This window comes from Jaculus jaculus, chromosome 19 (genome assembly GCF_020740685.1).
Source record: "Jaculus jaculus isolate mJacJac1 chromosome 19, mJacJac1.mat.Y.cur, whole genome shotgun sequence".
In the NCBI taxonomy this organism is placed as follows: domain Eukaryota; kingdom Metazoa; phylum Chordata; class Mammalia; order Rodentia; family Dipodidae; genus Jaculus; species Jaculus jaculus.
The window spans coordinates 44,902,255-45,004,969 of record NC_059120.1 but is presented as its reverse complement, the minus strand read 5'-3'; the positions used below and the strand labels follow the sequence as shown (position 1 = coordinate 45,004,969).

The window sequence follows — 102,715 nt, the reverse complement described above, 5'->3', positions numbered from 1 at the left end:
CATGTACCCCCTTGTGCATCTGGCTAATGTGGGTCTTGGGAAATTGAGCCTCAAAACAGGGTCCTTAGGCTTCATGGGCAAGAGCTTAACCACTAAGCCATTTCTTTAGCCCAAGAACCAAAATTTTCATCTGTGCTTTTATGTGTTACTTTGTGGGAAGGGAGTGAAAAAAAAACAACTATAGAACAGCACCCTCTGGATTTGTTTATTTGTTATGTAGTATATTCAGTTTATTAGATCGATATCTAGCAATTGCTGGGCCTAATGGCTCACGCCTTTAACCCCAGCACCTGGGAGGCAGAGGTAGGAGGATCACTGTGAGTTCAAGGCCACCTGAGACTACGTGGTGAATTCCAGGTCAGCCTGGACTAGAGTGAGACCCTACCTTCAAATCCAAAAACAAAAACAAACAAACAAGAAGAAAAGATATCTAGCAATTAATTGAGGGGCACTGGGACCTGTAGCTCGTATGCATGAGACGTTGGAGTCAATCCCTACCTCCTGCGGCGGGGGGAAGAGGAGAACAAAAGGGAAAATTATGTGGCACCTGTGGTTAGTTTCAGAAGTGTTAATCGGGTACTTTTATTTTTTCCTGACAGTGTTACTCAAAGATCGCTTGTCCCCTGGGGTGGTGTCTCCCACAAAAACCCTGATTATCACTTATACCCCCCTTGCCCTAATTCTCTAAATTAGAGAAACAGCAGCTAGAAAGGTGACTGTGCTCAGAATAGTTTCAATGCCAGACACTGTACCTGTGACCCTCAGATCCTCCAATGCTGTCAGAAAATGGACTTTATTTTTTTTTTTATTTTTTTATTTTTTTTAATTATTTATTTATTTATTTGAGAGCGACAGACACAGAGAGAAAGACAGATAGAGGGAGAGAGAGAGAATGGGCGCGCCAGGACTTCCAGCCTCTGCAAACGAACTCCAGACGTGTGCGCCCCCTTGTGCATCTGGCTAACGTGGGACCTGGGGAACCGAGCCTCGAACCGGGGTCCTTAGGCTTCACGGGCAAGCGCTTAACCGCTAAGCCATCTCTCCAGCCCAGAAAATGGACTTTAAAGAGAGAGAATTGGCTCACCAGGGCCTTAGCCACCGCAAATGAGTTCCAGCCTCATGAGCCACCGTATGTGCATGTGTCTCCTGTGCACATGCGTCACCTTGTGCCTCTGGCTTACATGGGTTCTGGGGAGTCGTACCTGGGTCCTTAGGTTTCACAGGCAAGTGTGCCTTAACTGCTAAGCCATCTCTCCAGGCCTTTTGCTTTTTTGTGTTTTGGTTTTTGGTTTTTTGAGGTAGGGTCTCACTCTGGCCCAGGCTGACCTGGAATTCATTATGTAGTCTCAGGGTAGCCTGGAAATCATGGCAATCCTCCTACCTCTGCTTCCTGAGAGCTGGGATTAAAGGCCTGTGCCACCACACCCAGCTTCAATTTTTTATGAAAGAAAATGACCTGTTTTTATATTTTATTTATTTATTTGAGAGAGAAAGAGGGAGGGAGAGTGAGGGAGAGGCAGAGAGCGAGACTGGGCATGCCAGGGCCTCTGGCCACTGCAAAGAACTCCAGATGCATGAGCCATCTCGTGCATCTGGTTTACATGGGTACTGGGGAATTGAACCTGGCTCCTTAGGCTTTACAGGCAAGTGCCTCAAGTGCTGAACCATCCCTCCAGCCAGAAAATGGACTTTTCAAAACATCAGGAACCTGAAACTTCTTTTTTTTTTTTAATTTTTATTTATTTATTTGAGAGTGACAGACAGAGAGAAAGAGGCAGAGAGAGAGAGAGAGGAGAGTGGGCGCGCCAGGGCTTCCAGCCACTGCAAACGAACTCCAGACGCGTGCGCCCCCTTGTGCATCTGGCTAATGTGGGACCTGGGAAACCGAGCCTCGAACCGGGGTCCTTAGGCTTCACAGGCAAGTGCTCAAGAGCTAAGCCATCTCTCCAGCCCGAACCTGAAACTTCTCTGAGGCTAACAATTACTCCCCCGGCCGGTCATCCTCAACCTCAATCCCATCTCTGCAGATGTCCCAGCCAGAAACCAGGGAGCAGCCCTCACCCTCTCCTCCTCCCTCTCCTCCACTCCTCTCCAACAGAGTCCTGCTCATCGCCATTCTAAAACACGTCACGGGCTTTTCCAAATTCTCTACGGAACGGTAGTCCGAATCAACCCATCTTACATCTGGGCTGCTACAATAGTATTAAAAGAGAAAAATATAGTAGTAAAATCAAGCCGGGGGTGGTGGTGCACACCTTTAATCCCAGTACTCAGGAGGCAGAGGTAGGAGGATCGCCGTGAGTTCAAGGTTACCCTGAGAGTACATAGTGAATTCCAGGTCAGCCTGGGCTGGAGTGAGACCCCTACTTTGAAAAAACTTTTTAAAAAATAGTAACAAAATCTCATAATGTTTATTATGGGTTAGGCACCCTGGTAAGTATGTTACATGATTTGGTGCATTTATTTCTCTTAACAACTCTGTAAGGTATTCTAGTGTATTATATTCTGAGTTGAAGAAACTAATACACAGAGAAGTTAGGTGACTAAAGTCACATAGCATGAGGGTTAATCTTTTTCAAAAATATTATTTATTTTTCTCTCTCTCTCCTATCTCTCTCTCTCTTCTACTCCCTCTTTATCTATTCCAAATAAATTTAAAAAAATATTTTTAAAAAAATATTATTTATTTATTTGCAAGGAGAGAGAATTCTCCAGGGCCTCTAGCCACTGCAAAGGAATTCCAGATACATGTGCCACATTGTGTATCTGGCTTTACATGGGTCCTTGAGAATTGAACCTGAGTCCTTAGGCTTTGCAGGCAAGCACCTTAACTGCTAAGCCATCTCTCCAGCCCATGATGATTAATCTTGATACCAACTTGGTTGAATTAAGACATACCTATAAGATTAGCAAAACAGGGTTGGAGATATGCTTAGTAGTTAAAGGGCTTCACTGCAAATCCAAAGGACCTAGGTTTGATTCCCCAGGACCCACGTAAGTCAGATGCACAAGGTGGCACATGCATCTAGAGTTTGTTTGCAGTGGCTGGAGGCCCTGGTGTACCCATTCTCTCTCATCTGCCTCTCTCTGTCTTCAATAAGTAAAGTAAAATTTTTAAAGAAAAATTTAAATAACAAGATTAGCGGGCTGGAGAGATGGCTTAGTGGTTAAGTGCTTGCCTAAGAAGCCTAAGACCCCGGTTCGAGGCTCAATTCCCCAGGACCCACGTTAGCCAGATGCACAAGGGGGCGCACACATCTGGAGTTCGTTTGCAGTGGCTGGAAGCCCTGGTGCGCCCATTCTCTCTCTCTATCTCTCTGCCTCTTTCTCTCTCTGTCACTTTCAAATAAATAAATAAAAATAAACCAAAAAATTAAAAAAAAAAAAAAAAAAAGATCAGCAAAGCATAAAGCATGTCTGTGAGGGCATTCCCAGAGAGCAGTAAACTAAGGGGAGAAGACCTGCCCTGAACGCATGTGGTACCATCCAGTAGGTTTGGGGGTCTGGGTGGAATGACAAAGGGAAAAGGAGAAAGGCATTCTCTTTCTCTACTTCCTGGCCAGCATGAGGTAAGTGACTGCTCTTTCATGAAACAAGAGTCTAACAAACCATGGACTGAAACCTTGGAAACCCGCTGGGAGACAAAATAAGTCTTCCTCCTTTAAACTGTTCATGTCAGGTACTAGCATATATCAACAGAACACCTCACAAACACAGGTAGGAAACGGAGATAGCAATCGGCTCTTAAGTGACCAGCTGCCATCTTCTAATCCAACCTCCATGCAGCAGCCAGTGGGACTTACACAGTATGACTGCTTGAGATGCAAACAGAAAACGGGCTGGAGAGATGGCTCAGCAGTTAAGGTGCTTGCCTACAAAGCCTAACAAACTGTGTTCAATTCCCCGGTACCCGCATAAAGCCAGATGCACAAAGGGGCGTATGCGTCTGGTGTTCATTTGCAGTGGCTGGAGGTCCTGGTATACCCATTCTCTCTGTCCCTCTCCTTGCAAAGAAATCATTTTTTCTTTTAATTTTAATTTATTTGACAGAGAAAGAGGGAGAGAGGGAGAGAGAATGGGCGCACCAGACCCTTCAGCCACTGCAAACGAACTCCAGATGCATGCACCCCCTTGTGCATCTGACTAATGTGGGTCCTGGGGAATCAAACCTGGGTCCTTGGCTTTGTAGGCAAACGACTTAACCGCTAAGCCATCCCTCCAGCCCAAGAAATAATTTTTTTAAGCCAGGGGTGGTGGCACACCCCTTTTAATCCAAGCACTGGGGAGGCAGAGGTAGATAGATCACCTTGAGTTCAAGGCTACTCTGAGACTTAATAGTGAATTCCAGGCCAGCCTGGGTCAGAGTAAGACCCTACTTCACAAAAAAAAAAAAAAAAAAAAAGGAAGAAGAAGAAGAAGAGAAAAGAAACCCTGACGGAGGAAAATGCCTGGCATCCTCCTGTGGCCTCTGCTCACAGGCACCCTGGCACTGGCATATGTGTGTACACACATGTGCATAAGCCTCCACCACACACACAAGAAATAAATGAATAAAACCACCAGATATTAAAGCAAAATACTAGATAATTCTGATAAAATTTGCTTTTAGGACAATTGTTTCTGCCCTTACATGTCTGCTTGTTTTTCTACATGACATTGTGGGGGAAAAAATGTTCTCTTCTAATTTTTACCATCCACATTATTGTTCTGGTATTTTTACTTCATATTAAAACCATCAAAATTCTGCTACATTCTCTTATGGCCAAACTGACTTGCCAACCGTGTAGCACTCTTTCTGTTCCCACACAGAATCTTCCCATCTTTCCTTTTTTTTTTGTTTGTTTGTTTTTTGTTTTTCAAAGTAGGGTCTCATTCACTTTGTAGTATCACGGTGGCCTTGAACTCATGGTGGTGATCCTCCTACCTCTGCCTCCCAAGTGCTGGGATTAAAGGGATGCACCACTACGCCCAGCAACCATCTTTCCTTTTTGAATCATGACAAGAAAATCAAATGATACTGGGTGTGTATCAACATACCTTAAAATTGGGCCTCTCTCACCAAAAATAGCTTAAGATTCAAAAGAGAGTTAAAAATTAGCAAAGTGGCCAGGCATGCTGATGCACACCTTTAATCCTAGCCCTCAGGAGACAAAGGTAGGAGGATTGGTGTGAGTTCCAGGCCAGCCCAGGATTACAGAATAAATTCCAGGTCAGCCTGGACTAGAGTGAGACCTTACCTTGAAAAACCAAGCCAAACAAACAAAAAACTTAACTTATTTCTGAAATCAGGTCTTCTTAAACTCATTTCCAAATGGGAAATTATATTTCATTTCATAACAGAAATCTTCCAGGTTAAGTGTTCAAAGAGCATCCGAGCTAAAAACCAAGGCTTTCCATGAATAGGCACTTTTTGTTGTTATTAAAGATAAGATCACTTCTGTTATTTTAAGATTCTCCTTGGGTAAATATCTTGAATGAGGTAAGAAAATCTATATGCCTCAGACACTTGGCTAACCAGGAAGGTCAGGATAAGGTTACAGGAAGCATTTCTCAAACTCATCAATCACAAAACATAAATATGCTTAAGTAATAAAGGAAATAACATTAAAGTAACCCAGGCATGCATCATTATTATTAAAAAGCAAAAAACTCAAGATATTCCCCAGTGTACTTTTCACACTAGAATTAGTTAAAGGGAATGTGTGTGAGTGTGTGCACATACTTTATAGGATTTTTGTTGTTTTTGTTTGTTTGTTTGTTTGTTTTTTCAGGGTAGGGTCTCATTCTCATCCAGGCTGACCTGGAATTCACTATGTAGTCTCAGGCTGGCCTCGAACTCACGGCAATCGGCAATCCTACCTTTGCCTCCCAAGTGCTGGGATTAAAGGTGTGCGCCACCACGCCCGGCCACAAATATATTTTCTATGTCAATCTAAATGTATTTCTCTTCCTGCATCTAGAAGTTCCACCACCCTGTCTATCATGACGTTTTTAACATGAGAATCATCAGTTTTTACCCCTTTCCCTTCATTCCGTCACCAGTTACAAGGTCACTAGCTCTTATTCAGAGAGATTGCTTCCTGCTGTGACAGCTAAGCCTCATAACCCATCCCACATTTAGCTTCTCTCTATCCCAACAAGGGAATTAAATACTCCTTTCAGATTGATTTTCCTAATGAACAACTATGATTCATGTTCATCCCTTTGTTCAAACGTCTTGCAAACTCCCAAATGAAGTCTCAACTCCCCCAGCCTGGAGGAAACCAGGATATGATCACACTATGTTCCTCTAGGCAGAGCTTGTTTTGTCCTGTGTTTTAACTCAGGTTCTCCTCCTTGCAACTTCATGCTTTCCTGCCTCAGAAATGGCCTTTCCTTCCTTCTCTGCCTTTGAAGATCTTACATTTCCTGGAAGGTTCAAGGTCTAGCTCAAGGCCACGTCCTCCATAAGGTTTTCTCTTACTGTCTCATCTGGAAATAACTCCTTCCTCCTCTCAAGTCCTCTGCAGATACTGACGTAAATGCCACTTTTTCTTTCCTCTACTCTCAACGTCTTGAGGAGATGCAAATCTGATTTGCTTATTATCCTCTAGTCGAATTGCACAGTTAAAAACTGCTCAGCTAAAGGAAGAACAATTGAACAGATAAATATATATATAATAAATTATAGAGAATTTCACCTCCATTTCATGTAAGACACAATCCCCACAGAAATACATTGGACTTATATGAATATAGCTAGGCACTACCAAAAAAGAAAAAAAAAACATTGAAAAGAATAACTCAGCTGGGTGTGGTGGTGCACACCTTTAATCTCAGTATTCGGGAGGCAGAAGTAGGAGGATTGCGGAGAGTTCAAGGTCCCCCTGAAACTACATAGTGAAATCCAGGTCAGCCTGGACTAGAGCAAGATCCTACCTCAGGGCTGGAGACATGGCTTAGTGGTTAAGCGCTTGCCTGTGAAGCCTAAGGACCCAGGTTCAAGGCTCGATTCCCCAGGACCCACATTAGCCAGATGCACAACGGGGCGCACACGTCTGGAGTTCGTTTGCAGTGGCTGGAGGCCCTGGCGTGCCTATTCTCTCTCTCTCTCTCTCTGCCTCTTTCTCTCTCTTTCTCTCTCTCTGTCATTCTCAAATAAATAAATGAAAATGAACAAAAAAAAATTTTTTTAAAGACCCTACCTCAAAAAAAGTATAAATATTTATATCTAGATAACCCTATTAAAAAAAATTCCTGAGAAGTATCTCCTCAAAGTATTTATTCTAGTATATTCTGTTGCAAAGTTTATGGGTCGTTTTTAATTTTTATTTTGTTGGTGTTGTTTTGTTTTGTTTTTCAAAGTAGGGTGCTGTTCTTGCTCAGGCTGACCTGGAATGCACTATGTAATCTCAAATTATAATCACAATGATCCTCCTACCTCTGCCTCCCAAGTGTTGGGATTAAAGGTGTGTGCCATGGTTTGTTGTTATTTATTGTTTTTTTTTTAATTTTTGTTTATTTATTTGAGAGAGAGAAAGAAGCAGAGAGAGAATGAGAAGAATAGGCATGCCAGGGCCTCCAACCATTGCAAATGAACCCCAAGATGCATGAGCCACTTTGTGCATGTGACTTATGCGGGTCCTGGAGAATCGAACCTGCGTCCTTTGGCTTTTCAGGCAAGTGCCATAACTAAGCCATCTCTCCAACCCTATTTATTTTCTTCTTTTGTTCTCTCTTGCCCACCTACCTAATTCTTTCATTCCTACTTTTTATTATTATTATTAAAACAGGGCCATGCTGCTGACTTGGTTTTAACTAATTCAAATCTTGGAAGCATCATCAACTTGAAATGTGGCCAAAGTGTGCCTAGTACCTGGTAAATTCTTTCTTGAAAACTAGAGTCTGTTTCACTTTCCTAAGTAGGGTCTCACTGTAGCCAGCCTCACCTGGAGTTCACTATGTAGTCTCAGGGTAGCCTCCAACTCATGGCGATCCTCCTACCTCTGCCTCCTGAGTGCTGGGATTAAAGGCGTGCGCCACCACACCCAGGTTTCTCTTTTATTTATTTATTTATTTGAGAGAGAAAGAGGCAGAGAGAGAGAGAGAGAGAAAGGGAGAAAGAGAATGGGCACGCCAGGGCCTTTGGTCACTGCAAACAAACTCCAGACGCATGCGCCACCTTGTGCTTCGGGCTAATGTGGGTTCTGGGGAATCAAACCTGGGTCCTTAGGCTTTGCAGGCAAGTGCCTTAACCACTAAGCCATCTCTCCAGCTCCTCCAATTCATTTTTCACATGTGGCTTGTTAAGTGCTTGCTGCATTAAAAAAAAAACAAAACACAAAGCAGTGAATAAATATGTCAGACGATCCACAAAATGAGAATGCATAGTTCTTGGTAGCCACTATTGATAGGTGATAAAGCTATACTAAGAAACAGAGTTGAGAATAGAGGTGGACAGAAAATAGATGCTCAGCAAGTACTTGTTGAGTCTAATTGGCATACCAGTAGACCCAGAGAGGACCTTAGATAGGAAATGCCTTCCAGTTATTGCTACATCCTTTATCAGGAGTTTGCATATGGATTAGCAAGATCCTAATTTAGTTTTCCTCCCTGTTAACCGGAGGACAAAGACATGACAGTGAGTCACCCTCCCTTGCTTTCGCCTCTCCTGATGCTTAGGAACCCTCAGATGCTTGCTGAGTGAGTACAGACCTCTGCTGTCCAGTAAGGGATCCATTCGTTACATGAGGCTATTTAGCTGCTCTGGAATTAAATAAAAATTTAAGCAGGGTGTGGTAGTGCACACCTCTAATCCCAGCACGTAGGAGGCAGAAGTACGAGGATCGTTATGAGTTCGAGGCCAGCCTGAGACTACAGAGTGAGTTCCAGGTCAGCCTGGGCTCGAGTGACACCCTACCTCACAAAAACAACAACCAAAAAAATTAAAATGCAGTTCCTTAGTCATAGCCTAGTTTCAAGTGAATAGTGACTACCTTGTATGGAGCAGAGGTCACTCCTGTCACTGCATAAGGTGCTAGTGGACGGTGCTGGTCTAGACGACTTCCTTTGTTTTACTGAACAGAACGCGCTCAGGGAAGCTATCACTTGCTCAAAATCAACCCATCGGAAACAGAACTGGGACTAAAACCAGGAACTCCCGAGTCAGCACCCATTTTTTGTTCAGTCTCTGATTCCTTGTAGAATTCCAACTGTATACAACCTTCTTAGAGTTCTGATGGTATTATAGCAAACATTGTCTTATGGTTGCTACAGAACTGGTTTTAGTTTTCATTTTATGTAGTCAATTGCATGTCCAGTTAAAAATATGATTGTAGAGCCGGGCGTGGTGGCGCACGCCTTTAATCCCAGCACTCGGGAGGCAGAGGTAGGAGGATATGCAGTGAGTTTGAGGCCACCCTGAGACTCCATAGTGAATTCTAGGTCGGCCTGAGCTAGAGTGAGACCCTACCTCAGAAAAAAAAAGAAAGATAGAAAAATATGATGGTAGCCGGGCGTGGTGTCCCACGCCTTTAATCCCAGCAGTCGGGAGGGAGAGGTAGGAGGATCACCATGAGTTCGAGGCCACCCTGGAACTAATTCCAGGTCAGCTTGAGCTAGAGTGAGACCTCCCTATCTTGAAAAGCCCCCTCCCCCCAAAAAAGGTAGGGGAGGTGGAGAAATTGCTTAGTGGTTTAGGCACTTGCCTACAAAGCCAAAAGACCAAAGTTTGATTCCTCAGGATCCACATAAACCAGATGCACAAGGTGGTACATGAGTCTGGAGTTCATTTGCAATGGCTGGAGGCCCTGGTACACCTTCTCCCTCTCTCTCTTTCTCTCAAATAAATAAATAAAATAAAAATATTTTAAAGTCATTCTGTTTTGTACAATTGCCACTCTTATCATTTGACTTTTTTTTTTTAATTTTTATTTATTTATTTATTTGAGAGCAACAGACACAGAGAGAAAGACAGATAGAGGAAGAGAGAGAGAATGGGTGCGCCAGGGCTTCCAGCCTCTGCAAACGAACTCCAGACGCGTGCGCCCCCTTGTGCATCTGGCTAACGTGGGACCTGGGGAACCGAGCCTCGAACTGGGGTCCTTAGACTTCACAGGCAAGCGCTTAACCGCTAAGCCATCTCTCCAGCCCTGACTTTTAGAATTAAGAGGAGAAATTCTCTGGGGCTGTGTCACCAAAAGGTTTCTTTTTGTTTGTTTGTTTGTTTGTTTGTTTGTTTTGTTGCTGTTGTTTGGAGTTTTGAGGTAGGGTCTCACTCTAGCCCAGGTTGACCCAGAATTCTCAGGTTGGCCTTCAACTCATAATGATCCTTCTACTCTGCCTCCCAAGTGCTACCATGCCTGGTTCCAAAAGTTTGTGTTTTTTTAATATTTTATTTATTTATTTTGAGAGAGTGAGAGGCAGCTAGACACATTTGCCACCTTGTACATCTGGCTTATGTGGGTCCTAGGGAATCAAACATGGGTCTTTAGGCTTTGCAGGCAAGTACCTTACCTGCTGAGCCATCTCTCCAGCCTTCATGAAAAGTTTTTAAGGCATATTTCACTTTCTGGCTATACTTTTTTTTGTTTGTTTGTTTGTTTTTGAGGTAGGGTCTCACTCTAGCCCAGGCTGACCTGGAATTCATTAAGGAGTCTCAGGGTGGCCTTGAACTCACAGTGATCCTCCTACCTCTGCCTCCCGAGTGCTGGGATTAAAGGCATGCGCCACCACGCCCGGCTATACATTATTTTTTTGCTGAGTGTTTAAGCCCAAGGAGGTAGCCAATGTTTGATTACAAGTACATCTCTGAAGGTCAGTTGTGGCTCTTTAAGAGACACTTTCAAGGGCCACGGAGAAAGTCTGTGGCGCTCTCAGCATTTGAGCCATCTGCGGTGGGGAGGGGGGGGAATCAGGACTGTGCTGACCATGTGGCTTCCCTCCCCTTAGACACACTGAGGGCCTTTCCCTCTGTTCTGACTCTCCTTCTGCAGACTGTACACTGGTTGGAATCCACCTTTGAGTCTCCACGGACTCTCTCATCCAGAGAGCAAGTGACATGACAGAGCTGTAGGATCCTTTAGAAGTGTCCCTTCATCTCCTGGGGCCTACTTGACCTCAAAGCAGGGACCAAAGTATTGGTTGCCCTTTTAATACATATATTTATTTATTTAATTTGGTTTTTCAAGGTAGGGACTCACTGTAGCCCAGGCTGACCTGGTAATCCTCCTACCTCTGCCTCCTGAGTGCCGGGATTAAAGGCATGTGCCACCAAACCCAGCCTCCCTTTTAATTATTTTAAAATATTTTTATTTTTATTTACTTGAGAGAGAGAGAGACAGAGAATGGACATGCGGGCCTCTAGCCACCACAAATGAACTCCAGATGCATGTGCATCTGGCTTATGTAGGCCCTGGGGAATTGAACCTAGGTCCTTTGGCATTGCAGGCAAGCACCTTAACTGCTGAGCCATCTCCCCAGCCCTTAATTTTTTTTTTTATTTAAAATAATTTTAAAAATATGTTTTTGGTTGCCCTTTTTAGCTCTGGTGTCTCCAATTGGCTTGGTTGCTATGTCTCATTTTACTTTTTTGTTGTTGTTGTTTTGTTTTGTTTTTACGAGGTAGGGTCTCACTGTAGCTCAGGCTGACCTGGAATTCATGTAGCCTCAGGGTGGCCTTGAACTCATGGTGATCCTACCTCTGCCTCCTGACTGCTAGGATTAAAGGCATGCGCCCCCATGCCTGGCTGTGGCTTTTTTTTTTTTTTAATTTGACAATTTTTATGTAATTCAAGTCAGCAAAACAAGTAGCAAATTTAACCTGCATAATAGGAGGGGGAATACTAACATCAAAATAGAAGAGAAATTGATTGGAATGAAGGGATTCACTGGAGGGAGGGTTCGGAAAGTGAGAAAGAAAGGGTGGTGGAAAGAGATTATGATCATGGTATCTTGTCTATGTGTATGGAAGTAGTCAATAGAAAGGTTTGTTTGTTTTTCAAGGTAGAGTCTCATTCTGGCCCAGGCTGACCTGGGATTCATTATGCAGCCTCAGGGTGGCCTCGAACTCACAGTGATCCTCCTACCTCTGCCTCCCAAGTGCTGGGATTAAAGGCGAGAGCCACCACACCCAGCTCAATAAAAAGTTTTTTAAGTTAAGATCTACATAAGAGAGAGAGAGTGGGAACACGCAAAAACAGTGAACACATATACATGTATACTACATAAATATACATATTTATGTATGCGTATCTATTTAAGGGGCTGGGGAGATGACTTACTGGTTAAAGACACTTGCTTATAAAGCCTGCCAGCCTGGGATTCAATGTCCCAGCACTCACGTAAAGCCAAACACATGCTTCTGGAGTTCATTTGTAGCCTGCAGTGGCAATAGGCCCTGGCACAGTCACACACACACACACACACACTCACATACACACACACACACACACACACTCACACACACCCCTAAGTAATTTTAGATGCATTTTGCCATATTTTGAAAAATGATAAGGGTCTGGAGATGTAGTTCAATGACAGACCATGTTCTTAGCTTATCTAAGGCTCTGGATTCATTCTCAGCATTGGTAACAATAGTGATATAATTATTTGTTTTCATTATCTCTTTATTTTGTTTTTACTTATTTAGGAGCAAGAAAGAGAGAGAAAGAGGGAGAGAGAATGGGTTTGCCAGGGCCTCTAGCCATTGCAAACAAACTGCAGATGAATATGCCACCATGTACATTTGGCTTACATGGGTCCTGGGGAATCAAATCTCTTCCCACTGCAGGCAGGTGCCTTAGCCACTATGCCATCTCTTCAGCCCTAATTATTATTTTTAATTAAATGACAATTTATCATAGACCAATAACCTGGCCAGTGGAATTGGGAAAGCAAGTGTGGAATATGTTGTAAGTTGTCAGTAAGGGACCAGGTTGGCAAAGGCTTGCTTGTCCATCTTTTTCCTTTTGGAAGTTTTTTTGTTTGTTTTTTGTTTTGTTTTTAGAGAGAGAGAGACAATTGGCCACCAGGGCCTAAGCCACTGAAATGGAACTCCAGATGCTTGCGCCACCTAGTGGGCTTGTGCAACCTTGCATTTGCCTCACCTTTGTGGGTCTGGCTTACGTGGGACCTGGAGAGAGATCAAACCTAGGTCCTTAGGCTTTGCAGGCAAGCGCCTTAAACGATAAGCTTTATCTCCAGCCCTTTTTTGAAGTTTTTTTTTTTTAGTTTACTGTTGTTTATTTAGTTGCAAGCAGAGAGAGAGAGAAACAAAGAGAATGGGCATGACACCAGGACTTATAGCCACTGCAAATGAACTCCAGGTACGTGCGCCACTCTGTGCATTTGGTTTTACATGGGTAGTGGGAAATTGAACCTGGGTCATTAGGCTTTGCTAGCAAATGCTTTAACTGCTGAGCCATCTCTCCAGGCCCCCCAAGGTTATCTTTGACCTCAACCTCCAGCCATCAGCTAGACACAGAGTGAAAGGATTGAATGCAGGTGTGTTTTATGGGCAATACTGGAAATTGCACATGTTCCATTGACTGAAATTCAGTCTTGCAGGTACATCTACTGGCAGGGAAGACTGGAAAACGGAGTCAAACTCTACTCTAGAAGAAGAGCAAACAGGCTTGTGATGGCCCAGCTCTCTATACCATAGTTCATACATTTGATCAACAAGTAGCTATTTCAAGCCAGGCATGGTGGCGTACGCCTTTGATCCCAGCACTGGGGAGGCAGAGGGAGGAGGATCACTCTGAGTTCCAGGCCATCCTGAGACTATGTAGGAATTGCAGGTCAGACTGGGCTAGAGTGAAACCCTATGTTGAAAAACAAAACAAAACAAACAAAAAACAACAAATAGCTATTTCATTCTTCTTCCCAAATAATACATGCATTCCCTCACTAAGCGAGATTCCCTCAACTCCCAATGCAACCACTGGTGTTAACTTCAAAGTTCGAGACCCCCAGGTAATGCCTAGGATTCCCTATCAGGTGTGGCTATAACTACACATCATCCTGTGACCCACTTACCCTCAACCAAGAGTGACTGCTCATGCAGCAGATATTAAGTCATGTCTGGAGATGTTTGTGCCTTACACAACTACAGGTGAGGAGAATGGCTTAGAAGCCAGGAGTGTTAGTGGTAAGCATTGCATGATGCACAGGTCAGCCCCCCAACAAATTGTCCAGTACAGCATGTCAACCATGCCAAGGGTGAGAAACTTGGCTACGACCTGTGAACCAATAGAATATCTTCTCCCACTCACACCCAGTGCTACAGTCAGCTTCTCATTGCTGAGACCAACACTCAACCAGAAGCAGTTTATGGTGGGAAGAGTTTATTCAGGCTTAGCAATCCCAAGGGAACACCATCAATGGTGGAAGAAGCTGCCTTTAAGCTCAATTTTAATAAAGCACCTCAGTCTATGAGGCCATACATTTAAACTACCACACCCAGTATGAAATGATGGAGAATATGTCAAGAATACGGGCAATCTCTCCAGTTAGAAACGGGGAAAGGAATACCTTGGCCCACCATAAAGTTCAATTTCTGCCAGAGGACGTTATGATGGCCTCATAAGAAAGTTCCTCCCTTGGCAATTGTTTCTATTCTCAGCAAGGAACACCTGTTCACCTGGTCCTCAGTGGTCACTGTTCTGCCCTCTGGAAGTTTCTCTCTATGCCCACAGTTGAAGTGAGTATTGGTGAGTATGACTTCATCGGGGCAGAGTTCAGCTTTTTTTTTTTTTTTTTTTTTTTTTAGCATTTTACTTATTTATTCATTTGCATGCCTTTAATCCCAGCATTTGGGAGGCAGAGGTAGGAGGATCGCTCTGAGTTCGAGGCCACCCTGAGACTACATAGTGAATTCCAGGTCAGCCTGGGCTAGAATGAGACCCTACCTAGAAAAATCAAAAAAGGAAAAAAAGAAAAGAAATAGGGAGGGAGGGAGGGAGAGAGAGAGAAGAGAGAATGGGTGCTCCAGAGCCTCCAGCCACTACAAACAAACTCCAGATGCATGCACCACTTTGTGCATCTGGCTTTATGTGGTATTGGGGAATTGACCTGGGTCATTAGGCTTTGCAGACAAGCACCTTAATTGCTGAGCCATCTACCCAATCAACTCAGCCTAGAGTTTAGCTTTTAATTAATTTATTTTCAATCAGAGAGAAAGAGAGAGAGAGAGAATGGGTGGGCCAGGGCCTCCAGCCACTGCAAAAGAACTCCAACTCCAGATGCATACCCCACCTTGCACATCTGACTTTACATGGGTACTGGGGAATTGAACTTGGGTTCTTTGGCTTTGCTGCCAAATACCTTAACCACTAAGCAATCTCTCTAGCCTAGAGTTCAGCTTTTAAAATAGACTCATCCTGGGGAGGTAGCTCAGTTGGCAGATTACTTTCCTAGCATGCACACAAAGCCCTGGTTTTGAATCCCAGTATCAAATAAGCCAGACATGGTCATTGGCTACATAGCAATTGAACTGCAGCCTGGAATGCACGAGACCCTCTTCAAAAACCAAACAAGGGGGCTGGAGAGATAGCTTAGTAGTTAAAGTACTTGCCTGTGAAGCCTAAGGACCCAGGTTCAATTCTCCAGGTCCCATGTAAACCAGATACACAAGTTGGCACATGTGTCTGGAGTTCATTTGCAGTGGCTAGAGGCCCTGGCATGCCCATTCTCTCTCTTTCTCTCTCTCTCTGTTGTCTCAAATAAAAATAAATAACTTTGAAAAAAAAACAAGGGGCTGGGGAGATTGCTCAGTGGCTAAAGGTGCTTGCTTGCAAAGCCTGTCAACCTGTGTTCAATTCCTCAGCCACACACATAAAGCCAAACAGGTATTTGTTTGCAGCAGTAAGAGACCCTGGCACGCCTACATGTGCGCACACACACACCCATATGCATGTGCATGCGCGCGCACACACACACACATACACACACATACACACAGAGAAACAAATTAAAAATCAACAATAAAATAGATTTATAACTTCCTTAGCAGTGCAAGCTCTTAAAAACTGAAAAACTTCTGCATAATCTGTTTCCCATCAGTTCCATATGCCAGTAACACTAAAGTTTCCCACAGGTGATTCTAAATCCTGACTTATTTCTTTATTTCTTCACTCCTATGACTTTCTTAACTGCCAAGCCATCTCTCCAGCCCTTCCTATGACTCTTTCTGTCATTTAAGGAGGTTACTTAAAGACTATTATGAGCTTAATGGGCTCTAGCTGCTCAAAAGCTTTTTCTGTCTTATTTCCTATTCTTTGAAGCATGAACAGTCATTTTTTCCAACATCTTGAGGCTTCATGTTTCTGTATTCTCTGTATTCCTTTTGCACTCATGTCTCTCAATACCTGCTAACGTCTGTGTGCGTTCATCTCATTGTTGTAGAATCTTGTTGCAGGCAACTCATTACATAGCTGTGCTATCATTCAAACATGATCTGACCCTCTGAAACTGGTATTGAAGTCTTTGTCATGAAATATTAAGAGGTGGGATCTTTAAGAGGTGATTAGGGTTCTCATGAATGGATTGATTGATTCATGTGATTAATGGATGAATGGGTTAACAGGCTATCTAGAAAGTGAGTCTGCTCTAAAAGCCAGTTTGGCCAGGTCTCTTTCAAATCCCCTGGCTCTCTCCTTGTGATACTCTGCACTACTTTGGCACTGTGTCAGCAAGAAGGCCATTATTAGATGCAGTCATTCGACCTTGGACCAGAACCACGAGCCAAAATAAACCTCTATAACTGGCCAGTCTGTGGCATTGTGCTTACTTCAACAGAAAATGGACTAGGATACTTACCACTGGTTTCCAGATTTATTTATTTATTTATTTTTGATTTCATGAGGTAAGGTCTCACTTTAGCTCAGGCTGACCTGGAATTCACAATGTAGTCTCAGGGTGGCCTCAAACGCATGGCAATCCTCCTACCTCTGCCTTCTGAGTGCTGGGATTAAAGGCGTGTGCCACCATGCCCGGCCTCTACGTCTTGTTTTTTTTAATAAGATTTTTGAAATTGTTTATTTATTTATTTATCAGAGACAGAGAGAAGGAGAAAGAGAGTGTGTGTGTGAGAGAATGGGCACGCCAGGGCCTCTAAGCCACTGCAAATGAACTCCAGACACATGCACCACCATGTGCATCTGGCTTATGTGGGACTTGGAGAATTGAACCAGGGTCCTTAGGCTTCACAGGCATGCCCCTTAACTGCTAAGCCATCTCTCTAGCCCTTCTCCATCTTCTTTTAAACTATTTTAATTAATTAATTTACTTGCCAGGAGAGAGAGAATGGGTGCACCAGGGCCTCCATCTGCTGCAAACAAACTCCAGATGCATGTGCCACTTTGTACATCTGGCTTTATGTGGGTACTAGAGAATCAAACCCAGGTCATTAGGCTTTGCAGGCAAGTTCCTTAACTGCTGAGTCATCTCTCCAGCCCTGTGGCTACAACATCTTAAGGCAAGGTCTCCTCATGACTATCATGGATGGGAAGTGAGAGTCCAGAAAACTGCTAAAAAGCTCCTCACTATCTCCTCCAGGAAGCGGTGCATCTCTTCTGCTCATATATGATTGGCTAGAACAATCACATGGGCCTACCTGCCTGAAGTGTGCTGGGAAATGTAAACAGATGTCAGGAAGTCAAGGAGGTCCATACCAGTAGTGTTTAGCACAAGTGCTGTTGTTGTTGTTGTTGTTATTATTATTATTATTATTTCTTTGTTTTTCAAGGTAGGGTCTTGCTCTAGCCCAGGCTGACCTGGAATTCACTAAGTAGTCTAAGGGTAGCCTCGAACTTGTGGTGATCCTCCTACCTCTGCCTCCCAAGTGCTGGGATTAAAGATGTGTGCCACCACGCCGGTTTCTGATTTCTAATTTTTTCTATTTTTTTCTTTTTTTTTTTTTTAATTTATTTATTTGAGAGCGACAGACACAGAGAGAAAGACAGATAGAGGGAGAGAGAGAGAATGGGCGCTCCAGGGCTTCCAGCCTCTGCAAACGAACTCCAAACGCATGCGCCCCCTTGTGCATCTGGCTAACGTGGGACCTGGGGAACCGAGCCTCGAACCGGGGTCCTTAGGCTTCACAGGCAAGCGTTTAACCGCTAAGCCATCTCTCCAGCCCTGATTTCTAATTTTTTAAAATGTTTTTAAAAACTTATTTGAGGGCTGGAGAGATGGCTTAGTGATTTGTTCCCCAGTCCCACATAAGCCAGATGCACAAGGTGGCTCATGTGTCTGGAGTTCCTTTGCAGTGGTTAGAGGCCCTGGCGTGCCCATTCTCTATCTGCTTCTTACTCTCCCCACCCCGGTCAAATAAATAAATAAAATATTTTTAAAAATTATTTGATAGGGAGAGAGAGGAATAGAGGGAGAATGGGCTCATCAGGGCCTTAGCCATGTGTAAACAAACTCCGGAAGTATGCTCCACTTTGTGCATCTGGTTTACGTGGGTCCTGGGGAATTGAACCTGGGTCCTTAGGTTTCACAAGCTAGTGCCTTAATCGCTAAATCATTTCTTCAGCCCACAAGTGCTAGTGAGTCCAACATCCTGCGTATTTCCATTCCTCAAGCCCTTCCAGTGACTTCATAAGCACGGAAATGCTAGAAGAAATTGTATTGTTTTTCAAAATATCTACAACGATTTAGGATCCCAGCAGTGAGCCCTGGCTGAATCAGCTTTCGGTCCTCGACCCCTTCTGTGTCTCATGTGACTGTCCTCTATAAACTGCATTTTCCAAGCTCTTTTGCCCTTTGGCTTTGGCTGGTCTGGGATCATGGGACACAGGAGATCAGAAAGTAGGAGAGAGAGATCAGGGCTATTTCTCTTTGTCTCCCTGCCCTCTGCTCTGTACAGAGTCTGTTCGGTAAACTTTCCTCCTCAACACTTTTGAGTGTGATGACTGTTTCCTGACTCATGCCAGATGTTTAATAATCAAACTGTCGGTCTGAAAATGAGCCACAAGCTGCCTACTCTGTTCCAGTTTTACTACAGACAGGGCTCTTTGTATAATGCAAGTTTCAATATATCGTTCCTCTGCTTGTAAAATATCAGTGGCTTCCACCGACACCCCCACTCTAAATTGCACACAGACAGAACTAATTTCAGTTCCCCCTTCAGGTCCCTCTTCCTCTGAGCCTCTCTGCGTGTGCACAGAAGGGTGGAAGCAGCCCCCACCCCCGCTGCCTTCTTTCGGGCTTCTGCTTCAACGTCACCAAGCACACAGAGCCTTCCATAAACCCGCTTAATTTGGTTAGATGGTGTTATCTTCTCCCAGAACAGTCCCCACTCACCATCACAGCGCTCAGGGCTGCATCGTGTCACAACGACCTGTTTACTTATGTACGCCTTCCAAAATGACATGAGATCTAATCACGGACTCCATCTCAGATCTAAAGGGTCTATTAAGGTGCTTGGCAGATAATGGGAACTCAATAAATACTAAACGGCCCCTGATGTTATTGAAAAAGCTTGCATCCTCCTCTAGTTTATATTTTCTTTTAAAAAATATATATATATATTTTCATTTATATAACATTTTTATTTTTTTATTTTTATTTTTTAAATTTAATTTATTAGTTTTCTTTTCAGTAAATACAGGCAGTTTGGTACCATTATTTAGGCTCATCTGTGATCTACCCCCTCCCATTAGACCCTCCTTGTTAATGAAAATGGGTCGTGCATTGTGGAGTTAGCCCCCAGTTATTAGTATGATAAATGTCTCTGCAAATCATGACCCAACATGTAACTCTGACTCTTTTAAAAATATTTTTATTTATTTATTTATTTGAGAGACATAAAGAGGCAGAGAGAGACAGAGAGAGAATGGGCGCGCCAGGCCTCCAGCTACTGCAAACGAACTCCAGAAGTGTGCGCCCCCTTGTGCATCTGGCTAATGTGGGACCTGGGGAACCGAGCCTCGAACCGGGGTCCATAGGCTTCACAGGCAAGTGCTTAACTGCTATGCCATCTCTCCAGCCCATTTTTTGCCAATATTTTTATGGAATAATTTATTGCTATTAGTATTTTCTTTTTTTGAGGTAGGGTCTTGCTGTATCCCAGGCTGACTGGAATTCACTATGTAGTCTTAGGGTGGCCTCGAACTTATGGTGATCCTCCTACCTCTGCCTCCCCAGTGCTGGCATTAGAGGCATGAGCCACCATGCCTGGCTTATTGCTATTATAATTGTTATTAAGATTATGACCTACCACATCTTTCGATCCCATAGCTTCTTTGTTTGCTTTTATTTTTAATTTTATTTATTTTTCTTTCTTTCTTTATTTACCTATTTCAGTTTTTTAAATTTTATTTGTTTGCAGAGAAAGAGAAAGAGAGAGAGACAGAGTGAGAGAGAGAGAATGGGCAGGCCAGGGCCTCTAACCACTGCAAACGAACTCCAGATGCATGTGCCCCTTGTGCATCTGGCTTATGTGGGTCCTGGGGAATCGAACGGAGGTCCTTTGGCTTTCGCAGGCAAACACCTTAACCGCTAAGCCATTTCTCCAGCCCCTTTGCTGCTTTTGAAAGTACTTTTATTTATTTGCAGTACTGGGGAGAGGGGCTCTTGCTGTTCTATACAAACACGAGACGCTTGTGCCACTTGATGTGACTGGCTAGAGAGTTGAACCTGGTCCAGTAAGCTTTGCAAGCAAGTGCCCTTAACTGCCGACCCATCTTCCCAGCCCCATACATTCTTTTCAGTCCTCCAGGACAGCACTTTCTTGGTCTTTCTCCAACTGTTGGCTTATCTGTTTTCTTCCATTCATTTGTAAGTCACAGTGCATTCACTTGCACGTAGTTCCCAGGCTAGCACCCCGGATCTTAATAACCAAGAATGTTACATGGTTTAAACTCTCTGGGCTTTCAGGGCATCTCTTGATTTCCTCATTCTCTGGTTGCTTGTTCTTGGAAGTCTTGCTCCTCAGTCTACCCATTAAGTATTCTGCAGAGCAGCTTGCTCGCCTTTGAACTTCAGCCATCAGTGAATACCACAATTCCCAGATGTATATTTTCAATATTAATCTTTCACAAGAGCTAAGGCTGCCCCTCTCTCCCTGTGAACAGTTCAGATAAAGATTTACCTCTATTGCCAACCTCCTTCCAAGGTTCAGTCCAACCAAGTTATCCCAGCTACAAACCTGCAAGTCCACGAACTCTTTCTCCCTTGTCCTACGTGGCAAAAAGCTTCACGCACTACCAAAATCCCCACCGTCCCCCACATGTTCAAAGCTGCCCAGGGGTCTTCATTCCTCCTATTTCTTTCACCTGGAACACCTCTCCCTACTTTAAAAATAGTTTTAAAAATTTATTTGCAAACTGAGAGGATGAGTTTGTCAGATCCTCTTGCTGCTGCAAACAAACTCTAGATGCATGTCTCACTGTGCATCTGGCTTTATGTAGGTACTGGGGAATTGAACCTGGGCCAGCAGGCTTTACAAGCAAGTGCTTTTAACCATTGAACCACCTCTCAGCTCATCTTCCCTGACTTTGTCCCAACTCTTATCCATTCTTCTTCTTCCTTTTTTTTTTTTTTTTTTTTTTTTTTTTGAGGTATGGTCTCAATGTAGCCAGGCTGACCTGGAATGCACTATGTAGTCTCAGGGTGGTCTAGAACTCATGGCGATCCTTTCACCTCAGCCTTCCAAGTGCTGGGATTAAAGGCATGCGCCACCATGTTCCGAGCTTTCCTATTCATTCTTTGAAATTCAGAAAACTGGTTAATTTCAATTTATCACTCTACTTAGTTTGGAGCTAGGTTTTGATTTTACTTTTTTTTTTTTTTTCTTTGTGCTAGGTTTTGCCTTTTTAAAAATATTTTATTTGGGATGGAGAGATGGCTTAGCGGTTAAGGCATATGCCTGCGAAGCCTAAGGACTCATGTTTGAGTCTCCAGGTCCCACATATGCCAGATGCACATGGTGACACACACATCTGGAGTTTGTTGGCAGTGGCTGGAGGCCCTGGCGTGCCCATTCTCGCTATCTCTTTCTCCCTCTCTCCGTCTCAAATAAAATAGATAAGTAAAATGTTAAAAATATTTTATTTACTTATTTGAGAGAGGGAGAGAGAATGTGCATGCCAAGGCCTCTAGCCACTGCAAACAAACTCCAGAAGCATGTACCACCTTGTGATTCTGGCTTTACCTGGGCACTGGGGAATCAAAACTGGGTCCTTAGGCTTTGTAGGCAAGACCCTTAACCGCTAAGCCATTTCTCCAGCCCGGTTTTATCTTAATAATAGATCTAAACCTGTCTCCCTCATTAAACTGTATAATTGTTCTTACAGGATAGCATTGGTTTTCATTGGGTCCAATCAATGACAGGCAGTTTAGGCAACTAAAAATATGAATGAGGGCTGGAGAGATGGCTTGGAGGTTAAGATGCTTGCCTTGGAAGCCTCAGGACCCAGGTTCGAGTCCCCAGAACCCACTAAGCCAGATGCACATGGTGGCACATGCATCTGGAGTTCGTTTGCGGTAGCTAGAGGCCCTGGTGTGCCCATTCTCTCTATCTCCCTCACTCAAATATATATATATATATACACACACACATACATACACACACACATACATACACACACACATATATATATACATACATATACATATGCATTTTAAATATGAATGAATAAATGAGTGAATTCACAAAGAGAATCTTTTTTGTGTTGTTCTGTTTTTCTGAGGTAGGGTCTCACTCCAGCCCAGGCTGACTTGGAATTCAGTATGTAGTCTCAGACTGGCCTCAGTCTCAGAGAGATCCTCCTACCTCTGCCTCCCAAGTGCTGTGACTAAAGGCCTGCACCACCATGCCCAGAGCTTTTTTTTTTTTTTTGGTTTTTCGAGGTAGGGTCTCACTCTGGTCCAGGCTGACCTGGAATTAACTCTGTAGTCTCAGGGTGGCCTTGAACTCACGGCGATTCTCCTACCGCTGCCTCCCTAGTGCTGGGATTAAAGGCGTGCGCCACCACGCCCGGCTCCCAGAGCTTTTTTAAAGAATCAGATTTTAGACATTATGGTTCACAGTATGGACAAATTTTAAAAGGGATGGTATAATTTTAACGCCTCAGCACTTTTTGCTCTTGAGCCACGGGAATTAGGCATCAACAGGGGAAATGAAATGCCTGTATCCGTCAGAGCCTTGGGCATTTGGTAGGCTCACCGACACATTTTAATCTCTTTGTTTTTCTCCCCACTTCCTCTTCCTTTAATCTTCGAAGGCTCATGAATGAATTGAGAGTCCCTTTAAAAAAATGTTCTAGCCGGGCGTGGTGGCGCACGCCTTTAATCCCAGCACTCGGGTGGCAGAGCTAGATGGATCGCTATGAGTTCGAGGCCACCCTGAGATTCCACAGTGAATTCCAGGTCAGCTTGGGCTAGAGCAAGAATCTGACTCAAAAAACAGAAAAAAAAAAAGGAAATGTGTGTCTTTCTTTTTTGTTCTCTCTCTTTCTTTTATTTTCTTTCTTTCTGTCTTCCTTTGTCTCTTTTCTCTTTCTTCCTTTCAGTTTGAGGCAAAGAACGTCCTAGGTTCATCCAGGAGTCTGCAACTCCGAGGGGAAGAAAGCAATCACTTACGAGTTGGGGGGGATGAGGAGAGAGCGAGTGGTGCACACCCCCCCCCCCCCATATCCCCAAAGGAAAGGCGCAGAGGAAGCTGCAGAAGGAAGCTTTTCTGGCTGGGTTTTGTCTTTTTTTAACCCCCCCGAGAGGCGTGGCACGCTCACGGCCGCGGGTGAGTTTCCCCAGCGCCGCGCCCGCCCGCCTCGAATTTCCCCGCCCTGCGCCCGCCTCCCGCATCCGCGCTGCGCTGCCGGCTTCGGCCGCTAGGGGCGCCCCGGGCCGGGCGGCGGCGGCGGCGGCGGTTCCGTGAGCTTCGCCTCTCCCTGCCCCTCTCTCTCTCTCTCTCCCTCGGACGAGCGGCGGCGGCGGCTGCAGGCACCGAGAAGGGCGCCCACTCCCCGGGGCGAGCTGCAGCGTGACCGCTCCCCGCGGGCGGCCGGGGTCCGCGCCGCAGCCGCCGCCGCCGTCCTCCGGCCGGGGCTGTCGCGACAGGCGGCGGCGGCTGCGGTGGCCCCGGCTCCGGTCGGCCCGCGGCGCCCCCCGGCCGCGCCTCCGCGCGCTGCTCGTGCACCCGGCCATGGGGCTGGGCGGACCCGGGGCTCGGCCGAGCTGAAGCGGCGGCGGCAGCGGCGGCGGCGGCGGCGTCTCCTCCCCGCGCAGCCCGCCCGCCGGCGGCTGGCCCTGCTCACGATGATGAAGAAGAAGAAGTTCAAGTTCAAGGTGGACTTCGAGCTCGACGAGCTCTCCTCCGTGCCGTTCGTCAACGGGGTGCTCTTCTGCAAGATGCGGCTGCTGGACGGCGGCAGCTTCACCGCCGAGTCCTCCAGGTAACGCCGCTGCGCGCGCGCGGGGCCAGCATCCCGGTGCTGAGCTCCTGGCCGGGCTGTCACCCGCCGTCCTCCGGGGATGCAATCGCTCACTCAGAAAACCTATCGATCGGCCCAAAGTGCTTCGCCCGGGCTCATCTGGGCTGGCATGACCCACTCCAGATGCTTCCCCGTGTCTTCCCTCCCCCCCCCAATTCTCTAGGAATGGAAGGGATGGATGCTTCTGGCCTCTGTTCAGATATCCCCATACTTGCAAAATACAAAGCGAAACTTAAGCTGTTAAATTGGAAGGGGAAAAAAAAAAAAGACCCAAAACTGCCTTCAGTTTCAAGTGCGCTTGCTGTGCGAACTGCCTGTGGGGTGACACCCTGGGGACTCGGGCGCCCAGCGCGGGGCTGAGATGGGCTTGACTTGAGTCGGGGTTCCTGGCAGACGAAGCAGCCGTCTGTGCCTCATCGTTGGGCTGCGTCTCCAGTTACGCGCTGGTAACTCCGAATTATCCCCTCTTCAAGTGGCCACTAGTGGGTCTCAAGAGTGGAGGACTTAGGAGGAGAGCCCAGGTCCTGACCTCATTTTGAAATGAGCCCTTGGGCACTCTGGGAAAGTCCTTAGCTGGTTGCAGAATTCAGCCAGGCGTGTCAGGGTTCTTGGAGTAATTTAAGGGCTATTCATACATTTGCTCCTAGGTGGTTTTCTTTCTTTCTTTTTTTTTTTTTTTTGCACACGAAAGTAGAAAGCTTAAAGCCATTATCAATGGAACTTGTAAGTTCTTGAAGTCAAGGGAGCTTACTAGTTCGACTGCATACATTGGCCATAGGCTTATTTTTTTTAATATTTTATTTATTTGGGGGAGGGGCACATAGAGAGTGGGCGTGCCAGGGCCTCCAGCCACTGCAAACGAACTCCAGACCATGGGTCCCTAGGAATTGAACCTTGGTTCTTTACCTTTGGGGGCGAGTGTCTTAACTGCTAAGCCATCTCTCCAGCCCTTTGTTTTTTGAGGTAGGGTCTTACTCATGCCCAGGTTGTCCTGGAATTCACACTCTTTAAGTCTCATGGTGGCCTTGAACTGACGGTGATCCTCCTACTTCTGCTTCCCAAGTGCTGGGATTAAAAGTGTGGACCACCACGTCCAGCCTCATCGGCTTAATTTTTAATCTAAAAATACCGTTTTAAAAAAATCACTGTTGGGTCCAGAAAATTACAATCAGGCAGGCTTTGGAAACCAGAACATGTCTAATTGACTAAACTAGTAGGTTAGGAAGCATTATTGATTCTGAAAATTAAAAAACAGTTCACTGAAGATAAGTTTTTTTGGTTTGTTTTTCGAGGTAGGGTCTTGCTCTAGTCCAGGCTGACCTGGAATTCAGTATGTAGTCACAGGGTGGCCTCGAACTCATGGTGATCTTCTTACCTTCACCTCCCAAGTGCTTTGATTAAAGGCGTGTACCACCGTACCAGGCTGAGGATTTTTTTAAAAAAAAAAAAAAACATGTAGAAGCCTCTGTCTTGTTAAATATTTTATTTATATTTATTTATTTGAGGGCGGAGGGAATGGGCACTCCAGGGCCTCCAGGCCCTGCAAATGAACTCCAGATGCCTTGCGCCACCTTAAGCATCTGGCTTACCTGGGTCCTGGGGAATCGAACCTGGATCCTTCCTCTTTGCATACAAATGCCTTAACCACTAAGCCATCTCTCCAGCCCGAGGATACTTTTTAATGCTAAACTGATGGCAAATATGTAGGCATTCAACTAATTGTACTGTGATCATTTAACAGTTTTATACGAGAACAATGAACGGTCCAAAAAAAAAAAAAATGCTGTTACCAGCTCTTAATACTGGAAAGCTTAAATCGGTCCTGAAAGTGTAGTCCTGGAAACTGACATGCGTGGGCTCCTGGCCCAGTGGTGACACCTGGTGGTCAGAACCCGGATCTACCTTTCTCTCCAAGCTTGTAGATGTGATTTGCTTATCACTGGTCTCTGTTACTTGGTCATCAAAAGCTGTCTGTAAACATGTTCACTGGGCCTTTTAAACATCCAGTTCCTAATTCTCAAAGCAAGGTCATGGTTTTGATGAGCAAATTCATTGAAAAATCTCCGGACACATACATTTCCAATCCCTCTCCCTCCAGCTGATAAGGCAAGATTCTGAAATAGATCTAATTTCAAACAGGGTGGTGCCAGAAAAAAGGAAAGAACTAAGTGTGTGCTGTGTTGAGTTTCTGACTAGACAGCTCCCTTGTAGTTTTAAGGCACAAGAGGTATAATTTGATGTGTGCTCTGCAAGATTTGAACAACTCGTTTCCTCTGTTAAACATACCCTTTCTCTTCCAGCTGAAATCTGGCTTTATCAAAATAAATAAGCCAAACCAAAAAAAGAGAAAAAAGTATGATTGGAGGGCAATGATTTGTAATAAGGAGCATGTGCTTTTGAAGTTGGGTAGAGAGTTAACATAAAGGGTTGAGAATGGGGCAGATCTAAGCTTAAATCCCAATTCCATTGTGGTAAGCCTGGGTGGGTTTGCTTGGGATTTCAAAGCTAAAATCTTTACATTTGAAGCAGTCACTGGCTGTCTTGAGGTTGTTTTGAGGATCTGGTGGGACAGTGTATCTGAGGCGGGGGCCAGGACCTCGTCATGCAGTTGACATTTTAGGAGAAATCAGCACTTGTTGAAGGAGATGCTTTTGCCTTTGATGTTCCTTTATTCTGACAAACACAAAAATGTTTGGTTTAAGCCAGGCCTGATGGTACACGCCTGCAATTCCATCATTCAGAAGACTGGAGGCTAGGAGGATCAAAAGTTCAAGGCTAGCCTGGGGCTATGTGAGACCCTGTCTAAAAACTAAAACAAAAGGAAAGATAACTTCATTTTACCAGGAGAAGCCAGGTGTGGTGGTGCACGCCCTTAATCCCAACAATCAGGAGGCTGAGGCAGAAGGATCTCCAGGACTTTGAGGCCAGCCTGGGGCTACAGAGTAAGTTCCAGGGCAACCTGGGCTAGAGTGAGACCCTACCTCAAAAAAATAAAAGCGGGGAGGCTCTGGAGAGATAGCTCAGCAGTTAGGTCGCTCAGTGGTTTAGGTGCTTGCCTACAAATGAGTGGGGTTCAGTGCCGCAGTACCCGTGTAAAACCAGGTGTATACAGTGGCACACGCATCTGGAGTTTGTTTGCAGTGGCTGGAGGACCTGGTGTGCCCGGTCTTCCCCACCTCCCCTACTGTCCCTCTGTGTCTGTCTCGGCTTGAAAATAAATAAAAGTAATTTCTAAAAAACTTTATAAGGAAAAAAAGGAAATATGAACTACCAAGAGGAAGTAAATTACTTCAAAATTGCAGTGGATCTCTAAGTGCTAGATTTTAATTTCTTTTAAAAATCGCTAGTCTAGGAGCCTGGTATGGTAGGGCACACCTTTAATCCCAGCACTAGAAAGACAGAGGTAGGAGGATTGCCTTGGGTTCGAGGCTACCCTGAGACTATATAGTGAATTCCAGGCCAGCCTGGGCTAAAGAGAGACCCTACCTCAAACAAACAAACAAACCACTGTAGGGAGACCTTATAAATCAGAAAGAGCTAATAAGCCGACCCAATACTGCTGTCCTTAAAAAGGCCTGGGTACAAGGTTGCCTTTGGCTAGTGTCTGGGATCCTGAATGGTAAATGGTTCAAGACAACTTAACCTGAATGCCGAGTGTATCACGGTACCTAGACTGCAAAATCCTTGTGGTTCAGGCTGAATGCCTTTGGAGTGTCTGTAATTTTGGTTGTGCTAAGCAGAAAGTTAAGTGGCTAAGTGTCCACCTTAATCAAACCCTGGACACTGCGTCTGTAACAAGTTTCCTTGGTAGACGGCACGGGTCATGATTTTGACGCTGTAGTAACTGTGCTGAGTCCGTTTTGTCGCCCTTCACCGCAGTGCCTTACCGTGGGCACAGCCAAGTGCCGTCCTTCAAATCCTAAGGTATCAACAGACCCCAGGCGTGGTCTCAGGGATCCCTGTGCGAAATAATACTCTTTTTTTTTCCTCCATGGTTTTGCTCTAGGCCAAGCTAACCTGGAATTCACTCTAGTCTCAGGGTGGCTTTGAACTCACAGTGATCCTATCCTCGTACCTCTGCCTCCTAGGGGATTAAAGGTGTGTGCCACCACACCTGGCTAATACTCTTTTTTTTTTTTGGTACCAAAAAAAAAAAAAAAAGACACAGCAAGCACACACAACCTGGCTTTACACAAAAACTGAACATGCGGATGACTCGTCGCTCACCAAATACCACGTCAGCTTTTTACCAGATTTCGACCTCTGTCAAGGGCTGTGAGCAGCACAGCATTCAAGGGAATTACCTGTAGTTAATGAAATTGGTTATCGATGTATAATTGCTGAACAGTAGGAGACGTACAACTTACTGCCCAATCAATGGGTCAGGCAGTATGTGAGTGTTGTTGAAATTCTGAAGGAAAAGAGTTTACTTACAGCCTTGCTGGTTACTGAAAAACGCGTTAGCGTTTCATTTGAGCAGGCTGAAGGGTGCATTTGCATTGACAAGAAAGCAGTGGGAGGATGGCTTGAGCAAGACATTAATAGAGTTAGCATGAGATCGGCGTGATTGCAGGGAGCTCACATTGAGCAGAAGCAGAAGATAATATTAGACAGGGGCTTTTGAATGACATTAGAGGGTGGGTTTTCCCCCACTCAAAGGATAAAATTCAATCTAGGATTCTTAAACTGAGTTGCAATGTGATTAAAGTGGAATTTTGGCTGGCTGGCAACCTGGTGCTACTTGGATTCAAGAGATAGTAGATTAGAGATGGGGAGACAATTAAGAGGTTATGAAAATAACCCCCAGCAGGGCTACTGACTGAGAACCTGAACTCAGGTGTCTCATGTCAGGATCGATAAGTGATAATTAATGCTGTGGCCAGTGCCTGGGTGCCATGATAGAAATAGGAAGTCAAGAAACTGCTATTTCTATTTTTTTATTTGAAAAGAGGGAGAGAGAAAGAACCTGGGTATGCCAGGGCCTCCAGGCACTGCAAGTGAACTCCAGATGCATGCATCACCATGTGCAGCTGGCTTTTGTGGGTCCTGGGGAATCGAACCTGGGAACTTTGGCTTCGCAGGCAAGGGCTTTAACCACTAAGCCATCTCTCCAGATCTTTTTTTTTTTTTTTTTGGAGGGGGGATATTGTACATTCTGTGAAGAATATGAAGAATTAAGTCATTAGGCTTAACATGCCCAGAGATGGGAAGCAGTTGAAGACATGTTAATTTTGGCATATGAATTTCTTAGATTCTGGTGTATTGGAGCCAGAAAAGTCTGCTTCTCATGAAAAATTTCTTGGACTGTTTTGTCTTTTTTTTTTTTTTCAAGGTAGGGCCTCACTCTAGCTCAGGCTGACCTGGAATTTACTGTGTAGTCTCAGGGTGGCCTCGAATTCAAAGTTATCCTCCTACCTCTGCCTCCTGAATGCTGGGATTAAAGACGTGCGCCACCATGCACAGCTTGTTTTGTCTTTTTATTTATTTTTATTTTTTCTTTATATGTGTGCCAGGGCTTCTAGCCACTACAAACAAACTCCAGACGCATGTGCCATCCTTGTGCCTCTGGCTTATGTGGGTCCTGGGGAATTGAACTTGAGTCCTTTGGCTTTGCAGGCAAGTGCCTTAACCACTAAGCCATCTCTTCAGCCCTGTTTTGTTTTCCTATAGATTATTAGTGAAAATCAGTTTTAGAGGGGTCTCATCTCCTGAGAAGGTTTGTTCAGTGAAAAGGTTAGAAAAAATATATAGTGACTAGAAGGTATTTCACTCGTAATAACTGATACTAAAAATGGTCAGGGTAGATGGTTAGGTCTGACCACAGTTAATAAAACATTTGGAAAATACATTATACAATTATTCTGGCCTACTCAACTGAAGCCAAACTGCTGCCTAATAAAATATTGCTGAAGACCTTTCAGACAGACAGGACATTGTGCTATGTGAATTCCCAGAACTCTTCCTTGGTGAAGAATTTAAATCACTTTTAAGGCTTATTGAGGTTGTCAGGGAAGGTTTAATTCAGTTCTGCTGAAAGAAAGGAATAATTGGAAGAAAATTTCCCTCGGTATCTTATGATTTCTCAGTTTTGCTTTATTTTGTTCATCTTGGGGTGTGTGTGTGTGTGTGTGTGTGTGTGTGTGTGTGTGTGTGTTGGTAGCCAATTGATTTTCCAAGTTTCACATAAGCTTGTGGAAAAACACATGTGAATTCAGGGAGTGTCCGGAAAGCTAGTGAGCACATCTGTGTATTGGATCTCTTACTTTGTAAACAAGCTAAAATGTTCCTTTTTTCCTTTTCTTTTTGCCAGAGAACAGCTTTATGTTTTCAAGATTTTGATTCACTGTACATTGTTTGTTTCTTGTTAATAACTTTTTTCCTTATTGCAAACGTATTCTAGAATCATGTGAAAACTTAAAATACAAACATAATAAGTAATACCCATAAATGAACCACCCCAAACTAACCATTATTATTAATATCTTGGCACATAACCTAGGAGCCACTTTTGGTTCCTATATACACATACATACATATACTCCTCCATAATCATCACTAATCATTTTTAAAACCAAAACAAGATCATATTGTGCTTAATGTGTTTTTCTACTAAATCTTACATATGGGCCAGGTGTGAATTTGAGGCCAGCCTGAGGCTACCATAGTGAATTCCAGGTCAGCCTGGGCTAGAGTGAGACCCTACCTCAAAAAAAAAGCAAAAAATAAAATAAAAAGATGCATAACATTCTATATTATATTAACTTCCATGATTTATTATTGAACTGGCCCCTTTTGAAGTCTTCCTTTCTTTTTTTTTTTAATTTTGAGAGACAGAAAGAGACAGAGAATGGGCATGCTAGGGCCTTCAGCCACTTGGAAAGAACGCCCCCTTGTGTGTATGTGCAACATTGCATGCATGCATCACTGGTGTCTGGCCATGTGGGACCTAGAGATTCAAACATGAGTTCTTAGGCTTCACAGGCAAGCACTTTAACCAAGCCATTTCTCCAGCCCCCTTCTTTTATTAATAATTTTACAACCTACAATAGACATCCTTATAGCCAACATAGTATACATCTATTATTTAGGATTAATACTTAGAAATGAAATTGTTGAGGTATGTTTGTAAATATTTAGGCCTTTACTACATATTGCCAACTCCCCCTTCTTCACGTTGAGTATATTTACTTTTTTTTTTTTTTTCAGTCAGCATATAGAAATTTAGTTTTTTTTGTTTTTTTTTTGAGGTAGGGTCTCACTCTCTAGCCCAGGCTGGCCTGGAATTTACTATGTAGTCTTAGGGTGACCTCGAACTTGTGGTGATCCTCCTACCTTTGTCTCCCAAGTGCTGGAATTAAAGGTGTGTGCCACTACACCTGGCCTACATGTTGATTTTTGGTGTTTTTTTTTTTTTGTTTTTTTTTTCCAGGTAGGGTTGCCCTCTATCCCAGGCTGACCTGGAATTCACTCTATAGTTTCAGGGTGGCCTCGAACTCATGGCAGTCCTCCTACTTCTACCTCCCAAGTGCTGGGATTAAAGGTGTGCACCACCACGTTCAGCTACATGTTGATTTTTTTAAAACATATTTTATTTATCTATTTAAGAGAGGAAGAGAGAGAGAGAGACTGAGAATGGGCATGGCAGAGCCTCTAGCCACTTGCAAACAAACTCCAGATGCATGCCCCACCTTGTGCATCTGGCTTACACAGGTGCTGGGGAGTGGATCCTGGGTCCCCAGGCTTCACAGGCAAACACCTTAACCGCTAAGCCATCTCTCCAGCCCCCTTCATGTTGACTTTTTAAAAAACATTTTTTATTGACAACTTCCATACTGGGTTTTAATATGGAAAAAAAATTACTAATGAGTAGCAAGTATAAAAATAACTAAAATTCTTAAATGCTATTTGACCATATGGCACAAATTATTTTATTATAATTATTTATTCATTTGAGAGCGACAGACAGACAGAGAAAGAGGCAGATACAGACAGGGAGAGAGAATGGACGCGCCAGGCCACTGCAAACAAACTCCAGACGTGTGCGCCCCCGTGTGCATCTGGCTGACGTGGGTCCTGGGGAACCGAGCCTCGAACCGGGGTTCTTAGGCTTCACAGGCAAGTGCTTAACCACTAAGCCATCTCTCCAGCCCAGACACAAATTCTTGACACCCTGGGCCCCAGCAATCCCACTTGTGGTATGTGTCCCAAGGATGTGAAATCAGCCCGTGGCAGCCACATTTCCACTCCTGTGTTCACTGTATTTCCCGCAGTACCCAGGGCATTGAAGCAACCTAATTATCCATAAATGGGCAAGTGGATTTTTTTTTTTTTTTTAAGTAGCAGAGCCAGTGGCATGTTACTCAGTTTTTAAAAAGAAAGAAATTCTGTCATGTGTAACAGAGCAGATGAGCCTGGAGAACATTCTGCTAAATGAGAAAAGCCAGGGACAGAAAGACAAATATTGCATGATCTCACTTAAGTGTGGGCTGTGAAAAAGGTGAACTCATCACAGGAGCATGAGTTGTAGTTGCCAGGGGCTCGAGGTGCAATGGGGAGACTATTCAGTACAAGTTTCTGTTACCCAGGATGTGAAGGTGTTACAGACACCCATTGTACATCAGAATGACTATAGTTACTATATCGTACATGTGAAAATTGCTAAGTTATAAATGTTCTAACCAAAATAAGTATGGGAGTTGAATGTTAATTCATTTTACTTACCAGTTTCACAGTGAATACACATATCAAAACATCATCTTGTACATTGTAAATATATACATTATTTGTTAACTGTACATTAATATGAATAAATAAAATTTAAAAAGGGGTTGGAGAGATGGCTTAGTGGTTAAAGCATATGCCTGCGAAGCCTAAGGACCCAGGTTCAATTCCCCAGTACCCATGCAAGCCAGATGTACAAGGTGGCACATGAGTCTGGAGTTTATTTACAGTGGCTAGAGGTCCTGGCATGCCCATTCTCTCTCTCTCTCAATTAATAAATAAATGAATAAAATATTTTAAAAATTTTAAGAAGCATTCCCAGGCTGGAGAGATGGCTTAGTAGTTAAGGTGCTTAATTGCAAAGTATAAGGACCCAGGTTTGAATCCCCAGGATCCACATAAGCCAGGTGCACAAGGTAGAGTATACATCTGGAGTTCATTTGTAGTGGCTGGAGGTCCTGGCCCATATGCCCATTCTGTCTACATAAATAATAAAATAAAACATTTAAAAAATAAAAAGCACTCACTTTACTGTTGCCACAAATGGGCCTATCATCAGTTCATATTATTATAATAGTCTTAATCCTCATAGCTAACATTTACTTGAGCATTTACCCAATGTACGTTTACTTTATTTTTTGTTTTTTTAAGGTAAGGTCTCGTTCTAACCCAGGCTGACCTGGAATTCACTATGTAGTCTCAGGCTGGCCTTGAACTCACAGCGATCCTCTTACCTTTGCCTCCCAAGTGCTGGGATTAAAGGTGTGTGCCACCATACCTGGCCCAACGTCCTTTAAAACCTTCACATCATTCCTAAAAATAAGGTAGAGGAGGGTACGAGTATCACACAATTAACATTGCTATCCTCCTTACTGTAATTATTGCTGTCGTTACTCTGACTTTACGCCTGAGGAAAGAGAAACACAAGGAGAAGTTGGAGGTTGGCCAGCTAATAAACTCAGAGCTGGGAAACGTTCTGGCTCCGGGAACCCCTTCTGTTCAGTAGATTCCGCTGCCTCTTAGCTTCTATGTAGCATGCTTTCTCAATTTTGTTATGGATGACCACACACACACATGTACGTGCACATAGTGTGTGAATGCCAATCATAGGAAACCCGTTCCAACATGTAGCACCGTAGACCAGACCTCACCCTGTTAATTTCCTTCAATGTCACTGTATATGAACGAAAAGAGACAATAACAGTTGTGAATTCCCCCCCCCCAATGTATGCCTTTCCAAATCTAAGTCTACAAAATCTGGTCTCATTACTAGTTGTTTGTATCAGATCATAGGCCATTTTATGCAGTGAGATAATATATTCACCGTTTTATCTCTAAGCCTTGTATTGTAGGCATTTTCTAAATATTCATTGAAATACATATAGGCATTTGGAGAGAAGATCCATTGTAGATATGCTAAGGATGACAACTACAGAGATTCCCAAATAAAGTTATGTGGGGAACGTATTGCTATCCTCAGTACATAACTTATAAAGAGTTATGTTCAAGCAGGGCAAGAAACGCTGCCTCGAATGAGGTGGTCAGGCAAGGACAACCCAGAAGTTGTCCTCTGACCTCTACGTGTGCACCATGGTGCGTGCGCGTGCACACACACACACCCAACACTTGGCAGGCAGAGGCAGGAAGAAGGTCAAGACTTTGAGGGGAACCTGGGCTGCTTCAGTATTGAGCAGTGTTGGGGTGTTGAGTGGTGTCGGGGTGTTGAGCGGTGTTGGGGTGTCAGCCTTCAAGGAACACTGTCAAATAGAGATCCAGGGAAGATATTGGATTCTGAGGAGTCTTATGTATTGAATATTGTTAATAACCAAGGACTTGGGTTAGTCTTGAAAGGTGTCTTTAAATACCAAAATAATGAACTTGTATTTATGCGTATTTTATCCTCTTTGTTTAATTCTTGCAAAATCTCTTGAATAGAAGTGGGTAGTCATTACAACTCCTTTTGGGTTAGGATATGTGTTAGTTGCTGTAATACGTATTTATTTATTTTGAGGTAGGGTTTCACTCTAGCCCAGGCTGACCTGGAATTCACTACATAGTATCAATGCAATCTTGAACTCACAGTGATCCTCATACCTCTGCCTCCCAAGTGCTGGGATTAAAGGTGTGCCACACCACGCCTGGCCTGTATTTATTTTTTTAAAGATATTTTTGTTTGCAAGCAGAGAGAGATAGAAGAGATAGAGAATGGGTGTACTAGGGCCTCCAGCCGCTCCAAACTAACTCCAAATGCATGTGCCATTTTGTGCATCTGGCCCTATGTGGGTGCTGGGGAATGGAACTCAGGTCATCAGGCTTTGCAGGCACATGCCTTAACCATTAAGCCATCTCTCTGTCCCTGTAATACATATTTAAAAATAAAGAAGTAGTTTACCAGGCATGGTGGCATAGCTTGTTATCCCAGCACTTGTGAGGTAGAGGCAGGAGGATCAGCAGTTCAAGGTCATTCTCACCTACATCAGGAGTTCAAGGCCAACCTGGGCTACATAAGACTGCCTTTTTTTGTTGTTCATTTTTTTTTTCTTTTTTTTTAAATTTTATTTATTTATTTGAGAGCGACAGACACAGAGAGAAAGACAGATGGAGAGAGAGAGAGAATGGGCACGCCAGGGCTTCCAGCCTCTGCAAACGAACTCCAGAGTGTGTCCCCTTGTGCATCTGGCTAACGTGGGACCTGGGGAACCAAGCCTTGAACTGGGGTCCTTAGGCTTCACAGGCAAGCGCTTAACCGCTAAGCCATCTCTCCAGCCCTTGTTGTTCATTTTTATTTATTTATTTGAGAGTGACAGAGAGAGAAAGAGGCAGATAGAGAGAGAGAGAGAGAGAAAGAGGATGCGTGCGCCCCCTTGTGCATCTGGCTAATGTGGGTCCTGGAGAATCGAGCCTCGAACCAGGGTCGTTAGGCTTCACAGACAAGCACTTAACCACTAAGCCATCTCTCCAGCTCAAGACTGCCTTTTTTAAAAAGTATTTTTATGGGCTTAGTGGTGCAGCCTTTAATCCCAGCACTCAGGAGGCAGAGGTAGACGGATCTCTGTGAATTCAAGGCCACCCTGACACTATCCAGTGAATGCCAGGTCAGCGTAAGCTAGAACAAAACCCTACCTCAAAGAATAAAAAAAATTTTTTTTTTAAAGCTTATATAAGTAGGTTTATTTTGCTCTCATGTGCATTCCAAGTTGCTTTGGTAACCTGTCAAGTTGTCAGGGCCCTGGATTCTTTTTATACCATGTTACACTCAGAGTATTGTTCTTATCCATAGGAACTAACTTTGGCTCACCTCACGTCTGAATTCCAGCCATTGGGAATGAGCAAAGAGAGGTCATTTCTACTCACACTTCATTGAGCAGAACTTAAACATGATACCAAATCCAGTACCTAGCAAACATAAATTGCTAAATAGGAGGGCAGATAGGAAGGGACAGTTAGATTCTGTTATGCCTGCTCTTTAGAGACAAGGAAATCTCAACCTCCAGAAGCTTACAATAGTGAAAGCTACCTCATTACTGAGTGACCTTGTCCATTTGTTGGGAGAGACTTTTGTTCTCCTTCTCTTCCTCCTGTCTTCCTCCTCCTCCTCCTTCCTCCTTTCTTCTTCCCTGCCCTTCCCTCTCTCTCTCTCTTGTTTTTTTTTTTTTTGGAGTTAGGATTTTCCTCTAGCCTAGGCTGACCTGGATGGAATTCACTGTGAAGTCACAGGGTGGCCTGGGACTCACAGTGACCGTTCTACCTCTGCCTCCCCAGTGCCTGGATTAAAAGACATGTGCCACCATACCCTGCCCAAGTGACACTTGTTTTTGTCTTTGGTTTTTTGAAGTAGGATCTCACGCTGGTACAGGCTGACCTGGAATTAACTATGTAGTCTCAGGGTGGCCTCGAACTCACAGTGATCCTCCTACCTCTGCCTCCCAAGTGTTGGGATTAAAAGGCGTGCGCCACCACGCCTGGTTCCTTTTTTTTTTTTTTTCATTGTTTATTAGTTACGCACACAGTGTGAATACAACCATGTCGGTACCATCGTTAGCTCCTCCCTGTCCTCCCCGCTCTGCGGGGACCCTCCTTGCTGGGAAATGTGGGTCCGGCATTGTGGGGTTAGCCATCAGTTATAGGTAAGAGGCAATGTCTGTGTGCATAATGTCCCAGCATGTGGCTCTCACAATCTTTCTGCCTCCTCTTCCGCGAATGTCCCCGAGCCATGTTGGAGGAGGATGAGACAACGCAACTCGATGATCCTTGAGGCCCTTTCTAATGCGGCTATGATTCATGCTTCAATTTTGTCTCCTGATCCCACTCTTCCCAAACCTTTTCTCCTTTTTAGCCACTTTGTACTACTCAAATGTGTATGCATTTCTGTTTCTTTATGCTATCCTTTTCCCACCTTTTGTTCATAGTTGATCCAAAGTCTAGAAGATGTGGTGCTGAGGTCATGTCCCAGCCGACAGTCCTTTCGCTTGTTTCTCTCTAACCCTTATTGTACGATGTTGACGCTTTGTTGCTTGAATGAAAAACTTTACACATCTCACTATGATGTATTCCTCTCAATTCTTCTTTTTTTTTTTTTTTTTGGTTTTTCAAGGTAGGGTCTCACTCCAGCCCAGGCTGACCTGGAATTCACTATGTAGTCTCAGGGTGGCCTTGAACTCATAGTAATCCTCCTACTTCTGCCTCCTGAGTACTGGGATTAAAGGTGTATGCCACCATATCCAGCTTCAGTCATTCCTATAATTCTTCTTTTACTGATCATTTTGCACCAACCAAATTTGTTCTCTTAGTACATTTATAAAACAGTAACATGCAGGAAAAGGAAGTACTTAACTGGGTTCTTCTATTGGGGGGAGCAGTGGGAAGTCAAGGAGAATGTCATGGAAGAAAACTCCTTAGCAAGTTTTTTTCTTAAAGTCTAGCTGGAGGAGGGAGCAGAGCGGCAGAGGAACAGCGTGTGCAGCATGGCACAGCACGGTCGTGGCACAGGGCCCTGGGGGGCAGTGTGGACGTTACTGCTGCCACCGAGGAGAGGGAGAGGCAATTCAAGTGTCCGTTCTGTGGTCCAGGGACTCAGAATCAGAGGAGTGACTTATACAAAATAGTCAGGTGGTTCTGGGCTAAAACTGATGAGAATTTGTATCTGTCAGGCCACCTTTATTTTCTCAGTAGCAATCAAGAAAGCATGTGGTGGCTCACCTGTGGAATCCCAGCTCTCACGAGCAGAGGCAATGGAATCACAAGTGTGAGGCCAGGAGGGAGGGGCTCCACAGGGAGAGCCTGCCAGCTTCTACAACCCTTCCTTCTAGGCAAGGTCATGTTAGGTCCTGCCATCTACTTCCTAGGAGATCTTGTCTCTTACTGCTTGTGTCTCACACGTCACTCTCAAACTTCATTGTCACCATCAGCTGTCTTTAGCTCATTTCAGAGGGTGTGTCTTACTCTTGCACATTTTCTGTATCTTTGATTCTACCCATGCCTAACACCCTTTTTCTATACAATGCTAATGCAAATTTCATGTAAAAATGATTGTATGGGGGCTGGAGAGATGGCTTAGCAGTTAAGACACTTGTCTGCAAAGCCTAAGGACCCATCGCATGTTAGCCAGACACCCAAAGGTGAGGCAAGGGCAGGGTCGCACATGGCCACTAGGTGGTGCAAGTGTCTGCAGTTTGATTGCAGTGGCTGAGGCCCTGGCCTGACAATTCTCTTTCTTTCTCTGTGTCTCTGTCTCTGTCTCTCTGTGTTTTTCTCTTTCTAAAAAAAATAAAATAATAATTGTATGGGCTGGGGAGATGGCTTAGCTGTTAAGGCACCTGCCTGTGAAGCCTAAGGATCCAGGTTCCATTCCCCAGTACCCAGGTAAGACAAATGCACATTGTGGTACATGCATCTGGAGTTTGTTTGCAGTGGCTAGTGGCCCTGTCATGCTCTCTCTCTCTCTTTTTCTCTCAAAAAATAAAAATTAAAAATAATTGTAGTATAAACTTTCTACCTCTTAAGTATTCCCATGTTCCCCACAACCCTATACTCTGCATTCTGTCCCAGCAAGTGACTGAAACAGTTATCTTTGATGATATCATCAGTCACCTGACAGAGCTAGCTAATATTATTTTCTTATTTGTACCTTCATACTCTGTTTGAAACTGCAGCAATTACCTGCTTTTTTGTTGTTGTTGTTTGTTTGGTTTTGGTTTTTTCAAGGTAGGGTCTTGCTGCAGCCCAGGCTGACCTGGAATTCACTATGTAGTCTCAGGGTGTCCTTAGGTGATCCTTCTACCTCTCCTTCCCAAGTGCTGGGATTAAAGGCCTGCACCACCATGCTGGGCTGGCTACCTGCTTTTTGAAAGCTATTCTCCACTTTCATCTCCCAGATTCCCTTTCTAAGTTCTCTCGTGTTATTACTTCTGCCTTTTTTTATTTCAAATATTTTTATTTTTATTTATTTACTTGAGAGAGAGAGAGAGGCTTTATGTGGGTACTAGGGAATTGAACCCTGGCCATCAGGCCTTACAAGCAAGTGTCTTTAACTACTGAGCCATCTCTCTGGTCCTGAAAAGTCCCTTTTCAACAGTCGTAATGAGTCGTAGACAGAGCCATGGACATGTTCATTGTAGAGCACATGGTGCTCAGTGAGGGAGCAGAACAGAGTGTTCAGTGTAGTGAAGGACTAGCCCGGAAGGGTACTTGGGCAACCAGATCTTCCTCAGATGCCATCAGAAACAGATTACATTTTATATTTTTAGATCCCACATAAGCCAGATGTACAAGGTGACGCAAGCGTACAAGGCTGCGCATGCACACAAGGTGACGCACACACCTGGTGTTCGATTACGGTAGCTGGGGTCCCGGGTGCTCCAATTCTCTTGCTCTCTCACTTGCTCTCATAACAATTTCATGCTCAGCCAGGCGTGGTGGCACATGTCTTTAATCCCAGCACTCGGGAGGCAGAGGTAGGAGGATCACGAAGAGTTCGAGGCCACCCTGAGACTACATAGTGAATTCCAGGTCAGCCTGGGCCAGAGTGAGACCTACCTCAAAAAACAAAACAAAACAAAACAATTACTCATGCTTTAAGTTCTTAAAAACTTCAGGGACTGGAGAGATGGCTCAGTGGGAGAAGTATGCTTCCTCCGTAAACATGAGCCTGAGAGGGCCCGAAACCACCTGGGCTTGAATCTCCAGATCCCACATAAGCAGCTGAGGATGGCCACATGGTTCTGTAAAGTCCAGCAAAGGGAGCAGGCATAGGGAATTGTTCCAGCTCGTGGAAACAGCCGGCTCAGGTGTGTCAGTCAGAAGCTCCGGCTCAAGGAAGAACGGGCAGAAGGATGATGGCGCAGCCAAGCAGCATGGCCCCTGCTGGCGGGTGTGTGAAATGCTACAAGGGCACACCCGTGTGAATACCACACACGCCACACCACACGTATATACCAGAGGCACACACACAAAAGCTTTAGCATATGTTCTTTTAATAGTGCTGTGCAGACAGGCATGGTGGCGTGTATCTGTAATTACGGCACTGGAAACGTGGAGGCAGGAAGATTATGAGTTTGAAGCCAGCTTGGGCTTCACAGAAAGATTCTGTCTGAAAAATAAATAAATAGGGCTGGAGAGATGGCTTAGCAGTTAAGGTGCTACAGAGCCTAATGACCTGGATTCAGTTCCCCAGTACCTATGTAAAGCCAGATGCACAACAAGGTGCACGCGTCTGGAATTTGTTTGTAGTGCCTGGAGGCCCTGGTGTGCCCATTCTCTCTCCTTCCCTGTCTCTCTCTCCCAGGCCTCGGGAGGCAGAGGCAGGAGGAGCACCGTAAGTTCGGGGCCACCCTGAGACTACATAGTAAATTCCAGGTCAGCCTGGGCTATAGTGAGACCCTACCTGAAAAAACTAAAAACCACAAACAAACAAAGGAAGGGAATGAGAGCTAATGCCTGTGTATAAAAGACTATTATTAGTAGTCTTTCAGGGTTGCGATATAAATTAAGTAACAGTTCTTCTTTTTATTGACAACTTCCATAATTAAAGACAATAAACCATGGTACTTCCTTCCCCTGCAAAAAAAAAAAAGTTCTCTTGGATGCTCCTGTCATTTCCAGTCTCTTCCCTTTATTGCTGACGTTGCGCTCCTTCCCTTGAGCATCCAAGTATCCGGCTGCATGTAACAGGCTGACGATGGCTTCAGAACAAATCCGAGGGCCCCCGGGGAGAGCCTGCGTAGGAAGAGACCCAAGGCAGGAAAATGAGGGGGGTGCAGTGCCGCTGGAGCGAACAGAGAGGAGAGAGAGAGAGAGGAGCAGTGTTCCCTCCGCCGCTGTGGTGACACACGGGCGTGGCAGAGCTGCTGTCGAGTGTGGTGAGCACCGAGAAGCTCCATGGAGTCGCGGGAGCAGAAACCAGGTCTCGAGGTGTGAGCGGGTCAGCGGCGGGGGCACGAACTGATGACTGAAAGTCCATCAGCTGCAGTGACCGAAACAAAGGAACTTTGGGGCTGTCACAATGGCTCAGCCATTGAGACTCCGGCCTGCAAAGCCGAACGAGCCAGGTTCAATTCCCCAGTACCCATGTAAAGCCAGATGCACAGAGTGGCGCATGCGTCTGGGGTTCGTTCGCAGCAGCTGGAGGCCCTGGGCACCCATTCTGCCCTCTCTCTCTCTCTCTCTCTCTTTTCTTCCCTCTTGAAAATAAGATTTTTTTTCTTTTTTTATATTTTTATTTTTAATTTTTATTAACATTTTCCATGATTATAAAATATATCCCATGGTAATTCCCTCCCTCCCCACCCCCATACTTTCCCATTTGAAATTCCATTCTCTATCATATTACCTCCCCATTACAATCATTGTAATTACATATATACAATATCAACCTATTAAGTATCCTCCTCCCTTCCTTTCTCTACCCTTTATGTCTCCTTTTTACCTTACTGGCCTCTGCTACTAAGTATTGAAAATAAGATTTTTTAAAAAATATTTTGCTTACTTATTTATTTGAGAGAGAGGGAGGGAGAAAGAAGAGCATGGGTGTGCCAGGGCCTCCGGCCACAGCAAATGAACTCCAGACATGTGCACCACTTTGTGTATCTGGCTTTATGTGGGTACCGGGGAATCCAACCTGGGTCCTTTGGCTTTGCGAGCAAATGTCTTAAAGCACTAAGCCATCTCTCCAACTCAAGATTCTTTTTCTTTTTTTATTTTTAATGCCGAGCCCAGGCTGTGCTCAAACTCCTGACCCTCCTGCGTCTGCCTCTTTAGCAATATCCTACCGGTACGCATCACCACCACTGGCACAAGATTTTTTTTTTTTTTTAGGTTTCTTCTTATTGTTATCCATGGCTTAGCCCATAACAGTAAAGATTTTAAGATTTTATAACTTTTTTTTTTATCTACTTCTAGTGTAAAGGAGCCAGATTGAGTTAACATCCGTTTTCCAAATTATTTTGGGTTATAACTCTTTTTATTTATTTATTTATTTGAGAGCGACAGACACAGAGAGAAAGTCAGATAGAGGGAGAGAGAGAGAATGGGCGCGTGCGCCCCCTTGTGCATCTGGCTAACGTGGGACCTGGGGAACCGAGCCTCAAACCGGGGTCCTTAGGCTTCACAGGCAAGCGCTTAACCGCTAAGCCATCTCTCCAGCCCTGGGTTATAACTCTTGTTGTGTTGTTTTTTTTTTGGTTTTTCGAGGTAGGGTCTCACTCTGGTCCAGGCTGACCTGGAATTAACTATGTAGTCTCAGGGTGGCCTTGAACTCATGGCGATCCTCCTACCTCTGCCTCCCGAGTGCTGGGATTAAAGGCGTGCGCCACCACGCCTGGCTAAGATTTTTTTTTTTTTTAAACAAAATTTTCTCTCTTATCCTACAGAACAAATTTGTAGAATTTTGCTAATCAAAGGCTTTTCCAAGTACTGTGGCATAGAATTTGGCTTGTGCCCAAGGCTTATGTTATCTTAATGAAATGAGGAATTACCCATAGTATTGATTTTGGACTTTGCTTGACATTTGCTTTGTTTTGCGTGAGTCATCACTGACATAGCTTTGGAATAAACCCATTTGGTGATGTTTTCTTTCTAGTTTACAGTCACATATTGCCTTGTTCAGAGCCACATTTCAATAGCAATGTCTGGGAATTCACTACAGCTATTGTGTAAGCATAAAGTAAACATTTTCTCATCTATCGTTAAATTATTTTCAGTCAGTTTAGGGCCACATAAACTTTTTAAAAGTTATATTTATTTATTTGAAGCAGAGAGAAAGTTACAGAGAAGAGAGCCAGACAGAGAGAGAATGGGTACACCCCAGGACCTCTAATCACTGCAAATGAACTCCAGAAGCATGTGCCACTTTGTGCATCTGGCTTACATGGGTACTGGGGAATCGAACCTGGGTCCTTACACATTCTTTACAGGCAGCGAATCCATCTGTCCAGCCTCCCAATATACTTTTATACTTTTTATTTAATATTATTATTATTATTACTATTTTGGGTTTTCAAGGTAGGGTCTTGCTCTAGCTCAGGCTGACCTGGAATACACTATGTAGTGTCAGGGTAGCCTTGAACTCACAGCAGTCCTCCTCCTTCTGCCTCTCGAGTGCTGGAATTAAAGATACGTGCCACCACACTCAGTTGGTATTGTTTAATTTTGTTTATTTGAGAGAGAGAGAGACAGACAGACAGATAAGAGAGAGAATGCGCATGCCAGGGCCTGTAGCCACTGCAGACAAACTCCAGACCCATGTGCCACAGTGTGCCTCTGGCTTATGTGGCTACTGGAGAGTGGAATCTGGATCCTTAGGCTTTGTAGGCAAGTGCCTTAATCACTAAGCTATCTCTCCAGCCCCTGCCTTTTTTTTTTTTTTTTTTTCGAGGTAGGGTCTCACTCTAGCCCAGGCTGACCTGGAATTCACTATAGATTCTCAGGGTGGCCTTGAACTCATGGCAATCCTCCTACCTCTGTCTCCCGAGTGCTGGGATTAAAGGCATGCGCCACCACGCCCGACTCTTTTTTTTTTTTTTTTTAAATGTAGGGTCTTGCTCTAATTCAGGCTGACCTGGACTTCACTATGTAGTCTCAGGGTGGTCTCAAACTCACAGCAATCCTCCTACCTCTGCCTCCCAAGTGCTGGGATTAAAAGCATGCACCACCATGCCTGGCTTACTTTTGTATTTTTATGCTATTTTTTTAATAAAATATTTATTGGAGAGAGAGAGAGGGAGGGATAAAGAGGCAGATAGAATGGGTATGCCAGGGCCTCCAGCCACTGCAGAGGAACTCCAGATGCATGCACCACCTTGTGCATCTGGCTTACATGGATTCTGCAGAATTGAACATAGGTCCTTAGGCTTTGCAGGAAAGTGTCTTAACTGCTAAGCCATCTCTCCAGCCCTTTTGTTTGTGAGGCAGGGTCTCACTCTAACCCAGACTGAACTAGAATCCACTATGTAGTATCAGGGTGTCCTCAAACTCACTGCGGTCCTCCTCCCTCAGCCTCCCAAGTGCTGGGATTAAATGCATGTGCTACCACACCCAGATATACTTTTTTGTTTTTATTATTATTGGTTTTTAGAGGTAGAATCTCATTGTAGCTCAGGCTGACTTGGAATTCACTGGGTAGTCTCAGGGTGGCCTCAAATTCACAGCAATCCTCCTACCTCTGCCTCCTGAGTGCTGGGCTTTTAAAGATTTATTTATATTTATTTGAGAGAGGGAGAGGGAGAATGGGCATGCCAGCACCTCTAGCCACACAAACATATTCCAGACGCATGCACCACCTTGTGCATCAGGTTATGTGGGACATGGGGAATCGAACCTGGGTCCTTAGGCTTCACAGTCAAGCAACTTAACTGCTAAGCCATCTCTCCAGCCAAAGCATCATTTTTTTCTCTTTGTTTTATATTTTTTCTTTGTTTATTTTTATTGATTTGAGAGCGACAGAGAGAGAGAAAGAGGCAGATATAGAGTGAGAGATTGGGCGCACCTGGGCCTCCAGCCACTGCAAACAAACTCCAGACACATGCACCACCATGTGCATCTGCCTTATGTGGGACCTGGAGAATCGAACCCGGGTCCTTAGGCTTCACAGGCAAGTGCTTAACTGTTAAGTCATCTCTCCAGCCCCCAAGCATCTTTTTTTTTTAAAGGTAACATTTAAAAAATTTTTGTTCACATGTGTATATATGTGTGTACATGCAAGTTCACGTGGAATCCAGAGAATATCCTTGGGTATCATCCCTCTCAGTTGCCGTCCTTCTTTTTAAAAAAAATTTTTTTTGTTGTTTATTTATTTAAAAGGGAGAGAGAAAGAGGGAGAGAATATGGGTGCACCAGGGCTTTCAGCTGCTCAAACGAACTCCAGATGCATGCGCTACCTTGTGCATCTGCTTACGTGGGTCCTGGGGATTCAAACCTGATCTTTTGGCTTTGTAGGCAAGCTCCTTAACCACTAAGCCATCTATGTAGTCCCTCATCTTTTTAAGACAGGTCCTATCGTTGGTCTGGAGCTTACCAGTTAGGCTAGATTAAGCTGGCTCTTGAGCCCAGGGGTGACTTGTCCCCAGCTTCCCATCACTAGGATTACAAGCATGTGCCACAACACTGGGCATTTTTAGGTGGGTTATGGGGTTCAGACTAGGATCCTGCTGACAGAGCTTTTGCTGCTGCCCAAGAAACCTTCATAAGCAACTGTGAATTACCTTATCATCTCTGATAACAGAAGTACATGATTAGCCATCAAGCTAGTAATGTAGACAATACGCCTTTGAAAATACATGCAGTTCACCATCACGATAAAGTACAAGGCTTCTGAAGCAACCAGGAGCTCAGCTGTCATCGTAATGTCATCACTTACCATTTACTGCTTTGAGCAACTACATTAGTACCAACTAGTAATGAGTACAAAAATAGACCAAGTTAGCCAGGTGTCGTGGCAAGCACCTTTAATCCCAGCGCTCAGGAGGCAGAGGTAAGAGGATCATCGTGAGTTCGAGGCCACCCTAAGACTACATAGTGAATTCCAGGTCAGCCTGAGCTGTAGTGCAACCCTACCTCAAAACCAATATACAAGTTAACTATTGTAAAACGTAGCTACCACATAACTCTGCTGGTATTTTGTTGCTTCCATAAAGCATCAGTTCAGCATTCAAAGATTATTAAGAAACTGTTTTAAGCACTTATTGTAATCTCCCTAACTCACCCTCTGTGAGGAGCGGTGTCCGGCAGGTCAGGTTATGCAACATGATACATAAACATGAAATCTATTTGTGCTGGGAACAGTGTCAGCAGGAAATGCCCAGCAGGTGCCTGCTGCTCAAGAAATAGCCCATCCAGTGTGAACTGAATAGGCAATTCTCAAAAGAAGAAATACAAATGGCCAATAAACACTTGAAAAAGTGGTCAACATTCTTAGCTACCTAGAAAATTCAAATTAAAATTGCTCCAAAATTCCCTTTCACCCAAATCAGAATAGCTATCGTCAAGAAAATAAGTTGATAACAAATAGTGGAGAGAATGTGGGGGGAGGGGTAACCCTTATACGCTACTAGTGGGAATGCAAACTTGTGCAGCCACAATGGGAATCAGTATTCAGATTCCTCAAAAAACTGAAAATAGGGCTGGAGAGATGGCTTCGCACTTAAAGTACTTGCCTGAAAAAGGCTAATGACCTGAGTTCAATTCCCCATCCACATGTAAAGCCAGATGCACAGAGGGGTGCATGCATCTGGAATTTGTCTGCAGTGGCTAGAGGCCCTGGCACACACATTCTCTCTGCCTCTGTATTCTATCTCTCTCTGCTGGCAAGCAAATAAAAGGGGCCATGAGAGAGGAGAAAGAGACCTTAAAAGAGGCCATAAGTGCCAGAGAGATGGCCTAGCAGTTAAGGCGCTTGTCTGCAAAACCAAAGGACCTAGGTTCTGCTCCCCAGGACTCACATAAAGCCAGATGCACAAGGGAGCTCATGCATCTGGATTTTGCTTGCAGTGGCTAGAGGCCCTGGTACCCCTATTCTGTTTCTCTCTCTGCCTCTTTCTCTCCCTGTCTCTCAAATATCTGTTTCTCAAATAAATAAAAGTTTAAATAGGCAATAAATAGGATAATGGAATGTAATTAATTAATTTATTTTTTTTGGTTTTTTGAGGTAGGGTCTCACTCTGACTCAGGTTGACCTGGAATTCACTATGTATTCTCAGGGTGACCTCAAACTCACGGCGATCCTCCTACCTCTGCCTCCTGAGTGCTGGGATTAAAGGCGTGCGCCACCACACCCGGCTTGAATGTAATTTAAAAAGCAGAAATTGGAACTGACTGGGAGAAGAAAGGGGAGCCAGCCAGAGGAGGGAGGGAAGACGAGGAGGAGGAAGGCCATGGAGGAAATGAGAACAAAGTATAATGACACATAGGTATGAAAATGTCATGGAGAAATTCATTGCTTTGTGTGCTAACCTAGACATTTAATACTAATTTAAAATTTTTTTTATTTACCTATTTTCAAGTAGAGAATCAGAAAGAGTATGGGAATACCCAGGGCCTCTTGCCAGTACAAGTGAACTCCAGATGCTTGCACCACTTTGGGTGTAAAGCACAAATATGCCATCTAATGTTCCTTTTAGTCATTATTTTTATTTATTTGCAAGCAAACACATACACACACATACAGAGAATAGGATAATGGGACGCCGGGACCTGAAACTACTGCACATGAACTCCAGATACATTCTCCACTTTATGCACCTGGCTTTACATGGGTACCGGGGTATTGAACCCCAGTTGTTAGGTTTTGCAGTCAAGTACCTTAAGCACTGATCCATCTCTCCAACCCTTAAGCATTATTATTATTATTATTATTATTATTATTATTATTATTATTATTGGTTTTTTGATTTTTTGAGGTAGGGTCTCACTCTATCCCAGGCTGACCTGAATTCACTATGTAGTCTCAGGGTGGCCTCGAACTCATGGCGATCCTCCTACCTCTGCCTCCCGAGTGCTGGGATTAAAGGCGTGCGCCACCACACCCGGCCTTAAGCATTATTTTTAATGAATAAAGTCACTGTGTCTATTTATGGTGGATAGTATGATTTTGCCCATCATGGGGGATCAAGCCAAGCTAATTAAACCACGTATCACCTCAAGTATTTATTATTTCATTGTGGCAAGGCTGTTTTTAAATCTGCCTGCCAGCTATTTGGAATTGCACATTATTGCTAACTGTGTTCATATGCGGCACAAATGCCTGTCTCCTGTGGATCTGTGGCTTCGTCCTTGCTGGCCAAAGTCGCCGTCCTCTCTGCGTCCGCCCCGCACAGACACATCTAGGCAGGCCGGAAAGACAGAGAGGGGTACGGAAGCACAAGGAAGGAGAAAGAACCCCTCGCACAGCCCCCCAGGATCTGGTTTACATTTCTTCTCGCTGTCTGAGTTGAGAGATGGCTTAACAGGTAAGGCCTTGGCCTGTGAAGCCCAAGGACCCAGAATTGACTCCCCAGGACCCACGTAAGCCAGATGCACAAGGGGCTACATGTGTCTGGAGTTCATTTGCACTTGCTAGAGGCCCTGGCACACCCATTCTCTCTATCTGCCTCTTTCTTTCTCTCTCTCAAATAAATATATTTTTTAAGGGCGTGTTGGTGCATGTCTTTAATCCCAGCACTTGGGAGGCAGAGGTAGGAGGATTGCTGTGAGTTCGAGGCTACCCTGAGACTCCATAGTGAATTTCAGGTCAGCCTGGGCTAGAGTGAGACCCTACCTTGAAAACCAAAACACACACACACACACACACACACACACACACATTTTTTTTTAAGCACAAGTCTAAAATTTTGGCTTACTCTTTGAACCTGGGTGTGACTTACATCCTTGGAACAATGTCCAGTGAAGGACAAGGTTTTATAGCCACTTTGTAGATGCAGAAAACATGTGATTACCAATACAGCTGACCACAAAATATTTCATAAAAGAGGAAACTTATGTAGAGAGAAGTAGTTTATTCATCAGTTGAATGTTAAAACAAAACTCAGGCCCAGATCTGTTGAGTGTAAAGTCCATCCTCTCTCCTTCCTACCGTGTGGGGGAAGGGCAGTGAGCATCCTAGAGAAAGGACGGCCTGAAGGCTTAATTGAAGGACGGTAAGGAAGAGCCATTGCTTGTTGGGGGCTGGTGAGGAACAATAGGGGATCAGATTTGAGAGGGAGTAGGCAGAGCCAGGCCTGGAATCTCAGCTGCTTGGGAGTCTGAGGCAGGAGGATTACGAATTCAAGGCCAGCTTTGGGCACAGAGAGGTTGTGGTCAGACAGTTGAATATGTAGATGAAGGATTTGTCTTTTCACCTACATATAAAAGCAGCCATAATTTTGTTTTTTGGTTTTGGTTTTTTTTTTTTTGGTTTTTCGAGGTAGGGTGTCACTCTGGTCCAGGCTGACCTGGAATTAACTCTGTCATCTTAGGGTGGCCTTGAACTTATGGCAATCCTCCTACCTCTGCCTCCCAAGTGCTGGGATTAAAGGCGTGCACCAACACGCCCAGCTAATTTTGTTTTTTGATGGTAATGGTGACTGATCTAAGGCTTTAAGCATGCTAGGGTAGCACTCTGCCATTGAGCTATATCACCAGCAAGCCCTGTATTTCTTGATCTGGAAACTGGCTGATCAGATCTGTGGTCACAGAAACTGTAGGTATTATTTTTCCACATTCTGGGAATATCCACAAAGACAGAGTCTTTTTGTTTAGAAGTACTTTTTTCTTTTTTAAAAAATCATTTACTTGTGAGAGAGGGGCGGGGGTACACACTAGGGTCTACCCACCACAGGGGAACTTCGGGCACATGTGCCATTTTGTGTACCTAGCATTACATGGGCCCTGAGGAATTGAACCTAGGACAGAGGCTTTGCAAACAAGCACCTTTAATTGCTGACCTAGCTATTTCTCCAGCCCCTAATTTGGTTTTTTAACCTAAATTCTTGAGTTCTTAACTTTTTATTATTTTCGTATTTTATCTCATTCAAATAGGGTTCCCAAGTGCTAGTTTTTTCTTTGTTTTCATCTCTGAGAGATGATTTTGACTGGGTAGAGAATTTTACAGTTCACACCAACTTCTGAGTTCTAAAAAGTTATTCCTTTGTTGCTTGTTTTTAAAAGCTGTGGGGAAATATTTTCTTTCCTGTAGTCTCGTTTATTTTTTTCACTTTGCAAGGTGGGGTCTTTGTCTGGCCCAGGCTGACCTGGAATTCACTATGCCTCAGGGTGGCCTTGAACTTATGGCAATAATCTTACCTCTGCCTCCCCGAGTGCTGGGATTAAAGTAAAGGCCTGTGCCCCCACACCCAGCCCTTATAAGTCTTATTTTTAATGGATTTTATTTTTCAGAGCAGTTTTAGCTTAGCAAAACTGAACAGATGGTACAGAAATTTCTCATGGCCAACAGCACAAAGCACCCTCTGCTGTGAATATCCCCACTCCGGGAATGGTGACATGCCTTACCATTGGTGAACTCACATTGGCCCAATGTCACTCACAGTCCGTAGTTTACATTGGGATTCACACCTGGTGGTGCACATTTGGGGGGATCTTAACAAGTGTATCCACTATAGAGTACCTTGTATACTGCCCCCAAATACCTTCTGTGCCCCACCTGTTTCTCCCCCCACCCGACCCACCCCAAATTCTCTTACTGTCTGCATAATTCTACCCTTTTCAGAATGTCACCATCTCCTGGCAGGATTTTTACCTTATTAAAACTGGAAGTTGGGCTGGAGAGATAGCTTAGCAGTTAAGGCATTTGCCTGCAAAGCCAAAGGAGCACAGTTTGATTCTCCAGGACCCACATAAGCCAGATGCACAAGGGGGCACCTGTGTCTGGAGTTCGTTTGCAGTGGCTGGAGGCCCTGGCATGCCTATTCTCTCTCTTTCTCTCTCTCTCCCTCTTCCTCTTTCTTTCAAATAAATAAAATATTTTTTAAAATTTTTTTGTTTTATTTATTTATTTATTTATTTGAAAGAGGCAGAGAGAGAGAGAGAAGAGAATGGGCGCCCCAGGGCCTCCAGCCACTACAAACGAACTCCAGACGCATGCACCCCCTTGTGCATCTGGCTAACGTAGGACCTGAGGAATCAAGCCTTGAACCTGGGTCCTTAGGCTTCATAGGCAAGCGCTTAACCGCTAAGCCATCTCTCCAGCCCAAATAAAATATATTTAAAAACTGAAGCTTTGCTTAATTTACTTTTTATTAAATTTTCCTAGGTTATGTGGTATATTCTCATTTTTAGTGTCCGGTCCTTCCTTAGGTTATCCTTTTGGAATCATTTTCTGTTTCACGCTTATCGTGTCTTCTGCATCTGCGTTGTTCTTTCCAGAAGGTGTAGAAGTGCTGCTAAATGGAATTCATGTAGCTATGAAACTGAATTCATTTCTTGAAAGAAACCGCCTTTCTTTCAGATGACACATAGCTGATGATTGGTCTGCGTCTGGGTTACATCACTTAACAGTATCCCTCAGGTTCACTCACATTGCTACAGAAGGGATGAATTTCTTTTTCACCTGCTCCCACACTTGCTACTGTGGGAGACTGCTTTTTTAAAAATATTTCCTGGGGACTGGGGAGATATATCAGAGGGCAAAGTGCTTGCCATGCAAGCCTGAGGACCTGAAGTGTGACCCCCAGAGCCCACACAGAATGCCGGGTGTGATGGCGTGCACCATAGGCCCAGCACTGGAGAGGCAGAGGCAGGAAGATCGCTGGAGCTTACTGTACTCTCTGGGTAATCTAGCCAAATCAATGAGATTTAGATTCAGTAAGACAGCCCGTCCCAAACAATAAGGTTGAGGGCTGGAGAGATGGCTTAGCAGTTCAGTGCTTGCCTGTGAAACCTAGGGACCCCAGTTCAAGACTCCATTCCTCAGGACCCATGTTAGCCAGATGCACAAGGGGGCTCTTGCATCTGGAGTTTGTTTGCAGTGGCTGGAGGCCCTGGCACACCCATTCTTTCTATCTGCCTTTCTCTCTCTGTCACTCTCAAATAAATAAATAAAAATAAATATTTAAAAAAAAACTACATAAGGCTAGAGAGATGGCTTAGCAGTTAAGATGCTTGCCTGCAAAGCCTAATTACCTTCCACTCTCCAGGTCTCATGTAAGTCAGACGCCCGAGATAGTACACATGTTTGGAGGCCCTGGCACACTAATTTTCTGTCTAATTAAAAAAAAAAAAAAGAAAGAATTGCATCTATCCTGGAAAGTGACCACTTGTAGCATTTATTATTGAGATGCACTGTGAGACTGTGTTCTGAGCACTGTTAGAATTTATTTGCTTATATCACGTTCCTGTGAGGTGCAGGCAGCTGTCATCCTCCTTTCTGGGAGGAGGAAATGCAGATGTGGAGAGGTTAGACAGTGTGTTGGTATGTCAGCAGGCAGGTTGCAGAGGCAAGGGTTAAACCCACACTGCTCTGGGCACAAGCTCTTAACCTCCATGCAGTACTCTCTGGCTAACACTTGCGTTCTTTGTAGCATTTTTTTTTTTTAATCACTCCTTCTAGAAAGTTTAAAATATTTTGAATTACTAAGGCATGACAAAATTTACTAGTTTTTCTGAGAATGATAATGAAGTTGGCCGGCATAATAACTTAAGTAGTGACAAAGATTAGGTCCACCTATTTTCATCTTATCCTGGGTTTTATTTATTTATTTATCTGGGTTTTTCCGAGGTAGGGTCCCACTCTAGCTCAGGCTAACCTGGAATTCACAGTGTAGTCTCAGGATGTCCTTGAACTCACGGTGATCCTCCTACCTCTGCCTCCCGAGTGCTAGGAATAAAAGCGTGTGCCACCATGCCCGGCTCTAACTTGGGTTTTATTTTTAATCATTTTTCTAGATTTTCTTTGACATTTGTGAAACAAAACAATGGCAGTAACAACTTTATCTTTTTCTGAGTCCTCTGCTTGTTTCATGTTTATTTCAACAGCTATATCATGTTATCGTAGGAATACTTAGCTTTCCCCAGTCTGAACACAAATCATACTCCAGTTGTGTTATTTCTTGAAAGTGGTTGAGCAACTGCCTAAAACTCATAGGAAATTAATGACTCACCTAACGGGAAGCATTTACTAATGTGACTTTTGTCTCAGTTGCCAAGTAGTTTGCGTGTGTTTCCATGGTCACCTGTCAGTACAACAAACGACTGGTCACAATCCAACTTTGCCACGTTTTGGGTTTGCTTAGTTTGGATGGCTTTCTCACAGCTGTGTGTGTACGTGCAGAATATAAAGGAAGACTCTGAGCCGGGCGTGGTGGTTTGCGCCTTTAATCCCAGCACTCGGGAGGCAGAGGTAGGAGGATCACTGTGAGTTCGAGGCCACCCTGAGGCTCCATAGTGAATTCTAGGTCAGTCTGGGCTAGAGTGAGACCCTACCTCAAAAAAAAAAAAAAGGAAGACTCTGGGCAACTGCCGTAGGCACACAAAACGTTAGCCTGTTTTTTTTTTTCTCTTTTTTTGTCAAAAATATATTTTATTTATTTATTTGAGAGAGAGAATAGGCGCACCAGGACCTCCAGCCACTGCAAAGAACTCCAAATGCATGCGTCTCCTTGTGCATCTGGCTTACATGGGTCCTGGGGAATCAAACTGGGGTCCTTTGGCTTTGCAGACAAATGCTTTAACTGTTAAGCCATCTTCTCCAGCCCTGTTTTTCTCTCTTGGGACAGCATTTCAAACTATATCCCAAGCTGGCCTCAAACAAATGGCAGTACTCTGCTTTAGTTTCTCAATGCTGAAATTACAGGTATGAGATATCCACTATCCAAAATGTTGTGTGTGTGTGTGTGTGTGTGTGTGTGTGTGTGTGTGTGTGTGTGTAAGGACAGAGAAAGAGAGAAAATGGGCACTCCAGCTCCTCTGGCTCTCTAGCTGCTGCAAACAAACTCCAGATGCATGCAGTACTTTGTACATCTGGCTTTATGTGGGTACTGGGGACTCAAACCAGGTCATTACTTTGCAAGCAAGAACCTTAACTGCTGAGCTGTCTATCCCACCCCCAAACCTTTTTTAATTTGAAGTGATTTTTAATAATCCAGAGCTTTTTAAAAAATTTTTTTGTTCATTCTTATTTATTTGAGAGTGACAGAGAGAGAGAAAGAGAGAGAGAGAGAGAATGGGCGCGCCAGGGCTTCCAGCCACTGCAAACAAACTCCAGACACGTGCGCCCCCTTGTGCATCTGGCTAACGTGGGTCCTGGGGGGTCGAGCCTCGAACTGGGCTCCTTAGGCTTCACAGGCAAGCGCTTAACCGCTAAACCATCTCTCCAGCCCAATCCAGAGCTATTTTTGATGTTAAAAATGAAAAGAGCTTATTTCATTTAATATCTGTGCTTATGTGAGTTACTACTAAGAAAAGGAAGACTGGGCATGCTGGCTCACACCTTTAATCCCAGCATTCACCGTCCAACTCATTAAAGCTTTATTTTGAGGCTGCTTGCATTGCCCCAGAAATATTTTCCCCGCATCTCCTTGATGAACATACACCTGGTTTCTGGCGATGTCAGGAGCCCGGCTAGGGAAGAGGCTCAGCACTGAGTCACCTTGCATTCCTCCCAGCCAGAAGCCAGCACGTTATTGCTGATACCTGCCCTCCAGCCATTCAGGCCACAGAGGCCTTGTGAGGGAGTCAAGGAGGACTGCTTCTCAAACAGGACCTTTAAGATTCCACTGGCGGTTTTCAACATTAGCAGCATGAGGTTCAGATTTCCTCAATATGCTAAATTTGTTATCACTTGTCTGGCCTGGGCCACTTATTTTTGTCTCCAGATGAGATAACACCTGGACTTTTTCTGTTTTTCTAACTTAGCAAATTTGGAGAGTATGGGCCATCTTCAGCTAGGTTACGTAGGATTTTCAAAGGAAAGTAAAATAACGAGTATTTTAAATATTGTTTCTCTTTTTTATTAATTTTATTTGAGAGAAAGAAAAAGAGGGAGGGACGGAGAGAGAGAGAATATGGGCACGCCAAGGCCTCCAGCACTGCAAACGAACTCCAGACGCGTGTGGCACCTTGTGCATCTGGTTTATGTGGGATTTGGGGACTTGAACCTGGGTCTTTAGGTTTTAAAGTCAAGCACCTTAACTGCTAAGCCAGCTCTCCAGCTCCTTGTTTCTCTCTCTCTCTTTGCATATGTGTGGTATGCACGCATTTGTACGTATGTACTTATGTATACATACACATATATGCGTGTATTTGTGTGAGTGTGAGGAGGTTCACTTGCACATGTGTGTATTTAGGCCAGAGGACAACCTCAGGTATTATGTTCAGGGACACTGTCCATCTCTTTTTTTTTTTTTTTAAATTTTTTGTTTTATGTTTATTTATTTGAAAGTGACAGACAGAGAAAGAGGCAAAGAGAGAAAGTGAGAGAGAATGGGCACGCCAGGCCCTCCAGCCACTGCAAACGAATTGTGCACCCCCTTGTGCATCTGGCTAACGTGGGTCCTGGGGAACTGAGCCTCGAACCGGGGTCCTTAGGCTTCACAGGCAAGCGCTTAACCGCTAAGCCATCTCTCCATCTCTTTTTGAAACAGGGTCTGTCATTGGCCTGGAGCTCACCAATGACTCTAGATGGGCCAGCCAGCAAGCTTCAGGGATTCTCTTGTCTCCACCCCCTCAACAATAGTAGGATTGTGGGGTTGGACCATCATCCTGCATTTTACATGGGTTACGTATGGGGAGCGAATGCAGGTCTTCATACTTGCAAGTCAAGTATTGTATCCGCTCAGATATCTCCCTAATCTGCTGATATTATTTCTTGATAGCTGGTTATATGTCAGTGGTCTTGGTGACAGGAAGCTCAGCATATTCCTGAAGAGACCATGTCATCTCATATTTGCATGCCTTTCTTAGGAGCTTCAGAAATTGTGGCTGATGGCTTCAGCAAGTCTTGAGACCAAGCAAGAGCTGTTTGGAGAAAATCAACAGTTTAAAGTTCTGGGCTGTTCACAGCAGCTATGGTTACCTGCCCAATATTGGGTCAGTTGACTTTCTGTCCTGGATGGGGGAGGGCTTCATAAGGCCCTACTGTACCCTGGGTAGGTAGGTAATGGTTGCTGGGTGAGGGGGAGTCATTCTCTTCAGTGCTGTATTCACTGATAAGTGGTGGGAAGAAAAAGGGATTCAGCAGGAATGGCAGGGGGATAAGAAAGGATAAAGGGGAGGTTGGAGAGATGGCTTAGCAGTTAAGGCATTTGCCTGCAAAGCCAAAGGATCCCAGTTTGATTCTCCAGGACCCACGTAAGCCAGATGCACAAGGGGCGCATGCATCTGGAGTTTGTTTGCAGTGGCTGGAGGCCCTGGCATGCTCATTCTCTCCCTCTCCTTCTCTCTCTCTCTCTCAAATAAATAAATAAAATATGTTTAAAAAAAAAGGATAAATGGGGAGGTTTATATGAACAAAATTGTGTGTGTGTGTATGTGTTTTATGAAATTGTGAAAGAACAAATAAAGTTAAGGGGGGATGGTAGTTTGAATGTGATAATTTAAATGTAGGCCCAGGCTGGAGAGATGGCTTAGCAGTTAAGGTGTTTTCCTGCAAAGCCAAAGGACCCAGGTTCGATTCCCCAGGACCTACATAAGCCAGGTGCAGAAGGTGACTCATGCATCTGGAGTTCATTTCCTGTGGCTAGAGGCCCTGGTGCTCAATCTCCCTGTCTCTTTCTCTCAAATAAATAAATAATATAAATGTATGGCCCCAAAGATTCAGGTATTCTATTCAAATATAAGCTTGTAACTTGGGTCTCCAGCTGTCCGGAGGAAGTATTACTGGGGGCAGATCCTGGGGTCCAGCCCTAAGGCGCGTTGGTGTGTGATCTTGATTTTGAGGCAAAGGTCTTGAGAGAGCAGTGTGAGCTCTGGGGTTCGTGTTGGCTGCTGTTGGGGCTCTGCTTGCTGCACTTGTTTCTCTCTGCTTCTGTCGGCAGCAGCCAGCAGCTGCTTCTACCATTGATAGTTTCTCCTGGACTTGGAAGCCAAAATGAATCCCTTCCTCCCATCAGCTATGTCTGGTTAGATGTTCATGCTAGCACCTTGGAGCTGACTACAAAACGCCCCCCAGACGCAGGTGCTTGATTAAAACTGCGCTTGCAACCTCAGCCCCTAGCAGGCAGATCCCTGCTTGAGGGGGCATGCCACTGGGGTGGATCTTGGAGTCCAGCCCTAGGGTGCGCGTGCTCAGAGCAGCTGGGGCTCTGGGGCTCGTGCCTGCTGGAGCGGGTGCCCACGGGTGCCCACGGGTGCCCATGGGTGCCCGTGTCCACTTGCTGCGTTTGTTTCTCTCCATGTGGATCTCGGAAAGCCAGCAGCTGCTCCCACCAGTCATGGGCTTGCCCCTGGATTTTGTAAACTTGAAATCAACTCCTTCCTCTCATAAGCTGTGTCTGGTTGGATGGTTGTCCAAGTAACAAAAAGCTGGCTGTAATGGGAGTCCTTATTATTTTCATTACTTACTAATATTTAAAAATTTATTTATTAGCCAGGCATGGTGGCACATGCCTTTAATCCCAGCACTCGGGAGGCAGAGGTATAGGAGGATTGCCGTGAATTTGAGGCCACCCTGAGACTACATAGTGAATTCCAGGTCAGCCTGAGCTAGAGTGAGACTCTACCTCAAAATAAATAAATAATAAAAATAAAAGTTTATTTATTCATAAAACTAATCTGAGTAGTCCTAATACAATTTCACTGTCTTCTCTGAGGTAGCCTCATGTTGACAACCGCCATTCTGCCAGCAGTTTGTCCCGTCCTCAGGCCTTTATCTAAATTTCCAACTCACCAATGAGGCCCCAGTGCTTCAGAGGAGTTATCCTGCTTAGTTCTTTCTTTTTTAATATTTAATTTCATTCATTCATTTGAGAGAGAAAAGACAGAGAATGGGCGCACCAGGGCCTCCAGCCACTGCAAACGTGCTCCAGACACACGTGCCATCTTGTGCATCTGGCTTACGTGGGTCCTGGGGAATCAAACTTTGGTCCTTTGGTTTTGCAGGCAAACGCCTTAACCGCTAAGCCATCTCTCCAGCCCTTAATTTTCTTACGAAAGAACTAAGGAGCTGAAGAGATGGCTTGGCAGTTAAGGCGCTTGCCTATGAAGCCTAAGGACCCAGGTTTGATTCCTCAGACCCACATAAGCCAAATGCAAAAGGTGGCACATGCATTTGGAATTTGTTGGCAGTGTCTAGAAGCCCCGGTGTGCCCATTCTCTGTCACTGAAATAAAGTTTTTTGTTGTTGTTGTTTTTTCAAGGTAGGGTGTCTCTCTAGCCCAGGCTGACCTGGAATTCACTATGTAGTCTCAGGGTGGCCTCAAACTCATGGCGATCCTCCTTCCTCTAACCCCCGAGTGCTGGGATTAAAGGCCAGTATGCCTGACTATATAAAATATTTCTAAAAAGAGTCTGTATGTAAGAAAATCAAACTTATTCAACCTGAGCTCTCTTGCCTGTGTCCGTTGAAACCATACAATCAAGAGAAGCTCTTGTACTTTATTCAGCATTTTTGGCTTTTATTTTCCCATTCTCATTCTTTCTCCTCATATCTCTCCCTCTCCTTCCTCTGTTAACAGAATTCTGTTCTCTTGTGCAATTATATAACTATATAACAGATAATTATATCTTTTCTAAGGCTAAGCCCCTGGAGCCTCCACAGAGCAGTACAGAGAACAGCATGTATAAAAGTCAGGAAACGTGAAAGAACAAAATTGTTGGGAAGATAATGGGGTTTGGGGCCGTGGAGGGGGACTTCGGCCTTAAGTGGGCTTGGTTTGAATGCGGGCCTGCCATTCGATCTGAATGACTTGCGTTAGCTTCCCTCCCGGGCACGCCGTGCAGATCATGAAATGATTAGGGCTGGCTGGGATGAAGCGGCACGCTGGGCACCCTCACTACATGCTGGCTCCTGTTGCTGATTAGCCTGAGTCTTGCTAACAGTCACCTTTGTACTTGAGGGTTGCTGTATTTATGTCTCTCGCACTAAGCAAAGCCTGAGGCCTACAATGTTAGGAACTCTGCTCTTTATCGTTTTAAAAAAATCTATTTATCGATGGGTTTATTTGAGAGAAAGAGGCAGATACAGAGAGAGAATGGGTGCAACAGGGCCTCTAGCCACTGCAACCCAACTCCAGACTAAGAGCCTCTGCAAGGGCCTGTAATGTTTTGGGGGCATCGGGGACCTCCCTGGCCAACAACTCACCTAACACTGAAAATTTTCTACCAACCATCTATGATTTCTGGACACGCCATTGTCCAAAAAAGCGGGTTTCCATGTGATTATTCATACCCTCTTAGATTTTCATGAGCCCTCCCCCCTTTGTCTTTCATGTTGTTGGTGGTTATGGAGTTTTTTGTTTGTTTTGTTTTGTTTTGGAGATAGGATTTCATGTATCGCAGACTGGCCTTGAACTTCTGATAGAGCAGAGGATGACCTTGAACTTGTGATCCTCCTGCCTCCATCTCCCAAGTGCTGGGATTACAGGAATACTAGGCGAGCATGCTACCAACTGAGCTATGTCCCCAGCCAGTTGTTCATCTGTATTTTAAATTTAATATTTTATTTGTTTATTTATTTATTTGAAAAAGAGAGTGAACGAAAGAGGCAGATAAAGAGAGAATAGGCCGGGCGTGGTGGCACATGCCTTTAATCCTAGCACTCGGGAGTCAGAGGTAGGAGGATTGCCATGAGTTCGAGGCCACCCTGAGACTCCATAGTGAATTCCAGGTCAGCCTGGGCTAGAGTGCGACCCTACCTCAAAAAACCAAAAAAAAAAAAAAAAAAAAAAGAGAGAGAATGGGTTTACCAGAGCCTGTAGCCACTTGCAAACAAACTCCAAACGCATGTGCCACCTTGGGCATCTGGCTTACATGGGTACTGGGGAATCCAGCCTGGGTCCCTAGGCATCACAGGCAAGCACCTTAACTGCTAAGACACCTCTGTATTGTAAACATCTAGCATGTAATCAACACACATGAAATGTGTGCAATGAATCATGGTGCCCCCCTTGATACTGAGTGAAGTTATAAGTAAATTATCTCAGTCTCAACTATTCATGTTCCACTGTTTACAAATACTGGTTTCGAATTTGTAGACTCGAGTGAAGGTGTGTCATCAATAAGAAGTAACTGTCCTTTTCTTTTCCGTCCAGGGAGGTGGTGCAAGCAAACTGCGTTCACTGGAGAAAGAAGTTCTCGTTTATGTGCAAAATGAGCGCCAGTGCCACCACGGGCATCCTGGATCCTTGTGTCTACAGGGTATCTGTAAGGAAGGTACAAAAACAGCCTATGATTCCTCCCTTCTCTGAAACCATATTTAGCTCCACAGCCACTAACTTGCTTTATTTAACTTGCTTTCACGTTAGAGCTGTTGTATTTTGCTTCACCGTTGCAACAGGGAGACATGGTAAAGAGACAAGTTATAAATCAAAATGTTCAAGAACCTTCCCCTCAAGCTCTCTGGAGATAAGAGTATTAACCTCATTTGTGTTAGTTTGGGGACTGTGTGTGTTTATATCCTGCCATTTATTGAATTCCTCTTCTTTATGGACATTGTTCTAGGGATTTTGTATTTAAAAATTAATGTCAGATAACAATTCTGAAATTGGGTGCTACTTTCTCCATTTTTCAGTAAAAAAAAAAAAAAAAAAACAAGGCTCAAAGAAATGAAGTTACTTGCCCAAATTGACATTGTTAATAAATGGTAACAGAAAGACTCAAACTCAAGTCTTTCTGATTACAAGTCCATGGTTTGGGGGATATACTTGTCTTTGGGGTCTTGTCTCTGTTTTCTTTTGAAGCAGGGTGTCACTCTAACCTGGCTACTCTGGAACTCACCCTGTAGCCCAGGCTGGCCTCAAACTCATGGTGATCCTACCTCAGCTTCCTGAATGCTGGGATTAAAGTTGTACCATGCCTGGGTTTTATTTTATTTTAGTTATTTACTTGTGAGTAGACAGAGAGAGAGAGAGGGAGAGAGGGAGAGAGAGAGAGAGAGAGAGAGAGAGAGAGAGAGAGAGAGAGAGAGAGAGGGGGGGGGGGGAGAAGGAGAAGGAGAGAAAAGGAGCACACCAGGTTCTCTGGCCAGTACATATGAACTCCAAATACATGACCACTTTGGCTCTTACGTTCTTTCTGCCCCCGTCCCCTTCTTCCACAGTGGTCATTGAGCCTTGGAGGCTGCTGAGCTCTGAACTCTCACTTTCTCTCAGCACTGTGATGACTTTCCAGTCTCCCCAGTAGTCACCCCCATCTGCAGAGTGAACTTAGTCACAGGCCAGGTATGGTGGTGCACACCTTTAATCCCAGCGCTGAGGAGGCTGAAGGAGGAGGTTCATCAAAGATTTCGCTTATCAAAGTTGACAAGGGGCCAGGGGTGCTGGTGCACACATTGGATCCCAGCACTTGAGAGGCAGAGGTAGGAGGATCGCCATGAATTTGAGGCCAGCCTGGGACTACAGTGTGAAATCCAGGTCAGCCTGGGCTAGAGTGAGACCTTGCCTTGACCAAAAAAATATAAATAAATAAATAAATAAAAAATTGACAAGGGCTGAGGATAATAGCTCAGCAGTTAAAGGCGCTTTGTTTTTTTAATATAGCCTGCGGGCCTCTGGCTCAGTTCCCCAGTACTCACGTAAAGCCAGATGCACACCCTTGTGGGCGCATGCATCTGAGGCAAGATACCCTGGCATGCCCATGTTCTGTCTTTCTCTGTGTCTCTCTCTCTCTCTCCCTTTCTTATAAATAAATAAGTTTTTAAAAAGAAAAAGTCTGAGCTTTTATGTTGTTTATGTTTTATTTTTTGAGGTAGGGTCTCACTCTAGCCCAGGTTGACCTGGAATTCTCTGTCCTCTCAGGGTGGCATCGAACGATCCTCCTACCTCTGCCTCCCAAGTGCTGGTATTAAAGGCATGTTCCACAAAAAAAAGTTGACAAGAGTCAAAGATGTGATAACGTGCTCTGTGGCCTAGACACAGCGGCAGAAACCAGCCACTGATACCTAAGTGTCTATAGTGTGTCAGATAGTGTTCTAGGCACTGAAAGAAAAGAGGTGAACTAGAATGACTTCCTGACCTCTTGGTCTTTACTTCTGGTTAGACTTGAGTGACGAAAGGTAAGTGTGTGAACAAGCAAGATGGTCCATGCTATGCACCAAATCCCATGAGATAAGAGAAGACAGCTTGACAGACAGACAGACAGGCATTTGCTTAGAAAATTGGGAAGGAAGCCGGCCTTGGTGGCACACGCCTTTAATCCTAGTACTTGGGAGGCAGAGATAAGAGGATCACTGTGAGTTCAAGGCTACCCTGAGACTACATAGTGAATTACAGGTCAGCTTGGGCTAGAGTGAGACCTTACCTCAAGAAACCAAAATAAATAAATAAAATAAAATAAAATTGGGGAGGAGTGGGTGAAGACTTCTCCGAAAGGAAGCCTGGAGGCTGAGGTTGTAGCCAGGTGAGGAGTAGGGTGCAAACAGACTCCAGGCACCTGCCCCCCTTGTGCATCTGGCTTTATGTGGGTCCTGGGCAGTCAGATCTGGGTCCTTTGGTTTTTACAGGGAAGTGCCTTACCCACTATGCAATCTCCAGACCAAGAGACAATTCTTTTTTTTAAATATTTTTTTAAAACATTTATTTGAGAGAGTGTGTGTGCAAAAGGGCATGACAGGGCCTTCAGTCACTGTAAACAAACTCCACATGCACATGCCACCTTGTGCATCTGGCTTACATGGGTCCGGGGTAATCAAACCTGGGTCCTTTGGCTTTCCGGGCAAGTGTCTTAAATGCTAAGCCATCTCCCCAGCCCCCAAGAGACAATTCTAAAGGAATGGAACCTAAGCTAAGCACATTGGCTCTAGAGCTGCTATCACAAACACCTTGGAGTAGGTGTCTTAAAGCACCAGAAATCATCTTGTCTAAAGGCCAGAAGAAAGGTCGCGATGTCTGTGGGGCTCGTCTCTGGCTGCACGTCTGTCCAGGTTCTTGTAGCTTCAGCTTTTTCTTGTCATGCAGATACACTGTCCACTTACGGAACTATTTTGTCCTGCTGACTTCAGGCCATCTTCCCTCTGTAGTCTGTCTCTTTGTCCACATTGTCCCATTTTTTTGTTTTTGTTTTTTCGAAAAAAAAGAAATTTAATTTATTTATTTGCAAGTAGAGAGAGAGAGATGAGGACAGTGAGAGAAAGAATGGGCACACCAGACTCCAGCCATGGCAAAGAACTCAATGCCTGCACCACTGTGCATCTGGCTTTACGTAGGTACCAGGGAATCCAACCCAGGTCTTTAGGCTTTGTGGACAAATGCCTTAACCACCGAGCCATCTCCAGCACTTGTCCCTTGTACCAATAACCGAATTTTTTTTTTTTTTTGAGGCAGGGTCTCACTTTAGCCCAGGCTGATCTGGAATTCACTATGGAGTCTCAGGGTGGCCTTGAACTCACAGCAATCCTCCTACCTCTGCCTCCCGAGTGCTGGGATTAAAGGCATGCGCCACCATGCCTGGCTGTTGTCCCATTTTTATAAGGACAGCAATCCCATTAGATTAAGACCTCATCTTCATGTGATTTCATATGTAAAGAACATACTTCTAAATAAGGTCATATTCTGAGGTACTAGATGTTAGGACTTCAGCCTATCTTGTTCTTGTCTCAGAGCATAAGGGAGAATATAGTTGAGCCCATATCAGGTGCTAACCGTATAAATAAACTTGAATTTATGCATCTATCTTACTGCAAACTCATCCCTCTGAAAACAACCAGGTAAACTAAACCCAGTGTCAAAAATAGCTTCTCGAAGGCCTCAGGAGCTGCCAAGGAAGCAGGGACTCGGGGGGCTGAGACTCCAGAGTAGGAAGTGCCTGGCATCTCACGCTGCTCTTCTGCTGAGACATTTGCCAGTTTGCAAGCTGTGGCTGAGAAGCTGAGGAGAGAGCTCAGAAGCCGGGCTGACGCTGCAGTGGCAGTAGATCTTAAGGGACAAGAATGGGATCTGGGGGCCTTCAAGGATGAGGCACCTTGGGAAACACCCCAAGCTTTTAGTTAGGGGAAGTCCCCTTTGCCATCCCAGGAGGAAGAGTGGAGTCTGTATGCACCAGACTTTGCCAGACTAAATTCAGGCAGCTCGAGCACTTGGATGGAAGTGATCTGCCTTGAAGTTACTACTTGGGAGAAACCAATGTTGAGTCTTTCTGACGTTCCCACTGAAACTTCCCAAATTTAGGTTTTCATACATACTTGTGAAGCATTCTAGGTGATGTGGCCACATTGCCAGAAAGGAAGATTATATGATAAAATACAAGGTTTGGAAAGATCAAAGACGCACTTTTTATTTACTTATTTATTTGAGAGCGACAGACACAGAGAGAAAGACAGATAGAGGGAGAGAGAGAGAATGGGCGCGCCAGGGCTTCCAGCCTCTGCAAACGAACTCCAGACGCGTGCGCCCCCTTGTGCATCTGGCTAACGTGGGACCTGGGGAACCGAGCCTCAAACCGGGGTCCTTAGGCTTCACAGGCAAGCTCTTAACCGCTAAGCCATCTCTCCAGCCCACCAAAGACACACTTTTAATGTAGCCCATATTGGTGATAAATATAAAAAATACATATTCACTGACATTTAAAGATAAGTGTGTTTAAAAAAGGGGTGGGGTGTTTGGACAATTGACTCAGCAATAAAGGCGCTTGCCTGCAAGGCCTAATGACCCAGGCTCAGTTCCCCAGTACCCATGTAAAGCCAGATGCACAAAGTTCGCATGCATTTGGAGTTTGTTTGCGCACACCCATTCTCTCTGCCTATATCTCTTTTTTTTCTTTTTTTTTTTTTTTGGTTTTTCAAGGTAGGGTCTCACTCTACCCCAGGCTGACCTGGAATACGCTATGGAGTCTCAGGGTGGCCTCGAACTCACAGCAATCCTCCTACCTCTGCCTCCCAAGTGCTGGGATTAAAGGCGTGTGCCACCACGCCCGGCTTAGAAATATTTTTAAAATAAATATTGAGGTTAGGAATTTAGTTATGCAGAAGAGCACCTGCCTAGCAAGCACAAGACCCTGGGTTCAGTCCTCAGACCTGAAAAGAAAGAAAATTCAGGGCTGGAGAGATGGCTTAGCGGTTGGGCGCTTGCCTGTGAAGCCTAAGGAGCCCCGTTCGAGGTTTGATTCCCCAGGACCCACGTTAGCCAGATGCACAAGGGGGCACATGCATCTGGAGTTCGTTTGCAGTGGCTGGAAGCCCTGGCGCGCCCATTCTCTCTCTCTCTTTCTCTCTCTCCCTTTCTCTCTCTCTCTCTCTCTGTCTCTTTCTCTCTGTCTGTTGCTCAAATAAATAAATTAAAAAATTAAAAAAAAAAAAGAAAATTTACACACACACAAAACCCAACAATTAGATTTAGTAGCAGATTTGCTACAACTGAAGACAGCAGTAGAAAATAAGAAAGGAAAAAATATTCTGAATAAAGCACAAAAGGTATGGAATATGCTGAAAAAAATTTAAAAACAGAAGACATTATAAAGGTATACTTAAGTAATTGTACAAAGGTATAAAAGTTATAAACAGTAAAAAGGTATATTTAAGTATTTGATGACCTGTAAGGAAAGGAAAGGGATAGGCTAAGAATCTTCCAAAATGAACAGTGTTGAACCAAAAGTTCAAAAGTGCTCAAAATTTCAAAAGAAGCCAGTGCAATACAAACAGCAAATGTGGCATGTTTTAGTGGCAGAAAACCAGCCTGGCTGGGGCTTGGTGACTAGAGAGAGAATGTTCTTGATGGCAGGGTTGACACACTAGATCAGTTAATGCCTTACTGACCGTGTTAAAGAGTCTAGATTTAAAGATACACGTGATAGTCATACTTGTAATCTCAACTGCTTAGGAGGCGGAGGCAGGCAGGGCCACTAGTTCAAGGACAACCTGGGCAAGATAGCAAAAGAATTTGGATTTTATTCTAATCATAATTGGACTTCATTGAAAGCTTTTTATTTTATTCATTCATTCATTCATTTTGAGAAGAGAGAGAGAGAGATACAGAAATAGGCAGAGAGAGAATGGTCATGTCAGGGCCTCCAGCCACTGCAAACAAACTCCAGATGAGTGCGCCACCCTGTGCATCTGACTTACATGGGTGTTGGGGATTCGAACCTGGGTCCTTCGGCTTTGCAGGCAAGCGCTCCTAACCACTAAGCCATCTCTCCAGCCCCATTGGGAGATTTTAAAAAATATTTTATTCTTATTTATTTGAGAGAGAGAAAGGGAGAGGGAAAATGAGCACACCAGTACCTCCAGCTGCTGCAAACAAGCAGCAGGCACCTGCGCCCCCTTGTGCATCGGGCTTATGTGGGTCCTGAGGAATCAAACCTGGTTCTTTTGGCTCTGCAGACAAGCACCTTAACTACTAAGCCATCACTCCAGCCCAATTTTGTGTGAATGTGTATGAGAGGGAGAGACAGTCTTATGTTGCCCAGGCTGGCTTTGAACTCCTGATCTTCCTGCCTCTGTCTCCCAAGCTCTGATATTGCATGCATGTGCCACATGCCTAGTTCATAAGAATACTTTTTAAGATTTTATTTTTATTTATTTATTTATTAGAGACAGAGAGAGAGAGAGAGAGTGAGTGAGTGAGAATAGGCACACCAGAGCCTCTAGCCACTGAAAATGAACTCCAGATTCATGTGCCACCATGCGCATCCGGCTTACATGGGACTTGGAAAATCGAACTGGGGTCCTTAGGCTTCACAGGCATGTGCTGTAACTGCTAAGCCATCTCTCCAGCCCCATTAGAAGATTTTAATGAGGAGAGGCAGAATCACTTAACACATAATTTATTTTAACCCCTTAATTATATGACATCCTCATGATGTTTTTGTTGTTGTTGTCTTTGCAGGAATTAAAAGGTGGAAAAGCTTATGCAAAGGTAAGATGTTTCAACTCCTTAGAATCCATAATGTCACTCATCACTTATGTGCAGGCTTAAAATTGAATTGTTTAAGTGTACTTACTAAAGCAAATTGGGCCAGATGTGGTTGCTCACACCTGTAATCCCAGCACTCACTCTGCAAGGCTGAGGCAGGATTGCCTCGCATTCACGGCTCCGCCACTCTCCGTGGGTAAGGGCCCTCCTCTGCGCTATGTTAGCACGTTGAATACATCTGTCCCTTGCTAGCTGCAGACGACCGGAACTAAGGCCCTCCCTCCCCCGCAACACCAAGATCCAAGGGGGCTCCGATCTGCAATAGCATAGTATTTGCATGTAACCTGCACGTCCTCCTGTGCATTCTAAGTCAGATTACTTGTCATGCCTAATACAGTACATTTAAATAGTTGTTATATTTTAAGGGAATAGTGGCAAGAAAAAAAGTCTGTGGGCTATAGTATAGGCACAAGTGTATTTATTTATCTACTTATTGATTTAAGCGAGAGAGAATGGGCACACCAGGGCCTCCAGCCACTGCAAATGAACTCCAGACACATGTGCCACCTTGTCCATTTGTTTTACGTGGGTCCTGGGGAATCGAACCTGGATCCTTGGGCTTCACAGGCAAGTGCCTTAACTGCTAAGCCAACTCTCCAGCCCCTAGACACAGTTTTTAGAAAATAGTTTCCATCCATTTAGGTGGACTCTGCAGGTACAGAGGCCCATCACTCCTGTCCTTTGTGCTCTCTGTACCTGGGTAGGAGTGACTGTCACGGGCCCTGCAGGCGCCGCACACATGTGGAGGCTGGAGGAGAACAAGCGCCCTTTGTCATTAGTCCAGGTCATTCCCTGAGGCAGACTCTCTGGCTGAACCTGGTTCTCTCAGTCACACTGGCTGAGCAGCAAGCCCCAGAGCTGCTGCTGTCCCCGCTCCTCACAGGATCCTCGCAGGACTTGGGCTGATGTGCGTGATCACACCCAACCGTGTACGTGGGTGTGGGAGATCCAACTCAGTCAGTCAGGCCCTCATGCTTGCGTAGCGAGTGTCCTTGCCCTTTTTGCTAAACAAGAGAAAGAATCCTACCTACTCTTTTATTATTTATTTGTTTATTTGACAGAAAGAGAGGGAGAGAGAGAGAATGGGCGTCCCAGGGCCTCCAGCCACTGCAAACGAACTCCAGATGCCTGCGCCCCCTTGTGCATCTGGCTAACGTGGGTCCTGGAGAGTCAAACCGTGATCGTTTGGCTTTGAAGACAAACGCCTTAACCGCTAAGCCATCTCTCCAGCCCCTAAATTTTAATTTTTTAAAAAAAATTTTGATGCTTAAGACAAATAGATGGGCAGTAAATGTTGATTTCAAAGCAGACCTTTAAGGATGCATATAAAGCGCATAGTAGAATAGGTACTGTTATGCTGGCAAGAACTAAAAAGGGCTGAAGTTGGAGAAAACTTGCCAAGCCATGAGGTGAATGTTTATTTTAAGAAGAATATGATAGAAGCCTACTAGATATTCTATTAATATAATTATCTTTCTTTTCATAGCTGGGCTTTGCAGATCTAAACCTGGCAGAGTTCGCTGGATCAGGAAATACCACTCGTCGCTGTTTACTGGAAGGCTATGATACCAAAAATACAAGACAGGATAATTCCATTCTTAAAGTAAGCACGCCAATGAGATTCCCCACCTCTAAGTAATCATAGGGTTATTCTTTTTTCTTTTTTTGGTTTTTCAAGGTAGGGTTTCACTTCTAGCCCAAGCTGACCTGGAATTCACTATGTAGTCACAGGGTGGCCTTGAACTCATGGTGATGCTCCTACCTCTGCCTCCCGAGTGCTGGGATTAAAGGCATGTGCCACCACACCCAGCCTGGTTTATTCTTTAAAGAACAAGATATAGGGATGGGAAGCTAGAGAGAGATAGCTCAGAAGTTAAGGTACTTTCTCGCAAAGCCTAACAGCCTGGGTTTGATTCCCCAGTACCCACGGAAAGCCAGATGCACGAAGTGGCGCATGCGTCTGGAATTCATCTGCATCAGTAAGAGGCCCTGGCATGCCCATTCATATTCATTCTCAATCTGCTTGCAAATAATTTCTTTTAAAAAGAACAAGTTATGAGTCAATACTGAGATCAAAAGCCTACACACCACTAGAGAAAGACCTACCCACATCACAGAAGCAGGGAAAATCACAGGTGTTCACCTTCAAGGCCCCAGGGTGTTTCTCACTGGTGCTTTGCACAGCCCGAGATGAAGTGCCTCCTGCCCAGCAGCCCCAATGGGAGGAGGGAGCGTGGGGTGGAGGGGGGCATACCGACAAACAGCCATAGCTCTCGGGCACTGATCGCCAGAGCAGCGGGCGAGAGTTCATAAGCCACCGCGTTCTCTTGAGTCTAGTGAAGTATCAGGTGAAACCCACTTCCCACTTCCGTCCTAATGTTTCACGTCGCCTCAGGAGCCATGCATCCTGGTAATCACACAGAAAACACTTCCCCAGGTTGACTGGGAGAATTGAATGAGATTCGATGGGAAAATATTTGGAAGGTATCTTGTGCCTAGGAAACGGAAACGTTCTGCGGAATCTTAATTGCATCGTGATGGTAGGTTGCCAAATAAGAAGGCAGTTAGTTCTGAATAAAAACGGGCTGCTTTTAATTCCAGAGCAGAGAATTGCCTTATATTACAGTTTTAAATTTAGGTTTCAGTGGAAGATCCGGAGATGCATGAAATGGTTTTACAGCCGGTCCTCCCTTGTACAAGTTCTGCAGCCGGAAAGAAAGGTGGGGCTGGTAGCTGATAAAGGAAAGAAAATGGGTTTGGGGTTTTTTTTTTTGTTTGTTTCTTTGTTTGTTTTAAGATGAAGAAATGCTGGGTGTGATCATCAGGCACACACCTATAATTCTAGTACTTGGGAGGTAGAGACAGGATTGTGACTTCAAGGCCAGTTTGGCTATATGAGATCCTATCCCAAGAAGGAGAAGGGAGGGAGAAAAGCAACACAAAGCAAGGAAATCAGAAAGTATGGTATAAGCTTCACATTCATTTTGGAGTTTTTTTATTACAGCTCTGAAAATGTCTCCCATACTCACATCCGTAGCCCCTCACACATGGCTGTGAGGCTGACAGGCCCAGACAGACAGGCAATGATTGTTGTTCCCATTGGATAGATGGAGAAGGTGAGACTGAGACATCACCATGCCATCTAAGCCCTGTCCTATAAACCGCAGACTACACTTTGCATCCTGGCCAGTCCCAGATGAGCCACTCAGTGCAGTGTCTTCCCACATTTCTTACATAACAAGACATATAATCCATCTCTGAATTACGCTATTTTCCTTGGAAATTGAAACGTAATTTCAGACTCCCACATTCCTCAGGACTGCCTCACAGAGTGGTTTCCTCCTGGCTCCCTCCTGACAGCCTTCCACGCCATCTCTCCCACTTTGTCTTACAAAAGCATACTGTTGGCTGGAGAGATGGCTTAGCAGTTAAGGCGCTTGCCTGTGAAGCCTAGGGACCTAGGTTCGATTCCCCAGAACCCATGTAAGCCAGATGTACATGGTGGTGTGCCGCGGACTGGCAAAGCCAGGACCACCAGTCCGAGGGAAAACAGGGCCTTGGGAGGTGGGCACGGAGTCAGCAAAGTGACAAACAGACACACACACAAGGTTTATGCATCTGAGCATGTTTTACTGAAGTAGAGCATCATGTTATATACAATTCTGGCTGCATAAACTTAGCCTTTGTTTATTTAAGCGGTACAATTTCTATGAATAGCCTGTTCCAGGAGAGGCACAAATACATTGAGTAAAGATTACAATCACAAATTTAATAGTTAATATCTCACCAAAATCAATGTTAGACAGTTAGTGGGTACAAATGACGTTTGGTTTTTAGCCTGCTTCAAGCATCAAGTATTTTTAACAAAAGTTCTAACAGGGTGACTTCATAACTCTAATATATTTTCTTCCTTGAACCATGCCATAAACATGTAAGCAAGCACCAACGTGGCCTCGACCTAGCAAGTCTGTCCACAAAAGTTAAAGATTACCAAGAAACATGCTTCCCACCATTGTTTGCTAGCGTATCCCCATTCCTATACATTCCTGCATAAGGTGATGGTTCATCGATTGGTTCTGGTCCTCGGAATTCTGACCGTGGCTTGAAACAACAGCGGGGTCTTTGGAGGAAGCGTCACACCATCAGGTGACTCAGTTTTTGGAAACTGCTCCATTTCTAATTTTTACTAAATTGTGAAAGAACATCATGCTGCTGCCATGTGTCAGGAACAGAACAGTAGTGATGAAGAAGACAGCTGTTAGAGAGCAGCAAAAGGCACTACAAGCCTGGAGAATGCACGTCCTTCCTGGAGGCTTTCTTCCTTGAAGCTTTCGCCTCAGCCCGGTGAACAGGTCACACACACTCCGCTGGAGTTGGCATGGCGGGGGTGCACCCATCTGGAGTTGGTTTACAGTGGCTAGAAGCCCTGGTGTGCCCGTTCTCTCTCGTTCTAATAAGTAAATTCTGTTTTATTTAAAGTTCTATTTTAGAATATTAAAAAAAAAATTTCTAAAGCGTAGTGTTTTGAAGGTCACATCCATCAGTTGTAACACTTTCCCTTTCTGAGCTGGGTCTCACGTCTTGACAGTTGGTCCCTGGGTGACTTCAGTGCCTGGCTCACCGTTTTTCTCTGTGCCCTTCTGTCATCACTTTTGAGTAGTGTCACCATCTCTGCAGGTGAGCTACCCTTCTGGGAAGGTCTTCTATTCTACTCTTAATTTTGCCTGGGATTTCTTACTTCGGCACCATCTTCTTTCTCATCTCAATTCCTGCTCCTACAATCTCTTTCTTTCTTTCGTCTGAATTTTTACTTATCTATTTGCACATGTATGTGCACGGAAGTGCCAGGACCTCCTGCTGCTGTGGCTGCTGCAAATGACGGACATTGTGTCACTTTCTGCATCTGGTTTGTGTGAGCAGCTTAGGAATTGAACCCAGGCTGACAGGCTTTGCAAGCAGACACCTTTAACTGCTGAGCCATCTTCCCAGCCTCTAGGCTTTATTGTCGCTGGAGACATCGCCATTTCCAGCGTTTCCACTTAAAGCTTTCTGTGTCCTGTGTCCCCAGCCCGTTGATCTCCCCACGTGGCTGTCCTCGGCCGTTCCCTTCCTCAGGCTGCCTCTTCCACTGTCCTACCATCCCCCACTTGCTTTCACTTCTCACTTTTTCCAGCTTCAGGTCCGGATCTGAGATTACCCTACTCTGTTTTGTTTAGTTTTGTTTTCTTGAGACAGAGTCTAGCTCTATCCGAGACCGGCCTCCAACTCTTTAACTGTCCTCTTGCGTCTGCCTCCCGAGTGCTGGGATTGAAGGCATGCACTACCATGTCCAGTGATATTACCCTATTCTTTTGTTGTTGCTTTGGCTTTTTTTTTTAATTTTTATTTATTTATTTATTTATTTGAGAGCGACAGACACAGAGAGAAAGACAGATAGAGGGAGAGAGAGAGAATGGGCGCGCCAGGGCTTCCAGCCTCTGCAAACGAACTCCAGACGCGTGCGCCCCCTTGTGCATCTGGCTAACGTGGGACCTGGGGAACCGAGCCTCGAACCGGGGTCCTTAGGCTTCACAGGCAAGCGCTTAACCGCTAAGCCATCTCTCCAGCCCTGCTTTGGCTTTTTGAGATAGGGTCTCACTCTAGCCCAGGCTGACCTGGAATTCACTATGTAGTCTCAGGGTGGCCTCGAACTCACGGCACTCCTCCTACCTCAGCCTCTGTGCTGGGATTAAAGGTGTGTGCCACCATGCCTGGCTGAGATTATCCTACCCTTAATGATAAGCCTGGATTCCCTGTCCACTGAATAATTTGCAGACCTAACTGATCCACTCGTCTCTCCAAGGCTACCTCCCATTGCTGAACGTTGCTAGACACCAGCAGGCATTACTGAAGTCACACTCACCTCCAGCCAGAAGTTATATGCTGTTTCCTGTCCCAGTTTAGCCATTCTGTTTCCTGTTTCTTTCTCCTCATATCTTCTCACTCCACTCTTGACCTCAGCTAAGTAATCTACATCTTCTCTTCACATAGCCTCTAATTCTACTTGACTCTCCAGTCTTTTATTCCTTCATTTTTTTTATTGACAACTAACATGATTGTAAACAATATCCCATAGCAGTTCCCTCCCTCTCTCCACTTTCCCCTTTGAAGCTCCACTTTCCTTCATATCCCCTCCCCTTCTCAATCAGTCTCTCTTTTATTTTGATGTTATCATCTTTTCCTCCTCTTATGATGGTCTTGTGTAGGTAGTGTCAGGCACTGTGAGGTCATGGATATCCAGGCCATTTTGTGTCTGGAGGAGCATGTAAGGAGTCCTACCCTTCCTTTGGCTCTTACATGCTTTCCGCCATCTCTTCCGCAATAGACCCTGAGCCTTGGAAGGTGTGATGGAAACATTGCAGTGCTGAGCACTCCTCTGTCACTTTTTCTCAACACCATGGTGTCTTTTGAGTCATCCCAAGGTCACTGCCATCTGAAAAGAGAAGGTTCTCTACCAAAAGTGAGAGTAGCATTAATATATGGGTATGAACAGTAAGAGAAGTGCTTACTGGGCAGTTTGATGAGCATAGTATAAACATTTAGCCTGACAGCAGCAGACGTTATACCCCTAGGGCTCATGACTACCCCTGTTGTAGGTTTTCAGTGTCAGGGATATATTCCCTCCCCTGGAGCAGGCCTCTAGTCAAATTAGAGGGTGGTTGATTTCCCCCATAACAGATGTGCCACTATTGCACCCATTGCCTCATTTGGCCTAGCTGGTCAAATATAAGGCTTGCAGTGTCCACTGTTGAATATCTTCACTGGTAATTTTTCTCTTTCCCATTGAAGTGCACGTAGGTGGATTTTCCCAGCTTTCTGTGAGCTGGTTTGCATGGAGGAGGTTTTCAGCTCAGCTCCAGCAGGATGACTCTGCAGTCTTATTACAACGGAAGACTCTTGTCTTGCCTGTGCTCACAGTGGATGATGCCTTTCGTCCCTCCTTCTGTCGGAACTCAGTCCTATGTCACGGGCTCTAGAATCCAAGCTTGCCTAGCCAAGGGTTTTTCTCCTTGAATCACCCCTGTCCTTGCCAGCTCTCCCTCCAAAGAACCATCCTCAGGCTAGAGAGATGGCTTTGCCATTAAGGCATTTGCCTACAAAGCCTAAGGACCCAGGTACCATTCCCCAGGACCCACATAAGACAGATGCACAAGGTGGCGCATATGTCTGGAGTTTGTTTGCAGGGGCTGAAGGCTCTGGTGTGCCTAGTCTCTCTCTCTCTCTCTCTCTCTCTCTCTCTCTCAAATAAATAAATAAAGTATATTTTTTAAATTTTTATTTATTTATTTGAGAGCAACAGACACAGAGAGAAAGACAGATAGAGGGGGAGAGAGAGAATGGGCGCACCAGGGCTTCCAACCTCTGCAAATGAACTCCAGACGCGTGTGCCCCCTTGTGCATCTGGCTAACGTGGGACCTGGGGAACCGAGCCTCGAACCAGGGTCCTTAGGCTTCACAAGCAAGCGCTTAACCGCTAAGCCATCTCTCCAGCCCAATAAAATATTTTTTATAAAAAGAACCATCCTCATCAACACACGATGAAACAGCTCAGCTCTGCCCATATTACAAAAACCAAAGCCCAGCTTCTCATCTCTTCCTGTCTCTGCCCCACTTCTCTGTTCTGCTTCATGACATAATCTCCTCCCTCCTGATGCATTCACATACTCACAAGTGCTGATGAACTCAGAAACCAGGTTACAGGGTCCTATGACAGAAGAGGAGATGGGGAAACCAGCACAACAGGACAGGAAAAGAGAAGAAAGGCCCTGGGCTAAAGGGCTTTGAATGAAACAAGTCTATAGAGGGAATAAGTCACCTGTGAGCTGGGCAGTTCTCAGTAATGTATCTGTCTCCTGTTTTTTTTTTTAACTTATTATTTATTTGCAAGCAGAGAGAGAGAGAAGAGAGACAGATAGAGAGAGAATGGGTGCACCAGGGCCTCCAGCCACTGCAAATGAATTACAGATGCTTGTGCCCCTTGTGCATCTGGCTTACTTGGGTCCTGAGGAATCAAACCTTGGTCCTTTGGCTTTGCAGGCAAACGCCTTAACCACTAAGCCATCTCTCCAGACCTGTGTCCTTTGTTTTCATTAAGATCATGATTCTGGTTTGGGAAGTCCTGGGTTCAGATCTCATCTCTGCCTTGTGCTAGCATTCTGACCTTGAAACTACCCCATAACCTCCATGGGCTCATAAAGAGATGTTAGGAAGTGAGTCAGGCATGATGGTGCATGTTTTCAATCCTAACACTTGGGAGGCAGAAGTAGGAGGATCACAGTGAGTTCAAGGCCAGCCTGGAACGCCAGAGTGAGTTCCAGGTCATCCTGGGCTACAGTGAGACCCCACCCTCCTTCCACCAAAAGAAAAAAAAAAAAAGGTGTGTGAAATTGTCCTATGGTTGATTCTTAAAAGTTATGCTCAGAGACAAGTGTGGTGGCGCACGCCTTTAATCCCAGCACTCGGGAGGCAGAAGTAGGAGGATCCCCGAGAGTTCGAGGCCACCCTGAGACTACATCGTGAATTCAGGTCAGCCTGGACTAGAGTGAGACCCTACCTTGAAAAACAAATAAAAAAGTGCAAATTACAAAAAATAATAATTAATAACAAAAGTTATGCTCAGCAACCAGTGATACAGTGTTTTGGAAGGATCTAGCAAAGCTTTAAATACTGATCTAAAGCAAGAGTGAAGGCCAGAGCCCTCTGCTCTTCAGAGACACCAGTAGGTCCCCACGGCAGCCTCGGCATGCCAGGCTGGAGGGAGACCTTACCAGACACAAGCACCACGGGACCCTGGGAGTGAACACAGATGAACTCCGTCTGCACAGCCACGTGCTACAGGCTGGGCTGCCGCTGGGGAAGCCCTTGCTTTTCATGCTTGTCTTTTCCAGCCTGATTTTTGTAATATATGGTTGTGAATGTTAAAAATGATTTTTCATATTTATTTATCTGAGAGAGAGAGAAAAAATGGGTGTGCCAGGGCCTCCAGCAGCTAGATACACAAGGACACATGTGTCATCTTGTACATGTGGCTTATTTGGGTACTAGAGAATCAAACCTGTATCCTTAGGTTTCCCAGGCAAGTGCCTTAAAAGATAAGCCATCTCTCCAGCCAAAACTGATTTTACTTTATTAATTTATTTATTACTAAGAGGGGGGGGAGAGAGAGAGAGAATGGGCATGCCAGGGCCTTCAGCCACTACAAATGAAGTCCAGATGCGTGCGCCATCTTGTGCATCGGCTTACATGGGTTCTGAGGATTGAACCTGGGTCTTTTGGCTTTGCAGGCAGATGCTTTAACCGCTAAGCTATCTCACCAGCAATCTTTTATAATCATGATATTTCTCCTTCTTCTCTTTAGGTGTTGATCAGTATGCAGCTGATGTCTGGTGACCCATGTTTTAAAACGTAAGCTGATGTAGAAGGCATGGTTACTTATCTAAAAGTATAATATCAATTTGTTTAAATGCTTATGTGACTGTTTTGTGTTGTTTATAGGAAAATAGTTCCTTCCTCACAGATGGATCTGACACTCCTTGTGTTACTTATTACCTAATAAGCTTTCCACTAAAATTATTTAAGGGTCTTTTTTGCCATCTTCAGGATTTGGGGTGTGTAGTGGAATTATTAACACTGAAAATTTTAACTTGCTTTCTGTGTACTTATTTCTGTTTTTATTTATTTATTGGCAAGGAGAGGGAGAAAGAGGATGAATTGGTGCACCAGGGCCTCCTGACACTACAAACGAATTCCAGATCCATGCACCACTCTGTGTGTCTGGCTTGACATGGGTACTGGGGAATTGAACCAGGGCCATCAGGCTTTGCAAACATGTGCCCTTAACCACTGAGCCATTTCTCCAGCCCTTATTTTTTTTTCTTTCACACTATCTATTGGGTGCCTTACAGTGTGCAAGACCCTATTCTAAACCCCACAGAAGCAGCCATGAACCAAGTACTAAATATGGCAGGGGCTGGAGAGATGGCTCAGCAGTGAAAGGCACTTGCTTGCAAAGCCTGATGCCTGAGGTTTGACTCCCCAGTACCTACATAAGGGCAGATGCACAAAGTGGCACATACATCTGGAGTTGTGTTGCAGTGGCAGAGGGGCCCTAGCATGCATATTATTTTTCTCTCTTCCTCCTTTCTTCTTTCTCTCTATTTACAACTAATTAGTTAATTAAGAAATATATGATCACAGGCTAGAGAGATTGCTTAATGGTTAAGGCACTTGCTTGCAAAGCCAAAGGACCCAGGTTCAATTCCCCTGGACCCACGTAAGCCAGATGTACACGGCACATGCATCTGGAGTTTGTTTGCAGGGTCTGGGTGCCCTGGTGTGCCCATTCTCTATTTCTCAAATAAGTACGTCAGAATTGTGTGTGTGTGTGTGTGTGTGTGTGTGTGTGTGTGTGTGTGTGTAGTCATAGTGCTCTGAGAAATGAAGTAGGGCGATGAGGAAGAGAACTTTTGCTGTTTTATATCAAAGTATCAGAAAGGCCTCTGTGGTGGTTTGATTCAGGTGTCCCCCATCAACTTAGGGGTTCTGAATGCTAGGTTCCCAGCTGATGGGAGATTTGGGAATTCACACCTCCTGGAGGCAGTGTATTGTTGGGGGTGGGCTTATGGGTGTTATAGCCAGCTCCCCTGCCATCATGACTCCCCTCAAGTCTGTAAGCCAAAATAAACCATTTTCCCCCACAAGCTGCTCTTGGTCAGATGATTTCTGCCAGCAACGTGAACCTGACTGCAGCAGCCTCCCTGGTCTAGAAAGATACATTTGAGTAGGGACCTGAAGGAGGTGGGAAGCGAGCCACAACAGATATTTGGGGAAAGAGTGTTCAGGGTGGACTGAGCAAGGACCCAAGCCCTTAGAGGAGTGTGCTTGGCATGCTGAAGTGACTGCCCAGAGATCAACCAGTGTGACTAGAGCCGAGTGGGGAAGCAAGGGCCAACGGAGACAAGTCAGATGACAGCCTAATGAGGACGTCGCTTACGTGCTGAGGAAGCTAAAAAGCTGTGGCGGTTTCAGTGAGGAATAAAATTATCTCATGAAGCCACTGAGTGAAGAGAGATGAATGGGACGTGAGCAGTGAAGTAGGTAGATGGGTGACTGTTTCAGCTGTCTCGTGTTTGGGACAAAGAGAGATTTTCTCTTGCTGAACGATCCCAAGAGGAGGGCTGGAGAGAGGGCTTGTCTGTGAAACCTAAGCATCTCAGTTCAGTTCCCCAGAACCCACATAAGCCAGGTGCACATGGTGATGCATGTGTCTGGAGTTCGTTTATAGCGGCTGCAGTCTCCGGCATGCCCATTTTGTGTGTCTCTCTCTGTCTCTCCTCTGCCCAAAAAAATTGAAAGAAAGAAAGGGAGGGAGGGAAGGAAGGAAGGAAGAAAAGAGAAGACAAGAAAGATGGGAAGATCCCAAGAGGAATGATCGAGAGCTTGGGGGTTAGTCATGTTAAGTTTGAGAGCCGAGCTGGGCAGGTCAAGTAGGCGTATCACCTACAGAGCTCCAGGCTGCAGATACAGACTTGGAAAACATTACATCATCAGCATACAGCCAGAAACTAGGGCCATGAGAGTCCACAGTGACTGAAAGGAAGTGTCATTCAAGAAGGATACTGCGATGTGTGTTCCAAAAAAGAAGAGCAAGGAGCCGGGCATGGTGGCGCATGCCTTTAATCCCAGCACCCAGGAGGCAGAGGTAGGAGGATCACCGTGAGATCGAGGCCACCCTGAGACTACATAGTGAATTCCTGGTCAGTCTGAGCTAGAGTCAGACCCTACCTTGAAAAAAAAAAGAAGAGCTAGGACTGAGGATAAAGCTCTGTGGGAGAACATTCACTTAGCATGTGTGAGGCCTTAAATTCAAAACTCAGTTACCACAAAAAGGAGTTGGGGGGAGGGGACGAGTCACCTGTATCAGATTCTACCAAAGTAGTCTTAGTAAGCGAGGCCTGAGAACTGACCTTGGAATTCTGCAGTGTAGATGGTGCTAACTTTGAAAAGCACTTTGCTAGAATGTTCTTAGAATAAAGGCTTTGGGGATACATTAAAGAGAGCTTTGAGAGAGAAAAATGGAGATAGTGAGGATGATCAGTTCTGATGGACTCTGCTATAAAGAAGAATAGAAAACAAAAAAAAATTTAAAAAAAAACTGGGCTGGAGAGATGGCTTAGCGGTTAAACGCTTGCCTGTGAAGCCTAAGGACCCCAGTTCGTTAGCCAGATGCACAAGGGGGCGCACACGTCTGGAGTTCGTTTGCAGTGGCTGGAGCCCCTGGCATGCCCATTCTCTCTCTTCTCTCCCTATCTGCCTCTTTCTCTCTCTGTCACTATCAAATAAATAAAAATAAACAAAAAAAAAATTAAAAAAAAAAGAGGAATAGAAAAGGGTCAAAAGTTAAGAGAGGATATGAGATGGGGCATGCTGCCTTTTTTTTTTTTTTAAGGTAGGGTCTCGATCTAGCCCAGGATGACCTGGAATTCACTCTGTAGTCTCAGGCTGACCGCAGACTCAACAGAGATTCTCCTACTCCCAAGTGCTGGGATTAAAGACGTACCACTATGCCCAGCCCATCTTATTTTTTTTTTTAATGTTTTATTGTTTGTTTATTTGAGAAAGAGGCAGAGAGAGAGAGAGAATGGACATGCCAGGGCCTCTAGCCACTGGAAACGAACTGCAGATGCATGCGCCGCCTTGTGCATCTGGCTTATGTGGGTCACCTGGAAATCATACCCGGGTCTTTAGGCTTCACAGGCAAGCGCCTTACCTGCCAAGCCATCTCTCCAGCCCGGCCCAGCTTATTTTTGAGATGGGAGGTAACACGGCACTCACGCCTAGTCATGGAAGTGGCCCAGTAAACAAGGAAAGCGAGGAATGTAGCCGAGCCAAAGGGCGGCAGCTAGAACAATGTCCTTGGTGTGGTTTGCCACGTGATGACAGCAGACAACGTGGCACTGATAGAAGTGGAAGCTCGTTTTCTCCTTCAGTCAAGGTCCCACTGTGTAGCTCCGCTGACCTTAAATTTACAAGCCTCCTGTCTCAGCCTCCTGAGTGCTAGGGTTCCTGGCATTTACCACCCACCTGCTTCCATCTCTGATTTCTCTCTCTCTCTCACTTTTTAAATAATTTTGGTTATTTATTATTTATTTGAGAGTGACAGACACAGAGAGAAAGGCTGAGAGAATGGGCACACCAGAGCTTCCAGCCCCAGCAGACACACTCCAGACACGTGCGCCCCCTTATGCATCTGGCTAACGTGGGTCCTGGGGAATGGAGCCTCGAACCGGGGTCCTTAGGCTTCCCAGGCAGGCGCTTAACCGCTAAGCCATCTCTCCAGCCCCTGTCAAAGATTTTTTTAGTAACAGGGGTAACAGAATAAAAGCTGACAGACAGGCTAGGGAGGTGGCTCAGTAGTTAAAAGCGCTTCCTTCCAAACCCTGATGGTCTGGGTTTAGTTCCCCAGGACCCACGTGAAGCCGGGTGCAAAAAGTGGCGCGTGCATCTGCAGTTCCTGTGTAGCGGCCAGAGACCCTAGTGTGCGCATACTGTCTCCTCTCTCTCATTTCCCTCGCACTCAAATAAATAAAACATATAGCTGAGCCAGGCCTGGTGGCACATACCTACCTGTGTGTGGAGGTCAAAGGACAACTTGCAGGTGTCAGTCTCTCCTTCCACCTTGTTTGAGGCAGGGACTCTTTTTGTTCCCTTCTGCGGGTGTCAGGCTGGCCCACGAGCTTCTAGAGCTTTCTTGTCTTTCTTGTCATAGGATCCCAGATGCCCCCCCACCGCACCTAGCTTTCTACACAGGCTCCAGGGGTCCCAGCTCAGGCCATCATACTTGCACAGCCAGCGCTTCACCTCCTCAGCCCCTTGTTGATTTTTATCGCTCTCACTCTTAAAAGGCTAACTCTGAGCTGGAGAAATGGCTTAGTGGTTAAGACGCTTGCACGCAAAGCCAAAGGACCCACACGTGATTCCCCAGAACCCATGTATGCCAGATGTACAAGAGGCACATGTGTCTGGAGTTCGTTTGCAGTGGCTGGATGCTCTGACATGCCCATCCTCTCTTTCCCTGTCTCCCTCTTTCGTTTTTGTCTCTCTCTTCAAATAAATAAATAAAATATTTTTTAGGGACTGGAGAGATTGCTTAGCAGTTAAGGTGTTTGCCTGCAAAGCCAAAGGACCCAGGTTCAGTTCCCCAGGACCCATGTAAGCCAGATGCACAAGGGAGCACATGCATCTGGAGTTCATTTGCAGTGGCTAGCGTCCCTGGAGTGCCCATTCTTTGTCTCTCTCTCTGTCCCCCTGCGTATTTCCTTCTCTCAAATAAATAAATACAAAGCCAATAAAATATTTTTAAAGGCTAACTCTGCTTGGCAGCTTACTAAGGGTGTATACTGATTGATTACACAGTGAATCACTAACAGTATAAAACCTTTAAACTTACTCATGGTTCAAGCCCTGATCCTTACAAGGTTTTATTTACAGGCCTCCCTCCACATCGATGTCAATACCAATTGCTGGTGAATCTGAGTTTCTGGAAGAAGACAGAAAAGGTGGAGAGACTCTCAAAGTCCATCTTGGAATAGCAGGTATGGTTCTGTAGCTTGCTGAGTTTTCTAATTTGTGGAAGACACTATTACTTTATCTCCTAGAACATTCCTGAAGACTCTCTAGACTTACAGTTTAAGGATATATGACCTGAAACGAGCCTAACCCATGATTGTAATCCTCCCCCCTCCCCTGCCCCAGCATATTACTTTAGACAAAACATTGGCCTAACCAAGATACTAAGAAGCTCGTTTCAGGTCATATACCCTGCATGTATGAAGGTTGTCAATAAAAAGTTTTTGAAAATTAAAGTAGGCTGGAGATGCGGCTCAGCAGTTACGGCCTGACAGCCTCGCTTCAATTCCCCAGGACTCATGCAAAGCCCCATGCACAAGGTGGTGTGCACATCTGGAATTCGTTCACAGTGGCAAGAGGTCCTGGTGCACCCAGTCACATTCTCTCTCTCTCTCCCCCTCCTTTGCGAATAAATAAATAAATTTGTTTTGTTTTCTTTGTGTTTCTTGAGGTAGGGTCTCACTCTAGCCCAGGCTGGCCTGGAATTCACTCTGTAGTCTCAGGGTGGCCTCGAACTCATGGTGATCCTCCTACCTCTGCCTCCCAAGGGCTGGGATTAAAGGTGTATGCCACCTTGCCTAGTGATAGTTTTAAAAAATAGATATTTAAAAAGAAAAATAAAATAAGGTGATACATGCTGACAGACTGAAAACTAAGTGTTGCAAGTGGCACCGCCCCTCAGGAGATGCATCTCCAGCCACAGGCACAAGAGGCCACGCGGACTTTTCCCGCTCCATGTTCCCCCGCCGAGCACCTGCTCCTCCTCGCCCCGCCGGTGCCGCTTCTCTTTCAAAGCTCCCTTTCCCTCCTGAGTGCTCTCGAGCCTTATTGTGCCTTAGACTTGCCTGGAGGGTTTGTCCAAACACACCGCTGGCACCCACCAACAGCCGGCTTTTGGCTCACTGGATCCCATTCTATGGCTGCCGTGTTGTATTACAAGCTGGTTCCTTAGCAGTGTTGACGCTGGTCCCAGAGCACACCTTGAGACCCACCTCTCCAGGCAGCCTTTCAGCAACGTCAGAATTGGATTGATTGCTAAGAGCTGGGCAGCCACGGTGCCAACTTGGGTGACGGATGGTTCCTTCTATCCCCTAGGGTACGGAAGCAGAAATAATTGTTTGAAAGAATGAAAAGAGAGGCAAAGCGATAGGATTAACATTTTCACTAATTTTTCAAAAATGCAGTTATTTGGTTTCTTACAGGTAATGATAACTATGAAATTTCTTTATTGAGGATCAGCTGTTCTTTGTCTGCTGTCCAGGATTGTTATTCTATTTACCTAGATAATAAAAAGAAAAAAGCCCTTGGCTGGAGAGATGGCTTGGCGGTTAAGGCGCTTGCCTTGCAAAGCCTAAGGGTGCTTGTTTGAATCTTCAGATCCCATAAAGCCAGACGCAGTGATGCAATTGTGCAATGTCGCACACGCCCACAAGGGGGTGCATGCGTCTGGGGTTTGTTCACAGTGGATGAAAGACCCTGGTGTGCCCATTCTTTCTCTCTCTTGATCTAGCTCTCAAAAAAAAAAAAAAACAAACCTATTAGCTCTGTATACTTCTCTATCTTCTTTTGTCTTTCTGAATCCAGCAGCCTGGTGCTGGGTGGGTAGACAGATAGATAGATTGTAGGTGGACGGATGTATAGACAGACAGACAGACTTATATATGGAGAGAGATATCAAGCAAACACATATGCAGTATAATACAGTCACACTACATGTACCCAAACTTGTACAAAGGATATGCTGCGTGTGAGTCACTTTTCTCATTGCTGTGACAATACCTGACCAAAGTGTCACCAGGGAGGGAGGGTTTCTTCCTGCTTGTAGTTTGAGGATATAGCCCATGGTGGCAGGGAACGAATGAGAGAAGAGCTGCTCTCACCTGTGGCACCTCAGGAGCGTAGGGCAGCTGGCCACATGGCATCTTCAGTCAGGAAGTGGAGACGGATGAACGCTGGTGTTCAACTGGCTTTTTCCTCTTGGCCAGTGGGCAATGAAGACTGACCATTGTTCTGCCCACTCACCCTTACACTCGCTTGCAGCCTGGCTTCTCTCTTCTGCCTTGCCTGATAAATGTCTCCAGTGACGGGACTGCCAAATGCTGTGGACATTTTTCCTGTTCTGATCTGACGTGTCCACTGAATCGTGACCCTTTCCCCTCGTCCTTTGGTTCTCACCTGCCTAGCCGTTCCTTCTCTAGATCACAAGCGTTTTACAGTCTCCCTCCACTCTGTTCCAGCACTGCTGCTCCACAGGGTTTGGTTTCCTCCGCTTAGTTTCCAGGCATTTCAGGGAAATGTATTCTGTGGCCTTGGATTTACCTATCAGATATATGTAAATGTGTAAATATTTTCTTTTTTTTTTGGTTTTTCGAGGTAGGGTCTCACTCTAGCCCAGGCTGACCTGGAATTCACTATGGAGTCTCAGGGTGGCCTCGAACTCATGGCAATCCTCCTACCTCTGCCTCCCGAGTGCTGGGATTAAAGGCGTGCGCCACCACGCCCGGCAATATTTTCTTTTTTGATTTGAGAGAGAGAGATGCAGATAGAGAAAATGGGCATACCAGGGCCTCTAGCCATTGCAAATGAACTCCAGACACATGTGCCACCTTCTGCATCTCGCTTTACGTGGTTACTGGAGAATCGAACCTGGGTCTTTAGGCTTCACGGGCAAGCGTTTCTAACTGCTGAGCCATCTCTCCGCCCCTAAGTTCATAAATATAAATGTGATTGTGCAAATGGTACATTATATTGAATCGTTTTCAGTCACAAATTTGTGTACCCAACTGGTTTTCGGAAAGGTCCAATTCCCGCCACGTGTCACGTTAGAATTCATCTGTTCGTCTTTCTCTCCAGCCAGTCTAGATTCTTCGTAATCGGGTCTTGCTTGGTTTCGTGTCCCAGCGTAAGGCCAGGGACAGGGGCCAAGTGTGATGAGTGCTGACTGGCTGTCCTCAAATTCCACGTGTCCCGTGGGTGTCGTCCTGACTCTCCCTCCCATTTCTCTCAGGTATCCCGGCACAAGCTGGGGCTCTGTCTCCGCCCCCATCATATCACTGGTGCTTCCTCAGTCTCTCTCACGTGCAGCTGGGGTTATGAAAACCTTCATTCCACCTCTGTTCATCCCATTGCCGCAATGGTCATCCCACAGTGTAGACTGCCACGTTAGACCCTTGCTTGTCAGTGAGTCCTTTCCATCACTGCCCTCGGAAGGTTCTTCATCAGCTGGTATCCGATCCCATGTTCTGCCTCTTGTTCCAGTCATCTCCACCACTGTCTCTGTGCCAGCTTTACCAAACCCTTTGCTTTTCTACAAGCAAGGCATGCTCTGCCCTTGGCTAGCTGAGGGATTTCTAGACTTGGGAATCTCCTGCATTAGCCTCCTCTGTGAGAACTTCCCTCATGTGGTGGTCATTAGTTACTTTCTCGTTTCTGTGAACAGACATCTGACCAGAAAGGACTTGGGAAAGGAAAGGGTTTAATTCAGTGTACATTCCACCAGGGAAGGTATAGTGGCCAGGGTAAAAAGCCAACTCTTGTCCCATCAGCAGGCAGGAGGCAGAAAATGAACAAGTGAGATGGGCTGGAGAGATGGCTTAGTGGTTAAGGCACTTGCTTGAAAAGTCTTAAGTACCCAGGTTCGATTCCCTAGTACCCACGTACATCTGAAGTTTGTTTAAAGTGGCTAGAGGCCCTGATGTACCTATATTCTCTCTCTCTCTCTCTCTCTCTCTCTCTCTCACACACACACACACACACACATACACACAAATAAGTAAATATTTTTTGAAAAAAAATGAGACTGTACTATAAAAAAATCTAAACACTGCTGGGCGTGGTAGTGCATGCCTTTAATCGCAAATCAGGGACCAAGGTATAGAGGCAAAAGGGGTGGGGGTGCAAAGTAAATAAGACAAAACACACGCACAATTTTGTGTGTGTGTTTTGTTTTTCAAGGTAGGGTCTCACTGTGGTCCAGTTTGACCTGGAATTCACTATGTAGTCTCAGGGTGGCCTTGAACTCACAGCAATCCTCTTATATCTGCCTCCTGAGTCCTGGGATTAAAGGTGTGCACCACCACACCCAGCAGCCTTTATGTTTTATAGTCTACCCTCTGCTCATGGCCTCATTTTCCCCTGCCATCATGGAGCTTCCCCTAGAGTCAGTAAACCAAAATAAACTCTTTCCTCCCACAAGCTGCTCTTGATCGGGTATTTCCTACAGCAACTGGGTACATTTTGAAAACCAGAAAACAAATGAATGAGTTGTGATCTGAGCTCACATCAATATAAAAATTTGGCTCTATATAAATATCCCTATGAAGTAGCTCTTTGAATTTTTAAAAAATGATTTACTGTCTCACCTGTGCATGTGTGTGCATGTGAGCTTGTATGCACGCATGCCTGCCAAGGTCTCTGGCTGCTGCCAATGAATACTCATCTGGCTTTACATGGGTAGCTGGAGAATTGAACCCAGGCCACAGGCTTTGCAAGCAAGGACTTTTACTGAGCCATCTCCCCAGCCCCTTGAGTGGGTTTTGTTGAGGCTCATGTTTGGGTTTGGAGGTGCGGTGGAGAGAGATTATCGTGGGATGCTTGCAGCCTGCCCAGCACTGAGGAACCTTCCCAGAGGGCCAGGTCGCTCCTTGCTTATCGTTTGGCAGCAGCACGTACTGGTCCAACTGCGTGCGGTATCATTTCCAGAACCACCACCGTGATGGCTTCATTGCTCCACTGCTTTCCTTCTGCTCCCAAGCTAAAAATAGCTCTGGTTTCCAAATGTTTCTCCCCAATGGAAATGATCCCAGTTCTATATTCTGAGAAGGTTGGTTCCGGGCTGCATAATTGCTATCTACAATTTGTACGTGACCAGGGAGCTACTAGAAACTGCTTGGGCAATGACTTTTTGTCCATTGCCTCACACACTAAGCACTGTAATCAGTTTGTTAAGAAGATGTGTCCTTAGTGCTACATCCCATGCTCTGTTGATAAAAAGTCATAGGCATCACCCTAATTACAGTCTCCAGCAGCAACGCTAGCATTAAAGTGGTAAAGTGTTCTGCTGCAGTGTTTTTTGGGTTTTTAATTTTTTTTTTTAATTTATTTATTTGAGAGTGACAGACACAGAGAGAAAGTCAGATAGAGGGAGAGAGAGAGAGAATGGGCGCACCAGGGCTTCCAGCCTCTGCAAACGAACTCCAGACGCGTGCGCCCCCTTGTGCATCTGGCTAACGTGGGTCCTGGGGAACCGAGCCTCGAACCGGGGTCCTTAGGCTTCACAGGCAAGCACTTAACCGCTAAGCCATCTCTCCAGCCCTTTTTTGGGTTTTTTTGGGGGGTGTTTTGAGGTAGGGTCTCACCCTAGCCCAGACTGACCTGGAATTTACTATGTAGTGTCAGGGTGTCCTCGAACTCACAGCATTCTTCCTACCTCACCCTCCTGAGTGCTGGGATTAAAGGCGTGCACCACCATGCCCAGCATACAATGGGTTTTTGAAGGAGCAAGATTCTTTCAAAAAACAAACAAACAGAAACAGTTCACAAACTAGAGGACCATCATGATGCATGCCTATAATCTGAACACTTGGAACAGGAGTTCAAAGCCAATTTAGGCCACTTAGTGAGACCCTTCAGTAAAGAAGAAAAACGCTGGGCTGGAGAGATGGCTTAGCGGTTACGGTGCTTGCCTGTGAAGCCTAAGGACCTGTATTTGACTCCAGATCCCGCATAAGCCAGACACACAAAGGTGAGGCAAGAGCAAGGCCACATGTGCCCACTAGGTGGTACAAGCATCTAGCATTTGATTTCAGTGGCTGAGACCCAATTCTCTCTCTCTCTCTTTCACTGTCTCTAAAATAAACATAAATAAATATTTTTTTAGAGTAAAACACCAGGCAAGGCAGTGTATACTTATATTGTAAGCATTTAAGAAGTGGAGGCAGGAGGATCAGGAGTTCAAAGCCAGCCTCAGCTTGAGAATAATTTCAGGCTGGCCTAGGCTCCGCAAGAGCCTGTCTCTAAATGGAGGAGCAAGAGGAGAAAGAACTAGAGGCAGCAAGGCAAGGGTGCCTAACATTTGGCACTTTGGGGCTGGGGTGATAGTTCAGTGGTTATAGTACTTGCTTGCAAAGCCTCTCAACCCAGCTTTGATTCCCCAGTACCATGAAAAGCCAGATGCACAAAGTGGCTCATGTGTCTGGAGTTCATGTGCAGTGGCTGGAAGCACTTACATGCACGTTCTCTTCTCTCTCCCTCTCTTGACAAGTACATAAAATATGCTTACTTTCATGGGGGAATTGAAGGGTAAAACCTACTTTTTTTAAAATAAAGTAGTGTTGATACAAAAAAAAAAAAAAAATTGTAATGGAGCCGGGTGTGGTGGTGCACGCCTTTAATTCCCAGCATTGGGGAGGCTGAGGTAGGAGGATCACTGTGAGTTCGAGGCCACCCTGAGAGTACATAGTGAATTTCAGATCAGCCTGAGCTCGAGTGAGACTCTGCCTCAGAAAAACAAACAATAATAATAATAATAAATTGTAATGGTTTTTAAGCAGTGCCGCTAAATGTTAGTAAAATATGGAAATGCTTCAGTGCGCTAAGGTATTTAAGTGTTTATTTCTTGCAATGCAGTTGTTTCCATTGTACCCATTTAAAGGGACCTCTGCCACTTTATAATTTATCTTCCTTGATTATGATCAGAATACAAGTTGACCGTCCACCTGGTAGTGATAGTAACATTGCATTGTGCCGTATTGCAGATCTTTCATCAAAGAGCGCCTCCGTTCCAGATGAACTTGGCGCCTGGGGACATTCCAGAACATCAAGTTATGCAAGTCAGCAGTCCAAAGTATCAGGTAAGAGGCCAGCAGCAAAGGTTGATTCCTTATTGTTCCGAAGAGACTTGAAGCTGGGTGTGGAGACCAGCACTTGTATTCTGAGCGCTGGGGGAGGCCCACACAGGAACATGGCACACTCAAGGTCAGCCTGGGCTTCCCATGTAGCAAGACCTGACTTAAAACAAAACCAACCAACCAAACAGCAACAACAACAAAAACAGTTGATGTGGATGGATGGATGGACGAATGGACAGACAGACTTGAAACGGCTATTTTGTGGGATAGAGAAATGAGATTGCATGTGTCTGATGCTGGTGTCATACGCAAGGTGATTTTCCTCTGACAGGGTACAGCTCATGTCACTCCCGGTCATCCAGCTTCTCCGAGTTCTGCCACCGGAGAAATACCTCCGTGGGAAGTGCATCCACGGGAATTGAAAGTATTCTAGAACCGTGTGATGAATCTGAGCAAAAAACCCCAGAACCAAGTCTTGACATAACTGATAAAGAAGATGAAGCTTCGGAAAAACTCAGCAGGTATCCTTTTAACAGATAAATTGAACAACGACTCTGTTTTTATAACGTTAATAAAAAAGAAGGAAACCACTGTGATTCTGTTCAAAGGGACCCAGCGAGCCAGGACTCCGTCGAGTCTCAGCTGAAGCGAGTTGACGACACCAGAGTGGATGCAGATGACATTGTGGAGAAAATCTTACAAAGCCAAGACTTCAGCCTAGATTCCAGCGCAGAAGGTGTGTAGAGAATGCTTAAGAAAAACTCCTGAAGCCCGTGTCGATGTGGTCAGGATGGAAAGGGGGCTGGAGTCACACTACTGCGTGTAACTGTGAGATCAACTTCATGCCAAGAAAAACCAATGATTAGCCGGGCGTGATGGCACACGGCCTTTAATCCCAGCACTTGGGTGGCAGAGGTAGGAGGATCGTTGTGAGTTCAAGGCCACCCTGAGACTACAGAGTTAATTCTAGGGCAGCCTGGACCAGAGTGAGACCTTACCTCAAAACCTCCCCCCGCAAAAAAGGAAAAGAAAATCCAATGATAACTTAGCTGGGTGTGGTGGTGCATTCCTTTAATCCCAGCACTTGGGAGGCAGAGGTAAGGAGGATTGCTGTGAGTTCAAGGCCAGCCTGAGATTACGTAGCAAATTCCAGGTCAGCCTGGGGTACAGTGAAACCCTACCTTGAGAAGAAAAGAAAAAAAAAAAAAAAAGATAAATTTGTAGCTTATTTCTTCCAGTGACTACTGAATTTGAGAAAAGAATAAGCTTGAGTTAAAAGACATCAATTTAAAGAGGTATATTTCAGTAGTAGAGCAGGTACTTAACATAGGTAAGGTCCCGAATTTAATCACCAGAACACAGGGGAGAAAAAAAAGCCAAATCAAATTTAAAGAAAGTTTTTATTGTCTTTTTAATTTATGTTCAGGGTCTACTGTGCCCATACACCTCACAATAGAGCAAGCTGGCTGAGTCGCCATCCATCACAGTGTGCAGGGTTGAGCTGACAGAGGAACCTTCCTGCCCCTCCTGGCATGTTCCCTGAGACTGAGAAGTCCTATGCTAATTGGAAAGGTGTAATCACTCAGCTGGTGTCAGTAAGGAGTACTTAACAATGGGCTCAGCTTTACTATGTAATGGTCACGTAACTAAAAATAAGTAAACCTCATGAAAATCTATAGCAAGAGCTGTTAGTTAAAAGAAAAATAGTTTTGGGAAAGTTCATGAGAAAGAGCTACTGGGCCAGCTTTTAAGTTGTCTGTTTCAAAGCAGGTATAAACAGTGATTTGGAGTTGTTTCCTTAGCAAACTGAAATGTAGACTGAATTATTATGCATCTTTTGTTTTGTTTGTTTGTTTTTAGAGGTAGGGTCTGACTCTGGCTCAGGCTGACCCAGAATTCACTATGTAGTCTCAGGGTGGCCTCAAACTCACAGCGATCCCCCTACCTCTGGCTGGGATTGTGTGTGCCACCATGCCCAGCTATTATGTATCTTATCTGCTTAGGGTCTGTGGTGGCTTCACATGACAAATGTTTCCCATTATGTTGCAGAAGAAGGACTGCGTTTATTTGTGGGCCCTGGAGGAAGCACCACCTTTGGCAGTCACCACCTTCCGAACAGGTACATCATCCAAATACTGCCCCGTTAAAGTAGACTGACTTGAAGTTCATGAGGAGCCAGCAGTTTCAGAGCTTCCTTTAAGCTGAGGTTAGACAAAGCAAACAAACATTAGTAGTTACTTAGGAGACATTCTCAGTGGAGCTCCTTATTCTGTGTATGCTTGACATGACATTTTATTTTAGCTTATTAACTAGGTGTATTTTTAGAATATATTGGTAAAGAACTAGTAGAGTACTAGACAAGTTTTGGCATTAAAAAGATATTTAGAGGGGCTGGAGAGATGGCTTAGCAGTTAAGATGCTTGCCTGCGAAGCCTAAGGTCCCAGGCTTAACTCCCCAGAACCCACGTAAGCCAGATGCTTAGGGTGGCACATATGTTTGCAGTTTGCTTGCAGTGGCTAGAGGCCCTGGAGTGCTCATTGTCTCCCTCCTTCTCTATCTCAAACAAACAAATAAATGAAATTTGTAAGCTATATTTAGAAAAGAAATTTAGCGGCTGGAGAAATGGCTCAGCTGTTAAGGATGCTTGCTTGTAAGGCCTGACAGTCCAGGTTTGATTTCCCCAGAACCCACATCCCACATAAAGGCAGATATACAAAGTGGTACATATTTCTGGAGTCTGTTTGTGGTGGCAAGAGGCCCTGAAGTCATGCCCATACACTATTTCTCCTTCTCTCTCTCTGTCTGTCTCCCTTCTCTCTCCTTCCCTTCTTCTTCCCTCACCCCTCTCTCAAATAAATAAAGAAAAATTTTTAAGATTTTATTTTTACTTATTTATTAGAGACAGAGAGAAGGAAAAAGTGAGAATGGCACACCGCCCTCTGGCCACTGCAATGAACTCCAGACGCATGCGCCCCCATGTGCACCTGTCTCCCTTGGGGCCTGGAGAGTCGAACTGGCGCTAAGCCATCTCCCCAGCCCTAAAAATATTTTAAGAAATATTTTTAAAGAGCCAGTCGTGGGGCTGGAGAGATGGCTTAGCGGTTAAGCACTTGCCTGTGAATCTAAGAACCCCGGTTCGAGGCTTGGTTCCCCAGGTCCCACGTTAGCCAGATGCACAAGAGGGTGCACGCATCTGGAGTTCGTTTGCAGTGGCTGGAGGACCTGGCGCGCCCATTCTCTCTCTCTCTCTCTCTCTCTCTCTCTCTCTACCTCTACCTCTTTCTCTCTCTGTCTGTTGCTCTCAAATAAATAAATAAAAATAAACAACAACAACAAAAAAAAAGAGCCAGTCATGGTGGCACACGACTTTAATCCCAGCACTCGGGAGGCAGAGGTGGGAGGATCACTGAGTTTGAGGCCACCCTGAGACTCCATCATGAATTCTAGGTCAGCCTGAGCTAGAGTGAGACCCTACCTTGAAAGTCCAAAAGAGAGAAAAAAGAAAAAGTGCAAAACAAAGCCACTTTTCTTTTTTTAATATTTTTTAAAATTTGTTTGCAATCAGAGAGATGAAGAGAAGGGCGCACCAGGCCCTCCAGCCACGGCAAATGACCTCCCTATGCAGGTGCCGCCTTGTGCAGCAGGCTTTACGTGGGTAGTGGAAAACTGAACTCAGGTCATTAGCCTTTGCAGGCAGGCATCTTAACCGCTGACCAATTTCTCCAGACCCAAAATCACTTTTATAATCAGTGGTCTTATACGTTATGACAAGCTATTTACCATTCAGCAGCATAAGCTAATAATTAACCTTTTAAAATATTTTCTTTATTTGAGAGAGAGAGAGAAAATGGGCACACCAGGTCCTCCAGCCACTGCAAACAAACTCTAGACACATGAGCCACCTTGTGCATCTGGCATTATATGGAGAGTGGGGAATTGAACCTGGGTCCTTTGGCTTTGCAGGCAAGCACCTTACCTGTTAAGCCATCTCTCCAGCCCCTAATTAACCTTTCTTGCACTCTCCTTTTCCTTATCCCATTAAGTCTAACATTTAGGCCACCCCAAATCATGAAAATCAAACATTATTTTGGTAGTTATTCAAATTCAGAAGGGAAAAAAAAAAGTCACCTGCCAGACTTCCTACTAATTCTTAGGACAGGTTGAGTATATCTTGCTTTCAAGTAAATAAAAATAAAAAATTTAATTTAATGTAAAGATAAAAAGAACTGGGAACTAGTGAGGGGTGTAACTCAGTGGCCTGGTGTTTACTTAGCATGCACAAGACCTACGTTTTAATCCCAAGCACACACTCATACAACACACACAAAGAATTGAGAAATATTTCTACTTAAATGTGTGAATAAAATGATGAAGGCTGGGCTGGAGAGATGGCTTAGCGGTTAAGCGCTTGCCTGTGAAGCCTAAGGACCCCGGTTCGAGGCTCGGTTCCCCAGGTCCCATGTTAGCCAGGTGCACAAGGGGGCGCACGCGTCTGGAGTTCGTTTGCAGAGGCTGGAAGCCCTGGCGCGCCCATTCTCTCTCTCTCCCTCTATCTGTCTTTCTCTCTGTGTCTGTCACTCTCAAATAAATAAATAAATAATTTAAAAAATTAAAAAAAAAAAAGAATACCAGGAGCTGAAGAGATGGCTTAGCTGTTAAGGCATTTACCTGCAAAGCCAAAGGATCCTGGTTCGATTCCTAGGAGTGTGTTCTCTCTCTCTCTCTCTCTGCCCCTCTTTCTTTCTCTCAAATAAATAAATAATTTAAAAAAAAAAAAAAAAGAATACCAAACTTGGTATACTTTAAAAAAAATGATGAAGGCCTATAATAATCCAGCGTGTTCATTATAAACATTTAATATTTTAAGTACTTTCTATCTGTGAGACAGTTAAACCTTATAGAAATCAAATCTGTAGAAAAATGCCTAATGAACCACCTTTCTGCGAGGCAGGATTATGTAGAACCATTTCAAACACTATAGCTGGTCATTTTTAAAAAAAATATTTTAGCCAGGTGTGGTGGCGCACACCTTTAATCCCAGCACTTGGGAGGCAGAGGTAGGAGGATTGCCATGAGTTCAAGGCCACCCTGAGATGACAGAGTTAATTCCAGGTCAGCCTGGACCAGAGTGAGACCCTACCTCGAAAAACCAAAAAAATAAAAATTTTATTTGCTGGGTGTGGTAGCACACACCTTTAATCCCAGCCCTTGGGAGGCAGAGGCATGAGGATTGCTGTGAGTTTGGGGCACCCTGAGACTACATAGTAAATTCCAGATTAGCCTGGGCTAGATTGAGACTCTACCTTGAAAACCCAAAGTATATATATTACTTATTTTTGCAAGCAGAAAGAGAAAATGGTCACAGGCACATTAGGGCCTCTTGCCACTGCAAATGAACTCCAGACACATGTGCCACTTTGTGCATCTGGCTTTCCATGGGTCCTGGGGGAATCTAACTTCATCAGGCTTTGCAGGCAAATGCCTTTGACCACTGAGCCAATCTTTCCAGTTTCCAGTTCAACATTTGAAAGTTTTCTTTTCCCTGCTATTTTAGGGTGGGATCCGGAGCTTATGAACAAGTTGTGATCAAACGCTAGGAGTCAAGCCAGTGACCAGAAGCTTCTGTGTGGATATGCATTGTGGACAACTGGTGTATCAAGGTGTTTTAATCAAGCTTGTTAAAAAAAAAAAAAAAAAAAAAAAAGGAAAATGAACCTGTTTTTAAAAAGTGAAGTTCATTTGTCAAGATGAAAGCAACACTGATTCCTGCTCTGAAAGTTCCCTTGCGGCCTCTTCCCACTCACTGCGCGGGGACACCTGGGCAGTGAGCCAGGGCCGCCGGCCTGCGACCCCGCCCAGGATGGAAAGACCTGCTGTGTCTCCCAGGGGGGCAACAGCACGGGACGCCGTCTGAGTGTGATTCATTCCAGTGTCAAGTCTGTGGTAGAGGCGCTCAGCAGATATGCACTCTGTATTTTTTATTTTAGGCTTGAGACAAAGTTCTATAAGATCATTGTAATTCCTATTGAGAAAGTCTTCCATGGCCTACTACCTACAGTATTGTCCTAAGTCTATTATTAACTTCTTCTTATGCAAAAATTGACATGAAGTGTGGGTGCTCACCCCTTGAGAAAATGTTATGCTACAGCTTGAACGTGTAAAATGCTTAATAATTCTCAACATAGCTGCCATAAATCGGGTGATAGGGTGGTGTGCCTGAGCTGGGTGGATGGGTGTAGCACTGTTCACTGCACAGAACAGATTGTCCCCTGTCATTAAAACCAGATGAGCTGCAGAACCCCCAGTAGCTGTGCACGAGACCCCAGCTTCACACTGAGCACATCAGGCTACGGTAGGCGCCCCAACATGAGAGCTGTGTCATTTGCCCACTGACTGTTAACATGATGGCTTCAGGATTCGGAACAAGGTGAAGTTGCAAGGTGATCAGAATAAGAGCATTCTTTCTTTTTTTTAAGCGAGAGAGCAAGAATTAGAGAGAAAGACAGAGGGAGAGAGAGAATTGGCGTGCCAGGGCCTCCAACCCCTGTCATAGAACACCTCGTGTGTGCTATGCGACCTTGCGCGTTTGCGTCCCTGTGCGTCTGGCTTACGTGGGACCTGGAGAGTCAAACAGGGGTCTTTAGGCTTCACAGGCAAGCGCCCTAACCGCTCAGCCATCTCTCCAGCCCGAGAGCATCCTTTTCTGAGCAGCGCCAGACTTATGTGAAACTGAAACTTGCCCTGCCATGGTGTGAGAAGCCGGGACAGCTGCTTGTGTCACTGACGCAGAGGGACTGGTGCTCTTCTATCTCAGCCCTCTTTGATCAGATACCGTTTTCTTTACTGCGTCAGAATTCAGCTGTTTTGAGACAAGACTGGAATGTAACTTATATCTAATGTAACTTTTAACCTAGGATTATCTGCTCTGGATTTATTGTGACGGCACAGCAGATAAGCCTTAGAGATTTTCTGGTCTTACATGACTGTGTCCAGTGGAAAGATCTGGACTTTCATTGAAAAAAAAAAAAATGTAAGATTCTATATAACCAACAATGCCCCAATCTAAACTTTCAGAATCATGCCCAAGAAGAAGAATATGTCAGAATAGAATTACTTTGGCCTAGGTATTTTTATGTTGACAAGATTAGGGATGAAATCTGTTATTTTAATATACAAATTCAGAGGTTTGGAAAGACTGGAATAGTTTATATAGTTTATATTAGACTTTCTTAATACCTCAAGGATTAGGTTGACTATATTAATACAAACTATTTTTACAGCTAGATTCTGACTTTTTTTTTTAAGATGACACCCTGTTTTAGAATACTTTGAATGGTAAGAGAAAAAAAAAATCTTCAAGTCAATATTTTGTTTAAAATATATTTTGGAGAAAAAAACAAAACATTAACCTGAACGTTAGTCTAACCAAGGAAAATTTACCTAAATAGGTAAAGATATGCTGTCTGTCTTCAGTGAACTGACTCATTCATTGTGTGTCATAGAAAGAATCCAAAAGCTATGAAAATAATTACTTAGATGGTTATTCTGACATTTTTACAGCATATTTTTTTTTCTATTCTGAAAATATTATTTCAAGCCGGGTGTGGTGGCACATGCCTTTAATCCCAGCACTTGGGAGGCAGAGGTAGGAAGATTGCCATGAGTTCAAGGCCATCCTGAAACTACAGAGTGAATTCCAGGTCAGCCTGAGCTACAGTGGAGAACCTACCTCAAAAATACAAAAAAAAAAAAAAAAAAAAAAAAAAAATTCTAGGCTATCTAGTTATTTAGTTATTGATACTTCTGCAAATTATTGGGTTTTAACATGATGACAGTAAGTGATGAGCATGGTTCTATGAAGGCACTCATCAGACACAGACCAGGTGCTGGAATCAGGGTCAGGCCACCGTCCTACGCAGCCCTGGCTGCCCTTGGCGGCCCTGTGTCTTTATTTAAACAAGTCTAGTTCTTGGGGTTTGAAATGGTACACAATTCTTTTTTTAAGAATCAAAATGTGAAGAGATTTTGAAAAATCTAAAAGTTAATATGCCTTTATAATTTTAGCAGCCACCAGACACGTCTGGATTTACGTAGCACTAAGTGTAAACACTCACTCTGGTTAGGAAGGAAGAACCAGGAGCAGTCAGTGCTCTGTGGGCCTGGGTGGGCAGTGGGTCCCTGCTGCGCCGTGCCGTAGTCACGAGTCAGTGCTGGTCTGTCCCAATCTGTTGAGGGTCTTCTGAGCATCTGCCTTACACTTTATTCCTTACCTTCCTTGGAGCCCAGTATTGTTCAGATCTTACCCATGTGGTTATTTTAAAAAGCTGCTGATTACCAAATCCACTTCTGATCCTTTTTTTTTTTTTTTTTTGAGTTGAGAAACTTAAAACTTGGAAAAGCAGAGTGATCAACTTAATAGGAAAGTCAAATTTCAAATGACCCAGACTTGGGAGAATTTGCAGTTGTCCAACACCTTGTATCCTAGAGCAAAGGATGAGTGGCATCTTGTGACCTGAAGGAACAGTCTTAACACCTCGTTAGGAAGAGCGCACAAGCCTGCCAAAGAGTCTGAGGGCAGACCAGAGAGGAGGGAGAGGTAGCCGAGGGTAGAGAATCTCCTGACTGGCAGTTTACATTTTTCAATGGTTGACTCCCCTCCGTGACGGTATTGAAGGGTTCTGTTTACAAACAACTAATGTGATAAATACTTTTGATATGAAAAAGTCTTGACCAACAACTCTGAAATCCAGCATCTCATTGCAACATAAGCTTTTGAGTATACTATCCAAACTAGATTCCTCTGCATGTCTTCTGTGTATGTGTTTGTCATACAAAACTGTGAGCCATAGAGGTTGACCACTTAGCCCCTTTGTTGCTAGAAGGGGGGGAAAAAAGTATCCAACAAGTCTCCTTTCAAAATGCATTCAAATTCAGGCAGAAGCCAGGTGGCTCGTGCCTGTAATCTGAGCATTTGGGGAGGCTGAAGCAGAAAGAGCTACATGTGTTCAAGGATAGCCTGGGCTACATAGTGAGCTCAAGGCCAGCCCAGGTTATTATAGTCTGAGACTGGGTCTCAGAAGTAAATCAGTCAGGCAGCGCTGAATTCAATCGACGAAAGCATCCAGAAGCAACTTGAGGCTCTCAGATGTCCATGTTAACTAAACCACTTTGCAAGCTTAGGCTGACAGTATTATTAAATATTTCACTGAAATACTTCTAAGATGCTAGGCTTCCAGTATTTATGAAACAAATCTCTGAGAGAGACACTGGGCTCATGATGACGGGATTGTATAGTTTTCATAACAAAGTCTTTGATTTGGGCATTTCAGAAATTCTGCTTGGTCCATTCTCCTAGATGGTACGTCCTGTGACTAGATTCAAGTGGGGTAGTTGGAACCGTTAGGCCGTTATATGCTGGCTTAGTCTGAGATGTCAAAGAATATGAAATCCAAAAAATAAGGATGAAATATTCCTGTATTAAGCATATTTTAAGATTGTCTTAGAAATAAGACTCATTCCCTCATATATGTGATCCGTCATAAGATAATGTATGCGCGTTGTATTTCAGATGACCACATGGGTGCTCTGGGTAGCTACTCCTCATACGACAAAGCTGGTAAAAAAAAAAAACAAAAAAAAAAAACCTAAAGGCAGTGTGTTCTGCATTTTCCAGTGTTTTATGTAATATAATTCTATTGCTGATATCCATTGACCAAATCCCATGCAAGGAAAGACAGTCTGTATATGAAGTTGAGTATTTTTGGAAATATGTCATATTTTGAGGATCATCCTCCTCTTATATGTTTGTTTCATCCTTTGGAAGTCAATATAGAGTGTAGGTAATCATAAAACTGTATGCTGGAGGATAGCTCAGCGGTATAGCACATGCCTAGCATGCTCAAGACCCTCGGTTTGATCCCCAGTACTGAAAAAAAAAAAAAGTTATTGAAGTGAATCCGTCAGTATTCTGTTCTAATACTTGGAGTATGACCTTCATGTTTATATATGTCCTTTGTTTCCACTGTACAACGGTAAATCCAGGAAATGTTTTCTTTTTTGATGAAAACAATTTTTTATTTGTAAAATGTTTGTAATAATGTAAAAGTGGATCTTATACATGTCCAATAAAAAGTAATATCTCAAAAGTTTAGATGCCTTTTTATTTTTTTAAATATTAGGGGCCTAGGGAGATAGCTTAGTTAAAGCTCTTGCTTGCAGATCCTGCCAGCCCAGGTTCAATTTTCCATCCACCCAGACAAAGCCAGATGGGCATTTGCAGCAGCAAGAGACCCTGGCATGCCTACACACACGAACACACATGTGCAACTAGGTGAAAAAGTAGATAAATATTAGTCAAACCAGGGGCCAGGAAGGTGACTTAGCAGTTAAAGATGTTTGCAAAGCTTCCCAGCCCAAGTTTAATTCCCCAGCATCCATGTAAGGGCAGGTGCAAAGTGGTGCATGCACCTGCGGTCCCAACATGCCTGTGACAGCGGGAGGCAGAGCCAGGAGACTCTGAAAATGCTGGAACTAGGGGAGCAGAGGCAGTAGGATTGCCATGAGTTCGAGGCTACCCTGAGATTACACAGTGAATTCCACGTCAGCCTGGGCTACAGCAAGACTCTACCTGACAAAAGAAATGGTGGAGCACAAACATCTCACAATTGTCCTCTGACGTGCACATGCACACACCATGGCATGTACACCCACGCCACACAAAGCAGTAAGATGGAGGCAGGAGAATCACTGGGGATTTGAGGCCAGCCTGGGCTACATGGTGAGTTCCAGGATAGCCTGGACTAGAATGGATCCCTATCTTAAAATTAAGAGAAAAGTTGAGCTGGGTGTGCTGGCACATGCTAATGTAATCCCAGCAGTTGAGAGGCAGAGGTAGGAGGATCACCATGAGTTCCAGACCACCCTGAGACTACACCATGAACTTCAGGTCAGCCTGGGCTAGAATGAGATCCTACCTCAAAAAAAGAGAGAGAAAAAGGAACAGGTATGGGGAAAGGAAAAAGTAGTTAAGATTTCTGCCAGCAAACTTTGCCAAGAAAAGAGAAGTGATAATCCAATGTAACCTTTCCCTAAAGCTTTCTTACCAGGACATACCCATGCACTACTGGAGTCTGAACACAAGCTTCCCCCTGAGCCCAGATTCCTGATCCAGGGCAGAGATAACACAGACATCTCTGGTTGTAATGAAGAACAACATGTGCATGAAAGTTAATTAACAGTATGCTTTTTAAAAAAAGGTCGGGGAGCTGGAGAGATGGCTTAGCGGTTAAGCGCTTGCCTGTGAAGCCTAAGGACCCCGGATCAAGAAAGGAACAAGGCATGCTAGCGCACACCTTTAATCCCAGCATTCAGGAGGCAGAGGATGGCTGTGAGTTCTAGGCCAGCCTGGGAGCTATACAGTGAGTTCCAGGTCAGCCAACCTCAAAAAAATAAAATTCAACAAGTATGCCAAAAAGCCAAGCATGGCGGCACACACCTACAATCCTAACAGTGAAGAAGCTGAAGGAATCACAAGTTCAAGAAATAAATGAATTTTTAGTAAAAAGAGCACACCACTTAATAACCACCCAGCATCTTATCAGAGGAAATCCTGTGTAGCTTACAGGATGTGAGCAGTCCAACAATGTCCTGGGGAATCCAACTTGAGTGCTTAGGTTTTGCAGGCAAGCGCCTTAACCACGAAGCTATTTTTCTAGCCCTAATTTAACAAATTTTTAAATATTTTTAACAAATATTTTTAATGTATTTATTGTTGGAGGGGTGGGCATGTGTGTGGGCAGGTCAGAGGACAACCTTGAGATATCTTTGCGCCACCATCTTTGAAACAGTCTCTTGGCTCAGCAAACTGCCAGTTCACAAGGCCAGATGCCTCAGCAGTCCCAACCTGGTGCTGAAGACCTGGAGGATCCCTGGAGAGCCTCTGGTCTTCAGTCCACATTGGGAGACTGAAAGCTGGGCTGCCAGCATCCACGAAAGATATCATCAACGGGACAGATGCACACACCAGTGAGTCACGCGGGTAGCCAGGCAAAAGACCCTGTGTTCTCCCAGATCTGCTTTATAAACAGAGCCGACCACCCACTCCACAGGAAGGTCTTCCTCCTTCCTACAAATACCCCCACAGATCTGCCCAAGGCATGTCTGTTACTGGATTCCTCATCTGATCAAGTTAACAGAACTTGACCATCACAAAGATATTTTTCAGTTTTTATTAGAATGAGCCAAGCAGGGCATGGTGGTGCAGCCTTTAATCCCAGAACTCTTGGGAGTTCAAGGCCACCCTAAGACTACATAGTGAATTCCAGGTTAAACTGAGCAAAAGCAAGACCCTACCTCAAAAGAGGAAAAAAAAAAAAAGAGGGCTGGAGACATGGCTTAGCAGTTAAGTTGTTTGCCTGCAAAGCCAAAGAACCTCGGTTCAATTCCCTAGGACCCATGTAAGTCAGATGCACAAGGTGACGCATGCATCTGGAGTTTGTTTGCAGTGGCTGGAGGCCCTGATGTACCTATTCTCTGCAACTCTCTCTCTCTCTCTAATAAATAAAAATAAAGAGCCTTAAGCTGGCATAGTGGCGCACGCCTTTAATCCCAGCACTCAGGAGGCAGATGTAGGAGGATCGCTGTGAGTTCGAGGCCACCCTGAGACTCTGTAGTGAATTCCAGGTCAGCCCGGACTAGAGTGAAGCCCTACCTTGAAAACCCAAATAAATAAATAATGAGCCTTAGAAAGGAAAAACACGGTCAACATATTCCTTCTGTTGATGTTGAAATTATAATAGGTCTTAAAAAATTTATTTTGAGGCTGGGGAAGTGGCTTAGCAGTTAAGGCATTTGCTTGCAAAACTTAAGCACCCTGGTTCGATTCCCCAGGATCCATGTAAGCCAGATGCACAAGGGGACACATGCGTCTAGAGTATGTTTGCAATGGCTAGAGAACCTGACGCACCCATTTCCCCCCCCCCGTGTGTGCGTGTGTGTGTGTGTGTGTGTGTGCCTCCTTTCTCTCACTCTCTAAAATAAATAAATAAAATATATTTTTAAAATTTATTTTGAGAGAGTGTGAAAGAGGCAGAGAGAGAATGGGTGTGCCAGAGCCTTCAGCCTGCGGCAAAAGAACTCCAGGTGTGTGCGCCCCCTTGTGGCGCACGTGTGACATTCCACTGTTGCTTCACTGCCAGTGGCTACATGGGACCTGGAAATTCAAACATGGGTTCTTAGGCTTCACAGGCAAGTGTCTTAACCACAAAGCCATCTCTCCAGGAGGATTGCTGTGGGGAAAAATAAAAGAGGTTTATTTTGGCTTATAGGCTCAAGGGGGAAGCTCCATGATGGCAGGGAAAACGATGACATGAGCAGAGGGTGGACATCACCCCCTAGCCAACATAAGGTGGACCATAGCAACAGGAGAGTGTGCCAAACACGGGCAAGGAGAAACTGGCTACAACATCCATAAGCCTGCCCCAAACTCCATCATCTGGGGATCTAGCATTCAGAACACCTAAGTTTATGGGGGACACCTGAATCAAACCACCACATTCCACCCCTGGTCCCCATAACTGATAACCATCCATGACGTAACATGCAGTGCATTCATCTAAGTTTAAAATTCCTCATAGCTGTAATCAATTCCAGTGATGTTCATACACCCCCATAATCCAAGGTCTTGTAACTGAGCCATAATACCAAAACAAATCCCCCCAAAAACCCATAATGGCATAAGGCACACATCAAACTCTGTAACTTCAAGTCCAACAACTCTAGTCAGTAACAAATCTCTGGAATTCCAATTCCGCCCCTCCAGCTAGGCTACTCACAGTCCTGGAAAACTTCATTAGGGCCAGCAGCTCTCCTTAGCAGCCATTTCATGGTCCCAGCATCTCCACTGCAATCCACGGTTCATCCTCATGGTCCCATCACGTCTCCATGCAGTCAACCAGCAAAACTGCTTCACACTGCCCATGGCCATTTCCAAAACACAAGACTATGTTGCAAACTTAATGACCCTCTCTTTCCTGCATTTCTTACACTCCACAGTACCAGGTAGGGGGCCAATTTGTTAAT

General features: G+C 44.7%; 1 protein-coding gene across 1 annotated transcript; it reads left to right on the top strand.

The window, feature by feature from the left end:
- The first annotated feature begins 24,191 nt into the window (after positions 1 to 24,191).
- On the top strand, positions 24,192 to 96,317 carry Fam102b (family with sequence similarity 102 member B). Its single transcript, XM_045138730.1, has 11 exons — positions 24,192 to 24,380; positions 60,308 to 60,428; positions 67,034 to 67,063; positions 68,607 to 68,723; positions 76,518 to 76,564; positions 81,650 to 81,753; positions 88,543 to 88,638; positions 88,967 to 89,156; positions 89,244 to 89,371; positions 90,685 to 90,754; positions 94,191 to 96,317. Exons 1-11 carry the CDS (start codon positions 24,244 to 24,246, stop codon positions 94,231 to 94,233), a joined length of 1,083 nt encoding a protein of 360 aa, XP_044994665.1. The 5' UTR covers positions 24,192 to 24,243; the 3' UTR covers positions 94,234 to 96,317.
- The last annotated feature ends 6,398 nt before the right edge of the window (positions 96,318 to 102,715 follow it).

Excerpts from the sequence above, each read along its gene's own strand:
- Fam102b (XM_045138730.1), top strand. The coding sequence starts at position 24,244 with ATGATGAAGAAGAAGAAGTTCAAGTTCAAGGTGGACTTCGAGCTCGAC. Across the intron at positions 67,064-68,606 it reads GTGGAAAAGCTTATGCAAAG|CTGGGCTTTGCAGATCTAAA; the intron begins GTAAGATGTTTC and ends TTCTTTTCATAG. Across the intron at positions 90,755-94,190 it reads AGTCACCACCTTCCGAACAG|GGTGGGATCCGGAGCTTATG; the intron begins GTACATCATCCA and ends CTGCTATTTTAG.